This window comes from Hemicordylus capensis, chromosome 5, assembly GCF_027244095.1.
Source record: "Hemicordylus capensis ecotype Gifberg chromosome 5, rHemCap1.1.pri, whole genome shotgun sequence".
Lineage (NCBI taxonomy): Eukaryota > Metazoa > Chordata > Lepidosauria > Squamata > Cordylidae > Hemicordylus > Hemicordylus capensis.
In genome coordinates, this window is record NC_069661.1 from 104,262,606 (window position 1) to 104,406,784 (window position 144,179).

Consider the following 144,179-nt stretch of genomic DNA (forward strand, 5'->3'; position numbering starts at 1 on the left):
TAATGGGCTGGATGAGGGAGAATAAACTGAAGCTGAATCCAGATAAGACGGAGTTACTTATTGTGCGGGGTCAGAACTCCAGAGACGATTTTGATCTACCTGTTCTGGATGGGTTCACACTTCCCCAAAAGGAACAAGTTTGCAGTCTGGGAGTACTCCTGGATCCACACCTCGCCCTGGTTTCTCAGGTTGAGGCGGTGGCCAGGGGTGCTTTCTATCAGCTTTGGCTGATACGCCAGCTGCGTCTGTTTCTCAAGATCAATGACCTCAAAACAGTGGTACATTTGTTGGTAACCTCCAGACTTGACTTCTGTAATGCGCTCTATGTGGGGCTGCCTTTGTACGTAGTCCTGAAACTTCAGTTGGTCCAGAATGCGGCAGCCAGGTTGGTCTCTGGGTCATCTCGGAGAGACCACGTTACTTCTTTGCTGAAGGAGTTACACTGGCTGCCAATAGGTTTCTGGGCAAAAAACAAAGTGCTAGTTATAACTTATAAAGCCCTAAATGGCTTAGGTCCTGGGTATTTAAGAAAGCGTCTTCTTCGCTATGAACCTCACCGCCCATTGAGGTCATCTGAGGAGATCCATCTCCAGTTACCACCAACTCGTTTTATGGTCACACAGAGACGGGCCTTCTCGGCTGCTGCCCCGAGATTGTGGAATGCACTCCCTGTTGAGTTACGATCCTCCCCATCTCTGGCTATTTTTAAAAAACATTTGAAAACGCTTTTTTTACCCAAGCCTTCTCAGGTTTTTAATTTAAAAATACTGTTCGTTATGTTTATGGTTTTTAAATTATTGTATTGTTTTAACTTTTATATGTGTTATATGTTTAACTGTTTTAACTTTTTATGTGTTTTGATTGTTGTTAGCCACCCAGAGACGTAAGTTTGGGCAGGGTATAAATTTAATAAATAAATAAATAAATAAATATAATATGGATGCGGAAGGAATCCTCCATGCTGCAAGAGGAGTGTCAGAGGGGAGCTGAGGTATGTGGAAGTGTTGTTGGACAATCTAAGAAGATGACGGAACCAAAGGCATCTTGGTCAACAGTGTGTGATGAGGATGCATCGGGATTGGTCCCTGTGTATTTGTAGTACCCTCAATAATAGGGGAATAGGAGGGAGTAGATATAGAAGATGATGATTCCAAGAAATTGTGAAAGTGTTACCCAAGGAGCCAATGTCCCTGCCTGCCCTCAAGCAGAAACAGTGGCATTGTTTGTTCAGAGGGGTAGCAAACAGGCTCAGATCTGGTGCCTTCAAAAACTGAAAAACAGTCTGAAGGACTTGCAGGGACAACTGATATTTGCGTGAAAGGATCATGGACCTACTTAGGTGGTCCACCAACACATTTTTGTTTCCTTGGACATGGATGGCAGAAATGGAGATGTGTCAGATGGACCGTTCACAGATCTATAAGGAAAGATGTAGAAGAGCGTGAGAAACTGTGCCATCTTGATGGTTTGTGTAGGTCAGAGCTAAGAGTCTTGGCTGTTGTGTTGTCCATTAGTATTTGTACATGTGAATTGCAGAGGTACAGAGCAAAGCCCTTTATGGCCTTGTAGACTGTGAGTAGTTTAAGATGGTTTATGTGGTGCACACCATTCCAAATAGGCATATTCCTATTGGATACAACAAGACCACTTTACTGTTCATGGAACCATGCAACAAATATTGGTTTACTATCACAACTGACCTCACCCCTTAGTGCATGTATCTCTACTAACATACTATGGAAAACACACGTTTCTTACAGTTTTATGTGTACACAATTAGTGTGTGAAGCTGCCCTAGAGACCCCATTTCCATTTTAAAATGACTACTTGTCTTTCTCTCTCCTCAGTTCTTCCCCTGACTCCAATCTATATTTCACTTCCAAAATGTTAAACTTCCCCCATTCACACACCACTCTGGCAGCCAAAGTGTCCATGTTCTTCATTGTGCCCCTCTTTTAGAAACGGAGACGTTCTGCTAGTTCTAACATGTGGTGTGAGAGTATGAATGCTTTCCTGGGAATACACCAGTAGAGGGTTTTTTTTGTTTTTTTGTTTACACAAATAGTGATGGGCAAACTTTCCTCAGCTCAATTTGCAGCTGAGTTGACTCTTATTGGAGTCGAGAGAGCCTGAAAAAGACTCATCCTCCATCCCACCCACCCCCAAGAGTTCTAAACTGATTCATAGTTTGTTGGCTCATAACATATTGTACATGCATTTCCCACCCCCAGGATGCGTGCACATTCTTGCAATACTGCTTGGGAATTGTAGCATGGGGGCAGGGCAGAGCTATAATCGGATGGACATGTTCAAGCAGCTGCCTTTGTTGCTCCAGTTGTTTCTGAGCAATCAATGAGAATTGGAGCAACAGTAAGGGGTTTAATAGTCCAGGATTTCTGCACATGTGCCTAGGTGACTTCTACAAACTAATCTGCTGAATTCTGATTGCACACACTCAGAATTTCACGTTGTATTCTGAACTAGAATATAGACTAGAGCCTCATCATTCTAGAGTCTCATTTCAAAAGCCAGCATAATATAACAGACTGATATCTGGTATATCCCTGCCCCCACCACCAGGAGGCAGAACCCAAGGCAAATGTGCCGGTTAGTGTGGTGGCGGCAGCGGCAACAGCCCTCTAACTGCCCACCCAGCATAGGCATTGGGATGGCTGGGTGGCACAGCGATTCCCGGGAGCTTCAGGAAGCAGGCAGGAAATGATGCAGACATCCTGGTAAGCCCAGGCAGCGGCTGGGAGAACACACAGGAGTCTGGGGTGGTGGTAGTTCGACTTCTTCCGCACCCCTGAGAATCGCTGTGCCACCTGTGCACCCCAATATCAGGAATCTGACTGTACCAAAGTGTACAGTCCTACCAGACTACGAAGTCTTTACAGCTTATTTGGTGCAGAAGTTAAGATGGGCACCTTAGCTTGGAATGCCCATGCTTTTTAGAACATGAGTGAAAATGTAAAGCGTCTTAACTCTCAGCTTAAACCAAAGATTTTTGGATGACTGTTCTTTTACCACTGCACCATGAGTGCCCATTCACCATGTTAAACTGTACATATATTCTTTGAATCCCAAAAATGAAACTAAGAAACCTTAAAAAAAATGTCTAATGCTACTGTGCCTTTGAACTAGGACAATATCCTCATCCAACATGAATTTTTTTTAAGAAAAAGCTTTGGATTTAATATTTAAACACTTAGTCAATCTCTCCTGTGACCTTAGACAACCCTGCTGTGCACACAGCACAACTGCATTCTTCAGTGCTAGAATTAAGCAGATTTTAGTGAAAAGCCAAATAATACTGTAGTTTATTATCAGGTGAAGTTGTGTAACATTTTTCTCTTATGCACTCCATAATAATGCTTTTTAAAATGTAGCACAAATCTCTGTCAAATGGTGTTCGATTCATATGCTATGTAGCTATTTATTTAAGGAGTTTATATCCTGCCTTCCTGCCACATCTAAGGGACCATCAAGAGAGCTAGCAACATTTTTTTTAAAGTACAAAACCCCCCAAAAGAATAAATCAGTGATAAGAGCAAGGGAAGCAATCATAATTAATCTACAAAGCAATAAATCTACAGTAAAAATATGTTTTTATATTTTTTAGTAAAATATGATAAGTAAATACAATAAAAGCATTTGACTCAAGCAAGAGGTTGCCTCCAAACATACAGTTGGAATGGCCTCAGAAGCATCAGCACAGGCAGCAAACCTAACGTGTAGCGCTTCAAAGCCATGCTTGTTGCTGCTAAGAGTTCTGAAATGCAAAGGAGTATTTCCCCAGATATTTATTATTATTATTTATTTATTTGTTCGATTTCTAGACTGCCCTTACAAAATAGATCAGGGCGGTTCACAAATATCACAAAACAGTTAAAATCAATCAATGATCGGGAACAAAGGTTTTAAAATAAAAAACAGCTAAAAACAAAAAACAAAGAACAATTCAAAACCTTATAAAAACCGGATACATTAGGAACCCTTTAAAACACCCTTGGAAGGCCAGTCCGGTTTGATTGATAGATCATGGTTTGAAGATACTGCATCCACATGAAGCAAGAATGAAGAACATTATTTAGTGGCAAAGCTCCCAGATTCGGAAAACAAATAATGCCATGCTGGATTAATGGACTTTGTTTTCTTTGTATATTATCAGGTAGGCAGTTCACACGATCATCTGCTTGCCAGTGCAGCAATGTAGATCTTGGGGGAGAGCAAGCCGATCGCCAGATGTTTTACAGTGAGTGGGTTTAGAGGGGAATCAGTTCAGACATCATGGAGGGAATCAAATATCATGGAGGAAATAAGTTCAGAACTGCCTGAAAACAAGTAGCCTAATATATTATATTAAATATTAATAATTTTACTGTTATAAAAAATTAATGGCTAATGCTTGTCAGTTATCCCAGTGCCTTGCATTTACTAGCTAGAAAACTGGACGGCGGGAGCAGGTCAGGGAGCAAGTCTAGGCCACCCCTTTCCCCCCGTCGTGAAGCGATACACCCTTCATTATACCTAATGGAGGGAAACCTTAAAAATGCGTAAACTTCAGAAATTCACCAAAAATCAGCACTCTGCCCAATCACTCTGCAATTGGGGTGGTAGCCTCCACCCATTAGGCACTACCACCCCACCCCACTCTTTTGGCCCAGATCTCACGTTATGCCCCCAATCTGCCTCAAAGACACTAAAACTTCAAAAATTCACCAAAAACCAGCCCTTTGCCCAATCCCTCTGCAATTTGGGTGGTAGTCTCCACCCATTGGGCACTACCACCCCACCCCACCCTTTTGGCCCCAGAACCCATTTTTAAAATCCGAATTGATTTGGATTCGGATTAATTCAGATCTGAATAGAATCAGGGGTGATTCGGATGGGCAATATTCGGATACAAAACAGAACAGGGGTGTTTCAGTTCGGATCTGAATCGAAACACCAAAAATCTGAATTGCACACCCCTACTAATGACACAAAGTTTGGAGAGACTGAAGCATGGAGAAAAGCTATGTAGATATAGGTGGGAATGCCCAATAATTAACTTTTAACTGTGAAAGCACATGTACAGAAACTTCATTAAAGTATTCCCAAGTGAAGTCTCTTTTAAGCGTGCAGCCATGATAGGTGTTTCCCTTCTAAAATGGAGGATACACTTGGAAAAGGTTTTCTCCATGTTCCTGTTCCTTGCCCAAATCTATTCCATCCTCCCCAAATCCTCTAGTCATTCCTTGGCCTTCTTTATCCTGATTCAGACACTATTCTGTGCAAGTGTACACATGTTGCTGTGAATTACTGTACCTGGGTTCATTTTAAAATTCAAACCGGGATACAGGCCCTTCAAATGCTGTACCTGTGTAACATTTGAATGACTGTAACTGTGCACAGATTTGTACCTGTGTGTACACTCATTGTACAATTGTTGAACATAATGTGTGAATGTACCAACAAGTTCACAGACCTTGAAGTGAAGATAAGAATCCACTGTCAGATGTTCAAATGTGAATAGGAGATTTACAACACAATTATTCTGGGTTCAGTGTAGAAAGAAGCTTTTCAGCTGATAGAGAATCATGAAAAAGTCTCAATTTATTCTCATAATAAATAGGGATGTGCAAACAGGCTCGATGTCAAACAGGTTTGATCTGTTGAACTGGTTCAGTTCGATGGTCCGGTTTCAAACTTAACCCCCCACCCTTCACAACCTTAAAAAAACCCTCCAAGGTCTATGGAGATCCCCCCTACCCCCACTGGCATCCATTACATTGTAAATTGCCCTGTTCAGTCAGCCTTGCCCCCATTGCTGTGGCCATTTTGGAGGCCACTGCACAAGCCCAATGGGCCTCTGCATGGCCTGGGTCATGAATACTGCCTGAACAGGATGATTTACAACATAATGGAGGCCAGCCGGAGAAGGGGAGACCTCCAGAGACCCCCCCCTCGGTGGCCTCAGAGAAGCCCCCTAGAGGGGATAAGTACAAAATAAATAAATTTAAGATCGCAAACCCCTCTGGACTGGACTGGACCAGACCAGGAGGGGTTTGAGGAGGTGTTGGACTGAACTGGCCTGGTCCAGTTTTGGTCCAATTTGGACCCGAACTGAACCAGGCCAGCCGGTTTTGTGCACACGACTAATAATAAATGCAAAACACTGCTGGAAAGCAAACATGATATTGGAAGTTTTTTTCTTTAGCCCTCTGATGAGCCTTTTGAAAAGAACAGTGTTTATCAGCCACTGCTTTTGGAAAATCTGGGGAAAGCATGATGCGAGATTTATCCCACATCAACTTTTTAATGAAGATAAATTTTATTAAAGAAACTTCATTAAAGAGTTCCTTTGCAAAATGTATTCCCTGCCAGAGGAGTATGAGTTGGAAATTGAAAGATCTTATCATATATCTACTCCTCCCTCATGTTTCACCGACAAACCTCATCCAGTTTCTTAAATCTGCAGATAAAGAAGATCTTTTGAGGCGTGCTCGAGAAGGAAAGGAGTTTATGTAGAGTCAGTCTTTCCCAGATGCAAGATATATATATAAATCTAACAATAAAATAAATATATATGGATAACTTTGGGTTCTAGACATGGTTTCTATCCTTTCCAGCATGAAAAGCTTACATTGTGGAAGAATCCCTGTTTGAAGATTTCTCGTAAATCTTTCATCATAATACTAGATCAATTTATCTCTTCTGAAGCTATTTTTAGATATTTTGACTCCTTGAGAGCTGTTTGATATACCCTCAAATGCTAGCTGACAGTTTATTCAGCTAAAGCATTTATTATCACGTCTCTTTGGCCCTGATGTGATTGCATCTTCAGAAACTCCATTTCTATTATTAGTCCTGAAACATCTATTAGATGCACCTAAGCCTGTAGCCTTGCTCTATCAGAAGCTTAAAGATATTGATGAGATCAATATCGATTATATCCGAGATCTCTGGAATAATGACTTTGAATACCGTGTCTTAAATAAATGGTAGGTTGCTCTGAAGGCAGTGAAATGTGCCTATTTAGATTTCAAAATGCGGTGCATACAGCACAAATGTTTACTCTGAATTTATTGGACACCTCAGAGAATGTTTAATAAGGGATCATTACAGAATTCTAAATATTGGAGGTGTCATCTGTATGAGGGTACATTTATGCATATGGTTTGGTCCTGACCAGTCACTGTGCCAATTTGGCTTGAAATTCACAAGGTAATTAATATGACATTGCAGTTATTCTTGCCTCTTAATAATGTTCATGTTTCATTGGAGTACATCCATAGCATATGGGATATAGCATTATGTCAAGAACTGTAGATTCTTCATGCTGGGGTGTCACCAAAAGGATAATAGTGGAAGGACAAATTCACTCCTGAACTGCAACTTTGTATCACTGATATTTGTTCAAAGTCAATATTTGAAATGGGTTTATTTTTTATTTCTTTCGACAGGGTAAAGAAGAGGAATTTACAGCTATTTGGTTGAACTTTAATGAATTGTTTATAAACATAAGATACATATCCTTGAAGAAGGTGTCCCCCCCTCCCCTCTTCTCCTGCATTGGTTGCATCTTATTGTGTTTAAGTTATGTTTAAAGGATTTTTCTTTACCTCCCCCCCCCATTTATATTCACATGCTTTATTACTATCCTCAATCATGTTTATGCATTGTAATCTTACTTCAATAAAGAGGGGGGAAATGGAAAAATAAGGACTTGAATCCCACCCCCACAATGTTCCCAGCCATTCCCAAACTATGTAGGATTGGTTTTATCTAGGGATAATTCACATGACCAAAGAGAGGGGAGCATGGGGGAAGGCATGAACCTACCTACCTTCATCCAGATGATCAGAGGCTCCTTTTATCTCTGCCAATCACTCACCCAGATGACCAGTGCAGCAGCAATCAGCAGAGCTGGGATCAGGAGGAGGAAGTCCTCAATTATCCCAGATGCAATGCACAGGAATGAGAGAGGCAGCCCATGCAAATGCACAAGGGCTCCTCCCCTTGGTTTTGCAAGCAACAACACTCTACGATCGCCAGTCCCAGGAGCTACAAAAGCTTCTGTGGTCACCCACACAACCACCAACAAAGGTTGGGCTTTCATTTATAAACCAATTAATGAAACTTTGGTGGAACTTTGGTGAAACTGATGAAACTAGTGAAACTTGGTGAAACATGGTGAAATGTGGCAAAACTTTGGCAAAACCTGGCAAAATTGGGCAAAACTGATGAACGTTTGGTGAAACCTGGTGAAACTTTGTTGAAACTTTGTTGAAACTGGTGACACTTTGGTAAAACCTGGGTGAAACTTGGCAAAACATGGTGAAACTCTGGTGAAACTCAGTGAAGCTCGGTGAAACTTGGTGAAACTTTGGTGAAACTTGGTGAAACTGGTGACACTTTGGTGACACTTTGGTGAAACTTGGTGAAGCCTGGTGAAACATGGCAAAACTTTGGTGAAGCTTTGGTGAAGCTATGGTGAAACTTGGCAAAACGTGGTGAAGCTTGGTGAACTATGGCAAAACTTGGTGAAACTTTGGTGAAACTTGGTGAAACCTTAGTGAAACTTGTGAAACTGGTGAAACTTTGGTGAAGCCTGGTAAAACTTGGTGAAGCTTTGGTGAAACTTGATGAAACCTTGGTGAAGCTATGGTGAAACCTGATGAAACTTTGGTGAAACTTGAAACTGGTGAAACTTGGTGAAGCCTGGTGAAACTTGGCAAAACGTGGTGAAACCATGGTGAGACTTGGGCGAAACATGGTGAAACTTCATGAAACTTTGGTGAAATGTGGTGAAACTTGGTGAAAGGATGGACTAACATAAGTGGAGATATAAAGAAATATAAAGGTGTGTTGAAAATATAATCCAGACTGTTGGGCTTATAGCTCCTAATAAGATATTGTTACACCCTGAATGGGGAGAATGGGAAGTTGAGATACAGTGCCCACACAGTGGGGACACTGTTAAAGCAGATACCCCCTCTTGAATAGGGTGTGTGTGTGTGTGTGTGTGTGTGTACACAGGAAGCCATATTAGTATGAGATTCTGCAGAGGTATCTGACTGAGAACCCATAGCAGGATTCAGCAATGGAAAAGTGCCTCTGTAGATTAGCCATGATGTGTAACCAACTGTTCATCAGCACCTCGTGGATCAGCAGATGGATTTGATTAAGACACCTCTTTAGGATCATCAGCAGATGGTGTGGATGGGGTTTCTAAAGAATTAGCAGCAGAGGATGGCTTTTGGCTCCTACGAGTGTTCCTTTCCGCTGCAGTGTATAAAAGCCATTATGGCTTAAAACATGTCACCGGGAGCGCATTTCCTCTTCCCCTTAGGACACCTTTTACACTTCTGAGGATTTTTCTGGCTCACCACTTTTCTTTTAAGAGGTTGGGGAGGTCCTGCTGGCTGCACATGTGATGCTTTTATATATATATATATATATATATATATATATATATATATATATATATATATATATATATACACATACACACACACACACACACACACACCCCCCAGTCCTGACCCGCACTGTGAGGAAGAAGCAGGATCCATCTTATTCAGAACAGCTTGGGAGGCATGCCCACGTCTTTAGCAATGCCCTGTTCTGCTTTTTTTAAATGTGTGGCTTAATGATTTCCAACCTCCGTCTCAAAAGAGGGACAGCTTTCCGGAAAAGGCTCCGGAATATACCACCAATTCCAGCCCCATACATGACTGGGACACTCATGTAGCCAGGAAGGGCACAACCTGTAATAGTTCTTATAAAGGGTGGAGTCACCATAATTTTTCAGAATTGGCATTTTTTTCTCCCCCTCCCCCTTAAAGTTGTAGGCCTCTCCTGGGGTAAAAGTGTAGCTTCACAATCACGTTACCAAAACGGAATGGCACATTTTTGTTCTGGTCTGACTTTATCTGAACAGCGATTGGGTCAATGTGGTGCTTGCTCACAGAGATGCTGTGTGGCTTGTCATAAACCCCGGTTATGTCTTCAGGGAAACGGAATCTTTTTGCTGTGTGTATCATGAACAGAGTTTTTAACCCCCCAGCTAGGCTTGAAGGGTAAAACAATGCTTTTTGGTGTGTGTCAGGAAGGAGCCCTAATATGTAGGCTAATTCAGCCCCTGCAGAAAAGGTGAATGCATTGTTAGGACTCAAACTGAATATTTCTAGTAACAAGGTCATAAAGCAGGGATGCTCCCTCTAGAGCAGGGATTCTCAACATTGGGTCCCCAGATGTTATTGGACTTCAACTCCCATAATCCCCAACCAAAGGCCACTGGGGCTGGGGATTCTGGCAGTTGAAGTCCAATAATATCTGGGGACCCAACGTTGAGAATCCCTGCTCTAGAGCACTCTGGGTGCTTGTGATTTCATTCGTATCATGCAGCAAATCTGCAATGCAGAGTAATACCCCTTTTGTAGGTAGAAGGTCCATTTCTTTAACCTCTTGGCAGATTGAAAGGGGGTATCTGCTGTGATGGTGTCCCAAGTGCATGGGTACTGTATCTCAGAGAGCCCCACTTCCCAGGAAGATACAGCGGCCTGGATAATTGGATGGTGAAGTCTGAACTAGTGTTCTGTGGGAAAGCATTCTTGCTAGGGAGGGTAATGTAATACTAGGGAGGGTAATGTAAAATCCTCTATCACCCATTGCATGTCTGAAGTAGGCACCCAACTATCGAACTTGTCAGGCCAACCTACCCACTTCAGTAAACATTGCTTTACTTTACCACGGCCAAGTTTTGCCAAGGCTGGTAGACGGCTTGAGCGTCAGATGAAAACTCGGAAGGAATGTGACTGAACACAGGCTAGAGCCCATATTAGGGCCTACTCTATGGTGGTGATGGCGGTGAAGAAATTCTACTTTTCTGCCACCATCGCATCAGCTCAATGTCATCCAGTGGAGCTTTTTTTGAGTATTTCGGGGCCTCCTAGGTGAAGATCCCAAAGACCATCGAACAGAACACTCAGCAGCTCACTGTGACAGATTTGCTTTACATTTTGTGATAAAATTGCTCATATCCGTTCAGACTTGTATGCCAAGATTTTTGCGGCACCAGAACTGGATGTTGCTGACACACCATCTGTCCTTGTTATATTGGATGGTTTTCAGACTGTGTTGCCTGAGGAGGTGGATGGACTGCTTGGAAGGTTGAGGCCTACCACGTGTACTCGACCCTTGCCCGTCATGGTTGGTGAAAGCTTCTAGGGAGGGATTGGGTCCATGGGTGGTGGGGGTGGTGAATGCCTCTCTAGAGCAGGAGGGTGGTCCCCCCTCACTTAAAGGAGGCAGTCATTAGGCCCCCCTCCTAAAAAAGCCCTCGTTGGACCCAGATGACTTAAATAACTTTAGACCAGTTTCAAAGATCCTCTTCTTGGGCAAGGTGTTGGAGAGCGTTGTGGAGTCTAAGCTCCAGGCAGCCCTGGATGAATCTGATTACTTAGATCCATTCCAGTCTGGCTTCTGACCTGGATATGGGACTGAAACTGCCTTGGTCACCCTGGTGGATGACCTACGCCAGGAGATAGACAGAGGGAGTATGACTCTGTTGATCCTCCTGGACCTCTTAGCTGCTTTCGATACCATCAACCATGGTATCCTTCTGGGATGTCTCTCTGGGTTGGGACTTTGGGGGCACAGTTATACGGTGGCTCCTACCTAGGTGGCTCCTACCTGCTCCTACCTAGGGGGTCGTACTCAGGAGGTGGTGCTGGGAGATGCCTGTTCTACCTCTTGGCCTTTGGGGTGCCACAAGGATCTATTCTGTCCCCCACAGAAAAATGTTCTGTTTAACATTTACATGAAGCCCCTGGGAGAGGTCATCCGTAGGTGTGGGCTGCGGTGCCATCAATATGCTGATGACACCCAGCTCTACCTGTCTTTTAAGTCAGCAGGCACAGGGGAGGCAGTGGATGCTCTGAACCAGGGCTTGGAGACTGTTCTGGACTAGATGGGGGCAAACAAGCTGAAACTTAATCCAGATAAGATGGAAATGCTCTGGGTTGGTAGAACTGATCATCCGAGTAATGAGGTAAATCTGGTCTTAGAGGGGGTCGCGCTTCCTCTGAAAGACAAAATCTGCAGCTTGGGGGTGCTTCTGGATCCAACACTGTCCTTGGGAGACACAGGTGGTGGTGGTGTGCAGAAGCGCCAACTATGGCTGGTACTCCAGCTGCAGCCCTGTCTGGAGAAGTGAAACCTGACCTCAGTCACTCATTCGTTAGTAACATCCAGATTGGACTACTACTGCAATGTGCTCTACATGGGGCTGCTCTTGAAGACTGTTCGGAAGCTGCATCTGGTTCAGAATGCTGCCACAAGGATGCTCGTGGGTGCAAGTCGCTTCACGAGTATTATACCCATCCTGTGTCAGCTTCATTGGCTACCAGTGCGCTTTCTGGGCTAGATTCAAGGTGCTGGTATTGACCTTTAAAGCCCTACACAACTTGGGGCTGGGGTACCTGTTGGACCACACTCACTCATATGAATCTGCCAAGGCCCTCCGCTCATCATCTCAGGCCCTGCTCTGGACCCTGCCACTGAGATCCAGTTGGTGGGGACTAGAGGTGGGGCCTTTTTGGTTGTAGCCCCTTAGCTTTGGTACGCCCTCCTTGAAGAGTTTCGCCATGCTCCCTCCCTCAATGTTTTTTAAAAAACATGTTACATCTTTTTAAGGAGGCTTTTTAATTCTCCATTTTTATGTTATATCTGGTAGGTTCTTTAGCTTTTTAGAATTTTCAGTTTTTTTAGCTTTTAAAATAACCTTTAATTTAAACCTAATAATGATTGTGGTTTTTAATTTGACAACTTTGTGTTAACTTAATTTTATTACTTTTATTGTATCTTGTGTAGCTTATTGTTGTTAGCCACCTTGAGCAGTAGTGCATTGGAGGAGTGGGATATAAGTATTTTAAATAATAATACATCCCCAATGCTCATTTTCAATTTCATGTGAGATCTCTTTGGTGGTGGGTCTATTTAGATTTCTTTTGCAGATGTAAAGCAAAGTTCATAGTTGTTCTAATGTCTGGTTTCAAACTGCAGTATGACTTTTGGTACTGTATCCCTAACATCATGGTACCAAGAGAGCTCAGTGGGATGGGTCTTTCTATTTTCTTGCACATGTATAGCCAAGTTGACCTTCTGGAGTCCACCTATGTCCTGACCCCAGGGTTAGGAAGCTGAGATGATTCTGTGGGATTTCAATTTCCTTGTACATGTATACTTAGTCCCTCCTTCTCACAGTCCAATGTTTGTTGTCAGTTTCAGGCATTAATGTCCTGGAACAGAGTCAGGGCATCAAGAAGGCTTGGCAGGGTAGGTTTTCTTATGTTAATTTCCTCACAAATGTATAGCTGAAACAGCTTCCCCGTCACACACTCAGTATTCCTTTTCAATTTTAGGGATGAGTCCCCCACCCCCCAGAGGCCACCAGAACCATGACCCAGGAATCAAATCAATCTTTTGGAGCCAGCATGCTAAGCCCTCTCGGTCAGCTGCTGGAAGGTGCAGCAGGATCAGCAGGGGGAAAAATCTGGCTCAATAATTACACAGCCTTCTGTGCTTTGTAGTTTGGCCACTTATTCTAACAGAACACTTAAGAAATAAATGTCAACACTACCTTTCAATTCTCAAAGATTATTCAGTTTCCTGTTATTACTTGTCCACTTGTTACAAAAATGTATGCAATGTGCACGTTTTGAGGTACAATCTTATCTTCATGTTGACATGTAGTATTTTTATTAACAAGTATAATACATATAGTATACTATATATATATATAACATATGAGGACTGTACAGTACACGTTTATGTTCACAGTTTGACATGACAAAATGTCATTACTGAATTCCCATTGGACTACTAAAGTAGAAACAGTGAAGGTATATTAAACATTCACATCTTTAGTGAGAAAGATTACCAAAATGTTTTCAGTATCTGCAAATGATAGGAATGCATGCTAGAAACCTTCTATTACCCAATTATTAGCTTATAAAATATATTACATTTCATTAAAAAAATTCTGCATAGTTTTATACAAGTATTAAAGTAAATGTAATATCCCTGCTACATTTGCAGGTAAAGTTTTAAGAGATGGCAAGCAGGAAGATTATTTTGACCCTCTAACATTTAAAATACATAAATAGCAAGAAAGTGCTAATATCTGTAAAACATAATGGGAATTATTATAGCCCTTTTCAAATAATATGTGTAAAATACTTTTGCAATTCTGTTTAAAAGGAAGAGTCGCACCTGACCTTGCTAAGCTTGAAGACAAAAACACAAAGAAGACTGAACAAAATTCTGGTATTAGAGAGTTTTGTTTTTTTCAGAACTACAGTGTTTTGTTTTTTCAGAACTACATTAAAATGACATTGCAGAAATATTGGCTTCACCTTGAATGATCCATACTGGAAAGGAACAATCCATCATAATGCTGTTTAATGAGACATAAAAAAACAGTAGCCCGGAATTTGCATTCTGTACAGTGCAGTGCTGCTAGTGCACAAGGGTTGTTTAGAGACACAATTCTGTGGTAAGCCTTCTTTTCTAATGTTTGGACTGCAAAGTGCTTCCCCTCAAATATGTGATCCTTCCTTACTTGCTAACTCAAAACAAAGATTTTAACTCTCCTTCCAATATCACCCCCATCTCACTCACAAGAGACTACTCCCCACTTCCAAGAGAAGACAAGTAGTAGCAAACATTTCTCCGGTTATGTGTCTGACATTCTATCCTAAAAACCACAGTGATGGAAAATGGAGAGAGACTCCAGCACCAAAGCTACACAAGCAATTTGTGTGCAAGCACAGACTGTAAAGGGTCTGGTATGATTGTTTCCCGTTATATTCAAGAATGTGCTAGAATCTGGAAAAGAAGAGTTAGAGGAAGAGCTTGCACCTCTTAGAACTGCCAACGTTTTTTGAACATAGGTTCTCCCCACACCCAATTTTGCCTGCCACAGGATTAAAGTGCCAACCGGACTGTTTTCTGTATTGTTTCAAGCTGCTACTTACTGTGGAAAGCATCAAGTACTGCTCCCATGGAACCCAGTAGGGGACTGTGAACTCTTTAACTGTAGTCTCTTTAACTGTAGTCTCAATTAGGGGTGCAATATGTTCTAGGACAGCAGCTTCCATTCTTAAATTTGAAGCAGATGTAGCCTATGGTCACCATTTAAAGTCCAGAATTATCTCCATATGCCATGGTGGCTTCAGACTTGTGTTTCCTGAACAGCAGCCTTCTATCCTCAACTGCATGAAAAATCAATTTTTAAACTACAAAAGTAGTTTAGGCGGCAACGGAGCAGCTATTTCTGGTTCAAACTAGGGATAGTAAAGCAACAGCTCAAAGAAAAACAAGTAAAAAATCTCAGTGACCGTGTGCCAGCTCTTGGCCATGCTGAAGTAGCTGTTTGAATCTCAAGCCATGGTTTTGCTCAAACCCCCTCAAACATTAACCTTAAAGATAATTAGATCTAGCACATAATGGGCAACTCAACTTTGGGACCATATATTTTTCTGGGGTACACCCGAAAGGTTTTGTGAGGGAAAAATAAACCCTAAAGCTTCAGAAAATGTTTTTGCCAAAAAAATTAGGAACGTGCATATCTGAATAACATATGAGGAGCTCAAGAAGAGGTAACCTGCAGTGTGTGTTATTGCAGTCAAGAGGCACTATGAACCAAGTGCAACTAAACATCTGTAATGCAATGGATTAAAAAACCCATTCAGCTAGCTAAATGCTCCAAGTCGCATTCTATTCCAGTTACTAAATATAGCTGGCAATTTGTATTGTAGTCACTAAAATTTTTAATGTATGAACATTTAAATAAATGTTTAACTTTACTTTAAAAAAATTCAAAGAATGTGTTTAGAGTTTTGGTATGATTTCCTCTGCTCTACAAAACCTACTCAAGTTGCTGCCAGTTGAGGTAAAATGTCCCCATTCTATTCCGCCCCCACCCCCGATTAATAACTGAGGGCGCTTCAGTGTAAAAAAACCCACCACCACACCAAAGCATAATTTCCAGTTTTACCTGGCAATACAAAAAGTGAATGTATTGTTCCATTTACATGGATGTGGAATGGCCTGCAGAGTTTCAGTAGAGGTTTAAATGGGTATTAAAGCAAACATGCCCCATTTCTTAAGATGGAATTACCTAAGACTTCAAAAGTATTGGGCTTAAAAAGTTACTAATTTTCTTTCTAAAGTCTCACTCAAAAAATCTGTGAATATTTGTTTTGTAAGACAGGACATGGGAAAATAAAAAGCCTTCTTGCTGCTCAAAGTTATTCTGGATTTATACAATATTAATTTTTTAAAAAATTGTGCAAGGTCCAGATGTAGGAAGTATGGCAGTAAACACCATAGACATGATCTAGCCAAAATTAAGGACTTTATGTCATTGGGAGCGAGCTAAGCAGTACCAGGGTTATAAAGTTACTATTTAAACCAAATACACCACAAACATGATGGGACAGAACTGCAATTAGTGATAGGAAACAGTTTGTTGAAATGCATTATTGACATCCAACACACAAGGTTGTAGCAGAAAATAGTTAGTCACGACTAAGTCCCATGCACTTTAATGGGAGCTGAGAAACAAAAAACTTGTCTCATTCATTTCTATGGTGTTAGACATGATCAACTTTCTTTGGGTACAACTCATTGTATAGTAGATAGTAAACGATGCACCATTTTATCCTTGAAGAACCGTTGTTTTACTTCAGTAGCCGATTTCAAACACAAACATTTTGGGTAAATGAAATTGTTTCCTAGTGCCTTCTGAAGTCTTTTCCTCTTTTGTAGCTTGCACTTATTGGTGCTGGCCTCCATTCCTTAAAATCTTCCAATGGACCTATGTAACATCTCTAGAAGATACTGAATATAATTAACCTGGTTGAATTTATTTTAGTGTATATTTCCACATGCAGCTAAACACTGATATGTAGATGTCCCACTACAAAACACTTAAGGAAACTTCATGAAGACCTCCTGTTGAACTTGGCACATAAGGGCAACAGACCCACTTAAAAAAAAAAAAAGATCAAAAAGTACCTTTTCCGTTTGTAATATTCTCTGACAAGTTTTGAGCTGTACAGAAGTGCTTCATTAAGATTTTTGTTTTAATTATCTTATAAATACGTTAGTGTCTCTGATGGAATTGATTTCTAACCGTGGTCTGATCTGGTTCATTTTGCTGAAATAGTTACTGTTTCTAAGCTATGCCAGGTGAAGTGCAGAGGATTTTTAGGCAACAAGAAATAGAGGAGTGATGAGAAAAGACTATACCTACCACACCTCCTCAGTGAGGTAGATTATTGTATGTATCATTGAATGCCACATCACAGAAGTACCATGTGTGTTCCATTCATACAGTTGCACACAAAACACAGATTACATATATCACACGAAGGTGTTTGCTTAATGAATCTGAGGCACTATACCAGGTAAACACAAGCTAGCATTGTATACAACTCCACAAAAGAGAAAGGCAACATTGGTCAGGATGTACATTATACACTGACAAAATCTGCTGATAACCATTCATCAGTTAAGAATATTTCATTCAATCCTAAGTAGATTTTTTTAAAAATAAAAAAAAGTGTCTTGTGGAATATGCTTCTATAACCAACCATGTCGGAAAGAGTCCATTCATTGCATTGCTGGGCATAAAAAGGAGACGTGCATCCTTCACAGGGTACACAGAGTCTCTGGCAAGGACTAGCAGGCTGGATTTCCAACAGTGACTATTTTGATCAATATATGCTGGCTGATTACATGGCAAAACTAATCAGCTTGATTACAAGATCCCTTTAGTCTCACAGACATTTAATCTACTTGCTGGCAGGCAGGGTTTGCTTAGCATCCCCAAGAAAAAGTATTCACATTCTTTAGGTCTGACCCGTGGCAAGGGCAAAGAAGAGCCAAGCAAACTTCTATTACTGACCATAGGGAAGGTTTCAAAGCTATAAATCCAGAGATCCAGGCCAGCTGAATCCAAATTAAAATGCACAGGTTAAAATAAAAAAGGAAGGAAATATGGAGAAGCTGAAGAAGGAGTCAGACAAGCATGTGGCGTTTCCTATGAAGGGCAAGATGGTCAGAGCGAGAGAAGCTACGATCGCAGTCCGGACACTGGAATGGTTTGACTCCGGTATGTTTCCGGAAATGTCGTGTTAGTTCATCAGAACGAGCAAACTTCCATGTGCAGCCTTCCCAAGTGCATTTGTAAGGCTTTTCACCTGAGGAATAGGGGGAGGAGAAAGTAGATATTTTTAAAAGCTCATGAAACTTGTTCATTGCATATAATGAACAACAAGAATGACAATTATCCCCCAACCAGCATCTTCATGTACAAATTTATGATACTTTTCTCTCTTTTACAAGAGACGACCTACCATATTAGGAAAAGATGTTCCATTTTATTTGTAATATGCCTTCAATATTTGCTCTCTTCCTTGCCTACCACACCAGCTCGGCTTAAAGGTATTTAAAATGACATACACAAAAACCATTTGGACTAGTCTGTGCATATAACCTTATGAGCAGTAACAGGATCAGAGACCCTCATCTTCTTGGCAGTATTACAGGGCTCCTTCACACACATACCCACAACCATGTGGAAGCCACCTCCCATGTGCAACGGTGGTATGAATTTCAAAACCACTTCAGTATTTCTATGTGAGGTCAGAACTCGTTAACTATCACACTACCTGCCAGTGAGGTGGTGATCTGTGGGAAAGACTGATATGACTGGCCCTGTTAACATGGCTACAGCAGTCACATGAAATTGCACAATGGGGAAAGGGATGTGTGTTCTATTTGGAAAGGGGCACAGATAAATCCCAAACAAGATCTTTATATAATAGTAGAATAGTGCAGTTTAATTTCCAGTTTTCCACGTATCCTTTCATGCCAGTTAACTCTTCCATAAAAAAGCATGATATGCTATCTCCCTTAGAAATGTCAGAGCAAGATGTCAAGCTGTGTTTTGCAACATCGCATACTGATATTGCTTAGGGTCACTAGGAGTTTGCACCTCCTGCCTCCCAGGAAGACTATCAATCCACCCTTCCACCTAGAAAAGAATTCTGGTCTACCTGTCAATTACCAGGGACTGCAGAGCCAAAGGGAATCCCCCTCTGGGTCCTGTTTTAAAGCTTTATGTTAGCTGGACATAGGAGGATTTGAATCAATAACTTTCTGTGTGCTTGTCAGGCTTTATTTCCTCCCACTGCAGGTGAGCTCTTCCACGTATATTAGAAAGAAAAAACATTACACCCACCCCCCAGCATTCCCATGCATTTTTCAAGGTGGCTCTAAAAAAGAAAACAGAAAAAGGACTTGCAGGGTTTTTTTTAGATGTTGTGTGTCTGGGGCAGGTTTAGTGATGCAGAAGGGTGTGGCAGTCAACTTGCGTTGACTCACCATTCAGTGGGCAGGAAATAAACTGTTCATAGAGAGGCAAGAGCGTGTGTAAAAGAAAATTAAATGAATATAAACAAGTATTTCACCACACATATTCCAAGCCTCAACACTAGAAACAGTTTCTGGTTTTCAGGCTTTGCACAAATCGAGCAGTAGACAGGGCTTAATTTCAAAGCCACACTTCTGGCAAAAGGAAGCAGAAGTGATCACATAGTTATTTCCCATTTCAGCTCCCCACTTTGGGGCCACCAAAATGGCAGTGGTATGTACTGTGACCACATGAACTGGGCAATCTATTACTAATAAGATGTGGAACATATTTTTTAAAGCTGCATAATTAAACTTTGCTACCATTTTGGTCAAAACAAGTTATTACATTCCTATGGATTAAATTAAAATTTAGCCGTTCTTGTGCAGAACATCCAATTCTTCCCTTACAGTTAGAAAAGGCTCACAAATATTTGGGTTGGCATTTGTAGCTCCCATGGAGTATAAAGGGCCACAGAATACGCTGGGCCATCATGTCCTTCCCCACCTCTTCTTTAAGCTATAATGGCTCTTGCACAATTTTACTGTATGCTACACTACTTTGTCCATGTGTGATATGGCAACATATTAGCAGAAAATTCAACTGCTGTTCTAGTGCTCAGGCAGGAGTTAGTACCCAACCCTCTTTGCCTAGGTGACAACATGAAAATGACAGCTGGTGTTGAAAAAGATGAATGGATCTAAAAGCTGGCTCTTGTCAGAGCCTAATTAAGGTTCTTGAAAGAAAAGTGTTATTGGATTTGTTTCATACCTGTATGTGTTCTTCTGTGAGCTTTTAGGTGGGAGCTTTTAGTGTAAACTTTGTTGCAGCCTTCGTAATCACATCTGTGTATTCTACGCTTCCTTTGTGTGTCAGGAGATTCCACAGGTAGAGGCCTCTTTCCAGGCTGAACAATAACTGAAGGGTGACTCCTACATGAAAGTCAAGTTGCAGATAAAAATGAGATTCTCTTAGCTAAACCTTCCTTCATGGCATACCACAGAGCTCCTTTATTCACTACCCTTCTGTCTTTTGGCAGTATGAACAACATTACATGTATGTGGAAAAATTCAAGCAAGCTTAGCAAGTTTAATGGACTTAGTGGTAATGTTTTGGCTCTCCTCCCTGTCAGAGGTTTTATTCATTCTGTGGAAGAAGCAAAACCAAAAGATATTCTTCACAGCATGTTAGAGTTTTTCATTTACTTTAAAGATCTGGCTCTTTTTCTCAAACACTTAGGTTTTCCAAAACCTTAGCTAGTACTTCCAGTGAAAGTTCATTGTTTTTGTTTACATATTTTTCTTCTTAAAAAAACCAAACTTTAAGATGAATTGGCTGACAGCCTTTTCACATTATTAAATCCATTACTTATTTTGCCTTGCAAAACTGAACTCAGGAGGTGTTATTGTTCATCCTTTGGAGACCAATTAAGAATTTCCTGTTTGAGGCTGGCAAAAGGGTGCGGCCTGCCTCTACCACTGATGTCAGTTTCTAAAAGTAGAGTTTAGACTCTGTGTGTGTGTGTGTGTGTGTGTGTCACACCCACAGGATGTCTGAAATTGTCTCTGACTTATACAAATATAGTTTTCTTTCCTGCATCCTAAAGGTATGATACAGGTGAGCTGCACAAATTAGTAACCATAAAGATTGCATGGGCCACAGTCCGAACATAAGTTCAATTAAAACTCATAGCTCTTACAAGCTTTAGGAGTATACATTCTAGTGCTAAACAAAAAAGACACTAGCTGACATCCCAAACAGTACAGTTACACAACAATGTTGCACTAGCACAAGAAGATTGCATAGTGATGCTAAATCATGACAATCTTTGGAATTGTGCTCTTGTGCAAAAGTTCCCTGCAAACATATGAGGCATGCCATGGATTACACACCTTGTTGCATAACCACAAACATGTTTGTGCTTGTGCAACACTAGTCTAGAATGCAAGCAGCTAGTCCAACAGCCATGACGCAGGCAAGCTAAACAAATTAGTAAACAAAGTTCCCACATGCTACAGTATGTGCAAAAGTGCAACACTAGTCAAGAGATAAAAATCTGGACTTTACTATCAAAAGCAAAGCAAAACAAAGCATATGCCAAATACAAGCCTGGCCTATGGACATGAATATTTTTCAAACTTAAAATTCACTTTTAGACATTTTTATAGCCTTATGCAGAACTCAGTGTATAGACTTTATTGGGTGCTTTCAAAAGACACGACAGCTCAAGGGGCATCTAGAATATGTGACAGCTTGTTCTTTATCTATGTGCAATTTAAAACTAAGTAATGCAACTTTCAGAAGGGCTTGGGGCCTGAAGTTCTCAGCCAAATCTGTGGCAGCTATAAACTAGAATCTCTCAGCGCTTTGGAAAACTCAAGGGGTCAGCTGTAAGATAACAGCAGTAGTAGTGGTTCCAGAAGCAGTTGTTTCCATATCTCTGCTATCAATACATGAATTTCTTATGTTCCTTCTTCATGACCAAATATCACCAGTCCTCAACACCTGCAATGTTACTTTTCCTCCATGGCTTACATTTCCAGGAGTTATTACAGTAATAGCTGTAATACCAAACAATGGTAGTAAAATTCAGTTGTCCTACTACTGGTTTCAGATGCATTTACTTATACTTTCACTAGCTGAAATTGATGATATTTTTGTAAGAAAAACTTGTATATGTATTTACTTGCCAAAAAGACTCCAGGTGTAAAATAATCTTTAGTAATCTGTATGTGATTATGATGTTATAGCCAAACATTACACAACATGCTGATCAGGTGATGAAGGGTTTACTACTAAAACTTTTATATGTGTTTAAAAATTTTGTATTTTGTTTTCTTGTGGTTTTATTTGGTTGTGAGACCACGGGTCTGAAAAGCGGAGTATACGTGTTCTAAATAAATAGATATGTAATTCCATGGGAGTTTGGCTTTGCTAACAGCAGTTGATGTATACAAGTATTCTTTAAGCACTTTTGAAACATGTAACATTATCTTCCTTAAAATCATTTTGTTGTGGTTTGTTTAACCACGCTTGTGCTTCCACAGTGAGAGCTTGTGCTATGATGGTTGCTTGTGTTAAATTGTGCTTCCTGTAAACCACCACAACTGGAAAGAGTTCAGCCTGTTCAGTACGTTTGAATTTCAATAGCCCATTCATGCTTTCCTAAGACAGTTTGTAGGGGAATATGGGAGAAAATTCAAGGTGCAGAGCCTATCAAAACACATTATGAGAGTTAACAGCTTTTACGGTCAAAGTAACTCTCAATTCAGTCAGCAGCAGTGCAGCTTTCCTCCAAATTCTTTAGGGAAAAGGCAGTAATAGCTAGCCCCTTACACCCCCTCCCCACGTTAGACCACAAGCAGGAAGTCCAGCCTTTAGTTTCTGCAATGAGATATCAGTTGAAGCGAGATATTTTAAGACTCCAGGTAGCTACTTACTCTTGAAGCATTGCGTGGGTGGGTGACAATGAGGTAATCAACGGAGGGGACATTTGTTCAGGATAGTAGTCATTCTTGGGGGATTCCATGCCTGGTTCTACTTTAATTGATTTCTTTAATGTTAGCTTCTCATAAGATTCAATGACAGGAACTACAAGAAATAAATAAGTAGTAAATGAAAAGAAAACATTGGCTTCAGTTTTATAAGCTGGAAACAGGTAGTTGCTCCTGCTCTGTTTGGGGCTCTTGATGTACTACGTGCAAGTAGCAGATATATCTGTAGGAAGATGGGCTAATGGATAATAACTTCTGACTTTTTAACAACGTTATTTACATTGTTTATCCTTCCTTCAATAAGTTGTGCAGTTATGTAATTTCCTCTTTCCCCACCCCAATTTGTCTTCACAACTCTGAGATGTAGGTTAGGCAGATTGGTCACCCTGTGAGTTTCTTGCCTGGGCAAGGATTTGAACCTGTGTTGCCCAGTCTAGGTCAAGAGGATAGAGCAACTAATTTGTCCTCCTGAACAACACAGAATAAGAAGATTGTATCCCTTTTTATTTATCCTTAAATCATTTTAAAAAATGGGAGGGGAAGTCCACAAGAATAAGAATTTACCTGGCACACTACTTGGATTTTCCAGCTCTTCCGAGAGAACTGTTGACACCATAATAGGCTGTTGGAGGTGAGGAGCATACATAAAAGGGACAGGCTGTACTACAACTGGCTGTATAACTGGAAGTATCCCAGGGCTTCGAAGTCCATGGCGCGAAAGAGCTGCCATCACTGGAGGGATAGTTAATGGCATAGTGAAAGGCTGTATTCCAGGTGGCGTCAATTTCTTCATTGGTGGGCTGGGTGAGTGCAGAGTTAATCCAGGTGAGCCTCTCCTGTGTATAGTCTGGAATTTCAGAGGGGAAGGAGAACTTCCAGCTGAAGGTGGTGAATTCCGCTTGTTCACTGTGAGATCAACAGGCTCCACTTGGACTCCATTACATAATCCTTCTGGAATCTGGTAGAATTTGCTAGGCATCATATTTGGTGTAGAATAAATGACACCATATTTGTTGGGTTTTATTTGATCCATGTAACTAGAGCTGAATGACTATATGCAAGACAAAAATCAATGGGGGAGAGGAGAGAGATGAAATAACATGAAACAGATAAAAAGATACATTTTATAAAACAGGAATTATTTATGGATCTATTATGGTAGGAAATCAAATTGGACAGATAATTCTGTGGTTATGTGGGATCCTGTTGCCTATGAAGAAGATGGCTAACCATAGTTCTTCATGTTCACTGTGCTTTATTACAGATTTTATTTTATTATAGGCCAGAATCTTTGGCTACTAGAGTAATCTAGTAGGAGGATTCATCAGGTACCTTTTGGTCAATCTCTTTGTAATTACTTGAAATGAACAAACCCCCAATTTTAGTACTAATGGACAGCAGTCCAGTTCAGGGTGTAGGCAACCGTAAGGCCCATGGCATTACATTCAGTCGGGCAAAGGCCTTTCCCCTCAGAAAGTGGCCCCAAATTTCCTGGAACAACTAGCCCACAGGCAAACTGCCAAGGAACAGAAGTGCAAGTCAGTAACAATCTTGAGAAAAGACAATTGGATACAATCCTTGGGCCATACAGTGCCTCTGCCTTATTTCTGAATGAATTTTTCACACTGTAATAACAAAGTTAACCTCTTTGATATATTATTATTATTTCACATTTTATATCCCACTCTTCCTCCAAGGAGCCCAGAGCGGTGTACTACATACTTTGGTTTTTCTTCACAACAACCCTGTGAAGTAGGTTAGGCTGAGAAAGAAGTGACTGGCCTAGAGTGACCCAGCTAGTATCATGGCTGAATGGGGATCTGAACTTGGGTCTCCCCAGTCCTAGTCCAGCACTCTAACCACTACATCACGCTGGCTTCCATTAATATTTTAACACTAAATCACAACCTGGAAGTAGCATTTAACTGAATTTAAACATTTTGAATTCATTTAGGTGAATTTCACATTTTGGGTCTTTCCATATGGCAATCAATCAATCAATCAATCAATCAATCCTTATTATGCTCTTTGACCAATATCATATGGAAATAAACTTGTGATATTAAAATCTTGTGCAAATTCCAAATATAATCTTACTCCCCATATACAAACTGCTGCAGGCCTCCACACTACTTCATAGAATGATCATATCCCCTACACAGAGATGTTGTGATTTCTGCAGTGCCACTAGCCGGCCAGACCTTGCATTCTGAGAAGAACCTACCTTTTCCCCCAGTTGCCACAAAAAGATAACAGGTTGTTCTTGAAATGCAAGAGCTGGCCAACATGTGGAACTGTGAAAAACTGTTTGAGGTTCAGCGTGTGTTTACAGAGCACAAGTTCATGCTTGTAATGACACAACAAATACTGAGAGAAAAGTTATTCACACAAACTCTCAATATTCATTCAGTAAGTTTATGGAAGTTAAGGCTTTAGTGCTTATCATGGCCTAAAGAACTGTCAAGTAAGAGAGTTATAATTATTAGCTTTCCAAGTGATCAAGGCTGCCAAGTATGGAAAGATAAATTAACCACCAGCAAGGAGCTCCCAGGGTTGGTCCAAGCTACTCTGTAACGTAGCAAAGGATCTTAAGGCACACCTTTTGGATTGCACACTACTGCCTAAAGGAGTAGCGTGTGGAGGAGTAGTGTGCTTGTGGAGTCAGGCCAGCCATGGTAATTAATGTATGGCTGTATGCAGCAGACAACACAGTGTGTTAAACTGCAGCAACAAAAGCCCAAGTTAAATTTTGTTATTACTGCTTCACAAAACAAAATCCACCTGTTTTGGGAATGCTGTAGTATTAAGTGCTCACAATTAGGGATCTTTGTATTGTGCTACTTCTAAGCACCCAACCACCTTAACCAAGTATGCTTCAAGATCAGCATGCTTCCTGGACCACAGAGTCCTAGAGGTGGAGGGATCTTATAGGTCATCTAGCCCATCCTCCTGCTCAATGCCCAACACATGTTGTCCAGGCCCTGCTTGGAGACCTTCAGCAAGGGAGAGCCCACTCCACACACCCTGCTGGTTGGTTGGTCCCATTGTTGAACTGCTCTTACTGCAAACAAGTTTCTTGAGCATTCAACTGAAATCTACCCTCCTGTAACTTAAGCCCACTGAATTTTGCCCTGCCCTTTGAGGCAGCAGATAACAAGTCTTCGCCCTCTTCTATGCGACAGCCCTTCAGCTATTTAATGACAGTCATATGCTCCCTCAGTTCTCTCTTCTCCAAGCTAAGCATACTGTTGTCTACATACTGTTTAAAGGGTGTGTGTGTGTGCTCACAACTGAACACAGTACTCCAGATCAGGTTTGACTAGAGCAGAATGAAGTGGAACTAGGTCTTCATTTGATTAGAAAACTTTAGTTCTCTTAATGCAGCCTAAAATCACATTAGTCTTTCCTGTAGCAGCATCATGCTGCATACTCATGTTCTGCTTTTGAAATTTATTCATCCACTCTTATGTCACACCACCACAGCACAGCCATGCTATCATGGCACAGTACCTTATGAGGCATAGGAGCATCAAACAAAGTTGTTGTGTAGCTCGGAATTGGGCAAAGGTAGGATGTGGGCAGAAATGAAGACACAAACAGTAACCAAAAGGCAAAAGTCAGCTATTCTGACATAATCCTTTGTGGCTAGTGTTGCGTTATAGTCCTATAGGACAACTTGTCAGGCAATGTAGCAAAAATGATTTTACCCCATCAATCACATATAGGATTCAGCAGTAGTTATGTGGTCTTGCAGACAGATGTAGCTATAGGACTGGAATATCAGACAATCAATTACAAATGTGAATACAATACAAATGTGAATATTCATGTATGTAAAAACTTAAACTAAGTTCGGCCTTGACATTTTAAAACAAACATTTTGAGGGATGCCTTTAGGAAGGTGACAAACTTTTAGAAAAGCAGAGAAACTACTCTAACTAAAATATCTGGTACAAAGCAAGACTTGTCTTCCATTTGAATAAAGGCTGCAATCCTTATACCATCTCCCCCGCTCCAAGGGTTCTGCTGCTGCTATGTTGATCTGGAACTTGTCTGTAGCACTGAAGCATTTCACAGAGCACCAGCACTTTGTTAGTTGGGATATTGGCCAGTGATATGTACTACTTGTGCTTAAGATCATGACCTTATATGTACAAGACAATGCACAGTTAGAAATGTCTAATTTTTTTTTTAAAGACTGCAAGTCAAATGAAAACTTGCAAGATAAATGAAAGTAAAGGGTTATTTAGATATTATAGCTATTCTGCAGTTCTTAAAAATGAACCATAGTACTGAAAGACTAAGAAATAGTGTACAAAAAACTAATAACTATGCTAAGAACTCAACTTGCTCTCAATTTCTCAGGCTGCTCAAAATAAAGAATGTTCATTGTGTGAAGAAGCTGGCAAAGAACTGACCTGTCAGCTGTTTTTGTGCCAGTCTGAAGAGGTTTGCTAAGGTTTCTTTCCCATATTTCTACTGAACAGCACATTTTTAGTTTTAATAAGTGAATCTCTTTTTCTTGTTTATGTTAATACACAAAAAAGAGAAATATTATATGAAGGGGAAAGTATACTAAATAAGAGATAAATTCTCATATTTAGTTAATCATTATCTAAACCCCACAGCAAATCCAAGTTTTCATATCCTGGCTTGTTCACAGGAACTGTATACAGGCCTTAAAATTTCCAACAGAAAAATATATAGCTTATTTCCAAAATTAAGGGGACATGTTTTTGACATCACTCATGAAGAGGATGGTAAAATACACTTAAGTTAGGTCAATGAATATTCAAATTAAAAAAATAGCACTACAACTCCCATCCACTGTTTCTCTAAGGCATGTGCATGTGCACAGGGGCGTAACAAGGCTGGAGTGGGCCCATAGACAAAATTTTAAAATGGGCCCCTCGCTGATGCACACACACACTTCACAATATATAGTCATGTGACTTGCCTCATGTGACTTGCCTCTGGGGGGCCCCTCAAGGCGTGGGGGCCCCCAGGCAGCCGCCTCCCCTTGCCTAATGGTAGTTACGTCCCTGCATGTGCACGCACTGACAAATTTTCTAATGTCCGCTCAGTTAATTTTAGATCCCGCTCAGGTTGAATTAGGAAGTCCCCACTCTGAATGCATGTGTGCACACAGTGCCTTGATACTGCTGCCCAGAACAAAACTCATTCTGCACAGAGATGGGGGAAAAAATTAGAGGGACTACTGCTCCCATCATCCCCAGCTACAGTTTGGGGATGATGAGAGTTGTAGTTCAGCAACATCTGGAGTACCACAGTTTGAGAACCCCTGTGTTGGGGATAGCCTGCTATTTGTGAAACTCATCACAATGTTGGGCACAAATTATGAACTGCTATGCTAATTAAGACTAATGCACCATCTCTAGTTTCATTTATAACATTCCTTTACTGCATCCTCAGTTGTGTTCCCAGGAAGGTTTTCAAAGACAACACATTATTAATACACAATACACCAGATAAAACCAGCAGCCAATAAAGGGCAATTCCTAGATTATTTAGGAAGGGTAAAGAAGCTCTACCATCATTACAGCCAGAATCTCAGACACACAAAGGAAAAGTTCGACTAACAATTCAATTGAGAAACAAAGAGGTCTGGTAAGAACTAATCTGTCTACTTTCCTTTCACTATAATCTTAATTGATAATTACCATCTTCACAAGTTAGCCCACTTGCACCTCAAATGTTCATGCGTCCGCCATGATGAATTGGGGTGGATAACATCACCACAAGCTATGTTGCTGAGGTGTCCCTACAACTGTACCAAATTTGGTTCAAATCAGTCCAGGCATTACAAAGTTGATAGGGACAGACCGACTGCTGGGTGATCTCATAAGCTTACTTTCCTTAAGGAAAGTAGGCTAAAAAAGAAAAAAAAAGTGCAATTTAAGTAATTAAGCATGCAGATTATGAGGAAGCATATCAAAGAGTTTTAGCAACACAGACCTTCAGTTCAACTATGACCAAGAGCAGCAGCGCTGAGTAATGATGCTTCAGGGATGGTCACTATTCAGTTTGCAGCAGAAAAGGTTTTCAACTAGCATTTCTATAACAAGGTGTAGCAACTCCTTCTTGTGTCTTATTCAGCAGCAAAAAGGAACCCAACATGTAGCCCAGTCCTATGTGTGTTTACTCAGATGTCTCACTTTGTTCAATGGAACTTACTTGGAAGTGTACATAGGACTGCAATCTAAGAGGGGATGCCTTTCAAGGAAAAAATATCCAAATTCTTTAGTTTCTGAGCTTTTTAACGTGGTGATTCTCTTTATTTAGTAGGGGGAGAGCAACTGCCCCTATTCCCCCCCCCCCGCCAGCACAGTATCTCCAGTGACTGTTGCTTGTGTCTATCTTATGTTTCTTTTTAGATTGTGAGCCCTCTGGAGACAGGGATCCATCTTATTTATTTATTATTTCTCTGTGTAAACCTCTTTGGAAATGTTTGTTGAGAAAAGCAGTATATATATATGTTGTTGATACAGGGAAGATTCTTCAATAATATCGCTCAGTTACACCATAATATTATGATGTGGAGATACTGATCTATACCATGAAACTATGTTTGATCCATTTTTAGGCACCTATCATGTGCCTGAGATATTTCCAGGCCTATTTCTTTCCAAGTACATGTAAATTAGATAAAAATATAATCAAAATAAACTGGAAGTTGCTACATTTTAATACTTGGCACATCAAGGACAAAGCCCAAATACACAGGTTACATTTGTGATCTCCACCCACATATGGATGCTCCATAAAAGACAACTGTGGTGTGTTAATCTGACATAAGTTGCTACATCTTACAAAGCTTGTGATTATGGAAGTTTTATCATCACTAAGAGCTCAGATGTTGAAGTAGCTACATATCAAATTTATGAAAAATAGGTTCTAGACTTGTTCATCTTTACTTCCTTAGGTACCCAACAATGAGCTTGATAAGCATGCTTTTTAACACACATCATGTTCTATTAGCATAGTTTTTCACTTCATTAATAGGTTATTTTGTCCCAAAGGCTCATAATGGGACCCTATATTATGCAAGAATATAAGGAGAGTGCTCCTCACTCCAGAAGACTCAGACCAAAAGTGACAAAAGGAAAGGTGAGTACAGTGATTGGAGGGAACAAAAGCCAAGAGGAGACTATGGATATACAATAGATGCTAAACCACTTATCTAAATATTCCAAGACCTCGTCAACCACTGCAATTCATTACTTAGCTTAGGCTATGTTCTGACAGCAGTTCCTCTCAGCACTTATAGTACTCAGCTTGTTAATGTAGCTAAGTAGAAGAGTGTGGAGAGTTTATTTAAAGCATTTATATACAGCCGACTACAGAAGTCTCAAAGCAGTTTACAAAGAAAGCCCCTAACACATATATAAAATTCAAATTAAACAAAATTTTAGTAAAATTCAACCAAAAGCCTGACTGAAGAGATGTGTCTTCAGTTGTTTCCTAAAACGATCAGGGATGGAGCAGCTCTAATCTGAACAGGGAGTCCGTTTCAGGGCAACTACAGAGAAGGCTAATCTTTGAGTCTCCACTAGGTGAACTGGCGGCAAGGTCAGACAAACCTCCTTTGACTATCTTAACAGGCAACGGGGTTCATAAAGAAGGCGTTCTCTTAAACAACCTGGGTCCAAGATGTTGAGGGCTTTATAGATAATGATCAGCACTTTGTATTTTGCCTGGGAACCTATTGGCAACCAATGTAATTCTTTCAGAACAGGAGTAATATGGTTGTCTCATGACATTAAGGAGACCAAACTGGCAGGATAATTCTGCACCTTCTGGACTACATACAAGACAATCCAACAGAGATCATATTGCAATAATCAAGCCTAGAGGTTACCTGTATGTGCTCCACTGTTTTAAGGTCAATTTCTTCCAGGAGAGGGCACACCATATCTGTCAAAACTGATAGAAAGCACTCCTGGTCACCACCGCCACCTGAGAGACGTTTGTATCAAGAAGTACTCCCAAACTGCACACCTGTTTCTTCTGGGGAAGTGTAACCCCATCTATCCCATCTCCTGAATTACGGCTCCCTACAATGGGCACCTACATCTTATTTGGATTCAGCCTCAGTTTGTTATCTCTCATCCTGTCCATTACTGCCTGCAGGCAAACATTTAGGGAAGTAACATCATTTCTTGATGAAGGTGACATGGAAAAAGATATTTGGTTGTCATCAGTATACCAATAGCACCCTGAACCAAATTCTTGATGATCTCCCCCAGTGATTCCAGGTAGATGTTAAAAAGCACTGAAGACAAAGGGACACCATATAAAGCTCTTGCTTTGATGAGCAACAGTCTCCAAGCTACACCATTTGAAATCTACCTGAGAGGCATGAATGGAACAACTGTAAAACAGTACCTCCTATATACAAACTTCTCAGGTGGTCCAAAAGGATACCATGGTCGATGGCACTGAAAGCCACCAAGAGATCCAAAAGCACTAAGAGTGTCACATTCCCTCTGTTAATACCCAATTGGAGATTACCCATCAGGCCGACCATGGCCACTTGTGCTGATCCTACTAGTAGTGATCAACGTGATAACTGGCAACATTCCTGTGTAACTTGTGGGTCTCATATGTTTGCTTCAGTACATTTACAACATCCTTGCCCAGTTCTTCTCATATACAGGCTGTGTGCAGTCTTTAGTTTGTCCTCTGGTAACTACATTATCTTCTAGTAATCAATAATCTCTGTCCATAGGGAAGATTCATAAAGGCCCTCTACAACCACAAACAAGGTCTGTTTCTCGGAAGAGAGTGTTTTAAACACTTGTATCCTGCATTTCCACCAAATGTAGGCCCTCAAAGTAGAAATTCCTTTTATAGCAAAAGCATCTAACCATAACTATTTGCAAAAACTGCTTTTTTGCCAACTTCAATGGTATAGAAAATTTGTTTACTACAACACAAATGCAACTTACATTGCGCAGAGTCAACAGAGTGGAGCTTAGGTGACACTGTAATTAAATCAAATAGAATATATATATATATATATATATATATATATGAGAGATATCACTCATATATATGAGTGATATACAGTTTTCACTCATGTATGTAGTAACATACTTCCACACCTTTGTGGTCCAACCGAGAGATGACAAAATACTCTGGGTAGTATGTCCTATTATGTGAGCAAGTGTAGCAAATCGTTTAAAAACTACACTTCTATATTGCTGCAATTGCTATTTGCTGATCTCAAATCTTATTAATATAAACTGATGGCATTCCCTCCTGCCCACTCTCCTCTATAGGAGGTTTTGTATCCAGGATGAACAGAACACGACACCACCTACCTTTTTAAGAGGGTGAAAATGTTTGACTTTTTGACAATGTATAAACCCACAACCCAAAACATTCGATTATAAGACTGAAAGGTGAACTAAAGACAGTTTCATTCTAACCCCCTGCCCAAAGGCAATATTTTCCCATTACTTTCCTACATTGGTTGTACACATCACATAGATCAACCCCCATTCCTTACAAATCAGCAGGTTGTAGGAGCAATTAATTTATATCATAGCAGATCTGCCTACATAACTTTTTCTAAAACTAGAAGACTAAGTCCACTTGTAAACACATCCACACGGACATCACATTAAGAACAATGGTGTTTTGTGAAAACTTGCAGTGCAGTCATATGCAAAATTCAAAAGCAAACCCTAAAGTATGAGATTTGGAAATTTTGGAAGCATTTCCACCCCACATCACTGCCATGAAATTTAAAGCAGAGAGCTCTATCCTTCCAAGTCTGTCACAATCCTCAAGCCCAGAGATATTAATTAGAAAACTGCCAAGGGCAAGTTTGGACATTTGGATTTGACAGGTTTGAAAGTGTAACACAATACAGGTGATTTTTTTTTTTTTTAGACAGCTTATAAAAGCAGAGCAAGTGACCAACATGATGAGGCAATGCCTGTGTTTCCAATCAGCCAGCTTTGCTGCATATGTAGAAGTCAGCTCCGGCACTGTTCAACTACTTAGAACAGCATGCCTAGACTTGTGCAATGGCTTTCCAATGTAAGTTCCGTGGTGCAGGTGCACTGTTTTAAGTAGTTGTGTAACTGCATTCTTGCATATCACCAGGGCTGGCTTCCATGTGTTAAGCAGCACTGGCCAATCCAGAATGCTAGTGTTGTCTTGTGCAACATGTGGACCAGTGACTCTGACTAAGAATATAAGAAAAGACCAACTCGATTAGGCCAGTGACCTCTAGTCCAGCATCCTGCTTCATTCAGTGGCCAATCAGGGAAGCCTGCAAATGAGGGGGGGAGGAGAAAGAGGGCAACTGCTCCCTCCCATTGGTGTTACCTAGCACCTGGTGTTCGGGGCAGACACCCTCTGGTCTTGATGGAAATATACAGCTCTCCAGGTTAGTAGCCATTGATAGCCCTATCCTCCATGATTTTTCTAAATCACTTTTTAAAACCATCTAGATTGATGGCCATCACCACATCTGGCAGCATCGATTTCATTGTTTGAGTATATTATGTTGCACAAAGAAGTACTTTCTTTTGTCTGTCCTAGATCTCCCAGCATTTAACTTCAATGGTCAACCCCAGGTTCTAATAATAGAAAATATTAGTGGAGAAAGACTTCTCTTTATCTATTTGAGCCACACTCTGCAGACTTCTCTGCATCTTTATCATGTCCCCTTGCTTACCAGCCTTTTTTTCTAAACTAAAAAGGCCCAAATGTTGTAGTCTTTCCTCATAGGAAATACTACAGTGCTCCAGCTCTCTGATTGCTTTGGTTGCCCTTTCCTAGCTCTACAATATCCTTTTGAAGGTGTGGTACTAAAAATGCATCTGTGTTCCTCAGAGTATTGAGATACCTTGGAGGGCACCACCTTCTTTATGACTCTCCAACCCATTCACTCAGGTTATCTAAAGGGTCCTGCTCAGAATTCCATTTCTGTGAAAATTTAAATAAGGATGTTCTAGGGTGAGTCTGGTGCTATAAGCCTGTTGTGTTTTTGTGTGTGTTGTCACTGTGTACTTGGAAAATAGCTGCAAGAGGGAAAACTTGGACAGAGGATTGTATTTGAAAGCTTGTTGATGATGATGATGATGATGATGATAATAATAATAATAATAATAATAATAATTATTATTATTATTGTTATTATTTTACATTTATATCCCACTCTTCCTCCAAGGAGCCCAGAGCGGTGTACTACGTAGTTGAGTTTCTCCTCACAACAACCCTGTGAAGTAGGTTAGGCTGAGAGAGAAGTGACTGGCCCAGAGTCACCCAGCTAGTATCATGGCTGAATGGGGATTTGAACTCGGGTCTCCCCAGTCCTAATCCAGCACTCTAACCACTATACCATGCTGGCTCCATGAGAAGCCTATAAGGTTAGATCATCTCTGTGTTTTGGCTATTGATAGTTCTGCCAGCAGTAGTTATGCAAGACGTAAGGGTCACTTTGAGGTCTGCCAGCAGTAGTTATGCAAGACGTAAGGGTCACTTTGAGGCCCTAGAAAAAATGTGCAGCTCACAACAGACTGTCAGGTACCAGGAGCAGGGCCTTTTCAGCAGTGGCCCTTATGTTTTAGAATGCACTCTCTTGTGAGCTTTACTTGGCAAAATCTCTTAATCTTTCAAAAAGAGACTAAATGTTTTTATTCTACCAGGTATTTGGGGACTGAGAGACGGGTGATGCTTTTTAGATTTCTCACAAAGTTTAGTGTTTTATTTTATCATTTAATGTGCATTTCTTAACAAAGCAAAACCATACAATTAGCCTCTTTCACTTGAAATCAAGCTAAAGACTCAGTGTAAAACCACTACACACCCCTCACTCATATGAGTGTACTTACATACAACCTGGTCAGGACCACCTCCCATACACAGCAGCTCTTCTGTTCTTGTCTGAAGCCTACATCAAACTTATCACCTCAAAATGCAATCACATATACTGGCTGTTTAGCAACCAAATGCTCACTGGCCATGCCACAAACAGCTCAACAACGCAAGAGTGATTCCAGCTACACCCTGGCACTGATGCTATCAGCAGTGCTAAGCGGGGATAAGCAGGGTCACTGAAGGAACTGGCAGCAGGTGGAGCAGCACAAAGGAAGTCAGTCTTTGCGGACTGCCTAAGAGTTCCTGGCATTCCTAGTTAACTGTCAATGCACTTGTTGGTCTTGACCCATTCATGAATCACTAGATTGATGGGGATAACACCAAGATTCATCCCCCTTTGTATGGCTCACCAATTTTTTGGCAACCATGAAATGCATACTGCATAAGATGTGCTCTGACTGTACTAGGTGTCACTGAAACTTGACACAGCACCAATTAGGCAGCAAACCCTTCCAAAGCAGTTAATGGCAGCATAATTTAAGGATGCTAGGGATGGGCCAAATTAGTAGGCTGGGAGCGATAGAGCACTTGGCACAGATTGCATTGTTGCAGCATTTCACCTGGAGGCAGCTGCAACATGAATCTATGTTATGCCAGAGGTAGGCTGCAATTACCTGCTAGCAGATTCTCACTTATTTCTAGTGAATTACTTCTAGCCTCTCTTTAGAAGTAGACCCACTGCTACTTTGAGGTAAATACAGCAGTTATCTCTTGGCACTGCAACTAATAAGTTCCTTCATCAACAATGAACTACCCTGCTTATGTAGGGAGACGTAGTGCTTAAAGTGTTAGACTAGGACCGGAAGACCAAAGTTTGAATTCCCATTCAGCCATGAAACCACTGGGTGACTCTGGGCCAGTCATGTATCTCTCAGCCTAACCTACCTCACAGGGTTGTTGTGAGGATAAAAATAAGCATGTACTCCTCAGAGGAAGAGTGGGATAGAAATGTAAAAAATAATAAAAAATAAAATTTTACTCTAGAATACTTTTATTTGAAAAATGTGAAATAAAGGAGGAGTTGGAGTTTTTGAAAACCAACTTCTAAAAACAGCACAATTTCCATTTTAAACAAACAATATCCAAGTAAAGAAATGTACTGAATTTCTTAGGACTTTTAAAACTCACTGGGGTTTTTTTTTGGAGACTTTCTAACAAATATTACAAAGAGGAATATCCATGGCAACTTTGTTTCTAGGGCCTCAAAGTGACCCTTTATTGTATAATCACTGCCGGCAGAACTATCAATAGCCAAAACACAGAGATGATCTAACATTAAAAGCTTCTCATTACCAACAAGTTTTCAAATACAATCTTCTGTCCAAATTTCCCCCCTTGCAACTATTTTCCAATTTTACAGAGGCAACACACACAAAACCAACAGGCTTATAGCACCAGACTCACCCTACAACATCCTAGAATAAGCTTATTTTCTTAAACTATGCCAAGGTTCCCTCCTATACTTTTTGTGTAGTGCTGGCAGTAAGTCTCAAATAACAACATAAGAAAAAGGCTATTAAAGAAGATGTATATTTAACATATTTTTATACCGCCCCAAACTTACGTCTGAGTGGTTTACAATAGCACCAACTAGAAATATTTCTAAAGTATAGATTACTTTTAAATGCTAGATGGCAGGATTGCTACTCCCCCACCCCCATGCCCTTAACAGGTGCATGACAGAAAGAAATGTATGCAGCACAGTTTCCCCCCTTATTGCATCTCCACACAGGGACACTGACTGTGTTAAGATTCCTGCCTGCCAAACAGGATTTCAGGAAAAATGGTCATCTTAGGTGGCCACCGAAACAAATATTTTTGGGTATGAACAACAGCAGCATTTTCTGGTGGGGGCGGGCATTACGTCTGCACCACTTTGAAAAGAAAGTTCATTAGGTATAAACATCAGCCAAATTAGAATAGAAAACTGTGCCAACAGAAAGTTTATCATGCATAGAGACTTACCACTGGAACTGGTTCCATTGCTTCTTGTTTGATAGGGACAGGGTCAAACATTAGCATTTTCTTAGTCAACTCTTCTTGTGATATTGCTGTCCAGGATTCTAAATGTAAGAGAAACAATCAAGAGTCATGTTTTTGTTTTTAAATGAAAACCATGAAAAACCTTTAATACTTAACACTAATTCACTACATTTGTATGATATATGTTCAAAGCATACATTATATCAACAAGCCTAACAAAAATCCTGTAAAGTATGCTGGAATTGTCCTCTCCATGCAACAGAGGCAGGGGGAGGGAATGGGGACCTCAGCCTGAGTTAACCCAGTGAGTTTGTCAAATTTGTACAGGGAACTTCCCAGCTCATAATACACTACATCTGCTGTCTTGTCACAACACTGCATTTACTTGATGATTCTAGGCTACTAACTTAAGGTAATGCTCACTTTGTATTCTCAAACAGTATTGGATACCACCACATGTGACTGCAAGCAATACTACCTGATAGTTTCAGGAAATTCCTTATGATGCTAACATTGTTGCTTATTCAAAAAGTAGTAAGTGATCTATTTCTGAAATGTCATAACAGGTTTTAACAGTTTTACAACACAAACACCTTTACGAAAAGGTAAACTGCTAGAAACAAAAGTTTCCCTTTTCACACCCTTGAAACAGCTCTTCAACTACTCCAAGGTTTATATCTAGAGCTAGTCCAGGTTTTACAAATGAGCATAAGAAGCAGGTGTAATAACTCTTGCTTCATTTTCCTGAAAATAAAACATAATGCATTAACCACTTAGATGCCACCTGTGTTCAGTGCTCACTGATAAAAGTCTTGCAGCAACACACCCTGCTATGGGCAAAAATGTTCATGCTTCATATACGTTGGGAGCAAAGTCTTGATATCAACATTTTTGCTAGCCAATAGTGTGTCCAAAATAGTTTGCAGACAGAAAAGTTGGAGTGCAATATCAACAGCCAGAAAAACTATCCATTAGAGAGAACTTAAGATGGAACTAGAGAGGCTTGGGTATTGGGTTCTGCTGAATCTCAGAAAGAATTCACTGGAAGAGTCTTGGGCCTTGGTTTCCAAGGATAAAATTGGCACAACAGGGATCTGTGAAGATGATTTAGTAATGCTGTCATGCATTCTGGATACAAATACTGAGATTGTAGTTTTAATTCCTTTGAGCAGTCACTAAAATGCTTGGTTTGAAAGGCTACAAGATCTGAAAAAACAGTCTCAATGTTTAGATAACCTTGTTACTCTAGAAGGAAGGTGTAAGGACTGCAGTCTACTGCTAATAACAATGAAGAAGAAAAGAATATGTTCTCTCACAATATTAATATCAGAATCTTTAAAGAGCAAATATGAATAAATGTACCTATTGTTTATATATTCCAGGTCAGGCCTAGTTACATTTTCTTTGGATCTGAAGGTCAGCTAATGGACACCAGACAAAGTTATTCAAGTTAGTGATGGATATTGTGGGTGGGGGCGGGGACACAGAAATGGGCTTCTCCTTGTCCCCCTTTAAGTAACACACTTAGAACAGAGACAGGGCTACTTGGAGGGGAAAAAAGTATGAAATAATTACTTCAGAATATCCTAGGCTATATACCATGGTTAAACTTCTAGGTACCACGGCTGGAATTTATCAAACCCTGCTTTATAGGTACATAGTCTTACAAATTCTGTATCACTTCCAGTTCACACTGAAGTTCTGCAGACCGGAGTCAGGAAAATGAAGGGGGAAATGATGGAATTACTTTTAGTTACAGAAAAGGAGTGCTCTCTCTTGTTTAAGGTGGTGGGGAACTAATTAGGAAGGGATAAGCAAATGGACTTACAGAACCTATGCTGTAAATATTTCTAAAAGAAAAAGTTTTATTAAGTAGGACAACTCAGCAACTATGTTTGTAGCAACTGTTAAAAAAAAAGATTGTACCCTCCGCAGTCCAATTTAATTCAAAGAGCCACGCCTATATTAGTTTGTCCAGCTCAAGCTTATTTGCAATATAAAATTTCCATCTCTTAAATATCCAAGAATGGTTGCCACACTTACCAAAAGTCAATAGGAACAAAACAAAATGGGGAAAATAAATTATGTATAGGAGCGGTAAAATACATAGGAAGCTGCCATATACCGAGTCAGACCATCTGTCTATCTAGCTCAGTATTGTCTTCACAGACTGGCAGTGGCTTCTCCAGGAATCTATCTAGCCCTATTTTGGAGATGCCAAGGAGGGAACTTAAGACCTGCTGTTCCCAGAGTGGCTCCACCCCCTGAGGGGAATATCTTACAGTGCTCACACTACTAGTCTCCCATTCATATGCAACCAGGGCAGACCCTGCTTAGCTAAGGGGACAAGCCATACTACCACAAGACCAGCTCTCCTAAATAATAAGTACACAGACAGAAGGTCCATTTATTTTGGGAGACTGATGTTACTTTACAAGAATATTAGAAGCACCAGCAAGTGGATTTTTATACAATTTTTTATATATAATGTATGTATCTTGTTAAATAGATAGGGCCATAAAGAAAGCTTTATAAAGTCAGAGCTGGCAGCTTTACAGAAGATGTTAGGCAGTTTGATCCTCTCAAATGTTTGATGAAGGTGTTTTGAAGTAAAAGGGCATTGAATCAGCCCTGCATTACAAGGATCAGACACAGATGTTCACAGGCCATATGCCATTCAAGTCACACAGTTCAAACAACACACAAATACCATTGGTAGCATACCAGTGTTTCCCCCTTATTCATCATTTGACCACCACACAGCGATTGTTTTCCGATTCACAGGCAGTAACTGTCATTGATAAGAGGACTGGGGAAGATTCCCAAGATGCAGCCTCTCCAGCTGGCCCATGCTTTTTCTGTCCCCACAACATGGGACAGACATCTTGCAACAGGGCTGGCCCAAAGTCTTTGGGTACTTGATGCAAAGTGCCATCTTGCTCTAACCCGCTTCTGGCTTTAAGGGTGTATGGAGGGGAAGCTGCTTGGAGCCACCTCTTCTCAGCCCATGCTTCTTTCAAAGCCTGGCAGGGTCAGATCAGGAACTCCTGAACAGACCCTTGCAGGCTTTGAAAGGAATATGGGGAGGCTGCCAGTGGTCTCTTCTGCTCACCCCATGCCCCTTTTGAAGTCTGAAAGTGTTGGAACTGTCCACTGCAGACTTTAAAAGAAGAGAGGCAATTGGCAGATCAGATGGAAGAGCTGCTGCAGTAGTGGTACCTTAAGGGCAGGATGTCCCTGCAGGGCTAGGAGAAGAGGCAGGTGGGTTGACACTACAGTGTAATGTGGAAGTACCGACATGCTTCTGCACCTAAAATGAACATCACACTGAGCCTAACAAAGGGTTGGTCTTGCTCGGCAAGGATAGCTAGGAGCAAAGGAAACAAAAAGGTTTTCTACGAAGTACTTTCTTAACATGAGGGCTGTACAGACAGTGAAGGATGAGAACTTGGGGCATGGGGATACCTGTGTGAAGAGGCAAGCTGTGTGAAGAATGGCCCTCTGGAGTTTACTTCATGAAAAGGCAGGGCTGTGAACACAGATTACTCTTTTGATTGACCCAAAGATTCCTCAGGAAGTCTGGGATATTTTCGAGTTAACAGTGATAGAAGAATAAGAGACTCAATTTTTAAAAAAGTTAAATGCTTATTTGCAATATTAGTTTACATCTGAGATAGGTAGCCACCTGCAGTCCTAGAAAAGTTTTCCTAGGATATTTAGCCATGTAAACAAACACTTTCATTCATGTGTTTCAATGAATGTTTGCATACGATAAATGAGAGGTGGGCAAACCATGGAAATATATTTCTGTCCCTTAGCCATATTAGCATCTAAATTATCCTGACTTTATTATTATGGTCCACCTCTTGTGGATCTAAGTTTGAGGATGTGACAGTATTAAAACTAAAAGTTTAGAAACAAGACAAATTAAAAGAAGCAAGATTTCTATGATCTCTAAACTCACAGTTTGAATTATGAAAAGCCAAAAACCAAAGCTTTTCACACTGAAAGCAAGTTTTTCCATCGTGAACTAAGTACAATGTGCATCACCAACAGCCTATACCTTTTCTTCACGAAGATTACATGCTTTTACCAAAGCCCAAGTGCTGAAAAAGTGCCCACACTACGGCCATTTCTGCCCTAGATGATGTGTGGTTAAGAAAATAGACAACTGCAAAGAGTAACATATTCAATTTGTATCCATAGGTGGCGCTTGAAATATGCAAAAATATCTCATTGGGAAGATTTCACTGTAAGCAAACACAGAAAGCAAAAATGAAGTAAAATTATTTAAAATCACTTCTGGATGTTACACAAGCAGCTCATATTGAGCATTTTCAAAAGGCAGACAAATTTCTAATGTTCAAACATTAGCAACTAATAATGAAAACCCCACAATGAAGCCTACAATAGAATTTTTAGTTCTAAAGTGCCACAAGAGTTGTTTTTGCTACAACAAACTACCCCTCTGAAAGTTCACACATTATGTAATACTGGTAACACAGTGAATCAAGCCTATAATACAGTGGTGGTAGAAGATCGTGACCAAAGGCAATGGAAAAGCTATAATGGAAATTATCTCAGAGGGGTTTGGATTTAACTTCATGGAGTTTGGATTTAACTTCATGGAGGAGAGGTCTATCAATGGCTACTAGTTGGAGAGCTATAGGCCACCTCCAGCCTCAAAGGCAGGATGCCTCTGAGTACCAGTTGCAGGGAAGTAACAGGAAGAGGGAGGGCATGCCCTCAACTCCTGCCTGTAGGCTTCCAGAGGCATCTGGTGGGCCACTGTGTGAAACAGGATGCTGGACTAGATGGGCCTTGGACCTGATCCAGCAGGGCTGTTTTTATGTTCAGTTGTAATTTAGAAACATGAACTGACATTTAAATTCCAAAAGCAATTTTACTCAAAACTACTTGGTGTACATTGAGGCAGATGTACTATTTTTGTTGAAAAGACTGAAAAATCTGCCTTTTTGCAATTTCACTTAAATTAGAGGGAGTCTCAGATTTGTAGATTGGGGCACATGAAGACCGAAATGTTTTGATCAGGCAAAGCATAAGCGATAATGAAACTTAGTGGGCTAAGTCTGTAACCATGAAACACATGACATCTTATAGTAAGTAATAATGGCACAGCTAGCCCATTACTAAGTAACCTATCTAGCAGTGGCTCTTCCCAGCCCACTTAACCCAGATACTCTTACTAGAAACTGGATTTGAGGCCTTATGTAGGCAGAGCATGTTCTATCTCACTGTCATTCCTGCCATACTTGCATAAGAAATGTTATTAGTAAAGCAGGCCATAGCAGGGTGCCTGCAAGGAAAAAAAAATACTGCAAGGTGGACTTTAGGATCTAGCCCTTGAGTATATTACTTTCAAATGCCATCTGGTCATTCACAATTAGAGTGCTCTTTCAAGCTTTTAGCTTTGATACAAAAATTTGCTTGCCACAGCACATGTTTTGGCTTGGAAGAGCAGATTCTCCAATAAGTAGCAACACAAAGTTTATTCCATTCCCTGCTAACTGTCAAAGAGACACCTTTCAAAGCTGTGGTTCTCTTATATTTAGTAGGGAGATGGCATCTGTTCCTACTCTCCTCAGGCCAGCTTCTTTTCCAGTGGCTGTTTACTGCTGTCTCCCTTTCATCTCCCTGGCATCTCTCATCTTTTTAGAGATCGTGAGTTTGGCCTGTGACAGGGAACCATTTCATTCTTTTTGCTTTGTAAATTGCTTTATGATTTTTTTTTTGTTGAAAAGCAGATTATAAAAATAATTAGTACCCCAAGAGACTTTAAACTCTTGCACTTTCACTCTCTGTTCAAAAGTTTAATCACTTGAACCATACAAGGAGTTTGAGTGCATTTTTTAAACTTCAGTTTCAGTTTTATGTTTTCGTCATTCAATGCTTTCTGTGGCTCGTTCATACAGAGGGTCTTCAAGGGTTCCAACCTTACTTTGCTGGTGTACGAGCATGGCATGGAGCAGTCTTGTTTAAACCAGTGCTCCATGGACAATCTCTGAGATTTCCACAGTTATGGCAGTTCCAAAAAAGTGCTTCCAGAGATAATAAGAATATATTCATGGAGCATCAGTTATCGCCCTCCTGATCAATGCGGACATTGACTGGGAGTTGCAGAAGAGAATCAGGGAGGCATCCAGGAAATAAAGAGCTGTAATAATGGGTGACTTAAATTACCCACACAGACTGGGTAAATTCACATTCGAGTAATGACAAACAGGCCAAATTTCTAGATATATTGAATGACTGTACCCTAGAACAGTTGGTCATGGAACCAACCAGAGAGAAGGCAACGTGGTTAATGTCATGAAACATCTAGGGAACAGTGATCATAGTGTGATTAAATTCAACATATATGCAAGGTGAGAATCTCCAAGGAAGTCTAACACAGACACTTTGAATTTCAGAAGAGGAAACTTCTCTAAAATGAGGAGTCTGATGAAAAGAGTGAAAGAGAGTCACTTTGCTCCACTATGCATGCAGTTTATTTAAAACCACAATAATAGAAGCCCAATTACAATGTATACCAAAAAGGAGGAAAGGTACTACCAAGTCCAGAAGGATGCCAGCACGGCTAACAACTCAAGGAAGCTATAAAGGGGAAGAGACTTCCTTCAGAAATTGGAAGGCCTGCCCAAATGAAGAGAATAGGAAGGTACACAAACTCTGGCAAAAGAAATGCAATGAGGTAATAAGGGAGGTGAGAAGAATTTGAGGAACATTTAGCTAAAAGCATTAGGGGAATAACAAAAACTTCTATAAAATACATCAGAAGCAGGAAACTTGCCAAAGAAGTGGTTGGGCTGTTAGATGATGAGGAAGTGAAAGGGATGATGATGATGAATTCGATTTCTATACCGCCCTTCCAAAAATGGCTCAGGGTGGTTTACACAGAAAAATAATAAATGAATAAGATGGATCCCTGTCCTCAAAGGGCTCACAATCTAAAAGAAACACAAGATAGACACCAGCAACAGTCACTGGAGGTACTATGCTGGGGTTGGATAGGGCCAGTTACTCTCCCCCTGCTACATAAAGAGAATCACCACGTTAAAAGGTGCCTCTTTGCCAAGTTAGCAGGGGTTTGTAAGGAGGATATGGAGATAGTAGAAAAGCTAGATGAATTATTTGCATCTGTCTTCACAGTAAAGGATACTTAAAGTATACCTGTGCCTGAAAAGAGCTTCTCAGGGACAGAGGCTAAAGAACCAAGTCAGAGGTGATGAGTAAGGATGTGCCCGAAATGTTTCAGAAACCATTATAGAAGCCTCCGAAACATTTCGGCCACCGGGGCCATTTCGGATTTTGGAGGCAACGGGGGAGGGTGCACTTACCCCTCCCACCGCAATTCCCCTACAGGTGCTCCGTTGTATGAAAGCCCCTCGGGGCAGCAGCATACCTCCCTGCCATCCCTGGCCAGAAGTGGCTGGAAGTACCAGCCATCCCTGGCCGGAAGTGGCTGGAAGTACCAGGCGCACATGCACCCTTCACGTGCACGTGCCCATCTGCTGTGCACACGTGTGCATGCAACGGCCGCACATGTGCCAGGTACTTCCAGCCAAGGACGGCAATGGGGCAGCAGGGAGGTACGCTGCCACCCCGAGGGGCTTTGATACAACGGAGCGCCGGTGGGGGAAACGCGGAAGGAGGGGTAAGTGCACCCTCCCCACCCTTAAGGGAGCACTCCCACTGCCTCTGAAACACGGAGGAGTGGTTCCGGGCACATCCCTAGTAATGAGTGATGATGTTAACGGTTTGGAAAAATTAAAAATTAACAAATTGCCAGGGCTAGATGTTACTTACCCGAGATTCCTTAAAGAATTCAAATATGAAATTGCTGACCTCCTTGCAAAAAAATGTAACTTATCCCTACAATCAGGCTCTGTACCGGAGGAATGGAGGTTGTCTAACATTAACCACAGGTTAATGTGTGGATTGGTAACTGACTGAAGGACAGGAAACAGAGGGTAGGGTTCTCTAAATTCAGGAAAGTAAGAAGTTGTGTTCCCCCGGGATCTATACCGGGATTAGTGCTTTTTAATTTATTCATAAATGATCTAGAAATTGGGATAGGCAGTGGGGTGGCCAAATTTGCAGATGACAAACTATTTAGGGCAGTAAAATCAAGAAGAGATTGTGACGAGCTCCAAAAGGATCTCTCCAAACTGGGAGAGTGGGCAACAAAATGGCAGATGGGGTTCAATGTTAGCAAGTGTGAAGTGATGCATATTAGGGATATGCACGAACTGTTTGAGGCAAACTGGTTTGCCTTGAACTGGGCCAGTTGGAAGGTTTGATCACAGATTGAACCAGAGGTGATTCTGCCCACAAGTGAATCAAACCTGGTCCGAGGCAGACCAGGTCAAACTGGTTTGGCAGTTTGTGGGGGCTATGATTGTAAAGGGGAATCCGGTGCGGATTTCCTTGAACCAGTTTGACCAACTGAACAGAAGTGGAGGTTTGGTTCCAACTCAGCTCAAACTGAACTGTGATAATCGGTTCCATGAACATTCCCAATGCATATTACAGCAACCCCCCACCCCACATTTCACACATACGCTGATGGAGTCTGAGCTGCTGGTGACTGACCAGGAAAGAGAGATTGAAAATGACTGATCAGGAGAGAGGGACTGAAAATGAAACAGCTAATATAATGACCTTTTACAAGTTTATGGTGTGGCCACATTTGGAGTACTGTATACATTTCTGGACACCATACTTCAAAAAGGACATTATAGAATGGAGAACAGAGGAAGAGGGCAACCAAGATGAAAAGAGGCCTAGAACAGCTTCCTTATGAGGTAAGGCGATTACACCTGGGACTTTTTATTTGAGAAAAAAAGATGACTGAGGGGTGACGTGATAAAGGACTGTAAAATTATGGATGGTGTGGGGAGAGAGAGAGAGAGAGAGAGAGAGTTTTCTCTCTCTCGCATAACACTAGAACAAGGGTCAACCCATGAAACCGGATGCCAAGAAATTTAGGATCAACAAAAGGAAGTACTTTTTCACACAGAGCATAATTAAACCTATGGAATTCTTTGCCACAAGATATGGTGACAGTCACTAGCCTGGAAGGCTTTAAGAAGGGTTTAGATGAATTCATGGAGGGCTACTAGTCTGAGGGCTACAGGCCACTTCCAGCCTCAGAGGCAAGATGCCTATAAATACCAATTGCAGGGGAGCAAAATCAGGAGAGGGGGCATGCCCTCAACTTTTGGCTATGGGCTTTTCAGATGAATCTGGTGGCCACTGTGTGAAACAAGATGCTGGACTAGATAGGCCTTGGGCCCGATCCAGCAGGGCTGTTCAGTATGTACAACACACATCTCTGTACAATCCCCAACCCTTGGGTAGCTGATAGGGATTACATGAAGGCTAAGAGGAGAGATCCTTACATGGAGTACATACTGACTTAAGGTGGCAGATTTTCAAATAGTGTACTTATGTGTTCACAGCAGGAAGTGATTTTTTCTTCTTCTGGCTGAGCAGATTCTCTTGCATACATCATATATTAAGAGCTCTAACCCCACTAGTAACTAGTTGCAACTAGCATGAGAAAAATATTTTTAAGGGGACATTTGGTGATCTGAACAATCAAACACTTATAATAGTCTTTCTAAGCCTTAGACAAACCATGAAGCTTTACATCTACTCCCTTTCCAATATCAAATTTACCTGAACCAGAATCTGAGGTTCAGAATCTGTTGTCTCCTTTTCATTAAGCTATTATAAAAGGAACATTTTTATATATTTTGATAGCAAGTGAAGCAGGTATTAAGCCAGTAACTATAAGAGTAACGAAAAGAGCATGGATGAGCAGAGCAGCCGTGAATTGTGCAAAGCTGCAGAGCTGTCTTCTTTCTTAGATTGGGATCTAAGTAATTGAACAAGCATGAAATTAAACAACTGCACCTATAGCAAATGGAACAGAAAATTAAGAAATAGTGATCTGGTAATACTAGGGGATACAGTGGGATGCCCACCTCTGACAACTAAAAAGAAATAATTGGAAGTTATAGAACCATTTTTAGGATATTCTGAATATAGTGTGAATAACTTTGCTGCTCTGTAACCCGAAAGGTTCGTGTCCTCATTTTATAGGCCACAATTTATTTTTAAACACTAAACATTGTTGGAAAACCAAATATCCTTTCAAGTAGTTGGGACACCAATTCAGAGGAGCTAAATCTTTGGCTTTTACAAATTAGATATGTTAGTTATTTTGCATCAAGATGTTTGTATATAGGTAGAAGTATTTAGGCTGTATGTAATCTGAAACTAGATAATTAGCCAAAATCCAGTAAGCAAACATTCCAGAGAGAGAGAGAGAGAGAGAAAGAGTTAGTTAGTTAGTCAACTCCTCCCAGTCACTCCACCCTGTGGATTTTTGCCAAGGCAATGCAACTTGTCCAAACAGGACACAGCTTTTGATAAGATTCTGCTCACACCCTGTACTTCGGCAAGGCAAGTGAAGCAATTGATTTTTGTATGCAAGTAAGGACAGGTGCAAAGGTAAAGTCCAAGCAAAGTCCCAAGGCATTTCTGCAACTGTGGTCTGGCAGGAGAGAAAGAAAAGAAGTCAGGGAAGCAAGAAGAGGAAAATATAATTACTGCCCTTGACTCAAAAGAAAGCTTTCCATACTGAAAGAATCCAAACGTGCAGCTAGTTGTCCCATTGAGATTAATAGGTAAAATTTACACATGCTTTAAGACCCACTGGTCTTAACGCTGGCTGCTTCTTTTCCATATTACTCAAACCAAATATTAAAGCTGTAGGCATATGGCTATAGGAAACATACACTTAATGCTCTGATAAGACTTACTTAGGGACACAGTATATGTTCTACTACACAAGAGGAGAGGAGATGGAGAGAGCTTGTCCTGAAGTAGCAAACATGACTTGTCCCCTTAGCTAAGCAGGGTCCACCCTGGTTGCATATGAATGGGAGACTTGATATGTGAGCACTGTAAGATATTCCCCTCAGGGGATAGAGCCGCTCTGGGAAGGGGAGGAGGTTTCAAGTTCCCTCCCTGGCATCTCCAAAATAGGACAAGATTTATTTATTTTTTAAATAGGACAAGATTTTTTATTGAACCAACAAACTACCAAAGCATACAGTACGTTGCCAAAGCACAATTATATACAAAGTGGTTGTTTGCACATGATATATCTACAAAGATTTACACACAATGATTTGGAAACCCACAAGGTTATGAAGTACATGCTGGTAGTACTGTAACTCGGGGGTGGGGGATATCAAGGCACATCAAGTAATCGGGGGGGGGGGGGTTACGTCCGACGTCCATTTCCACAATTTGTCCCATTGCTGTTTAGAAGAGATACTCTTGTCCTTTTACACATAACCATACAAACTTTTCCAGAAGAGATTTACTGTCTCATCTGCGTGAACCTCTTGGTCGCGTCTTCCCTCCCTATTCCTATACAGGAGCATTGCATAAATGACATACAGGTTTACTAACCTGATTACAAGGAGGGGAACATTCCAATTCCCTAGTATGAGGGCACCAGTTCCGTCCCGTTTCCTTGAAGGTTTCTTTCTGGGACCTCGAAAGGAGGTTCTATCGCTCAAACCCGATGTTAGTTCGCTCTAACAGCTTGCTTACTCCCTGCCACACTCTTTTTGCTACCACACATTCTTTTAAGAAATGTGTGTGGGTTTCCCTGAATGTTTTACCTAGCTCACTAGCTTTCTGTTTGCAGGTGATTTTAGGGCACTCTTGCTGGTCCTCTGGGAACCATGGCTTAGCCGCATTAAGTGGTAGTACTTGATGGTATAAGCGCCACCTTGTTTCCCGTAAATGGAAAGGGACTTTTTTCTCCTTAAAGAGAGCGATAGGGTGATCGGGTTGCAACAAGTACTGTGAAGTACGGTGTTTGTAGCGTTTACGTTCTAAATCAGGTTTTAAGAAACCCACTTCTAGAATCTCTCCATAAATTGTTTTCCTTAGCTGCTTAACTGAGGAGGATCCTTTAAATAGATCCGGTTCAACCTTCCATTTTTTAAGTGTGAATAACAAATCTCTCAAGTAGTCCGGGTGTTCTCTTTTTAATACTTGTGTGCTATTACCATTGAAAGATCCTTTCCCCCACCATGCTATGCCCCATGCTGACCTGCGCCAATGCAGAGCGAAAAGCGAGACCCAGGTTTTTTGCAGGAGGTTGGACATATTATGGACATTTACGAAAATCCAGTTTCCAAAACTGTAGGACATGAATTCCGTTACAAAATAGGGTTGCAGGGCAGGTAGGGCTAGGACTCTCTGCTCAACCTCTTTAAATGCTACCGCACAGGCCAAAGGGAAGGACCCTGTGTGCCATACCAGACGGAAGATCTGGCTTTCAACTCTCCGAAGGAGATCGAGCGGGGGAGGATAGACTACCACCAGGTTATGCACAGGGGGTATTAGGTAAGTCTGGATGTAAACCGCTTTCTGGTACATGGCGAGGCTCCATTTTTTCCACATGGTGATTTTAAGCATTACTTTTTCTTCCCAATCTGTCCAATTTCCCCCCCAGACTTTTTCCTTAGTCCCATATTCAATCCCCAAAATGTTTACTGTATCTACCCACTTCAGTTTGGACTCTGGGGCCCCTTCGCTTTTACATTCAGAGATGGGTAGGCACGGAGTTGCTGGCGTCCGGGGTCCATTTTAACAAATACACTTTTGTCAGCATTTAATTCTGAGCCCGAGATCTTGCCATATTCCCAGAAGAGGTCTAAGTATTACAGAGATTTCATTTTCATTCGATAACAGTAATGTAACATCATCGGCATGAGCTACAAATTTTACCCTAAACTCAGAGTGCGGTTCTGAGTGGACAGGTGGTTCGGCTATCCCCTCACTCTCCCTCCTCCTCCCTCCCGGGAAGATTTTGCAGGGCGGAGGGATAGAGACCGAGAGTCCTTGCAGATGGGGTTCTCTCTGAATTCTGATCAGGATCGTATCCAGGGCAAAAACATAAAGTAATGGGCTCAGTTGGCATCCTTGGCGGACACCCGAATGCAAAATGATTGGGTCGCCCCGCCATCCATTAATCTGTGGTGTCACCTTTGCATTCGTATAGAGCAGCTGTATCCAAGTAATGAACAGGGGTGGTATACCTTTAGCTTTCAACAATGTCCACAGATAATTGTGGTTCACTTTGCCAAAGGCCTTAACTTGATCCAATAAGAGGAGGTGAACTTTCCAACTTTCATTCTGTATAGAGTAAAAAAGTTCTCTCAGCAGACACAATGAGTCTGTCATCTTTCTTCCCGAGATAGCGCTTGTCTGCAAGCTGTGGACCAATTTAGGAGCCACTTTTGCCAATCTATTACTTAGGATTTTGGCAAAGATTCTGTAATCGATATTTGTGAGGGTTATCGGTCTCCAGTTTTGTGGTAAAGTGGTGTCACCTTTCTTGGGGGGAAAAATTAAGAGGCTGTCCCCAAAGGACCTATTTAAACACCCATTGTCTAGGACAAAATTAAATAATTTAACTAAAACTGGTAGTAGCTGGTCTGCGTAAATCTTATAGAAAGGCCATGTCAGACCATCAGACCCTGGGGCTGATGTGTTCTTTCCCGCTGAGATAACTGCTCTGACCTCTTCTATCGTTACAGGGTGGGTCAAAGAGCTTCCCCCCCCTCAGTGAGGGAATAGCCGAGACCATATTCATTCAGACTGCAGAACCTATCTAGATAGGATTGAATGTCCTTTACAGAAATATCCTTCAATGCATACAAGTTTGTATAAAACTGGGCCATGATCTTTAACATATCGTGGGGGTCGGCCATTAGTGGGCTACTTCCATCCGATCGCAGGCCTTGGAATGTCAAACTAGATGCATGCATCTTGTCCTTTTCCCACTCCCCTTTTTCAACTACAGACCCTTTGAAGCGATACTGCTTATTTTCTAAACGCCTGTTCCACAGCTCATTTTGAAATGTCCTGATCGTCTCTCTGTAGCGGCGGCATGATTCCACGTCGAAGGCTTCTCCCCTGTTCATCTTATCAACAATCCTCAGTTGCTGGGTGATCGCTTTCTGATAATTTTTGACCTCTCTCTTATATGTCCGGCTGGTCACTGCCCTAGTACAGCAGCCCACCCTCTTTTTAAGTGTCTCCCAGACTCCCAAAGGATCATCTTCTGCCTCTAATAGCCGAGGGATCTGTCGCCTCAGTTCTGATAAAAGGACACCTTTGAGATATTCATCACTTAACATTTTTGGGTGTAATCGCCACAAGGGCTTACCATGTGGAATTACCTCAGAGAGATTACAAATAAATCCCACAGCCGCATGGTCGGACCATGGGGTAAGTACTAGTTTACACCTGTAGACTTCAAAAGAAGGGGGAGCCCAGAGTCTATCTAGCTGGCTAGCTGATCTCGGGTGGTAATATGTAAATTTGACTCCGGTTTTAAATTTATGTCTATATTGCGATTTAAAGTTCTCTTCGTGACGGATTGGGGGAAAATCCAAATCATTATATACCCACAAGGCCTTATAATCTAAACCCAGAGTCTCACTCAGAAAATGTTGGAGAGCTTTTTCCTCATTCGTTAGAGAGGGACTTGAGGGGGAGACTGGGAGGCCTCCCGAAAAGGCTTTCCTGTCGCTCAGTTGGGCTCTGTTATTAAAATCCCCCGCGATCAGGAGGTGGCGCTTGGTGTCACATATATTTTTTTAGTTTAGCCCAAAGAGCCTTCCTAAGGTGTGATTGTACCGGTGCATATATGGCACAGTGTCTAAAGGCTCAGTCGAGCCTCAGAGTGGCTGCCGAGCTTGGGTCACCCCTGACAGTAAAATCTACATACTGTACATTAGTCTGCCCTGATCAATTTCCAATACCATCTCAATTTTGAGATAAGGTCTGTCTTTAAACAATATCACTACCCCTGCATTGTCGCTCCCATCGTAGGACCAGAAGGATGGGCCCACTGTCCACTGCTGTTGTGCCGAAAAGCGGTGGCTCTCATTTTCAAAATGGGTCTCTTGCAGAACATAGATGTGATAGTTCCATTTTGTTAAAAAATGTAGGATCTCTTGCCTACGATTTGGTGACCTTAATCCATTAACATTCCATGTAAGTATATTATAGGAATTGGCCCGACAACCCATGATAGGAGGGTGTTATGTGTAAGGCATGGACCCATTCAGACAAAGAGTCGCTGTTCGCGTAGAAGCGAGGCAATAGAATAGTAGGCATTTGTTCCTTAGATCTCAGATCGTGTCAAGTATTGTTCAAAGGGGCTTATTGGGTTAATTCAACCCTTACCTCCATGTCTTCCATGATAACAGTATTACCTCCTACCCCTTCCATGTTTACTTCACGTGAAAGTGTAGACCTACTTTGAGGCAGATGGGCCCCGGGGAGGTTTGGTGAAGAGGAGGGGGGTTTGGGGTTCAGAGATGGGAGGCAAGGCAGGGTGGTTTGGGATGAGAATAGACCCATTTTTGCTCCCAGGTTCCTGGGAGGCCTCTAAGGGATGTTCTTTTTCTACATTTTCATCCAAGTTGTTTTTAGGATCTGTCCCTTCTTCCACTAACATATTCTCTTCTGTCATGATACAATCATCAAAATAGGGCTGAGAGAGACTCCTGCCTGCAACCTTGGAGAAGCTGCTGCCAGTCTGTGTAAACAATACTGAGCTAGATGGACCTATGGTCCGACGCAGTATATGGCAGCTTTCTATGTTCCTATGTAAGTCAGAATCTTAGGACCACCACAGAGGTGTGCGGGGTAGGTGCACACATGATAGAACAGATAATATCACAAGTAAATAAGGTAGAGGGGGGTTGGAAAGCAGAGAGATCCAGCAACTACACATTTCTGGGTCTGCTTTAGGTTCTGAAACATTCTAGCCATTCTTGGCTAATAAATTGACAATTTGGTTTATTCCACAATGTTGAAGGGAGAAATTTAAAAAGTTCTTGTACATAATTCTTGTGCATAACAAGTCCCATATAGTGCCACACACAAAGCCTGCTTAATCCACATTTCTGCATCTAAATGAGGAAGAAGAAAATAACTTCCTTTGGTGCTGCAAAGCTCACATGTAGTTTTAAGACTTCGGGGAAACGCTTGACTAACAAGCAGAAGGTTGCAGGTTTGAATCCCCACTGCTACTATATCGGGCAGCAGCAATGTAGGAAGATGCTGAAAGGCATCATCTCATACTGCACAGGAGATGACAATGGTAAACCCCTCCTGTATTCTACCAAAAAACCCCACAGGGCTCTGTGGGCACCAGGAGTCGGAATCGACTAGATAGCACACTTTTACTTTAACATCCAACAATTACACTAAAACGGCATCTCTCCTCCCCTCTAACCCCTGAATATACTTGCAATATTGTTGCTACCTGGTAGAACTACAATATGACTTATGCATCTCTGGAAACCATGCACTTACAAAAGATCATTTTTTTCTGTCACCATCACTCAGAGACTCATCTTTGTCATTCAAATAAGATTACTTTTTATCAGCTGGCTTCAGTGGTAGATATCCTAATAAAGTGCTTGTGTAATGAGAGCAAGGTTGTGACAGATTACAGCAAGATCATGTAGCTGTGTTAAAAATAGGTTTGCACAAAAGTTCCCTTGAAAACAAGTAAGACATGTTGTAGCTGCACAAGCATACTTGCGGCCACGTAACAGTAGTCTGGAATGCAAGCTACAGACATTGTACATGTTTGTTAGGATGTCAGCCAATATCTTTAAGGGTGCACATCTTTGTCAACTGGCTCCAGGTTCCTGCATTTTTCTGCAACAGCCAAAACGTAGAAAAACGCCACGTATTTGCTCCAATTTTTAAAAAAAGATCTTCAGCATATGCTACAACTTTACTCTCTTCTCCAAGATCCTATCATTCCCTTAAGCACTTTACTAAATGAGACTTCACACTTATACCAGATAGTTACTGAACCCACTAAAGAACAAGTACAAGAGGAAAGTTTTACTATTGATTTTGGTGGTGGTAAAGAGTACACACGAAAGGGCTAGAAGAGTGGATATAGGAGAAGCATGATTGTCCACCAAGAACTTTAATTGATCACTTGTGTGTATTTAGTTAATACACATATTTACATTTTCCTGAAGCCTCAATATAGGCACCTTAGTAAGATATGAAAGTGTATGAACTCACAATAAGCAAAACAAGAACATATTTCCCCCCACAACAGAACCAACATAGCAACAAATAAATGTGCTCTCAGCTTTGGTAAGGTAAAGTATGTCACGTCAATTTCGACTTCTGGAGCCCACAGAGCCCTGTGGTTGTCTTTGGTAGAATATAGGAGGGGTTTACCATTGTCTCCTACCACGCAGTATGAGATGATGCCTTTCAGCATCTTCCAATATGGCTGCTGCCTGATATAGTAGTAGCGGGGATTCGAACTGGCAACCTTCTGCTTACTAATCAAGCATTTCCCCGCTGTGCCACTTTTGGTACCACGGATTTAATTTGCTTTCATCGATTAATAAACTAAAGCTTTCGTTTACTAATGTGCTTATTATAAGTTGCTGTCCTGGAGAAAAGCAGGAAATCGGTTTTACAGTACACTTGAGTAGAGGATTTAGGAATAAATTACTGAAGCTTGCTATGGTACTACTAGGCAACAGAAGATTTTTGATCCAGGTATCACAAGCCTGCTATTCCGTTTGATGAGAGAGCAACGTCATGAAGACAGTACTGTTCTACTTGTGCTGTCTTATAGTTTAGGATATTTATTGTCCTTTACTGTTTTATTCCTTTGTCATGGATTTTATGTGTTTATTGTAAGCCACCCTGAACAGCAGTGTGGGCGGGGGCTGGAGGAATATAAATATTTTGAATAAATGCTACTACCTATATAGTTGGGGGTGGGGGTGAGGGAAACCACTTTCAGTATAAATTATCTCTTAAATTAACAAATTATATTAGATACTAGCATTAATTTGATTTAGCAATTGTCATTAAGAAAACCTTTATTTTGACATGACCATATGTGCAACTTCGATCATCTCTTTATTTTATATTTTTAAACCCTGCTGAGAGCCCCCAGCCACCTCCATGAGACAATGTGCTCTCTTATCAGAGCAGAATATTATCTGGTTTCCTGTCTCAAACTACTGCTTCCACAGAGAAACAGACACAGAGCTGAGCAAGAAGAAAGAGCAGACTTCTGAAGACAAGTGAGGTATGCAGAATGGTATGACAATTTTTCCTTTCGAAGTAGAAGGGAAAGAACTTTAGCCTTTTTTAAAGTTAACTTTTGAAAGGATTTTAAATAAAAATATACATGTACAACTGCGCCAAAGTTAAATCTAAATTTCAGTGGGAGAGACATAAGCACAATTCTCCTAACACAGATGGAACAATCCAGCCAAAACATTTAAACGTTGGCTGGACTGTACCCCAACTCAGGTTGAAACTACACATGATACAAAGTTCCATCTTTCCCCTAATCTCTTTTTAAAATGGTAGAATCTTCAAGAGAAAATGTTCTTGAGTGGAAGATGAGCATATCTGTATCTGGTCGGGTGGAGGCATTCTGAATAGAAAAATAGGATAGAAATGATTACTCTCCCTCCACCCCCCGCCAATTCCCAAACTGGTTCTCTACTCAAGACTGCAGCCTCCTGATGTTGGTTTTATTTGCATTTTGTAGTCAGAGAAAAATTATGCATTCAAATATCACTTGTAGTTTCAGCCTCATTTTTTTATTATGAAGGTCCAAGGATAGTAAGGCTGACAATGCTTCACAGAATCCCAATGTCTTAACACTTCAATAATACTCAGCAGAAAGTATTTTGTAAGAATATGTTTGATATAGCATACATCTGTATTCTGGACAGACATTTTCAATGCTACACCAAAATATTGGAACCATTTATATGGGGCTGACACATTTTTAATATAATAAAACCATCACAGAATTAAGTAGCTCAAATACTGCAGTTCAAGAATGCAGTGTCAGTCACATAAACCTATTGTATTACAGCTCTGTAAAACAATACAGGGAGGCCTTACAACCACTGTCTTGTTTTCTTGAACAGCAGTAACCCCCATGGAAAACTGCTTTTGAAACTGAGGACTTTCAAAAAGCAGTTTGTGATTTAGCATGGGGGTATGCTATCCAAAGTAAAAAAACCTACTGGGCATGCCCGAACCCTTGAGTATGCCCAATGTAGCTCTGTAGATTTAGGCCAAATACTCCTTGGCATTTGAAGAAAAAAATAAAATAAGAACAAAGACAAACCATTCTTATGGCCAAGGAAAATGTTTGACTTGCTACTTTAGACACAATTCATTTTAGGCTGGTGCAGACATTCTTTGACACCTGTTTAAGAGACTGAGTGGGCTGTGGCATTACTCCCCACCCCCAATCTTGTGCATTATAACTTAACCAGAATTTGAAACTAGGGATTAAAACTGGTTTCAAATCCCGTTTAAACAGGAACCCAGATTTGTCTGTGGTTACCACTGAAGCAAGTAATTGCAGTTGAGAGTTGTAAGGCAGGAGGAAGAAAATTTGCTCCCAAGAAAAGAGAGGTTGGGCACGGACAATCATGCAGACCACTCACATTCTTTTAATTGGGCTGAAGAGTGCGTCTGCAGTGAAAAAGGTGTGCACATATTTATGTACATTAATGACAAACAGATTCAAGTTCTTCCTTTTAATCAGAATAAGATATAAGAATGAGAAAAGTATTGCATGAGCGTGCATGTGTCTGCATAAATCACAATACGTCCATACATACAGGGGAGAAGAAGCAAGTAAGAGGATGAGCAGGAGAAGTGGATCAAACGTGGATATTTTTAGAGAAGCAATTTGTTCATTCCCTGATATGCCAAGCCCTTTCAAGCTGCATTCTTGAAAGGGACATGTACCAGAGACATGCACACGCACATGCGTGCACACCCACACCCCACTTCCATTATGGGTAATCTTAGCATTTAATGTCTGCAGCAGTTTTGTCATTCTGTTTATCTTGTGTAACTATTATGCTAGTTCCCCTGGAAGACATCAACAATGGTTGTTAAAAAAACCCTATAAGGAAGCCTTGGCACTAGATGAAGCCTTAATATAGGAAAGAATTAAATTTGTTCCTCAGACTAACACTGCCAAATATCAAATTATGGACTGGAAGCAACCAGTCTTGGAATGAAAACATAGAACTTCGACACTGGCTGAACTAAAGAGCTTTTTAAAAATATTATAATTTTTTATTCAGAAGAGTCTCCTGCTGGCTAGTGGTGCTAGTGTTAAACCTGCTTTCCAAAATGCATGATTTTACCCAAAACACCAATTTAAGCCTCAGATATTATAGTTCTTGAAACTATGGGAAGTGGTGAACAACTAGATCTAACTATGGCTTCAAATGCCTGGTTTCAGTTTATCAACTAATTAAAAAGTGACAAAAATTTTAATTAAAAAAGCAATGATAAAGCAATACAGGACCCAAACTATATCATTAAAAGATCTACCATGTTATCAGAAAATCTCTGAAATTGGACTGCTGCATTTGCAACAGTGCAGTTAAAATGTAGCAGTTAAATCCCCAATACCACTGTCTAAGAAATACATGATTGTATTTTGAAGAGGCCAGAATCTAATTAATCGTAAAGGTTGAACAAGCAACTTCAAATACTGAACCAAAGCAACGGTCTTCCACTTTCTTGCTCCAAACTACTTCTAATGTCTTTAGGATCAATTGTGTAGTAGGCACTGGACAGAATTCCTAGACATGCCTTTCTGAGGAGAAAAAAAACATGTTCACAACAATATATAATTCAGCCCTCTTAGGACTGGACTATACCAAAGCATAGGTGAGGATTTCCTGTTTCAGTGCTCACCTATATCAAGACTGAAACCGTTGTCTTCTCACCAATACGCTAGGTTTTTTTGCATGTGGGGAAGTTTTGTTTATTTGGAGGAACATTTAAGCATATAATCCACCATCTACATTCTGAACTGGTATGGTTTTAGGAGGGCTAAAACCATACCCAAAGGCTACATGCTTTTAGGAGGTTTTAGGAGGGCTAGATGCTATTTCCAACTGCGTACATCAGCTCAGAGTGACCTTGCAGAGGGCTTGTAATCTAATCCTAAGCACAAAGGAAATGTGCCATATTGCAATGACAGCAATTCTAACAGCAGCAAATGCTTTTCACAGGTTTCCCACAATCTGCTTCTGAGAGGTGACTATAAGAAATGTGATTACTTGCCAAAGAATGGCAGGTCCATGAATTTCCTATTGCCACCACTAGAAACCTGCAAAGAGCATTCACAGTTCTTATGACAACAGACAATGCCCCCAATTCGAACAGTCTTATACTGTATGTATGTGAAACTCTTGACTTCCCCAGTTACTTCAACATCATTCCTGTATAGACATCCCTCATGTGTTTAGAGCTGCCTCATCCACTTTACTGAAAAGGGAAGCTTTGACACATATGTGCAGCAAGACTTCCAGTCCTTGTTCATTTTGGACAAGGAGCAAGTTGCTTTTGAAATGGACTGTAGGGCTGCAGTCCTAAGCACACTTTGTTGCAGGAAAATTAATCTGGCAGTGGAATTTATTTTCAAATGTGTGTCCTTAAAATTTGATTATCAGTAAAAAGACCAATGGGGTGGGGGGGAAGAACAGGTTGCTCACCTGTATCTGCACTGGCAACTTGCACTGGCTGCCAATTTGTTCAGAATCTAATTCAAGGTGCTGGTTATTACCTTTAAAGCCCTTAACAGTTTGGGTCCTGGATACCTGAAGGACTGCCTGCTCCCAAGGGTTTCTGCCTTTCCAACAAGGTTGTTAGATGGGCCTTTGCTCTGTGTGAGAGAGGCTAAGTTTATTTTATTTATTTATCACATTTATATACCACCTGCTGCGCAGGTGCAAAACCCACATCTTGAAGCTACTATCATTGCTGTGTTGAAATCAAGTAAGTTCTGTCAACAAAGTATTTTAGTTGAAAATTTTGTCCATGTATATGATGCATAATTTTATTTACTGAATCAGAACTTAACATTTTAAGAAGTAAAGGTGTTTATAATAAAACTTACCAAACAGGCTAGTTTCTGTTTTACATACAAATATTTTCTTCAAGTCTGTATTTCTGAGAAAGAAGAAATAAAATAAAGTAAAATAAAGTAAGTTTATTTACAAAATGGGCATAAGACAGCCAAAATTAGCTATGTAAAACCCCACTGGTTCGGTAGTACCCTATGACTGTAACCCCCAATCTAACTTAAATAATATGTAGTTTTGCATGACCGGTTGCATCAAGTTGTGGACGGGGGTGATTACACATCCAATTGCAAACAAAACAGTGTGGACAGGCAATGTCATCTTGATGTACATCAGTGGTTCCTTTCCAGCAAGTTCAAATACACAAAGCCTTTCTCCCCATTCAGATCCCCTTTCTTGATAAAGGTAGTAAGATATAACAAATTTCAGTGTAGGTTAAGGTGGTAGATTTCTTATAAAAATACAGCTGTGTACAGCTGTTACAAAATGGCCAATGTCAACTGCAGAAATTATGTTTCCCACCCCACCCCTAAAAAGCAAATAAGCATTAAGTGATATTCTATCCCATGTTCATATTATTTTCATTCAGCTTCAATCTTATATAAAGCCAAATGTTGAAGCAGCCAATATTCTTTTAACTGACCTGAATGAGCTTTGCCTCAAATCCATAACAGTTATGCAGTCCTTAATCTCATTTACTCCTAAATAAATAGCCACACTGTCTTCAGTAGGAATACCTGGTAACTATAAAATTGCATACGCTCAACACCACCAGTAAAACCAAGAATAATAATGCAGATGTTCAGTGTTTCTTTCTGAACTCTCTCCCAACATTTTCTGCCTACCCACCTCTCATGGCAGATGCATCCTTTTGCTTTCCAATCTGATATTTCATTTCAACGAGACGTGCTTAATGTTTCCCATCTTACAAAGAAACTACTTATCTACTCAAGATGAACTTCCACAATGGAGACATTTCCACAATGGATGAAGTGCTTAGAGATCTCTTATTGGAAGTTTTACATGAAAAACTAGACAAGCATTTGCCAAGAACGCTTTAGGAATATGGCAGGAACTGGGCTTAGTGAAATTGAGGAGTACCTTCCAAAAATATTCTATATACAAATATGGAGATCCTTTCTGGTTTGGGTAGGTATAAACATCCCCCCCCCCAATAAATGGAAGCACAGTTTAAATTCATCCACAAATAATGACCATGAAATGCTTTGATCACTTGAAATACGCTTTATATCTGCTAATTATTATTATTGCTAGCAGTATCACTACTCAGAGGTAAAGCTAGCCAAAATCAGAAGCAATTCTTGTGATAGCTTTTGGAACAGATATCCAATTTATTTTTACATAAATTAAGTGTGGGGCCTATCCCCCATCACTACTTCCACAGACTTCACTAGAATTACTTCTGATCCTTACCACGGCAATTTCTTTGGTGAAGACAAACCGCTCTCTTTTCCAAAAGGTCACATTCAAAATGAGAGACTTAATCATTCCAATAAGGATATTCTGGAATGGAGAGTGTGCAAGTTAAGAGGTTAATGCAGACCTCTTGTGGTGACATAACACAAGCAGCTTAGGCAATTGTGAGTGTGTAGAGACATGATAATTCACTGGGTGGGGATTGGGAGTTGTAGGGCAGTGACAAGGGGCCTGGTCTGGGCTACTGATCTACCAGAAAACAGCCTGAAACAGGAAAGAGCACACATATGCTACTTGGAATGTATGACGCAAACCTCAGCCTTGAAACAAAGAACAGGAAACAGCTCTGCTGGCTGGGCCGGAGAGAAAGCACAGAGAAACATTTAGGTGGCCCTTCCTGACCCTTATATTCATGAGCAGCTGAATTTAAAATGAATACAAACAAACAAAAAACTCGACAGTGTGTGTAGGTGTTTGGTCACTGGGTGTGAATAAAAATCCAATGTCTCCGGACAGGAGACCTGCCCTATTGACAATCAGGCAAATGCTACACTAGACAACAGAACCACAACATATGATTCCCTCCACTCTTCTGGACAGATCATAACAAGCAACCCTAACTTTTCTACATACTTCTCTTTTTAAAAACACAATGAAGTATAAAGAAGCACAAACTTTATCATGAAGATACAAAGCAGGCTCATTTCCAATTAAATATATTCCTGTGAAGGGAAGAAAGACAGGCAACCACCAGATATTTTACTGCTGAAAACATTTATGGCACTTTCTAGCCTCCCTCAGTTGCTCCATTCTTACAGCACTCCCTCAGATTGTTGATTTTCACACTAAGGATCAAAAATGTAATTTGTTACTTGCAGCAATAGCTAACCAAAAATAAAAGTTTGCATATCACGACACCAAGTCGTACTACAGGAGGGACACCAAAACACACACAGAGACTACAACATCCTCCAGAAAGATGCTACAGAAGCCCACTTATACCTGGTTTCATTCCTACCTATTGCATCAGTTTTTATATTCATTTTTAGGTACATATTATGAACAAGATTATTAAAGATCACATGACTTTTGTTCTGTACCTGAAGAGGTTCATAGAGATTTACTTATACAGTGTTGCAGTAATGAGCATCATAGCAGCCAGTATAATTTTTTTTTAGAAATGTTACTAATTAAGAACCATATGAGTAATCAACTAGCTACTATAGCTTCCTATTTATTAATCCAGTCCAACTGATTTTTTAAATCTTAACTCTGTTTCAATTAAAGCAATGGATTCACTGATTTAATTCTTTCAATTAAATCAATGAAACGTAATCAGTTAAAAGTGTTTACGTTTGGCTGGATCATGCTCCTAATTGATATGCATTTTATGATTTTCTTAATGGTTTCAACATTCAGAAGTATAAAAGCTATTTAGATTGCTCTAAGTCCCCTCTTTTATCACTGAGGCAGCATCTGAGAATGTCCACTTTTCTTAATCCTCTTCTTCATTTACAACCGTGGCAGAGGACTTTGGCAATTGTAAAAAACAAAAACCTCATCCCAAACCACTGAACAGAACAGAAGTCTACTCTTATCATTGGGTTATATTAGTATTGGGCACTTATTTTCAAATATGTTTCTATATATCATTTACTTTATTTTGTTTATCAACATATATAACATGGAAAACTGCTGGGGGAGGGGGAGCTATTCCTGGGTGGCAGGGCCAGGGGGAATTAACCTGGAAGTATTTGTACTACAACACTAAACAATATATTTTAAAGTGCAGAGAACAAAGGTAGTTTGATATATTCTCCCTTCCCTGTGTCAAAGTAATGAGTTAGTCCAAATTAGAATCCTGAAAACAACTCATCATGCCATCAACAAGAACAGTTTTCAAACTACTATATAGAAAAACAATTACAGTGTGGTTTTGACTTTCAGTGCAGAGTATAGACTTAAAACTACAATTTAAATCACCAAAGGCCCTCACATCCATGCAGGGTTTAGATTTTCCCTGGAAAGGGAAAGATGAACCCTGGAACTGTGGCACTTCCTGCTTTTACAGGAGGCTATATACAACTATGCAAGAAGAACTCAGTGCATCTACAAGTTAACTCAGCAGAAGAATGAAAGCAGACAAGGTGGCTAATTTGATGGACGAAGGTCTGTATTAAGAACACTAAATGCAGCTATAAGTGTGTTGTCTGAAAAATCTAAATACAGGTTCCTCAAGAACTGGGATTCTTGCTCTAGTTATAGTCCATATCTATGGTATTTGAGTATGAAACTTTAATTTGACAAACATCCAAAATTTGTAGTATTACATCATCTTTAAGCACAGGAAAGCAACTTTCAGAAAGGAAGAAAGCCAAATATTGACATCTCTTTTGATTCTTTACATTTTAAAGTTGTGCATATGTGATGTTTATTATGAATTTAAATGCCTTTAACAAATATTGTGTGTGTTTTAAAACATACATTTGGAAATACACTGGCTGACATCCCGACTAACAAAGAGTGCATGCTTCAAGGGAATCTGGTGGCAAAACAGAAGCCCTTGCACAACTCACCTAGTTTCCTTGTGTGTAAGATAGAGCGCATGCAGGGAGATGAGGGGAATTGCATGAGGGCTCGCATTGTGCCCCCGCCGTCCCACAAAGTATGCACATTTCATTAACTGGAATGTCAGTCACTGATCTTTGCTTTGGCAGTGAGGTTAAAACATAAATAGTTCACTCTTCTGCAGTGCTACCACTCTTACTGAACCTTAACTTACTGAAAACGCTACACCTGACATCTCCATTAAGACTATATGTACTCCAACAGAGACATAGGGACTAATTAATGTTCAAAGTTAGTTTTGTATTTTAACACAAGTATTATTTTCTTCCCGCAAACAGCAACCAAGTTAGTAGATAGAAGACAATTATGCTTTTTAAAAATCACACTTGAAGTTCTACTATTTATTTTTAAATGTAAATAAAATAAGGATTAGAGCTCTAAAAGAACCGCACATTTCAGTAAAGGGAATCTCCTATCAATAGATTTACTAGATAATTTTCAAAATCTCAAGGTTCCAACCCAAATGGGTTGTCTTCTCCAGTTTTAGAATGTAAGTTCAGCAAAAGAAGCTACATGTGTTGACATATACTCTTTGTCCCCGCCCCCCCATTCCCCACTGTAAGGTAAAGTTGTGCCATTGAGTCAGTGTTGACACCTGGCGACCACAGAGCCATGTGGTTTTCTTTGGTATGAGATGATCCTTTCAGCATCTTCCTATATCGCTGCTGCCCAATATAGGTGTTTCGCATAGTCTGAGAAACATACCAGCAGGAATTCGAATAAGCAACCTCTTGCTCCCTAGGCAAGTTACTTCCCCGCTGCACCATTAGGTGGCTTATTCCTCACTGTTGAGACAAAAACTGGAATCCCTGATCCACATCCTATAAAGCAGCTCCACTGATCTCTTAATTATGTCAATAGACTTCTCCAAGGCCCATGACATGGAAGAGGAGTGGCAGATAGGGATAAAGCCCCTTCTAAGGTTGTCCAGGGTAGGCTGAGCCCTCCCACGAATGTCCAGCAAGAGAAATTGCTCTTGCAGTAAAGGATGGTTAAGAAAGGAAAGCAAGAGGTGCCGTTCATTCTTCAGAACCCAGTGGCCAGTTGCAGACTCTCCTATGCTTTGAGAGCAGGGGTTAGCTATGGAGGAAGGAGATAAATTAAGAGAAGCTAATGTGTGTAGGGAGTCAGTCAGCTGAGAGTTGAGAGTGGAAGGCCAAACACTGAGCTTCTAGTTCATTACAATTCTATAAATATTCATAAGTTGTGTTTTTTCAGGACAGTTAGGATCCCTTTTTAATTTAATTAATATATTAGATCCAACCTGCCCTCACCTTTTGAAACTGAGTAGGCACATAATCTAACTGGCCGACCCAAATCCCTTTGAGTTCAGTGGTGCTTACTCCTAGGTAAGTATGTGCAGGCTACCAACTAATTAAATAATTGGCTGTGTTGGGCTCAGTCACTGCTGGGTAAATAGTGTTGTCCGCAAATTGAAGGAAAGCAAAGTAGGTCACAACATACACATATAGTGGGAGGATAAAAAAGCAAACTAACAAAAACTCCTGCAGACTGGATAAAATGTCTGTCAGAAACCAGACATTACAAGAGATTTATCTCTAATGGCAAAGTGAGGTAGGAGCATAAAGAGCACAAAACAGAAAGAGACAAACATTCTCCTTCCCTCTGCATTGTATTGTCTAAAGATTAAAGCAGTCCCCACTCCCAATCCCTGTCTTTTTTCATGCTTAAACATTAATGAAAAGTTTGGTGCGTGCATATATACAGGGAAAAGTATTTCTAACTCAAAGTGTAGAGGCTTAAGTAAGTACCAGGATTATTGTTGTTGAATGTTGATTGATGTGTTTGGGGGGATAGGTTTTCCCACCCCCTTGTTACAGTTTAGTTGACAGAGTGACTTATGTTCACTGAGAGCTGCTGTTCATCTCTGTGAGGAGGAAGAGTGGCTTCCCCCAACCCTACTCCTTTCAAAAAGGTATCATGAAAACAAATCAATATTCCTACAAAAACATAGTCTTTATTTGCTGATCTCATCTCATGTTCAATAACAAATGAAAACGTTCTAGCTTTCTACAAAATACTTGTTCCATCCTTCCTTCTCAGAAGTAAACATTGGTTAGCTTTATTATACAAAGCATATTCCATAAGCCTTCCATAATTTTTAGTTCAGTTACTAGTTCTTAGCTTCTTTCCTTTCCCCCCCAACTATGTACAATTGTGAAATTCATTTTAATATAGCACAAGATAGTTATGATTTATTATTTGCTCATTAAATAAGAAAATGTAAAAATATGCCTGAAAAATAGGCAACATGCAGCACATCCTCAATGCCTTGAGCCCTCTTCCCTTAAACACTTCTGGGGTCCCTGCTAGGCTGCTGTGGAGGCAGTTAGAGGGGTTGCTGCTGTCAAAAATGCATCTTACACAGCAGAAACTGAAACCATCAGCTTAAGGAAAACAAAACGTACACATAGCAATATTCTTTCCCACTTGGAGAGAGAAGAGAATCCCAGCAGTTTGCTGCAAAATCAGTCAAATCCAACATCCTAGTGCTTCCTGGGGTTTCCTTTTTAAAAGCCTCTGAAGAGCCGCGCCACGCCACCTAGGCTTTTGTTAAATGCTTCTTATTCGACAAGACCACAACTCCAAGACAGAAAGTTGTCTTATTTCAAAAGAAAAAACGAACAGAAACCCCAAACCACCTCACAGTTCTCCATATAGTTCCAGTCAACCGCAGATCAGTGTGGATATGCACGTGAATGCAAGCTGTAGCGCGTCCTTCCAACCATGAAAGTGGCATCTGGTAATCCAAATGGCAAGTCGTCTCTCTCCCCACCCTGGGAATGGGGGGTGGGTGGGTTTGAGTCTGAGATTCCACCCCCTCCCTTTCACAACTTTTTCAGCTGCAGAAGTGTTCTCGCAAACGTCCCTTGCCTAGGCTTTGTGCGTGCGTGTCCTCAAAGCAGCAATCTCTCCACGCAAGTACATACAGTATACAGGCTCTTATGAGCTCCCCCTCGCTGTGCCCAGAGGAGCACCTTCTTCTCCCCACCCCCCATGTCCCCCCTTCCTCTTTCCAAGCCCTCTCCTCCCTCCCCACAACTCACACGTCGCTTTCCTTGGAGTCACTACTACCATCTCTTTTTCTCCTCCCCTTCCTTTTAGCGACTTACTTTTACTTGTCAAGCGAAGCTATGCGGCGCCACTAACCCTCAACTGGGCACAGAAGTTGCTCCAGAAGTTAGTGGGGGGACAGGGCGTTGTTGTCTCGCGTGGAAAACCAAAGAACTTTTCTCTCTGTGTGTCTCTCTCCCCTTGCGTGCGTCCCCGTGAAGGAAAGAGGGAGGGCCGGGTTCTTCTTCCTCTCGAGCGGCAGTGTGGCCGCCGGAGCCTGCGTGTGTGTGCGTGCCTCTGCCTTGTTTGCACAGAGCAACACCTTAGCTCGTCCGCCCGCCGGTCCGTCTGAGTGCTTCTCTCGCCTTCTCCGCTTCCCCCACTCAGGCAGGCTCCTGGCACTAGGCAGCGCTGTCACATGACGCCGGCGCCGCTAGCTCTGCCAGGCTCCCTTGGCCGGCAGGGTAACCAAGAGGGCGGGAAGGAAGGGAGGAGGGAGGAAGGGTCGGGTCAGGGAGGGGCGCGCGAATTACTCAGCCAGCCAGCCGGGCGGGCAGGCAGGCAGGCAGGGCGTCTCCCTCAGCCTCGCTTGGGCGGAGGCCTCAACACACCACAATCCAAGCCAGGGGTCGGGGCGAGGCGAGTCACAGTCTCTGGTTCCCTCCCTCACACACAAACAAGTGGGGCACGCACTGACTCTTCCCTTCCCCCGGGAGGCAGGCAGAAGGCGACGACTCCTCACACAAGTTAGCTACTAATTATGCCCCACCCCCCCCGCAGCCGGGGAGGAGGGGCGGAGCCCGCCCCGCTGACAAACTTGCCCTTCCAGCTGCTGTGCGTCTCCACCTTCCCTCTCTCCTCCTCCTCTCTTGTCAGGCGAAGAGGCGTGTGCACCTGGCACTCGACTCGGAATTACACACGCGCGCACACCCTCCCTGGAAGCAAACCTGCAGCAGCGAAAAACAACAGCAGCAGCAGCTACACCCACCCGCCCCACCTCCCCCAAAAAGCCCAAGGGGAAGGAAGGGAGGTGCCCGCTGACAAAAGCGAGAGGAGGCCTCCTGCTGCAGCCGCCGCTGCTCAGTTAGCTTGGTCACCACAAAGGCACAAAAAGCACGACGATGCAAGGCCCATAATAGAGTGGGGTGTGTGGCTCATGCCTATAGATCTCTGTTAGGGGGATAACCACGTAGGATTTTCGCCACGACTCGCGTGAATTGTCAGGACCGTCCAACTAATTTGGGACTTGAGGAATATTCACATTGCGTGTACGCACGCACCCCGCCCCCCTATCTCCACGTTTAAAAATAATAAATGGCAGCCAAAAGTCTGATACCTGAGGCAGCCGTCACAGTGTTGGGGCCAGCCGCTTCGTCTTGGGCACATGGTGGCTTCTTGAAAATGCTATGTGGTGGGATCACCTGCACTATGTGCTGGTGGTGGGCTTGCTATGGAATCTCTGCCTTCACTCTGAGTCAATTTAGACAACTGATGACACAATCACACAATTAGGCGAGTGTGCATGTGTGTCCTGTTCCTTTGACATCCATCCTGCTGCTGAATAATCACATCCTGCACAATGGAGCAGGAGATGTGCATACGTGCACACACCCCCTCCCGTATCGCACAATTGGGTCAGAGTTCTGATTCCAGCAAAACTTTTTACTCAAATCCTTCACTGAATTCCAAGTACTTGAAGAATATTTATTACAAGCTGTATTGATTCTCCTGGACTTTTCGGTGGCATACGTTACGATTGTCCATGGTATCCTTTTGGGCTGCCTTGGCAAGATTAAAGGGCATTATTTTTTGTGGTCCTTTGTTCTGGTCCTTATTATTGGGTAGGTCTCAGAAGGTTGTGCTGGGAGACTACTGCTTTTCCATCCCATAACCATTTGCACCACTTGTGGACTATTTGCTTATGGCTCCACCCTATTTGCTTGTCACAACATTCCATCTTATGTTCTACTAAACATCTCTACATGGAAACACTGTGTGAGGTCATCTGGGGATCTGAGAAATGATGTCATCAGTATGGTGACAAGAGTCTGTTCTATTTCTTTCCATCCAGTTTTGGAGTGGCAGTTGAGGACCTGAACCAATTATGTCAAGGATCAGTGGTGGACAGGATGAGGGCAAACAAAATGAAACTTAAGTTTGATAAGTCCCAACGACTGAGGAGTTAGATAATCTGTAAATTGGTGTATAATCTGTTTTGGATGAGATCACACTCCCACCTTGAGAACCTTGTTGTGCACTTTGGGGTGCTTCTGGATTCAAGTCCTGAGGATTTCCCCCCTCTCTATGTAGGCTTTGAAATATCATGGAATGTGACTCTGTGCATAGACCAGGAAAATGCATAAGTGTGTGTTGTAATGGTGCTTTGTGTGTGCATGAATTATGTCCACAAAAATAATGCCCTTTAGACCCATTTTGACAAGGCAATCCAAATTTTTTGCAGTTTTGAATGTTCCTTTTAAAAAATCCTGGAAGAAATTACAGTTAAGATTTCGCTCCTGTGGCTAAATTAACTCATTCTTAATATACAAAATTATTTACAACTACAGATATAACTTCTGTTTAATATGCATTGTCTCAGTTTATCATAGCAGTTCACCTCAGCCCAAGCTTCCTGACAACCTCTTCCAGCAATTTCATGTAGACATTAAAAAGTGTTGAAAACAGAGTAGAACCCTGTGGGATTCTACAGACAAATGGCCAAGGGGCCACCTTCTGTAACTTACCCTCCAGGTAGGGCTGAAATCAGCACAAAACTGTGCCACCCAGTTTGTGACCTCACTCAGCTTAGCCTATTCTGTAAATGGTGTTCAAGAATGTTGTAGCTGTACTTCTGTACTCAAGGTAAAGGCAAAGTGTGCCATCGAGTCGGTGTCGACTCCTGGCAACTACAGAGCACTGGAATAGTGGAGGGGTTTATCATTGCTTCCTCCCGCACAGTATGAGATGATGCCTTTCAGCATCTTCGTATATCGCTGCTGCCTGATATAGGTGTTTCCCGTAGTCTGGGAAACATACCGGCAGGGATTTGAACCGGCAATCTCTGGCTTGGTAGGCCATTTCCCTGCTGCACCATTAGGTAGTGGTATTTATATACTTTGCCTACTGGTGGTGACCCCAGGTCTTCTACTGGGCAAAGTTCTTACAGGTGCAATGGTCTGTGGCTGCTTGTAATTTATTCTCCAAGTGCACAGACTAATTAAAAGAGAAGCCCAATTTATGCATTTATTTATCGTTAAATTGTTATACCGTCTTTCATTAAAACAATCTCAAGGTGGTTTATTCAGCCAGTATAAAATATTTCAAGTATAAAATATTTAACCATAGGAGTATATGTAGCTATATTTTTTTTATAGCTGTTTCTCTCACAAACACAAAGGCCACATTTTTATCTGTTTATGTATTTAACATATTTATATACCACCCAAAACTTATGTCTCTGGGTGGTTTACAATAAAATACAAACTAAAACAAAATTAAAATGTTGAAACATTAAAATAATTTAAAATTTAACACAATGTTAAAAACTATTAAAAACTGTAAGTCTGACTAAAAGCCTTGGCGAACAAATGTTTACCATTTAACAAATGTTTAACTGCCTTTTAAAAAGTTGTCAGAGATGGGGAGGCTCTTATTTCAGCAGGGAGTGCATTACAAAGCCTTGGGGGCAGCAACAGAGAAGGCCTGTCCCTGAGTAGCCACCAGACGAACCTCACAAGATAATCTTAATGGGTGGTGGGGCTCATGGTGAAGAAGTCGTTATCTTAAATGCCCAGGGCATTTGCATGTAATGCGGAACTGTGGGCCCATTGGACCCATGGTTCCGCCCCTTTCCCCCATTGTCCTATTAAAATCCAGATGTTCAAAAGAGCTGCTTCTCTGCAGTCAGTGAGACTGACGCAAGTAGACTGTGATTTGAACCAAGACTAACAAAGACTAACTTGTGGACTATCTAACCGATTTGAACAAAAGTGGGTACAGTTGTAGTGAGGGACACCTCAACAGTGGAGTTTGTGATGATGTCATCCAGCCCAACTCAAAATGGCATATGTGTAATAGTTTGAGGTGCAAGTGGGCTAACTTGTGAACCAGCTAACTGATTTGAACCAAATTTGCTGCAACTGTAGGGACACATAGGGACACCTCAATGGTATGGTTTGTGATGAAGTCATTCACTCCGATTCAAGATGGCAGACACATGAATGTTTGAGGTGCAAGTGGACTAACTTGTGGACCATCTAACTAATGTGAATCAAATTTGGTACAGTTGTAGTGAGTGACACATAGGGACACCTCAATGGTGTTGTTTGTAATGATGTCATCCACCCCGATCCAAGATGGCATACGCATGAATGTTTGAGGTGCAAGAGGGCTAACTTGTGGACTGCCTAACCCGTTTGAACCAAATTTTCTGCAACTGTAGCGACACATAGGGACACCTCAATGGTGTGGTTTGTGATGATGCCATTCACTCCAATCCAAGATGGCAGACACATGAATGTTTGATGTGCAAGAAGGCTAACTTGTGGACCGCCTAACTGATTTGAACCAAATTTGTGTAGGGACACATAGAGATATCTCAAGAGCATAGTTTGTAATGATGCCATCCATCCTGATTCAGGATGACAGACACATGAACATTCGAGGTGCAAGTGGGAACCAATTCAGATCAAAATTGATACAGTTTAGGGACACATACCGGTAGGGGCAACTCAAATGCATAGTTTGTGATGATGTCATCCACCCCAATTCAGTTGTAGGGATAGTGAAAGGAAAGTAGGCAAATTAGTTCTTACTAGAACAACTTGTTCTTTCCGACTCCACTCCCCACATTCTCTACAGCAGGCATCCCCAAACTGCGGCCCTCCAGATGTTGCTGAACTACAACTCCCAGCATCCCTAGACACAATTTTTTGTGGCTGGGTATGCTGGAAGTTGTAGTTCAGCAACATCTGGAGGGCCGCAGTTTGGGGATGCCTGCTCTACAGGAACCCCACTGGTACAAAGTTCTAAACAACAAAACATAAAGGATATTGGGTAGAATGCAACATATACATATATGTGGCTTTTGCAAGCCAAAACGTTGGATGGAAATAGAATAGTATAGAATAAATCTATATTTAGGGGCCTAATTTAGAGTTTTGGTCCATGGGACTGGCTCTTTCTAGATATCTCTGGGGCAATCACACTAAAATATATAATCTACCTTAAATCTTTGGTATGACTCCTTTACATTGTGAAGGTACCTGTATACAAGCCCAAAGTGGTTGATAAAGTGTTAAGAATAAATGCTAGATCTCCTAGCTGAGTAGGAATCCTTTTTAAGCACTAGACTGTCAGTGATAATATCTGAGGTCATTTGATGCTCCTGTTCATATGTAGCAGTGCCATACAATGAACTATCATGTGTAAGTGGCATTATTTGTGAAATGAGGGACATTCTAAGAAGAGCAAGATTCTTGTAATTTGTGGGCGAAGTCCTTGGTGTGTTTTGGTGTGGCAGTCAACCTAGCCTTGTAATAACTTGGTTCCTGTGATGCTTGCTGTTACGTAGCACAGGAGGTGTAGCACACAATCTGATAATCCAGTTTCACTGCACGTGATGAGCCAAATGCAGAAGTGCCAAACACAGTGCATGCAAATATCAGATGAACCTATTGGCAAACATCAGATGAACCTATTGGTCTATTTCAGCAAATTCCTGGATTTGTCGATACAGATAATATCAGGCTTCTACTCTCTGTGTTGATTTAAACATGAGAATGATATAGGCAATACTGCCTCAAGCCATCTCTGGACCACTGCTAACTGGCCAAGAAGCACCTTTTAAAATGAGGATAGCAGCTGTCCCTATTCATCTGAGCACAGCATCTCTCCTAGTGGTCATTTCCTGGTGTCTCCCTTATGTCTTATTGTTTGTTTGTTTGTTTGTTTGTTGAACATATTTTTATGCTGCCCCATATAAAATCTCTGGGTGATTTACAAATTAAAACACAACAATTAAAACCTTAAATCATATAAAATAAATTATAATAACCATTGATAAAACATTATAAACTAAAAGTCTGATAAAATAGGTGCATTTTCAAGAATCACTTAAAAACAACCAGTGTTTATTCTGTGAATCCTCTTTGGGACAGAGATGTTGAACCACCTCTCATTTCTTTGTTATGTAAAGCACAAACCTATGCGTGGAGAAATCATTCAGGGGGGAAAACTAATCATTTTTTTAAGTTTGTTTGATCAGTAACATATGGACAAATCCCTAGCATCATTTGCGCTCTGAGTGGTGAATCTGAGTTTTAAAGATGTATTCGTTTACAAATATTCAGTCTCCAGGCTACAAACTTCACAGTCTCATAGAAAGAGGACAAATTCCAAAAGAGGCTCCGGAACATTACGCATTGTTTCATGGTAGATGAGTCATGCAGAAGAGGCATGACATGCCTTTCTGGACATATGTTTATTTCGTCGCTGACCCTAAATAAATGAATCTGAATCTGTTGAGTTTGGCATGTCACGGCATGCTGAGCTTGGACCTGGATTCATATTAGATGTGTAATACTGGACAGTACCATGGACAAATGGGGGTCTTTCTTATAGTTTCATGTTTTAGAACAATAATAATGTATCTTGCAGGGTTGCAGAGAAGATCCATGGTATATGGCCTACCAGAGGTGCACATAGGTAATTTTGGAGCCTGCACCTAAAGGTCTTTGGAGGCCCTCCCCACCGCTGGAGGCCCCCCTCCTGCTGCAAGTTAAGCATCATTCCTCATCCCCCTCCCCAGAGAGAGAGAGAGAGAGAGAGAGAGAGAGATTGAGATTTTTTAACATGTGGGGTATATTTATACAAATATGCAGTAGGAGAAACATTTCAAGACACAGCTTAACATATTCCCACCCCACATTTTTCTTCCCCCACTTGCCCCTCTGTCTTTAAAGCACCCGGCACAGATCATAATCACACTTGGCCACTCGGAGCAGTGCAGGCCAGCAACAACCACACCATCCAGTCTAAAGAGGATTTTGGGGCCCCCAGGGGGTGTGGAGGCCCATCAGCCCGCAAATCCAGGGGTAAGAATGCCACTGTCATCTACATAGTACTTTGCACAGTGAATTATGGACACAACATTGTCCCCATATGCAGCTCAGAGTAAAGAGCTTCCATAATGTGAAAAACATAAGGGAGGAAAGGCTGTTCTGCTCTTGCCTAGTAGGAATGCAGCCCCCAAAGCTTCCTGCTTCCTTTTCTGTTTTATTTCTTCTCAACCCCTTTCAGCATTTCCAGACTTCAGCCTCTTACATATCCCAGAGTGTTCTTGGGCCAATTCCTAACCTCCCTCCAGAGAAGAGGATGGGAGAAAAATGTTTGGACCCCATCCCCTTCTAAATGCTCTGCTGGTGCAAATCTGAGTCCAGTTATTGGGGTACCTGCAGCTGCAACTTTAGGAACATATTAACATAAGAAGACCTACGGGTGAAAGATCGACCCACTGCCATCTCATCCATCACTGTTATCTCATCCATCAGTAGTGGTTAGCCAGATGTCTCTGAGAAGCCTATACTGTAAGCAAGGCATAAAGCAACAGCCACCCTCATTGTATGTCCCCAGCATTTGCAATTCAAAAGTACAGGCAGCTCCATTTAGTGTCATGGCTAAAAGCCATTATGAGGCATGCTCCATGAATCTGTCTAAGATTTTAAAAAGCCATCTTTTAAAAAAGCCATCCACAAAAAACCTTATAGGAAAGATGTTCCAACCCTAATCAGGCTGGAGATCAAGCTGCTCATATCATGATGCATGCTAGATAATTGAAAAAGTTGTAGAATACCAAAAAGAAGTCAATATGTGCTTTACTAACTACAGAAAAACCTTTGATTGTGTTGACCATGTTAAGTTGTGGAATATCCTTTGGAAAATGGGCATCCCAGAACATCTCATTGTTCTCATGAGAAACCTATACACAGGACAGGAAGCCGAAGTCCAGACGGAACATGGTGAAACAGAATGGTTCCAGATTGGCAAAGGAGTAAGACAAGGCTGTGTACTTTCTCCTTATTTATTTAACTTATATGCTCAACATATACTGAGAGAAGTTGGATTGGAAGAAGATGAGCATGGTTTTAAAGTTGGAGGAAGAAACATCAATAACCTGCACTATGCTGATGACACGGCTATGATAGCTGAGAATGTGGATGATGGCAAGCTCTAGTAATGAAAGTCAAGGAGCACAGTGCAAAACATGGGACTATGACTAAATGTAACGAAGACTAAAGTAATGACAATTGGTACAGCAACCAGCCCCAGAATTGATAATGAAGACATCGAAGTGGTGGGTAGCTTCTGCCTTTTAGGATCAGCCATCAACAGGAAAGGATTTGGCAGTCAAGAAATACACCTCAGACTAGCACTTGGTCAGGTTGCAATGAAGGCCTTGGAAAGGATATTTAGATGCCGTGATGTGTCTATACCTACAAAGATTAGAATCATTCGGACAATGGTTTTTCCTGTGACACTTTATGGATGCGAAAGCTATACTTTGAAGAAGCAAGATAGAAAAAGCATTGACACTTTTGAACTTTGGTGCTGGAGAAGACTTTTGAGGATACCATGGACAGCCAGGAAAACAAACAAGTGGCTCATAGAACAAATCAATCCAGAATTTTCACTCGAGGCACAAATAACCAGACTCAAACTATCATACTTAGGAAACATTATGCCAAGACCCAGCTCCCTTGAGAAGTTCATAATGCTGGGGAAAGTTGAAGGCAGGGGCATATCTAGGGTGGGGCAGGCAGGGCACGTGCTCCGGGCGCCACTTGAAAGGGGGCGCCATTTCTTAAAATTATTTTTTTAAAGGCTGCCGAAAACAAAATGGCCACTGCACATGCTCAAATGGCCTCTTTGAGACCCTAGGCCATACCAGGCCTCACAGAGGCCATTTGAGCATGCGTGGTGGCCATTTTGTTTTCAGCTGCCATTTAAAATTTTTTTAAAAAAATGGCCACCGCACATGCTTAAATGGTCCCTGTGAGGCCCTAGAGGCCAGCAGGGGGGAGGGGAACCTTTGCAGACCCCCCCCCCAGCCTTTAGAAGCCCCACAAACGGGCTACAGGTAATTTTTTTTAAAAAAAATAAGTCACTGTACACATATTCAGATATGTGACTTGTATGTGACCTTCAGACTTGTATTTTTCCGCTGATATTATGGTAAAGTTATCTGAAAGATGGGTGTCAGATGTTTGGACAGGGGGCGCAATTTCAATGCTTGCCCTAGGCGCTATTTTCCTTAGACACGCCTCTGGTTGAAGGGAAGAGAAGAAGACGATGACCAGCAGCAAGGTGGATGGACTTGATTACAAGAGCAATTAATGCACCACCGAGAGACCTTAAAGGCCAAGTTGAAGACAGATCATCCTGGAGATAAACTATCTATGTGGTCTCTAAGAGTCGACACCGACTTGATAGCACTTAATCAATCAGTCAGTCAATCAACCAATTACATTATAGTTACATTATAGTTCCATTTTTGTATCTCTTACATTATATAATTGGAGTAATGGTTGCATTCATTTTGTAAGGTATGAAACATTAAAAGAAATTGTGCCCAAATGCCAAGATAGTTCTGAATATTATATATTAATTTGATATAGAACTCATGCAGAGCCCTTTTTCATTTTCCCTTAGCAGCTAGAATAGGTCAGATGAAAGTTCAAGGCAACAGTGACTGGTAGACTGGTCAGTGTCAGACTTCACCTGAAACATGTTAGCAAAAGTATCCAACTTTCTGATAGATTCTGTTACCACAGAGATCCCTCCAATCACAGTGACAAGGGGCGGGACTTGTGGAACTTTATTTTTTTTAAAATTAAGACGAAGGCTTGTTTTTTGTCTGTGTGAGTCTCCACCCCTTACTTATGGTTTTTAGTTCTGTTTACAAAGTATTAGGTTGTGTGTCTGTGTGCCTTTTAAAATAACCTATACAATGAGGACTCTTTTCTCCATCTGTCTGAAATTTGGCAGGTCTGATCCCTTGGAGGTGTAGTAAAACTCCTGAAAAAGTCATACCAAGTGTATGGGAAACAAAGACATTACAGACTGCAGAAGAGCAACTGGGTGTGTGGCAAGTTCATCGTCATTTATAACATACAGCAGTGGTCATATGTAGGTCAATGGCACATCAATTTATGTTTAGCATGCCAATCTTGGAGCAACTTTTGAAGGACTCACAGTAGTGTGCTAAAAGTCAACAGAGTTAGAGTTCTACGTGTGTCATTGGCATTCTTATGACCACCTCAATATGTAGCACAAATTTGGATATATGAGTGGCATGCCAATTGGGAACCACACCTGCATATATTATTAGACTGCAGCTTCTAATTACAGCTCATGTATGTAAGATCTGATAGTTGGAATCAGCCCTTAGAGAAATATCCTTACATGTTTTTTAAATTTGAAATTTAGAATCTCAGACTAATGTGCTTATAATTGTGATTTGAAAGCGCACATGTTGTATTTTCATCCCTGGGTGTTCCTAAAGAAAGCTAATGGGGCTTTTCACACAACTGCACAAGCGCAAGGTTGGGCAGGTGGGGAGGAAAGCAGGGTTCAACCTACCTTCTCCCAGATGACCGCTCACAGCCTGGGCGGTGCTAGGATTGCCATATTCTGGTTTTCCAAATCCAGGTGCCTAATTTGTATATTGTGTAAATTTGCTGGAAAATAATTCCTGAACAGAATAGTGACTGCATGTTTTGCTCCATAACTCTGCTTCTACAAGGGCTAGACCGTAGCTTTTCTTTCTTTTTAAAAAATGAAATCTGAAATCTGGGAGAATCTAGGTAGGCTAAGCAAGCTGAGTGAGATGCTTAAAATCCGGGTGAAACCCGGAATTTCAGGGGACATGGCAACTCTAGGTGGCACACAAGCCACGTGCCCACACAACCAGAGCTGATGAGAGCAATACCCTGCTTCCAGCGATGCTGGTAAACAGAGGCTGGAATTCATTGTCCCAGCCTCCGTGAATCCCACAGTGCACCATGCAATATTCAGGATGCATTGGGGGATTCCCCCAAGAGATGGGCACTCTAGATGCCTAGTAGTAGCCTAGCTCTCACATAAGCCTGTAGCCTGGGTTAAGGGGACGTTTGCTCCCTTAACCTCAGCTAACAGCCAGGCTAAGAAGTGGTGCTAGGTGGTGCTGCCCCACCTGGATAGAGCCCGATCCTGGTGGTTCTCACTTGCATCTTAACCCAGACTGGGCATCCCTAGCCTGGGTTAGGCAGTGCGTGAGACCAGGCTCATTATCTAATTGCAATATGTGTTTTTATTATTTTTCTGGAACCAACAGGCCTACCTGATTTTGACTCATAGAATACCAAATGTATGTGTTTAAGTATGAATCTGTGTCTGTGGGAGTCAATCTGAAGTTCTAATTGGTACTTATAAACTGCACTTATAACTGCAGTTTGTCACTGAAGTGAAAAACTTGTGGTCCCCAGGGATTGTTATTATAGTAAGATTGTTTATATTACAGATTTGCTCCAGAAAGACCTGCAGAATTTTTACAGCAGCAGCAACCACATGTAGTTTTAAAAAGGCAATTAATCTACAAGATCAGTAGGTCTGCAGGGGCCAGATTTCAATGTTACTCACAGCAATGTAAATTCAAACTAACACCACCCTCTCTGTCTTAGCAAAGACCATGTTCTGGTGTATGTGCATAAGTTTTGCTTGCCCTTTTCAATGGCTTATATAGATCTTTGTTCCTCAATGAAAAATAGGTAATATGAAGAACAGTAACTCAAAGTGTAGTGAATGACAGTAGTTTAATCTGAAATCAAGCTTATAGTACTCTAGTCTCACATGTATCAGAATAAATTACTTGTAACTTTCCATTCTATCTGATGAAGCGACTTATGTAACCTATAGACTTTCTCGCTCTCTTACGAACAGAAGGGACTGATCTAGGGTAAATATTATTATCAGGACTGTAAGTATTTGTGCAAAGTACATAAATAACATCAGTTTACATATTCTGTTTCTGATAGTCTGGAAGAAAGTTAATGGGCTGGATAGTTGGTTAAAGCCCCCTGACTACTAATTACCACATTCCCCTGCATTTCCTGAGATCATCAGGTACCTCCTACACACTTTCAAATCTATCTTCACAGGCAAAGGATTAGAAATTTGCTTTTAAAAAGATCTAAAAACAAAAAGATCTACAAAGATCTAAAAACAAAAAGATCTAAAAAGATCTTTAAAAAAAGATCTAATTCAGTGCTGAATTATAGACTTAATATGATAAAAATTACCACTTATTTAGTACATTTGAGTGTCCAGAGCACAGAATGTACCTTATCTCAGTCATCCTTACATTACACTTGTCAACAGGTGAACATTATCATCTTCCTACTGCAGATGGGGAACTGAAGCTGAAGGTGATATCTGTCCCAGAACTTTTTTTGATTACAGTCTTAGTAATGTGCAGGACTGGCTCTGGTTTCAGGGGCTCTTAGCAAACTGCCTTCCATGGCCCCTCTTCTGCCTGGGAGGGCCCCAAGAAAGATGTTCTGCCTCCATTACATAGTCCATATAGCTATATGGACAGAGACGTGGTCTTAGGGATCAGCAATGTACCCTTCTGAGAGCCCTTTGCAGCCGTTCAATAATGCAGACCCCTGATGCCATCCCTACCAGTATGTAATACACCAGCCCTGAAATAATATTATATTCTTCTCTTTTTAACTTATTCCATCCTCATGCCTTGACATAATTTCAATGAGCATTTCCCTACCTCTTCTCCGCAGCATTTGCTGCTACAGGCAGGAGCAGGGAAATACAGAATGCTGGTTCTCATGATTACAGCAATGTCCAGTAAGGGAAAACCCAAGATCCCAGCAGCATGTGTACTCCCACAGAGTACATCACATGAACCTGGAAAAAATCAGGTTGGCACCACACCAACCCAACATTTACCTGGGATTGATAATCTGAGGCAGGACAAAGAAATTCATTGAGTCTAATCACTCAGGATGTAGTTTGCCCAACAAAAGCAGGGGTAAAGTTATGTAGATGTGTTGTACATGTTAAATAGAGCTGCTGGACTGACTATCTCAAAAACAGGATGCCTTCCAGGTGTAATAGATTACACATCTCCAGTTAGATGGGCTCATTTCCCTGAGTCCTTGCCAGCAAAGTTGTTAATTTAGAATGGGTTAGGAAATGCACCACTTATCTGTGTGCCTCCCAAGGAGTTCTCCACTGTTATCTTTTTCAGAAGGGAGGATTCCTTCCCTGATTGATTTTCCTTATGAAATGGGGTTTGTTCGCTGCCTGTTGCTCTCTCTCTGAAGGAGAGAGCAGTCCATTCAGTTTTCACTCTTCTGACCTTGGGGCATATTAACCCACACTTTACTCATGGTTAGTGACCAGCTATGGGTCTTGCCAAACCCAGGCAGGTGAAGAGTTCACCATAGGCACTATGATCCCATAGTCTATGATCCCATAGTCCCATAGGGACTATGATTCCATAGTACTTTGGAGGGCTGTATAGCCAACTATTGATGTCACATGCCCATGACATCATGGGCATACAACTTCAATAGTCAAAAATGTACAGCTGCGCAGTTCAGCCAGCTAACAAGAGAGAGAGAGGCACACACCGGCTGGCCAGAGAGGTCTGACCCAGCCACAGTGCCTGTCGCTGCACAGGGGCAAAGATAAGAAGTGGTGGCGGGGCAAGGGCAGTGGCGGTGAGGCAAGGGCAGCGGGGCAAGGGCAGGGATGGTCCAGTTTGCTTGAGGGCCCCTTGGGGCCCCCCTGACCCTCTGGGCCCAGGGACATTTGTCCCTGTTTGTCAATGTGCACTACACCCATGCAAAAAGTTTTCCTGTGCAGACAAAGTTTTAAAATTGCTGCTAGAGCAGCATGGCGGTAGGCCATGAAAGAAGAGAAGCAGCCATAGCAACTGACTGATGATTCTATATGATGAACCTATAGCAATAGGAATTTAGGTGCTCTACAGTTGGGCAAATTTACCTATGTAGTATTGTTTGTTCATTGAAAATACATCCTATTCGTATGTTTTTGAACTGGGGTTGCTCTAAACATATTGTCACATGCATCCTGCTTCTCCGAGCTGTGAGTTGTTTCAGAGATGCAACATACTTGAATTCATATATCCTTTGGAGGGGAGATTCCTGGAGGCAGATATTATTGTGAACCACCCCGAGACTTTGGTTTGAGGCGGTATAAAAATCCCTTAAATAGATGATAGATAGATAGATAAAGTATATTTGTAGTATGTACTTTAAAAAAACAAACACAAATATTCCAAGTTCGCAGTGTGGGCTGCTCATTGATCCAGCACGGTCACTAGAGGCTCAAGTGGCCTCTGTGGCTCGGAGCGCCTTTTATCAGCTTCGGCCGATACACCAACTGCAAACTTACCTGGACAGAGATAGCTTGGCTACAGTACTCATGCTCTGGTAACTTCTTGCTTAGAATACTGCAACGCATTGTATGTGGGGCTCCCTATGAATATGGTCCAGAAACTGCAGCAGGTACAAAATAAGGCTGCAAGATTATTAACTGGGACTGGACGTTTTGAGCATATTACGCCAGTGCTTCATCAATTGCACTGGTTCCCAGTCCATTTCTGGGCCCAACTCAAAGTGCTATTTTAACCTTTAAACTCCTAATGGATTGGGACCGGGTTACCTGTGAGAGCACCTTGCTCCATATGTTCCAACCCGGTCCTTAGATCTTCTTCAAAGGCCCTGCCCTCCTCTGGGTGCCCCTGCCAAAGGAGGTGAGGTGGGTAGCTACTAGGGAGAGTACTTTTTTGGTGGTTGCACCCCGTTTATGGAATAGCCTCCTCAGTGAGGTTCACCTGGCTTCATCACTTTGTTCTTTTAAATGCCAGGTAATTACCTTTTTGTTCACCCAGGCCTTTTAAATTCTGATTTTCAGATTTGATTTGATTTTTAACTAATTTTAAAATGAGTTTCGAAACTGCTTTGTTTTTTATTTTGTATTTTCATTTCTGTTATGATTTGATGTGCTATGTGTTTTTATTGTATGTTTTAATCCTGTGTTGTGAGCTGCCCAGAGAACAATTTCTTATGGGGTGGCTAACAAGTAAAGTTTATTATTCTTATTTATTATTATTTACAACATGCAAGCTGAGCATTACATGGTGCTGAAATAGCAGAACACTTCTATAAGCAGTAATAGGTTAAATCAATTCCCCGAGAGCAAGACTTTGCACCCTAACATGCTCCACCTTTCTCCTCAGTTTTTCCATCTCAGCCACTCTATAACTCAGTAGCTGTGTTCACAAGTAATGCAAAACTGGTTAGCAGACCCGCAGTTAATTTTTCAAACCATGAATCACATTGCAGATGTTCGTCCAACCTTTGGTTTTAAGTTCATCCAACCTCTGGTTTCAGGACAGGGGAACCCCTCCCTCTTCCTGGTCTGCTGAGCCTGCATCCCAGTAATCTCCATAGCCCTGGCATCTCCAGACTGTTGGCAAGGTGCCAGCATGTCACAAGAGCAGCTGCCATTGGCCACGATCTTAAAGGGGGCGTGATGAGCGTGATCATGCCTTTTTGGAATGGTCCTCCTGCCTTTGGCATGGAAAGGGCATTAAAATCCTTTTAAATGCCATGCCATGGCATGCCAGTGCTTCTTCTGACAGTAATAGCACCGCTGCTGTCCTAAGGGCCCTGCCCAAAAACTGTTCTTCACAGGTACGATTTCAGGTGGGTGGGGGATCTTGACACTATTTTCCTGTTACTCAGGAAAGGGAAGGGAACATCATGACTTCCTAGGAGGGGATATGTATATGAGGGAGGGCAAAGGATTAGAGTGGTCAGATCCACTGTGACCAAGGATATTCTTCCAAGGGCTCACCCCAGCTAAGCAGTCTATGCAGACCAAACCACACTCCTGCTCCCCTGGTGGCTTGCTGCCCATGGACTTGCAATCTCATGAGATGGCCAGTCTACTGGGGAGTACCTTAGGGTGAGACACTCTTGGACTCGTCCATGAGTTGAACTAATCCAAAAAAGGAGGCCCCACTTGCATGGGCCCCCACTCTCCTTGGTGAATGATATAACTTTTGCACTGCCACCCCCTCCTCCCCGGGAAGCCTTGAATGGACCCAAATATGATTTTGATGCCCAATGTGTCCTAGCTTCGCTACGTGTGTGGACAGGGGATGGATCTTTACTGGGTGCGCGGATGGATCTTTACTCTCATATAAAACTCCCAGGTTTGGACCAGCATTGTGCCAAATGCACATCTCCTACCACGGGGAATGGGGAGAGGGGTGCCCCAATTTCCAGCCACCCCAGGACAGTGGGGTTGCCATTTCAGGGCACAAGCAAGGGTGGACATGTCCAAATGGGCGAACAGGCTGGCAGAAGGCCCGCTTTGACAGCTTTTTGGTGGCAGTCACCAAGGCAGGTAGAGCAGTTGCTGGGGTACCTGTCCCTGCACCTTTCCTATATAGAACAACCTGGCTGGGTGGCATCTGCCGCCTGGCCCCCATGGCCTGACATTCTTGTGAGAGGACAGTCTGTGGGAGAAAGGGATAAGCAATTCTGCCCGACAGCCCTGTCCCCACAGATGGTTCTTCTCATGGGTTGTGGGGTGGGTGGGTTGTGAGGGCTGTTGTAAGACCCCATGGCCTTACACTCTCATGAGTGAGCGGTCCACTCAGGATCAGCATCCATCATGATCACAGAGGAGGAATCTCTTCTCTCAGTGTTGGCAATGCTGATCTTGCTGCCCAGCCCTTCTCATGTGTCCAGGACTGTAGCCTTGATATATTTTTATAGCTACTTGGCCTGCTATGTGTTTGTCAGAGTTCTGGCTGATAGTTCAGGGGACCAGTAGATGTCTCTGATTTGATGTGCTAATGATCTTGAAGTATTCATGGGGAAAGCCATAAAGACCTGGTAAAATGGCCCTTACCCACTTGATGGGTGTAAGAGTGAAATATGACTCATTCCCCCAAACCAAGGAAGTACCTTGGGACAGGCTAGATGTGTGTGTGAGAGAGAAACAGACTGGCTGCATTCGGACATAATGTGAAACTGGAGTTAAACAGGGTAGAGGTTGAGACTCCATTATATCTGAATGCATACAACCACGGCTTCACGGCAAAAGGAACCTCCGGTTTGCCTTGCCAAACTCCAATTTGAACCTTTGGTTTGTACAAAGATTTGCCACCAAAATCAGGTTTGGCCACCACAACCTTACATCTGAACGTGGGCATCATAGCCACGGTTCCGTGCAGTTTCTGGAACCATAATCATAGAGAGGGCAGCGCAGACCCACCTGGGAGCGTGCCTACTCCATGCCTGTGGTACTTCTCACTTGCCGCCTCTCCGAGCACTTGCCCACCCCTCCTGTTTCAGATCCACTACTCTGACTCTTGTTCTTCATTCCTACTGGCGTTACTTTGCAGGGATGGTGGGTATAGTACTAGGAGTGTGCACGGTTTTGGTCCAGCACAATAGAAAAGACCGTCGGACCGGTCCGGCGGTCTGGCATGGAGGGGGACTGTTTCTTTAAGCAGGGGGGTGGTAGTACTTACCCCCCCCCGCCTGCCGCTCTTCCCCCTCCAGCGCTCGTCCTTTGTAAAATCTTCTTGGGGCGGCAGAGTTCCTCCCTGCCGCCCCTGCCCCCATCGTTGTTTGTAAAGGCTTTAACGAGATGAGCGCTAGCGGCGTGCATGCGCCCTCCTTGGCAGGCTCGCGCTCGTCTCTGACGCTGCTGCACGCGCGCCGTGACGTATGTGGTGTGCGCGCGGCAGCGTCAGAGTCGAGCGTGCGTGCCGAGGAGGGCGCATGCGCGCCGCTAGTGCTCGTCTCGTTAGAGCCTTTACAAACAACGATGGGGGCAGTGGCGGCAGGGAGGAACTCTGCCACCCCAAGAAGATTTTACAAAGGATGAGTGCCGGAGGGGGAAGAGCGGCAGGTGGGGGGTAAGTACCACCATCACCCCACTTAAAGAAACAGTCCCTCCCGTGCTGGACCGGGGGCCCACCGGACCATGCACACCCCTAGATGGTACCTGAAGCCGAGCCTTCCATGATGATCTTAATTGGCAGTTGTCTCATATAGGGAGAGGTATGCTGGACCCAGGCCGTGTGGGGCTTTAAAAGGTCAGAACCAAGATCTTGAGTTATGCTCAGACTGCAACCAATGCCATTTTCTCAGTTTTATGTGTTCATGATGCATGCATGTCCCACTTACAAGATATGCTGTGTTTCGCCACACCTATAACAGCTGCAGTTCCTGAACTACTTTTCAAGAACAGTCCTACACATTGCAGAGCATCACCAGTGTGCAAAGAAAGCACTGTAGAGTACATTACAATAAACAAGCCTGGCTTAAGTGCATGGTATAACTGTATTAACCAATTGATTTCATTGATTGGTACTGTTTTTGCAGCAGTTTTCAATGATTATTTGTATTTTGTTATATGTGGGTTTTATATACTCAAGTTAAAGTTTATGTAGGTCACCATTCCCCCCATGGAGCAGTTCCACATCAAATGCCCTAGGAGGGTTTTGTGTGCCCAAGAATTCAAAACCAGGCAGCTGGTCATGCTGTTAAAGAGGCTTTATGGTATCCAGAAAGTTAGTGAGGTGGGTCTCACGATCCGTGAGACCCGCTTTTATAAGAACTGCAGGGAGAGTGGCCTAAGCCCGCTCTCCCCGCAGACAAGCGGGCAGGGAGCCCTGGGCGACCAGATCAGCTGCCCACACGATGGCCGGCCCCGAGACGGAGCTGGCAGGGGGTGGGGGGAGCAGGGGCCACGTGGCCCCCGCAAGCCCCAGTATGCCCTGCACGAGTACGCAGGGCATACTGGGGAGCCCCCTGAGCCGGGAGGCTGCTTTCAAGCCTCCCAGCCGGGGGTCTACTCACAATCATAAAAAGCAGGTTTGCAGGAGCGCTCGCTCTGCAAACCTGCTTTTTACGAAGGGTTCTCGAGCGGGTTGCCTCTGCTAGCCTGATTTTTGTTGATCGTGAGAAGCGCCCCAGTGGCTAGTGTCACCCAGCTGCATGCCACAGTAGAGCTCATTTCCTCCTGGCCCTGGTATTGGCTCCTTGTTATGGATTTCAGCATCTTTGGCCCTGATTTATAGAGTGTGGAGCCAGTGCCCTCCAGACTCCGATGTTCCCTTCCCTCCTCCATAGCACTGCCTGGCTACCTCCTGCTGGAGAACAAACCCAAGTTTTCCCTCCTCCACCTCTCCTTGCTTTGACCATTGTGTAAAAGATTAGAGGGGGAACAGCCAAGGTGAGAACTTCACCTACAGGCCCCAGGTGTAGCAACACCTGTGGTGCAATCGCTCAGCTGGAGTCAGTGTCTTTGTGGGATGCCCGCTCATCCACACACTCCCCAGTGGAACAGAGATAGTGGCTTAACAGGGCTCCCCTTTGTCCTATGCCAGAGACTCCTCCAATTGCACCTCAGGCTGACTCCAAGTTAGCTGTGACTAAGTCACTCCCCCTGAAGGACCAGGGTCGCAGCTTGGGGTGATAATTGATCCAGCACTGTCACTAGAGTCTCAAGTGTCCTCTGTGGCTCAGAGCACCTTTTATCAGCTTCAGCTGATATGCCAACTGCAAACTTACCCGGACAGCGATAGCTTGACCACAGTTACTCATGCTCTGGTAACCTCTCATTTAGATTACTGCAATGTGTTGTACATGGGGCTGCCTTTGAAAATGGTCCGGAAACTGCAGCTGGTACAAAATAGGGCTGCAAGATTACTAACTGCGACTGGACATTTTGAGCATATTACGCCAGTGCTTTGTCAGCTGCACTGGCTTCCAGTCTGTTTCCAGGCCAATTCAAAGTGCTGGTTTTAACCTTTAAAGCCCTAAATGGCTTGGGACCAGGTTACCTGAGAGAGCACCTTGCTCCATACGTCTCAACCCGGTCTGAAGGCTCTCCTCTAGGTGCCCCTGCCAAAGGAAGTGAGGCAGGTCCTTTTTAGTGGTTGCACCCTGTTTATGGAATAGCCTCCCCAGTGAGGTTTGCCTGGCTTAGGTGTGGAGCCAGCCGAACAGCAGCCTGGGTATAGCCCGCCCAGCAGCCCCTCTAGTGATGTCCTGTGCATGTGATAGCACGTGCATGGGGTATGGCTCAGGCTCCAGAAGAGTCCCGAGAGAACTCCCACTGCCCATGCCCTGGCTACAGAGAGCAACGAGTGAGTGCTCCCCTGTCCTTTCCGGGCAGCGTTTGCTGCCTAAAAGCATCTATTTCCCTTTCTCTCCCTCCAGCATGATGTCACATGCAAAGGGGGCATGGTCTCGAGCTCTGGAGAGCCCAAGAGAGCTCTCCCCTGTCATTTCAGGCAGTGCTTGCTACCTGACAACATCTATTTCCCTTTCTCTCCCTTGCTGGAGGGAGAGAAAGGGAACTAAAAGGCTGTCAGGCAGCAAACACTGCCTGTAAAGAACAGGGGAGAGCTCACTCGGGGCTCTCCGGAGCCTGGTCGTGGGCGGGGGGAGTTCACTCAGGGCTCTTCTGGAGCCCGAGCCACACACCCCTGAGGGCTTCAGTGGCCCTTTCCATTGGCGACCTGGGTTCTTTGAACCCATTCACACAATGGTGGCTCTGCCCCTGGCCTGGCTTCATTGCTTTGTTCTTTTAGATGCCAGGTAAAGACCTTTTTATTTACTCAGGTCTTTTGAATTTTAAATTTAAATTTTTATTTTTTTAAATGATATAATAATAATTTTTTAAAATTAAATTGTTGTTGTTTTGTATTTTGTACCCCCCCTTTTCTGGTCTGTTATGATTTAATGTGTGTTTTTATCTCATGTTTCAATGTGTTACAAGCCACCCAGAGGACAATTTGTTATTGGGCGGCTAACATATAAAGTTTATCATCATCATCATCATCATCAAGTCCCATTGACAGTAATGGGACTTAAGTTAGTTTTGAGTTCTTTTGGGGAAGAAAAGGGATATACATATTTGAAATAACTGGAGGATGTATAAGATGTATTCTATTTTTGACACAAAGCTATACATGACTCTAGGTTGTGTGCCATTTCCCCCCTGAACTTAAAAAGAAGAAGAAGCTGTAACAGAAGTCCATGGCAGGGAACCTGGGGCGTGCCTTCTTAATATTTGCCCTTCCACATTTTTTCTGCTAAAAATGGTGCTCTCTCCTCCAAATTGATACAGGTACTCATATTTTCCCCACAGTGGACATGGCAGAAGCATTTCCAGAAAGTTTTTAGCACCAGAGAAAATGGCCAAGAGGAAAGGATTATGAAGCCATTTCCCCAGATTTTCTGCTACTGGTTGTAGGCTCTGCAGCTGCATTTTTTAAAAAGCCAGGGGAAAACCCACACACGATGGAGCATCACATGTACTTTGGATCTGAGTAAAAGGAGGAGAAATAACCAGCCACAAAAGATAAACTTTTAATCAGCAGAGCCCCATGCTGGACTAAGAATTTTAAAAGTGATAGTGACTCGGTACTTACTGTATATATTTCCACATTAAAAATTTCATATTGTTTCATGTATTAGGATATGAGAATGAGCTTAGAGACACTACAGGCATCTGAAATGCGAAAAGGGGATTATCCTGTAGGTCTGGTTTTTCATCCTAGCCAGGGTGTGGTATCACTTTAATAAGTAAACTAAACAATTACTTATTTACAGATTCAGCAAACAGGGAAATCACACTAACTAGATGAGGGACTGTGTAAGGGAGTGGAGACACTGCTGGCTCTGGATTTGAGAGGCCAGTTTCAAATCACTGCTCCTTCTTATAGCTCACCTAGGGGACCTTGGGCAAGTCATTAGCTCTCAGACTAGTCAGCCTTTGGGGTTTTGGTTTGCTTGCCTGTACCTCCCACTTTGTAGTGACAGAGGCAAAATGTCCCTTTTCGGCCTATGAGATTAGTCCATGGTGAGAGAGCAGGTTTAGTCTGCAGGGTCTGTTCATTCCTCTTTGTGATGCCTTCAGATTGCTCCTTTGATGGAGGCATGAGGGAGAGAGCCCAGTCTAGGTGCTTGTAGGCTATTTGACCCTTGTGTTTTCTGTTTTCCCCAGGGGGATCTGCTATGCTGCGGCTGAGGGTTGGGTCTGGGATATGAATCTTGAGGGAATGTTTAGGGGTGTGTGGTGGGGCGGGGGTGTCTGGGTGCCACTACTGTCAGTGTGATGGACAGGAGAAGACAAAACCATGGATTAAGAACTGTCTGTTTTACAGGAAGGGAGACCATACTCTTGAGGGCAATTTCCCGCTTCCAGTTCTCCTCCCAACCAGTGTTATATCCTGGGTGTGCTGGCAATTTCCCTCTCATCCTTAAAGTCTTGAGGCTGAATGTCAGGTTGGTTAATGGAAAAACATCTGCTATCCAGAAATTGATCCTGGTTGTGGGGTGTGGGGTGACTTGTCTTGTGTAGCAGGGACTTGACTCGATGAGGCAGGAGGGACTAATCTGTCCCAGCACTGTGCACCAGGTTCCCCAGCTTGGTTTGAAAGAATGGAGCTGCAGTGATCTATAACAAGCCCATCCTTCTCTCTAGACATCCTATATGACAGTCTCCAAGTGTTGACTGTGTACATCTGATGGTGGGCCTCAGAGATAGATTAAGAATTCTGTTGTTATATTATCAACCTGGCTGCCCAACAGTTTCCTCCCTGAGCTGGCAAGGCTGAACGTAGTGGTTGTTTGGCTCCCCAAGTCATGTTGAACTCCCTGCCAGTAGGAGTAGCTCAGAGGTTCATGGCCAGCATGACAACCATGGGTATGTCTCAGTTAATATCCAGTCCCATTCATTTTGCAGGGCACACTGTTAATCTTATGTTTTCTGCTGAGAAGGATGATGTGATCTGTGGGTAGAGAAATCTGAAATAACTCCTTTGTCCTGGACAGATCACTACCTGTATCTGGTAAAAGTGTAGATTTGCTGGAACGTCTGCCATCTATTAAAACAGTCTCCCTTTGGAGACTGATGACTCCAGATAAATTCCTTGTAGCTCTTGGGGAGTTCCTTGGTGCCTGAACTGGTGGCCCTGTCAAAGCACTTGTGAGCTTCTGGAATGGAGATATAGCCCAGGTGCTTGACACAACCTTTCCCAACCCGATCTCCCATTGGTTAGAGTTTGTCCAGCTCCTTCATTTTCCATAGGATTGCCAGCAATCAAATGGTAGGGACAACATCGAGAACAACATTAGAGTAAGGCTCACGATGAGTCCAACTGAACAAAGGCTAGAGCCTATTTTAGGACCTACTCCATGATTGTGATGGTGGTGAAGAAATCTTTCTTCTCCAAATCTGCATGATATCAGCTAACCGATATGTCTCCTCTGGTGAGGAGTTTGCTACACCTTGGCCATAGTGGACTTGCTGTGATCAGCTTGCAGAGTACTTTGCAGATAAAATCACTCTCATCCCTTCTATCTTAGACCCCAAGTATATTGTGGAGTCTGTGAATGTGGCTGAAGTTCCTGCTTGTCATTTTTCTACAGATATTTTCCAGCTTGTATAGTTTGAAGATGTGGACAATGTTCTTGGAAGGCTGAGGCTGACTACGTGCACTCTCAGCTCCCTTGTCCATCTTGGCTGATTAAGACATCCAGATGTTGACTGGATAGATGGGTAAAGGAGGTTATAAATGCTTCCACACAGGAGAACAACCTTTCAGAAGCTTTAAAGGAAGCAGTTCAGTAAAACCACTACTGAAAAACCTCTATGGAACTCTTTCATCTTTGAAAGATATGAAATTGTAAGCAGGTTTCTAACATCCTTTCTGGGTAAGGTGCTTGATCATGATGTGGCAGCCAACTTCATGTTTTCTGAGACTGATGAAACTGATGATTTAAACCAATTCCTGTTAGGTTTTCTCAGCCTGGTTTTGTGACTGAGACTGCTTCGGTCACCCAGATAGCCTACACCAGAGGTCTTAAGCTGGACAGGGGTAATGTATTCCTATTGATTCTGCTAAACATCTCAGCAACTTTTGATATTATTGACTATGGTATCCTTCTGGAGTGACTGGCAGGGTAGGGACAGAGAGAGCCTGTTTTGTTCTGGTTCCAGTTCTGTCTGAAGGGCAGCTTCCAGAGGATGGTGCTGGTGGGAAGAGCACTACAATTTTTCTTCTTGTCCACTGGGGTATGCAGTTTCTAAGGGGTTCATTTCATTCTCTGTGCTGTTTAGCATTTATATAGGAATGGCTGTCCAGAGCTTTAGAGTGCAATATCACTGGTATATGTATTACATCTGCCTTAAGAACATAAGAACAGCCCTGCTGGATCAGGCCCAAGGCCCATCTAGTCCAGCATCCTGTTTCACACAGTGGCCCACCAGATGCCACTGGAAGCCTACAGGCAGGAGTTGAGGACATGCCCTCTCTCCTGCTGTTACTCTCCTGCAACTGATACTCAGAGGCATCCTGCCTCTGAGGCGGGAGGTGGTCTATAGCCCTCCAACTAGTAGCCAGTGATTGACCTTCTCCTCCTTTAGTTTCCATCAGAAACTAGGGGGAAAATCCTGAACCAGTGCCTGTGCTCTGTAATGGACTGGATGTGGACTAACAAGTTGAGACTTAATCCAGAAAAGGTAGAAGTACTTTTGGTTAGTAGGAAAGCTGATCCAAGGCTGATTATATGAATAGGATAATACTCTCCTTGAAGGATCAGGTGTACCTCATGTGTGTGCCCTGTGTGAGGTCACTCCTGCCCGGATCAGGTCCATTACTTGGAAGTAAGCCTCATTGACTTTAATGTGACTTTAAGACTGAGATGTAAAACAGGCATTGAGGATAATTCACAAGTCATTTGCATTGGCTATTCCCCCCCCCCCATTAGCTTCAGTGGGGCTGACACATCTATAATGAGTGGCCTCTTCTAGGGATGTGCACAAACTGGTTTGGCGCCTCCTTAGGGAAATGCCAAACTGGTTCAGGTGCCCACAGCTGAACCTCATGCACAGCAGCCATGTGCATACTGATGCAGCCATGCACGGCCTTTTGTAGATCGAGCACTGTGTCCAGAAAAGTGATGGGGAAAAGTGATGGGCACAGGAGCAGGTAAGGACCTGCTTACTTGCTTTTAAAGCCCACAGCTTCCCCACCCACAGCTGCCTGAGCCCGTTCAGGCTCATCTCTAGCCTCTCCATGTGACTGTTTTACTGTGAAGCAGAATTGGCCTGCTTCTCAAAATGATTTGAATATCTCCAGCCACTTTATATATTACCTTTGGACCACAGAAGTGTCCTTGGAAGATCCATAAAAATATAATGCTAAAACATAATTGCACACCGTGTCTGTTTCAAAGGGAACTTAGGGCCACTACAGCCTCCTACGTTAGATTGAAACAAGGTATCCTAAATACACTTTTGATGTAGAACTTCTGCCAGATCTATTAAAACTTCAGGATTTGGTTTACCTACCACCTACATTAATAATGGAGCTTCATCTAGAGACAATTAGAGATTGAAGTCCTGTTGAATTCAGTGGTATTCAAGTTAGTTTTAACTGCCTTTAGTGGCTTTGGGGCCCTTATCCAGGGATTTCAGTAATATTTTCACATAAAATTGCCTCAAGTTAGGATTTCCTAGAATTCTGTCAGATCACATTTAACTAATGACAAATTACTGGCAAGTCATCTTTTGGTCCCCCCCACCCCACCCCCCAGTGATGTTACCCAATTATTGAAGGTACACCACATATTGGTATCCTTGTAACAATGTAAACACGAGGGAATGTTTACTAGTCTAGGAATATCTCCTAGACAAGGTCAATTTAAATGCATTAGAGATGCCCAATTGCCCAGTGTGACTCCCATTCATTCCACTGGGGTATTTATACCTTAATGTATAAGAAGTTTCCAATGGGCTATGTCATATTGGTAGTGGTTGCCAAGCTATTGAGAATGTATTTCATATAGAACTGGAAATGTCATGTGCATAGTCTGTGGAGACATGCATGCATGTCCTTCATTTAAAAAAAAAAACAAGTTTTGGAAACTAATATTTCCAACAGGGATGAGCATTTATGCAAGATTTAATTCTGAAAATCTATAGGCCCAATTTTCAGAGAGGGTACAAGTGCTGAATATTGACAGTCTGACTGCTTTTCCACATTGTTGGCCTATCATCAGCATCTTGGGACTTTCTTTCCTTCACTTGCATTCTCAATTTTAAGTGTCACGGTTTTGAATTTTTAATATCTAAATGCCGTAGGTGTGATTATCATGTGATCTGGGTGTGACTGATATGACTTGGAACTTCCTAGCACTGATTTTTGGGAGAAGCCTTTACAGACATGGCATGGCCTACCGCTTGTTACCCCTGCTAACTGAGCAAAGAAGCACCTTTTAAAGTGGAGATTCTCTTATATTTAGCAGGGGGAGAGCAACTGGCCCTATCCATCCCCAGCACAGAATCCCTCCAGTGGCTGTTGCTGGTGTCTGTCTTATGTTTCTTTTTTTAGATTGTGAGCCCTTTGGGGACAGGAAGCCATCTTTAGTTATTACTATTTTTCTATGTAAACCGCTTTGAGAAAATTATGTTGAAAAGCATAGTATTTATTTGTAGTAGTAGTTGTTGTTCATTGATTTTATCTATATGTTGTGTTTGTGTTCAAATGCTTCCATATAGTGCCTGTATTTTGGTCATGTGAACTTCTGGGGATCTGGGGTCTGTGGCAATGTCTGCACCACATTCTCTCTCCCCAAAGAACTTGGGGGCTGAGTACCCCCCCCCAACGGCTATGAATTTTGAACTGAGCATCTTGGTACCCTGAAACTACAGTTCCCATGATTCTAGGCTGAGGAGGGGGAAGTGCTATGACAAACTGATATAAGATTGTCGTTCAGGCAGCTATTCAGCTCTCACAACTTCTAAGAACAGTAGCATTGTCAGAATGTTTCAGTGCCCGGCTTCATACATTTGGCTGCTGAAATAGTGTGGTGAAACAGTAGAACAAACCCTGAGTGTAAACCTGGGTGTGAGCAGCCAGGGGCGTAGCTAGGGGAGAGGGGGCCCGTGTTTGCCCCTCGGAGTGAGGGAGATAATGAAAATAATAGGGAGAGGTGGAGTTGGGGGATCCTCAGGAGATGGTGAGCCCGGGTTCTTTGAACCCTTCTGCTCAGTTATAGCTACACCCCTGCGAGGAGCTTACTGTTCACTTTGGTTGATTTCTCAGAGCAAGATAGAGCAAGAGACAAAGGGATCTTTTCAGAAAAGATGCAATCCATTTGTTATGTAATTTCATAACAATAAACATTTCTCTATACTGAGCGAAATAGATGGGAGCTACCAGTGCCATATTGAAAATGTGGTGTTCACATGGTTCCAGTAATAATTATGCACCCGAAAGCAAGTACAGGTGAAGTTGCATGAAAAAATAGCTTTGAACAAGCTATTGGACACGAACCAATCAGTGTTTGTAGATTTCTCTAGTCATATTATAGCTTTGCAAGACTCCCAAGGAGAAACAGTACTTTCAATTCTTCTTTTGTAATACTGGGCACAGAGACGTATCTAGAAAAATAGTGCCTAAGGCAAGCACTGAAATTGCGCCCCCTGTCCAAGCACCTGACACCCATCTTTCAGATAACTTTACCATCATATCAGCTCAAAAATACAAGTCAAGCTCATTAATCTTTTAACATTTCAAAAACTATTTAGCAGTAGACGTAGCCAGACCAAAAAATGCTGGAAAACTACAAATTTCAGTATGCTGGGGCTCATGAAATACCCAAATACTATGTGGAGGTATACTTGGAAAACTAAACAGAAGTGCCTGTCTAATTCTCTGCTATGCATTGTAGCATAGCTATTACATAAGTTTTAAAAATAAATGGAGAATTTGACTTTTCCCAGATATTTTGAAAATAATTAAAGGATATGCAGAGTAAACTGTGTCACTACTTGGAATATATTCTAGTATTTCAGAAAGACAGTTAAAATGAGAGAAAGAGAGCAAGAAACTCCCAGTGGCCTTAATACTAAGGATTTCACACTGATTCAAAGACAAACTCACCATTAATAGCCATATTATTAAGACATCACATTTAACTCACTTATCACAAGAAGCAAAGTAAGAGCAAATGAATACAATCCTAGCTCATAAGCTTCAGCTCAGTATTCACAAGCCCTGATTCTCTGTACTTAGTGCCAAACTGAATATGTGTACAGTTATATATATAAAATTACCTGTGGCCCCTTCAGGGGGGCTTCCTAAAGGCCATGTGTGGGAAGGTTCCCCCTCCCCCCGCTGGCCTCTGGGGCCTCGCAGGGACCATTTGAGCATGTGCGGTGGCTGTTTTTTTAAATTCTTTTTTTTTTAAATGGCCACTGAAAACAAAATGGCCACTGCACATGCTCAAATGGCTTCTGCAAGGCCTGGCATGGCCTAGGACCTCATAGAGGCCATTTGAGCATGCATGGTGGCCATTTTGTTTTGGGCAGCCTTTAAAATTTTTATTTTATTTTTAAGAATGGCGCCTCCCTTCAAGTGGCGCTCGGGGCATGGGCCCTGCCTGCCCCACCCTAGATACATCCTAGATGGATGTCCACAGGAACACATTATTCAGGCTGGATGTCTTTGGGACAGGAGCCATTTGTTAAATGCTGCTTGTGATTGACATTTCTTAAACACTCTAAGGCTATTCACATGCCCAGTAGGTGAGGCAGGCAGGGGGAAGGCTGTGCAAAACTTACCTTTCCCCCAGATGATCCTCCCATGGTGGTGGCAAGTGTGGTCTATGCTCCCATACGATCTATGCTGCTGTACGCAGCGTGGATCTCTGGAGGCTGGGACAATGCATCCTGGCCTCCACATATCCCACAATGCACTGTATGATAGGTGCAGTGTATTGGGGGATACCTCTATGCACCGGGCACTCTAGGCACCCATCTCTGTGTCTGCTTGGGTTGCAAGCAGCCTGAGCAAACACACAACCCTGGCGACAGGGTTAAGAATGTGTTTGTGTCCTTAACTTGGCTAAAGGCCAGGATAAAAAGCTGGGTCAGGAGGGCGGGCAGTACTGGGATCTGCATGGATCCCGGAGCTTCATACACGCAGCCTAACCCAGGCTGTGCTGCCGTAGCCTGGGTTAGGCTGCGCATGTGAATACCCATTCTGTCTTCCTTAGAGTGGGAAAGGCCTCTGCCTGAAACTCTAGAGAGCAGCTGCCAGTCAATGTAGTAGCCAAGGAGAGTTTAGTTGAGTTAGATGGGCCAAGGGTCTGATGGTGTTTAAGGCAGCTTCAATTCCCCCAACACTGACTTCAGGTCTGTGGAGGCCCTTAACACTTGAGTGCTGAAGATTCCTCCACCATGTATGAGGGGATCCCCTCCTCCATGTATGAGGGGATGTATGAGGGGCAGTTTTTCTCCAGATGGGGCTTGCCATTGTTGACTCCTCTTCCCATCCTCTCTAGTGGCAAATGGGGATGGGGGGTTGGTAGTGGCAGCTCTGCCTCCTCTCAGCCTTGGAGAATGCAAGGAGGAATTTCCACTACCACTGAGTCCTACCACTGAGTCCAGTGGCTCCTTCTCCCACACAGGGGCTTCTAGCAGGAAGCTCATTTGTGGATGGGAAGGGCAGGAGAAGGAACAGCTGGTGGGACACTCTTGGCAGAGAGTTGTGCCATTGCTGCCTTCTCTCAACAGCTGCTATCTCAAATGAGAACATCTACCAGAGACCCCATGATGACACAAGGGATGCTCCATTTGCAGTTGAGGAGAAGGCAGCAGCAGGGCTGTTCCCAGATGGCAGATTTACTTCGAAGTACACTGGGAGTGATGAGTATGCATTCACACATCGGGGAGATTTACCTAAAGTCCCTGTGAGATATTGGGGAGCACTCCATACACAATTCGGGTTTTTCACTACACATTGGAGCTTAGCATGAACTATGCCTGTGCTAAAAAGTTCTACTTTCTCTGGTAGTTTTTTGGGATACTTTGAAGTCGCCCAACATTTCTTAGGAGAGTTATGGAGGGGCCACAATGAGAGAGTGACTTTTCCTAAAGCCTTGTTTCTTTTGCATTTCCCCCCTAAATTTTACTGGGTGATCTTGCCAAACTCCCAGCAAGACCACTGACTGTGGTAAGCTGGTGGTCTTGCACAAGTCTTTGCTGAGTCAGTGATCTTCAAGACTGGGGTGGGGGATAATAATAATAAACAAATAAAAGAGGAAATAACCCAATCCACCCGCTTGCTTCCCTGCTGCTTTCCAGCCAGTAGGGCGGGCGGGTTGGGCAGTGATGGAGGGAGGCCAGCTTTCTTGGTCTGGGCTTGGGCCAACTCCAGGCTTTTCTCTGAGTCTGTCCTTTTTGGCAAAAGGTGCCAGCTGGGCCACGGAGATGGAGCCCTCCATGGGCTGCTACGAGTGCCAGTGCACTGTCAGGGGTGGGCAGTGAGGTGTTGGCCGAGCGAGCGCCACCAAGCAGGCAGCTGAGCAGGCTCCCTCCTGGGAGCTGGATGATCTTGCGGAACAGCTGTCACTGTGCTCCTCTTCCCAGTTTTTTCATGTACCTCATTAACCCTCATTCGGAAATTGTACACCTGAGTAGAACTTCCTACTCCCAGATGAGTAGGTGCATAAGAAAACTAGGAAGTGGAGCACAGTGACAATTGAAGTAAAATCATTCTTTTTAAAAAAAGTAACATGTTTTTAGGGGGTTTTCTGCAAGACCGCCAACTTGCAACACTACTGCTGAATGCCAACGCAAACATAGACCCCCTCACATAAAGCCTGAGTATGTAATGTAACCAATGGGACTATGTAACACAGGCTTTATATAAAGCGGGGTGCGTGTTCTATGATGGCACTGACATTTGGTGGTGGCATTGCAAATCAGCGGTCTTGTGGAAGACCCCCTAAAAACACGTTAATTTTGGTAAAAAATGTTTTTTATTCATTAAAATGGAAGTTTTTATAAGCACAAACCACACATGCGCGGTAGGGGGGAAAAGGAGGTGCAGCATCCTGCCTACTCTGAAAAGTGACTGGCCAAAAGGGACCTGAGAAAGACCAGGGGGCAAGCAGTATGAACAGTCCACGGGAAAAATTTGAAAGGAATGTAGGTACACCGCATCAAAGCAGCCCTATGTGAACACCCTCAGAATTATTATTATTGTGGCTTCAGGCTGTGGCTTCCATGTGGCTTCTATGCAACTAATGAGTAGTTGTGTAATCCCACGATTAAGCCTGCCATCTGGGAAAGACCCAGAAGGACTAAGCTCAGAAACTCCAGCTGTTGCTGCACAAAGGTGGGCAGTGGGGCCTCAGGCATCAGCTGTGGGTCCTCTGATGGCTCTGGTCTGTCAGGCCAGTGCCAGAGTAGGCTGCCCCATGATCGTTTAATCTGCGAGGGGGAAATTCCACCTCATACTTTAAAGGCCTGTAGTAGGAGCAGGAATTGGTCCCAAAGGTTACCTCATCTGAGGCCAATTCCTACCCTTCCCCGCCCCCCATGGTCTCATAGTTTTTCTATATTTTCTTCATTTTATCTGGTCATGCATGTTATAAAGCATAACCCTGAATCGAACACAGATTTGTGCTGGCTTAAGCCCTATGGGTGTCAATGGGACTTGAGTGACTTACTTAACTGTGCACTGGATCGAGGTCTTAGGGCAGGAGAGTTTTGTTTCAAAAGCTCTGTGAAATGAAAGAACCACAGAATGCTCTTTCAAAGAAGTTACCTCTGGAATTCTAGCCATCCATATTCAAATCATCCAGTTTAAACTGTGGTCTTAATACTGGCTTCCTTCAATTGAGTTTTGTTATGTACTTGGCAGGATTTCACACCCAAACCTCCCATCTGCAGCTTGCACCTGCTCTGCACATTTTTTCTTAAAAAGCCAAATAGCTCTGAACTTCCTGGACTACTCCGGTGCCTTTAGTCAGACAACTTGAAGACTAGCCCATTAGTTATCCTAAGACAGGGGTTATGTTCAGAAAATAGTGTCAGCTTCTAGTTTCCACAGTTTTGTTTTTGTCTTTCTGAAAATAGTTCCTTTCTTGCAAACAGTTGCTTTCCCAAGGCAATGCAGAGTGGGATGTCAAAGAGGGGACACAGCGGTATAGTACTAGGAAGAGGGTGGATTTTCCAGCTAGTTTGCATAAATTCAATAAGCAACTGAGACGTGGTTCTACTGCTGCTGTAAGTTGCTTGCAGAGGAAGTAATCCTGTAAGCCTTTCTTGCTCACATATTTGTGGCTTTTGCAGGGTTTCTGCTGAGCAAGAGGACATCATTTTAGGAGACACAAGCCTCTGTTGTGTTGCCATTGTGGCAATGTCTGTTATAGCAGTGTGTTAGAAAAACAAGTGATGGTTTGTAAAGAACTCAGGAGAAGAAAAGTTGAACATATGTGGCTGCATTATATGAAGTCGGACCACTGTCACATATAGCTCAGTATTGTCTATGCTGACCACCTGTGGTGTCAAACAGGGAACCTTCCCAGTCTTGCAAAATGTGTGTTCTACCACTGAGCTTTAGCCCTTTCCCAGAGGAATGGAGAGAGAATGGACTTTTTTCTCTTTTCTCGTCCTCTCCCTATACTCCTCACTTGCTTGTGAAGGGACCCTATGGAAGCCAGTAACATGGCCAGTACATTCTATGTGCATACATCTGCACATGAATAGACCCCTGCTCCCATCTGTGTAACTGGTAACCCTGACAATCAGAGTTCCTGATTGTGTGGATGGGCTTATGCGTGTAGAGCTGAATGTATATAGAACCCTTCTCCCCCATTCTCGCCTCGGCTCCAGTGCACGGGGTTTGGGGTGTACCATGAGGGCTCAGGGAGGACCAGAACCAGTTTGCATGATCCCCTTCCCCCTTCCGTGGATCTATGTATTGAGCCAAGCTGTGCCTCTCTGGGCGCGGCAGTAGCTGCGGGCAGGGGGGAGGTGGGTTGCGAGGGGAAATCCCCCACCTTTGCCTATAAAAATTGCTGCTGCCATGTTGGGATGGGGTGCAGTGTTGGTGGCTGGCTCAGGGAAGGTGGAGAGGGGCGAGGAGGGAAGAATACCCCCTTTTATGTACCTTTTAAAGTGCCATATAGATAATCCCTCCATGGCGGTGGCCAGTGACAGCCCAGTATCCCCTCCCCTCCAGGAACATTATCCCTCTCAAAGGGGGTGTCACTTGGCTCATTGCTCAGCTCCGAAGCCAAGCAAGCTCTCCCCCTCATTTCAGGCTTCGTTTGCTGAATGAACAGTGTTTATTTTGCTTTCTCTCCAAATAAATGCTGTTCAGGCAGCAAACGGCTGCCTGAAATGAGGAGGAGAGCTCACACAGGCTCTCTGGAGCCTGGGGCCATGCCATATTTGTGTGTGGCATCACATGCATGGGGGCATGGCCTTAAGCTCCAGAGAGCCCGTGTAAGCTCTCTCTGGCCTCTTCCCCTCATTTCAGGCAGCCGTTTGCTGCCTGAAATGAGGGGGAGAGGAGAGCTCACACAGCTTCGGAGTCGAGCGGTAAGCTTGCTCCCTTTGTGAGGGATAATGTTACTGGAGCGAAAGGGCCGCTGGGCTGCCACCAGTGGCCACCACTGCAGAGGAGTTATCTATATGGCACTTTAAAAGGTAAAGAAAAGGAGGTACTCTTCCCCTCTGGGAGGTACACATTCATTCTATCTAGCTTCCCTACCACCACCACCACCCCCAGCCTGGGAGAGCAGTCTAAGCTATAGCTGAAGGCTGGTCTCTCCCAGCCTTCCTCCTGGCATCTTATCGGTTGCTCTGCTCTTCCTAATTGCTCTAACATTGAGCACCTGGGCTAGCTCTACCTCATAGGGTGGGTGAGAGATACCTGGTGGGTTTATTCCAAATTTGGCCCATATAAAGGAGATAAATGCAGCCTCTAGTGCTGCTCGCTGGTAGGTGGACCACCTGCAGAGGGCCGCCAAAGGGGGCCAGCCTTCGGTGGTGGGATTGAGGGCTAGGGCATTTAATAGCAGTGTATTCTTGCCTTATTATTGGTTGCATCTGGTACATGGTACAGGTATGTGTCTTGGGTTGTCCCAGGATGGAGAGATTGGGGTGTGTGTGTGACTCTGGGGTGGCCATTCCAGTGGTGGTAGGAAGATATGGCATTGGTAGGCCAGCAGGCCATTACAGGAGAAGGGACATCGAAAACTGTTTCCCCTTCCAGCTGTTTCCCCTTCCAGCTGGCCTATTAGCTGTTTGAACTTGGGGAGCAGCGCCAATGTCCCACAGAGACCTTTCTTGTTACTTTATAATGCCAGGTCAGTCCAAAAGAAACCAGAGACCATCCATGATTTGATTTTGGATGAAGGAGCTGACTCACTATGCATTACAAAGAACTGGTGGGGGGAGGCTAGTGGTCCAGTCTGGTCCCAGCTTCTCCCAGCAGGATACTCTGTGGTGGAACAGGTGAGAGGCTGTGTGTGGGGGAGTGGTATGGCTGTGGTCTTTAAGGACACTGTCTCCCCTACCAGGTTCTCTGTGAGTGAACTGGCCCATCTCAAGTTTCTGTGCCTAAGCCCAGGGAGCAAGGATAGATTGGGACTGTTTTTAGTGTACAGATCACCCCATTGTTCAATGGAGTCCCTAACTGAGCTGACAGACCTGGTTGCAGGGTTGGCATTGCAGTCGTCCAGATTGTCAGTGGTGAGGGACTTCAGTGTTCATTATGGGACTGGACTGCCAGGAGCGGCTCAGGAGTTCATAGTGACCATGACAACTATGGGCTTATCCCAGGTGGTCTTTGGACTAATGCATGTTGCTGGTCACATGCTTGATTTGGTCTTTTACTCTGATCACGATGGTGTTCCATGGGTGGGACTCCTGTTATTTCTCCATTGTCATGGGCAGACCACCATCTGGTCAAGGTAGGACTTTCAACCACAGTCCACCTCTGTAGGGATGAGGGTTGGTCTGCCCAAGAAGGTTATTGGATCCAATGGGATTCCAAGAAGCCTTGGAAGGGTTTTGAGTTGGCTCTGCTGATGCTTCTGCCGATGCTTCTGTCACTAAATTGGAATAATGAACTCACTAGGGCGGTAGGCACAATTGCTCCTAAGTATCCTCTCTGACTTGCTTCAAAATTAGCCCCATGATATTCAGAAGAATTACGGGAGCTGAAGCAGTGAGGTAGATGACTATACTGCAAATGGAGAAAGATTCAACTTGAATGCGACAGGTTACAACATAGAGCACATCTGAAGATCTATGCTCTGGTAATACACACGGCAAAGAAGAAATTCTTTTCTGTCTGCATTGCATCCACAAGTTCACGTCCAGCGGAGTAGTCTAGGGTTGTGAGAAGGCTAATATGAACCCCCTCCCCCTTGAATCCAAATTTAGAACCATTGGTTACCCGCTGTGATGCTTTTAATGACTTTTTCGTGGACAAAATCTCTTGTATTCAGGCCGAACTGAATTCTACAATTAGGGCAGAGACTGTTATGGAGGTATCCAGCAATGACTCTTATGTGGTCAGACTGGATCACTTTCAGTTTGTGACTTCTGTGGATGTGGACAGGCTGTTTAAAACTGTGCATCCTACCACCTGCTCTCTTTGCCCAACTTGGCTTATTTTATAACAATCAGATTGACAGAGGACTTCTGGTAACATCACAAATGCTTCTCTGAGGAAGGGGAGAATGCCTTCTTGTCTTAAGAAGGCTATCATTGGACCAAACTTGGAAAAAAACTACATTTGACCCCTCAGAGTTAGGCAACTATAGGCCCATCTCTAATTTCCCATGGTTGGGCAAGGTAATTGAGAGGGTGGAGGCCACTTAGATCTAAACCTAAGAGATGGTTTAGAGCTGCCTGTTCTGAATGGGGTTGCACTTCCCCTGAAAGGTCAGGTGCTCCTGGGAGTGCTCCTGGATCCAAAATTCTCCTTGGTTTCTCAGGTTGAGGCAGTGGCCAGGAGTGCTTTTTATCAGTTTTGGCTGATACATCAGCTACACCCATTCCTGGATGTAAATGACCTTAAAATGGTAGTACATATGCTGATGACCTCCAGGCTTGATTACTATAATGCACTCTACATGGGGCTGTCTTTGTACATAGTTTGGAAACTACAGTTGGTACAGAATGCGGCAGCCAGGTTGGTCTCTGCGACAACGCGAAGATTGCATATAACACCGATTCTGAAAGAATTGCACTGGCTTCCAATATGTTTCTGAGCAAAATACAAAGTGCTGGTAATAACCTATAAAGCCCTAAACAGCTTAGGTCCAGGGTACTTAAGAGAACGCCTCCTTTGTCATGAACCCTGCCACCCATTAAGATCATCTGGGGAGGTCTGGTTACAGTTGCCACCAGCTCTTCTGGAGGCGGCTTGGAGCCAGGCCTTTTCTGTGGCCTCCCCAGGGCTTTGGAATGCACTCCCTATCAAAATAAGAGCTTCTCCATCTCTGATAGCTTTTAAAAAATTCTTTCACACTTGCTTTCTCGGGCTTTTAATTGAAATTAATTTTAAACTGTTTAATTGTTTTTATCCTGTTAAATTATTTTAATTGTTTTACTCTGTGGGTTGTTTTTAATAATTTTTATTCTGTGAAAGTATTGTTTTTTTATTTTGTAATGTGGACTGTGCACACTGCCTAGAGTTATATATACCAGGTGGTATATAAATATGATAAAGCAAAAAACAACCAGGATTACTGGGCTACAGAATGTCTCAGAGCAGAAACCTCTCCAGAAAGATTCATTCATTCATTCGATTTCTATACCGCCCTTCCAAAAATGTCTCAGGGCGGTTTACACGGAGAAATAACAAACAAATAAGATGGAACCCTGTCCCCGAATGGCTCACAATCTAAAAAGAAACATAAGATACACACCAGTGACAGTCACTGGAAGTACTGTGCTGGGGGTGGACAAGGCCCGCTACTCTCCCCCTGCTAAATAAAGAGAATCACCACGTTAAAAGGTGCCTCTTTTAAAGATGGCAGCACAGCATTCACACTGGTCTTGTGCATAAGGTGAATCCTACAGCTGATGCACCAGTATTGGGGTTGACAGGGTGATTTAATGATTCAAAGTGCCGCTGCCAGACTTTTGTCAGGTAAGGGGCTGATTGGATGAAGCATATTTCTCCAGTCCTGTAGAATCTCCACTGGCTTCCTATCTGTTTCCAGGCTCAAGCCAAGGTGCTGGTTCTTGCCTTTAAAGTCCTAAACAGTTTGGGACCCGGATATCTTAAGGACTGCCTTCTAGTACACATCTCTCTAGTGTGCTCTGATCAACATTTGCAGTCTTGCTCCAAGTCCCTCATTGACTGAGGCTGAGTACATTGATGACAGGTAAGTACAAGGGGCTGGGTCTTTTCGACTGTGGCACCAACTTCTTTTCACTAACTCAGTAAAATGAGTGCCCCCCCGCCCAAGAAGCTTTAGTGGAAGCTGCTGGCTGCTGGATTTCTCTTGGTCCCTTTTGATAGGGGTCAATTCACTTTTTCTGGGAATGCTTGGTCTGTTATTGCTGGTGCTCAGTTTTCCTTCTGCTGACCAGTGTGCCATTAGTTGTTGTTGTGATTGTGCTTATTATTCATTTTAAAATTGTTTTCATTGTGAGCCACTTTGAACTTTTATGAAGAAAAGTGGGATAAAATTGTGTAAAATAAACTAAAAAATAAACTTGCCACATGATGCATATGATAGCATATCTACATGCAGCTGATGTTAAACTGATATGAAGATTGCCGCCTGTGGGGTTATGCATATATGTCTGGTGACTAACAACAGAGAGCTCAAAGCATTCACATCAGATCAAGGTCTATCATTACAACAAGCTTCTTCTGACAGCTGTTTCCCCTCCCCAACATCCTGCTTTAGGCCGAGGTTTCTTAGTGGCTTCCTCAACCCACCAGCTCCTTGTTGACTCATTCTGCGGCAGCCTCAAAAGGTCTGAGTCATGGTAAAGGGCCAGAGCTCCTCCTATCACAGCCAAACATTACATAAGATAAGGAAGTTTGAGCAGATAAAAGAAAGAAAACCTTTCAAAAGGATGCATATGCCACAGACCCTCAACACTTCTATTACTACATAACAGAGTATTTGTTTCTCATGTTTATAACCTGAGTACATTCCTTCCAAGAGTACATGGTTTCTTTTTACTCTGTTTTATCCTCACAACAACTCTGTGAAGTAAACTTGGCTGAGAGAGGAGGTAGCTTCATATGATCTGCCACAAGTAAGGAAGTGGCGGGGGTGGGGGGGAGGGACAGGGTAATGTTGGAACCAGCAGCATGCACTCCCGAGGGGCGTGTTTTGCAAAGTTGTCCAAGTCCAGTTCCCATTCTCTACCTGACATTCTCCTTTCTTTGCCCAACTTCAAATCTTGGTTATGGAAGTCAGGTGGAGGTCAGGAGAATGTTAGGTGGATAATCTCAGGAACTGGACTCGGGAACTGCCAGTTCCAATGCTCCCCCACCTCTTTTCTTGCAGCGGATCATGTGGAGCTGCCCAGAGTGACTGACTTAAAGTTACATAGTAAGGTTCATGGCTGTGCAAGAATTTGAACTCAGGTCTCCCTGGTCCAAATTGAATACTGTAAATGCTGAGTAGTGAGATGTTCCAGGGGCACTGCTACAGAGTTTACTTTCTTTTAAAAGAGAGAGTGCTGCAGACTTACAATATCTCCATATTATTTGTTTTATTTACAAATACCTAAGCAGAGAAGCAGGAAGCAAACTGACATAGCAGGTAGTAAATACACAAATACTGCATCAAATTCCCAGAGAGAGTGACTGAATTCAGACATAATGCTAAACGGGAGTTACGCGGGGCAGAGGTTGGAACCCCATTACATCCATATGCATGCCAGCATGGTTGCCTGACTAAAGTGACCTGCGGTTTGCATTGCCAAACTCCAATTTGAACCTTTGGTTTGCAGTAAGGTTCACCACCAAAACCTGAGGTGTTACGGCTGAATGTGGATGGCACCATAACCATGATTCCATGCAGTTTTTGGAACCACAATAATAGAGTCAGTAGTGCAGGTCCTCTCAGGATCATGCTCACTCCATACCTGTGGCGCTTCTCTCTGGACATATCACCGAGCATTTGCCTCGGCCCTCCTGTCTCCGATCCAACAAAGCAGCTGCCTGGCAACACAGCGACATCCCATTCCAAGCTTGTCAGGTGTCAAGCGGCAAAGTCACACAGGGCATGCTCTCTTCACACTCTGTCCCTTGCTCCCACCTCCTGACAAGCAGGAGAGAAAGGGGATGGGACGGAAGCGACAATGATGTATTTTCACAAACTCAAACACTCCAGGTGGCAACATAAGCAGGGCACCCCATTAGAGTGCTGGTATGGAAACATGGCAGGGTGGGGATACTTGGGGTCGGGCTTGAAAGGCAGCTCCAACCAGGGATTCTTTAACAGCCAATTTCTGTTTTTTGTACCAAAATGTTGGGAAAGGGAGGCCCAGGCCCTTCCCCCGGGTTAATGTGTGCGGTCCCTAGGCTTATTCATGAGAAGGGCCAGGCAGAAGGATCAGCATTGCCAACACTGAGAGGGGAGATTCCTCTTCTCTGATAATGATGGATGGGGACATCCCCTCACAACTCATGAGAAGAACTAATGTTGAGCAGAATCAGTGTCAGGCAGAATTGCTAATAATGTGTGGCAACAATCCCATTTCTCCCATGGACCTCTCTGTCGTGAAGGTGTTAAGCCATGGGGGCTGCATGGCAAATGCCACTTAGCCAGGTTGCTCTATATAGGAAAGCCGTGGGAAAGAGTACTTCAGCAACTGCTCTCCCTGTCTTGGTGACAACCACCAAGAAGCTGTCAAAGCATTCCTACTGCCAACCCACCCACCCATTTGGTCATGTGCACCCTTGCTCGCACCCCAAAACGGCGGCCCTGTTCTTGGTGGTTGCTGGAAATCGGGGCTCCACTCTCCTGTGATTCCCCATGGTGGTAGATTTGCATACGCTGCAATGCAGGCCCAAACCTGGGAATTTTGAATGAGAGCCAAGATTTGTCCTCACACCCTGAGTTCCCTCTGTCCACACATGTGGCTAGGCTCTGTCACATGGAGTGACACAATTTCCCTTGGGTCCATGCAAGGCTTCCTGGGGAGGAAGGGGTCACAGTGCAAAGGTTCTGTCATTAACCAGAGAGGTTCTATAGTTAACCAGAGACAGTAGGGGCCCCATGCAAGCAAGACCCCCTTTGTTGGGTTAGCTCAATTCATGAGTGTGCAGTCCGATGGAAGACCAAGGGTGTTTGACCCTATGATCCTACCCAGTAGACTGGCAGCCTCTCTGGTGACATTCTGATGCCTTGCCCACAGTGTGGCAATGCAGGCACTATGGAACTTGCTGGGATACAGCCTTGGTGGACCAGAAAAAGGACCAGGGCTTCCCTCTCCTGAAGCCGGAGGTTGCTGGACTGCCGTTAGATGAATGTCCATGATACAATTTAAGATTTCAAATTGAAACCGCGAGTTTGTCAACTTCCAATTTCACGTTATGTGTGAATGTGGCCAGTCTCTGAACAATGAGGTACTTAATCTTCTTCAGCAAACTCACAGCTGCCTGTCTCTTCTCTCTGTGTGTGTTTCTACTGTTCAAATTCAAATTGCAAAACTGTCTCCAAACTGTTTCTTTACTCCGCTTAGCTCTGAGGGGTGCCACATTCTAAAGGTTGGAGAGAGAGATTTCAGGCCATGAGCTCCTGTTCAGAGAGCATCAACCAATCACCCCTATCAGCAAACAATCAGCCTGACAAGAAACATTCCCCTGCATCCATTAATTCAGAAACGATTAACTAGATAAATACACATCTGAGCAATGAAATCATCGTGCGAGGTGGCAAAAAGGATGACAGAGACAGCCAGCGGGAGATTAAGATGTGGAATGAGGACACAGATGCTCAGTGAATTTCAACTCTTTTATAATATCCATGGATAAAGGTAACTTGTTGAGGGAGAAAATCTCCATGAGAAACATAGATAGTATAAAATTTATTATCTCACTCAATAGCATAGTCATAAACAGACAAGGTAGAAAATCGAAATGGAAAGGGGAGAGTCTGAGAATGTAAGTCTCCCCCATCAATTAGGCCAGTGGAAAATTGGTGATCTCAGCTGCTGGAGGCAAAGCGCCAGCCACATTACTAATGCGGCTCTTTTGCCAGCTGATTTCTTTGGCAGCAAGGGTGTTTTAAGCTCAGTCAGTGCAAGTTTAATAAGACAAAAGGCCAAAACGGAGGAAGAGGAAAGGGCTTAGATAACCGAGGGCTGCTTTTCAACAGTGAAGCAAGCAGCAGCCACTGTCTCTCTAAAGGTCTCAGCTGGGGCCAAAGGTTACAGATCTTGGATGGGGTGGAGAGGGAATGGGGCATTTGTCAGAAAGCTGGCCTTCCATGAAAACCTGTGGCAGAATTCTTTTTTTCTTTTTTTAAAGCCACATGCTTTGGAATGCAGAAACGCCCACAAGGCAATGAAGGGCTCATACTAACGAGATCTTCCTTTTTGGAAAGCTGCAGTGCTCAAGCCCTTGATCTAGCTTAATTCCAGGCCAAGTTATTCTTGTGCAATTAATTAACACATAAACACAAGCACAGTTTTATACTGTAATTCCTAGCAGGGCCTTGACTTAAATTTAAGAAATCAGTCGGGAATGCTGAGGGTGAAAGAAGGCATGTAAAGGGCTTTAACATTCTAGTAATGCTTTTTAGCAGCTTGGGAGGCTCTGTGTAGTTCCCCCTCCCTTTTCTAGAAACAGTTTCTCCCTAGATGACTGTTCTGTGATTTGGCAAGCACTCAGAGAAATCCAAGCACTTTAATATGTCAGCGCTTTCCTCTACCTCCTCATCAGTAATAACACAGAGGTAAATATCTGGCATATTTTGCTGCCACATCTGATTTCAGTTACAGAAGAGTTAGCCAAGGAAAAAGAGAAGGCCAACAACAACCTTGAGCTTTTAGCTCCTTTAGCAGTCTTCCTGGCAGGTAGTCTAAGCTCTGACATCATCTGGAAAAGAAAATCCCACTTTCATGTTGCGAGTGCTAAGAGTTCCCAGAACTATTTAAAACTTTACTGTAGAGTCAGGTTGTTACATTAGGGCCACTTCACACTGCTTTGACAATTCAGAAGGGTAAACACTGTTGTTGTTGTTTTATTTTTTTTAATTTTTTAAAAAGGTTTTTAAAATGCTTTTATTAGTATTATAAGTAAAAACAGAAAATGTTACATCTCTGAGATTTCAACAAAAATACATGTTTACAAACAAGATCTTATCCATCAAAGGAAAAAAAAACACCCATTCATAAGAAAGATACAAAAGTAGTGATAGTTTATATAAGGAATAAAAGATAGTTAATTACCTAGCAACACAAAATCTAAATCTAGGCATCCCTATAGAATTTTGAGCTTCCCGGGGAACCAGATGGACAAAGAGAGGAGAACCAACCCTTCCACATAGGTAATTCAAACACTCGTTGTGTTCTGCAGTAAAAATACCTATCCCAAACATTAAACTATATTCTTTATTCTTTAGAGAGAGTATAAATTTCCCCACTACTAATTTGTCCTTCATCTGATTTAAGTCCTATGTCCTTAAGTCCTATGAAAAAAAAGAAAAAAAGAAGGAAGGAATTTTTTTTTAAAGCTATTCAGAAACTTTCAAAATTTTAAATCTAATGAATCTGATGAGAAAGGGTAAATTTTAAAAGTTTTACCATGCTAAATAATAATTTTCTAAATAAAAAGAAAGATATTAAAAGATCAAATATCTTTTTTGTCCCAGCTTCTCTCTGAACAGCAAACAAGAAGGTTCCATACAGAGTAATGAATGATTTATGCAGTGAATATAAGTTCCTTTAATCATGTTGTTTGTTAAGCTGATGGGCGAATTGAATCCTAAGTAATCGAAAAAGAATTCGAAAGGAGGAGAGCTGGTCTTGTGGTAGTAAGCAAGACGTCCCCATAGCTAAGCAGGGACTGCCCTGGTTGCATCTGAATGGGAGACTTGATGTGTGAGCACTACAAGATATTCCCCTCAAGGGATGAAGCTGCTCTGGGAAGAGCAGAAGGTTTCAAGTTCCCTCCCTGGCTTCTCCAAGATAGGGCTGAGAGAGATTCCTGCCTGCAACCTTGGAGAAGCCGCTGCCAGTCTGTGAAGACAATACTGAGCTAGATAGACCAATGGTCTGACTCAGTATATGGCAGCTTCCTATGTTCCTAGTCTAGGAAAAGAGCTGAAGATATTCAGTATCACTAGAAATCCTTATTCTGATAAGACAAGGACATTGAAAAGCTTCTGTTACAGATTTCTGCAGTAAAAAGCTATAAATCCACATACACCTATCTCGGAGGAAGAGTGGGATATAAATGTAGTAGTAGTAGTAGTAGTAGTAGTAGTAATAATAATAATAATAATAATAATTATTATTATTATTATTATTATTATTCCCCCAGTGAGGCACTGCCTTGGCATGGTTGTGGGGCTTACGTGCTCTGAGGAAGGTGCAGAGCTCCTCTGCACCTATGCCAGAGGTCCAACCATACTGGACAGGTCTCACCAGAGGAGCCAGACAAAGAGTGCCTCTCCCATCAACAATATGGTGAGACATAACTTTAATAAATCTATACCGGATCGGTCATCGCCCAGGTCAACAAGGACCGCACCAGGTGCTTGAGTCCCTGAACATCTGGTGGCAAGTGGGCTAAGGATCTTCAGTTGAGCAACCAGGGCTGGAGACTGCAGGGTTACTGGAAGAAACATCACTTAACCAGAAAAAATATACAAAAAATGCCAACAAGGATAATGATCTGCTATTACAAGTCTAGTCCAACTAGAAGAGGTTATTTAAAAAGAATGTACCAAATTTGGAAAAAGAAGCATCCAGATACAGAAATAACAGAACAAAGGCTAGCAGACCAGAGAAGATTCATAATAAGAAATAAAGTATTCACAGAAGTTGAGCTGGAAGAATTGCAAAGAGCAGCACAGGCTCAAGATATGGAAGAAGAATTTCCACCAACTGAAGAAGTTGCTCAGGCGCAGGTGGAGGAGGTGTTGGAAATAGAGGATGCCACTGTTGCTGAACTGTTTCAAAATCAAAACCAGGCAACCTTCCCTTTGCCTTCACCTCAAAAACCTGAATGCCTTTTAACAGATAAGCTACAAGAACTAAAGAAAAAAATAACTGAGCACATGAACCAAACAACCACCAGGGTTCGACTTCCAGCTCTAAAAACAGTTGCCAAAAAACAACTCACTCAGGCATTAAAAGGTGTCAATGCTGCACTTGCAGAAATAACAACCAATAATTTGCAAGAAACAAACCAACCAATGTACAGTGCAGCAACAATAACAACAACACAAGAGCTAGGATATAAGACCAGTGGACCTGTAAAAAAAGAAAGTAGTACATCACCTAAATGGAAGATTAGATTAGAAAATAAAATCTCCAGGCTTAGATCAGATGCTAGTAAATTGAAAGATATGAAAGACAAGAAGCTGAAGAATGAAAACACCAAACAGTATCTGATCCAAAAATACCATCTAGATTCAAGGAAAATTAGAGAAGTCCTGGAAATAATAAAGCAGCAAATAACAGCAGTGTCAAAGAAGATTAGCAGATACGAAGCTAGAATTACACAACACAGGCAGAATCTCCCCAGTCGAATCAGAGACGTTTCTACCAAAGCATAGAAGGAGAAACTGCAAGAAACATAGAAACACCAAATAAAGAAGAAACAGTGCAATTCTGGGGGAAATTATGGGACAATCTAATAGATTATAATAAAAAAGCAGGCTGGGTGAAAGAGATCGAATAATGTAACCAACAAATGCAAGATCTAATAACAACACCAGAATTAATAAGTGAAAGAGCAAAGAAAATTAAAAATTGGACTGCACCAGGCGACAATGAACTGCATGGCTTTTGGCTTAAGAACCTAACAAGCCTCCATAAACAACTATCAAAACAGTTCAATCACATTTTGCAAGGAGGTGATATTGAACAATAGCTAACAACTGGGAAAACTCATCTCATAATGAAAGACCCAGCAAAAGGTGCAGTTCCAAGTAATTATAGACCGATAACCTGCCTGCCAACCATGTTCAAATTATTAACTGGAATAATAGCAGATGAAGTAATGCAACACCTATTAACTAATAAGCAGATTCCAGTTGAACAGAAAGGAAATTGCCCGAACACCAGAGGCACAAAAGACCAGCTGCTGACTGACAAAATGATTTTAGAACATTGCAAGAGAAGAAAAACCAATCTAAATGTTGCATGGATTGACTACAAGAAGGCCTTCGACTCATTGCCTCACACATGGATACTAAAATGTTTAGAAACAACTGGTGTCAGCAAAAACATTCAGATATATTAAAAAAGCAATGAGCATGTGGAGTACGCAGTTAACAATCAATGGTGAGTCACTTGGACAGGTTAGCATTAGAAGAGGTATTTTCCAAGGGGACTCACTATTCCCTCTGTTGTTTGTAATCGCCATGACTCCACTTTCACAAATACTAAGCAGAACAGGCCTCGGATACCAAACATCTAAAACATCAAGCAAAATCAAGCATCTGCTGTACATGGACGATCTGAAGTTGTATGGAAAGTCCCAGTTAGAAATCAAATAACTGCTAAACACTGTCTGTATATTCAGTAGTGATATAGCAATGGAGTATGGACTAGACAAGTGTGCTGCATTAATAATGAACAGAGGAAAAATAACAAAAACAGAAGAAACAGAACTGTCCTATGGAAGCAAGATCAAGAACCTGGAAGAGAAAAAACATTACAAATACTTGGGCATTCTCCAAGCTGATAACACTGCACATGCTGAAGTTAAAAGAAAAATCGGAAGTGAATACATCAGGAGAGTTAGAAAAATCCTCAAGTCCAAACTCAATGGCGGGAACACCATACAAGCCATAAACACCTGGGCTATACCTGTTATCAGATACACTGCAGGAATAATAGACTGGACCCAGGCAGAGCTAGAGACGCTAGATCATAAGACCAGGAAAATAATGACCATCAATCATGCTCTGCACCCCCGGAGTGATGTATATAGGCTATACCTCCCTCGCAGCTTAGGTGGAAGAGGAATGCTGCAAGTCCATCAAACAGTAGAGGAGGAGAAAAGAGGCCTTGAAGAATATATAAAGGACAGTGAAGAAGATGCACTTAAAATGGTCAATAATGAGAAACTAGGGACTCTCGGTGTTCTGAAAGTCAGATAATTAACCCATATTTTTAAAAAATAAAGAAAAAGAGAGAGAGGAGGAAAAGGGATTTTATAAAATACTAATATGAAATCTGGGGCTCTCGATCTTCTAGAGATCAGATAATTAACCCAAAATTAGGAAAAAACAAAAAAGTAAAAATAAAAATAGTGGAAAAGAAAGAAAAACATTACCCTTTGGTACATAGATTTCCCTCTTCATAAAATTATTGATAACAGCTGTTAAATTAACAGGGAATATGTAAGTCAAGTCTTCATGTTGGAAATAACTAATTACACATACAAGAAAAATAATAATAACAGTAATTATAACAATAAACTGAATGTATACATATATAAACTAATTTCCCTAGTCCTTGTAATACTTTTGCAAATAATAACAGGGAATCCAATGCAGAAAAAGATAAAAATTCTACTTTCAGTAATATCTATTCAACCGTATAATTTCAACTGAAAAGTTCAACTATATGCCCTTAAACACAGATCTCCCTATTACCAATATCTTAGATTTGCTATTTCATAAGAGGGAATAAAACTGAGTATATTCACATTGAATAAGTTAAACAATAGTAATAACTAAAATAACAGATTGGGCATATATGTCCATTGTTTTGTATCAATTGTTATAACCTAGATGTATACTTTTTTTTTAAAAAGTAAGTCAATAAATTAAATTTTTAAAAAACCCATTGTGGGGGGGAAAGATAATAAGGGCAATGAATTTACAGAGGAAAGAAAAGGAAAGAAAAGGAAAGAAAACGCTGTTACCTATTTTCAGAAAATCAAATCAAATCAAATTAGATAGTATTGCAAATCTTTGGAGTACCAACAAAGGGTTAACAAGAGAGAGCCTTAACAAACATTCCCAATAGATATCGAGACTCTGCAGAGAGACTAAACAATGCCGGAACTAGACAAAGAGAAACTTGCGCATGAGAAAATGTGTTATTAGGGTAGATGTTGTGAACATCCCCCCTCCCCTGCCCTTGAATAGCCGAGAAAAGTCTTAGTTCTTCTATTTATTCTTCCAATTTCCAGATGTTAAGTTTTGGGGCTGTCTTCTAAGTAAGATTTACAGTGCTGAGTGATGTTTGTACTCCATCAGTAGTGTGTTCATCCGTTTTAGAGTGTTCATTCATTTTAGAGCTAATATAGGTTAGTAGATAAACATTTAGTTTGTACAGTGTTATGGAAAAGACTATGGTTAGTATAGTCTTATACTGAGTCAAGCCATTGTTCCATCTAGCTCAGTATGATCTGCACTGACTGGCAGCAGCTATCCAATGTTTTAGGCAGGAGTCTCTCCCAGCCCTACCTGGAGATGCCAGAGATAGGGGTGTGCACGGAACCGCGGAGCTGCAGTCCGGCACTGGGGTGGGGGAGGGTTTATTTACCCCTCCCGCTGCTTCCCCCCTCTGGCGCACGCACGTCACGGAGACGTGAAGCGCACGCGCGATGTGCGCATGCGCAAAAGGCTTCTTGCAGCCAAGCTGGGAAAGGGGCGGCAGGGAGGTATCCTGCTGCCCCGATTACTAACGAGAATACGCGTGCTGGAGGGGGGAAAGAGGTGGGAGGGGTAAGTAACCCCTCCCCCACCCTTAAAGGAACCCCCACCCCAATCCATCTGAACCCCGAACCGCCCATGTCTGGACCGGTCCGGAGGCCTGTAGAATGGCCTCCGGACCGGTCTGAGCACATCACTAGCCAGGGATTGAACCTGGGACTTTCTGTAGATGCTCTACCACTGAACAACAGCCCCATCCCCTAAGGGGATATTTTATAGCAGAAAGTGCTCACATGCAGGCCTATCAAAATGCAAGCCAAGACAGACCCTGCTTAGCAAAGGGGGCAATTCATACTTGCAACCACGAGACCAGCTCTCCTCCTTTTCCAAAGACACCACTGAAAGTAAATGCAAGTTAAGTGACAAGCAGCAGCTTTGGCATGGAAGATTTGGAACAGAGTCATGGTGCAAGGGAGGGGCTGGTTAACTCTTTCCTCACATGCCAATTCTCCACTCAAAATGACTTTCCAAGCTGCTTCCCCGCCACGAAGTTCCAAACACGTTTGTCTCTCCAAACACTTCTGAAACCCTGGAGAGGACTGCAGCTTGGGTGAAGGGAGGGGTGATTTGAAGCAGAAAAGTGGCAGGTGGGGAAAGTATAAAGCACTCCTCCCATCCCAGTTCTCCTTCTTGAAGCTGCTTTTCTATCAGACTCTTGTTACACATGTTTATATTGCACAGACAATACCAACTTTCTGGCTAGTTTTGGCACCTTCCTCGGATGTTTAAGTCAGTGGCAATAGAAACCTGGACCTTGTTGGTTATTGACCTTTGTGATCAGGTGGTGCTCCTGAATTCAGGCCAATATTTAGCATGAAATTCAAATTACTGTTAAAGACAAATGTTTGCCCTTTCTCTAAGCAGTTCTAAGATGCAGTAACTTCCTTCTTTAGTTTATATTTTACTTGGAGGGTGTACATTTATGCAAACTTGCTTACTCCTGAATAAATGCTTTCCTCTTTCTATAAGTAGCTCCTCCAAGCAGAAATGATGACTTCGTTGTGTATGAACTCCACACCCTTCTGTACTTTGCTGTGCGGTCAGTCCTTTGGTCTTGAGTATTTGTCTGATTGCAGAGCTAGGTGTGGAACTCTGCTTTTGATCATAATTTATTGCTTGCTTTATGGCTGCTCAAATAAATAGCCCTAAAAGTAGCCCTAAAAGTATTTTATTAATGGCCTTTATTTAAAATTGAGGAAGGGAGGTGCTAGGTAAGAACAAAAGAGTCCTGTTTGACCAAATCCAGGCCCAACCCAAGCTTATCTATCTATCTATCTATCTATCACATTTGTATACTGCCCAAAACGCAAGTCTCTGGACAGTTTACAACAAAACAATAAAAACAACAGATAAAAAGATTAAAACATTACAAGAATTAAAATCTAAAATGTTAAAACTATTAAAACACAATTAAAACACTATCTAATTAAAAGCCTGGGTGAACAAATGCATCTTGACTGCCTTTTAATAGTTGTAAGAGATGGGGAGGCTCTTATTTCAGCAGGAAGTGTGTTCCAAAGCCTCGGGGCAGCAACAGAGAAGGCCCGTCCCTGAGTAGACACCAGACGAGCCGGTGACAACTGCAGACCAACCTCTCCAGATGATCTCAATGGGCGATGTGGTTCATAGCAAAGAAGGCATTCTCTTAAATACCCAGGGCTCAAGCTGTTTCGGGCTGTATAGGTTATAATCAAAACCTTGTACTCTGCCCAGAAACTTACCGGTAACCAGTGTAGATTTTTAAAGATAGGAGTGATATGGTCTCTCCGAGATGACCCAGAGACCAACCTGGCTGCTGCATTCTGGACCAACAGCAGTTTCTGGACTACGTACAAAGGCAGCCCCACACAGAGTGCATTGCAGTAGTCAAGTCTGGAGGTGACCAGCAGATGTACTACTGTTCTGAGGTCATTTATCTCAAGAAATGGACACAGCTGGCGTATCACCCAAAGCTGATAAAAGGCACCTCTGGTCACTGCCTCAACCTGGGACACCAGGAAAAGATTTGTGTCCAGAAGCACCCACAGACTGCATACCTGTTCCTTCTGGGAAGTGTGACCCCATCCAGAACTGCAGATCAGAATAATCTCCCGAGTTCTAACCCTGCACAATGTACCTCCGTCTTATCTGGATTCAACCTCAGCTTGTTACCTCTCATCCAGCCCATCACTGCCTCCAGGCAGGCACTTAGGGAGGTTATGCTTTTAGGGAAGATACTATCTAGCTTTAGTATCCTTTCCCCAACAGTGAATAGCAAGATGCTTCCCTTGTGGTGGCAAGCATGAATTGTTCCCTTTGCTAAGCAGCATCTCCCCTGGTTTGCATTTGAGTGGGAGACGTGAACACTATAAGATCTTCCCCTTAGAGGAAGAGCATCTGCATGCTTGCATGCAGAGAAGGTTCCATGTTCCCTGCTTGGCAACTCCAAGATAGAGCTGAGAGACTCCTGCCTGCAACCTTGGAGAAGCCTGTCTGTGTAGACAATTCTGAACTAGATGGACCAATGATCTTACTTGGTATATGGCAGCTTTCTATGTTCCTAAACCTACAAGCAGGCCATGAAGGCAACAAGTGCATGAGGTGAATGCTTCTTCTGTTTCCCCCCAGCAAGTTAAATAGAAGGATGAAAGGAAAGTACCACTATCTTTTTGGGGCCTCTTTACAGCAGAAAAATGGACATCGTACCCCTTTTTTGCTGCTTCTTGTAAAGTGCAAAAAGGGAACATGTGTATCTTCCCTATATGTCATTTCTCTTCCTTCTTCTTTCTCCTCACTCAATTTATACAAATGCTTTCTGATTTGCTTTGTAAATGTGTCTTTTTCCAGCATGTGCTAATAAAGCTTAATATGCTTGGGGTTCAGGTTTGTGGATCTTAGAGCACTGGGAATCCTGCCTGTCTTTTTCTTTTCACACAGGACAGGTACTATCTTTGCTCACTTTGTTTAAGACGTATAAGTAAGTATAAGAAGTAGGCAAGCATAAGAATTAAGAAGATGCACAGCTGGCTTATAAGGGTCAGTAAGGCCTTCTCTACATCCTTCACATTTAATATTTACATATATATGGAAGGATCTAGCTTGGATGCTCAAAGCCCAGTATTTAGAGCTGTTCTCACAGTACAAATGCACGCAGCTTCCAGTATTTTCTGGCTAATTCCATGCTTGTGTGCAGGGCTGGTGTCGGGGAATGACATCACCAGGCAACTGCCAAAGCCTATGCCTCAGCAGAGGGCCCATTGCCACTCCTGGCAGTGTTCTCTCTGGCCCTGCTGTGGCTCCGCCTTGCTGTTGTTGCCTGTTCATCTGCCCCTTCTGAGTAATAAACAGTGACAGGAGGAAGGAGAAGGACCAACAGCCCCCTGCTAAACTTACCCACTGCTTCTCCATGTGGGTTGAGCTCAGATTCAAAACAAATGGGCATCCAAGACAGCACAGCAGTGAGGAGGAGTGGCTTCATTCGGGCTGGGAGGCTACTGAAGGCATGCATCTTGTCCAAGGACACTCCTCCCACCCCCACCCCCACCCCACAGAAACCTGGAGCTGGCTGTGTCACAAGCCCTCTTCTCATGAACACTCATGGATTCACTCTATGTGCGAGGAGAGTGAGATAGTGTCTCCTGGTCCCACCCGAACTCTCATGAATGAGGTCAATACTTGTTTCCCCCAGCAAGCTAACAGCAGTTTTGGGGGGGACAATTTACTTTGTGGTAATGGTGCAGGAGAAAAACAATGCTAAAATTTTATGAGAAGAGGTAGGGGCCCTTTAATGAAATCGATAAACCCTACCTCCTATATTTAATTTTAGCTAAATTATACTCCTCTTGTAGCCTTCAAAAAGAAGTTTCATCACAAAAAGCAAGGAGGCTAGGAAAAAAGGGCTAAGCACTCCCTCCCCCAGGGTCACTGCATGTAGCTGCTTTCAAGCTGAGAGAGAGGGGTGGGGGTGGGGAGAGATGGATCTGATCCTGGATCTACTGCATTATATTCTCTATGACCTGAGCATGGATTCTCCTGCAAGTGGAGGAGAATCCGACTCAAATTTGACAGGATGCAGCATAGGACCCATTTGAAGGCTTATGCAGTAGCTTTGCTTGTGGCAAAAAGGGGATTTTGGTCACCCAGCATTGCATCTGCAGGTTCGCATTCAGCAGAGCTATCCCGGGTCGTGAGGAGTTTAATTTCTGCTCCTTCTGCTTCAAAACAGTTCCTGGAGGTGTTCTGTTGTGACACTTTTAATGGGTTCTTTGCAGATAAAATGTCCTGTATTCGGGCCGACAGACTAACAATTTCTGCAGGGTCTATGAAGGAGGTGTCCAGAAATCCCTCTTGCAGTGTTAGGTTGGATCAGTTTCAATCTGTGACTCCTGAGGATGTGGAGAAGCTGCTTGCGTTTGTGTGGCCTACCACTTGTTCTCTGGATCCTTGCCCAACTTGGCTGCTTCTGTCTAGCAGGGAGATTGTTGGAGGTGGCCTAGTTAATATCATAATGCATCACTGAGGGAGGGTAGGATGCCTCCATGTTTGAAGGAGGCAATGTTTAGACCTTTCCTTAAGAAGCCTTCACTGGATCCCTTAGCGATGGATAGTTATAAGCCAATCTCCCATGGTTGGGCAAGGTGATCGAGAGGGTGGTGGCTAACCAGCTCCAGGTAGTTTTGGAGGAAACTGATTATCTAGACCCATTTCCTACTGGCTTTAGAGTTGGCTATGGGGTTGAGACAGCCTTGGTCGGCCTGATGAATGACGTCTACCAGAGAATCTATGGCGGGAGTGTGACTTTGTTGGTTCTTTTGGATCTCTCGGCAGCGTTCGTTACCATCAACCATGGTATCCTTCTGGATGGCCTGGGGGAGTTGAGGATAGGGGGCACTGCTTTGCAGTGGTTCCGCTCCTATCTCTCGGGTAGATTCCAGATGGTGGAGCTTGGTGACAGTTGCTCCTCAAAGCAGGAGCTGTTATATGGAGTCTCTCAGGGTTCCATTCTGTCACCAATGATTTTTAATATCTACATGAAAACGCTCGGTAAGGTCATCAGAAGGTTTGGTGCTGGGTGTTATCAGTATGCTGATGACATCCAAATCTACTTCTTTTCATCTGCATCATTAGGAAATGGTGTTCATTCCCTAAATGCTTGCCTACAGACAGTAATGGGCTGGATGAGGGATAACAAATTGAGACTCAATCCAAGCAAGATGGAGGTGCTCATTGTAGGCACTCAGAATCTTAGGGATGAGTTAGGTCTCCCTGTGCTGGATGGGGTTACACTCCACCGGAAGGAGCAGGTGCGCAGCTTAGGAGTACTCCTGGGCCCAGGCCTCACCCTGGTATCTCAAGTGGAGGCCATGGCCAGGAGTCCTTTCTATCAGCTTTGGCTGATTCGACAGCTGTGTCCATTTCTTGAGGATGAAGACCTCAAAACAGTGGTGCACCAGCTGGTAACCTCCAGGCTTGACTATTGCAAGGCGCTCTATGTGGTGCCTTTGTACATAGTTCGGAAACTTCAGTTAGTTCAAAATGCGGCAGCCAGATTAGTCTCTGGGGCAACTCGGAGAGACCATATTTTGCCTGTTTTGAAACAGCTTCACTGGTTGCTGATATGTTTCTGGGCAAAATACAAAGTGCTGGTTATTACCTTTAAAGCCCTGAATAACTTAGGTTCAGCTTACCTCAGAGAGTGCCTTCTTTTGCATGATCCCCACTGCACGTTATCTGAAGAGGTCTGTCTCCAGCTGGCTTCACAATTTGAATTCTTTACTGGCCTTCAGGAGAGCTCTTAAAACCTATCTGTTTGGCCTGGCCTTCCAGGGTTTTTAAATAGTTGTAATTGGTTTTAATTTTGTAACCTGGTTTTCAGGGTTTATAAATTGTTCTGATTGTTTAATTGCTGTTTTATGATGTTTTAATTGTTAGTTGATGTTTTATGCTGTTTTATTATTTCTGTTTTAATTGTTAACTGATTTTAATGGTTTTGCTTTAATTGTAAACTGCCCTGCGCCATTTTGGATGGGTGGTATAAAAATTGAATGATTGAATGTGTGTGTGTGTATGTGTATGTGTATGTATGCAGTTTGGCCCTTAGTTTAGTATTTGTAGAACAGCACTTTAAAAAATATGAGAAATATTGTTTTCTACAAAAAGTGAGAACTTGTGTATGGCAGTAACTTTACAGCTCTTCACTCACTGTCATCTCTTTGTTAGGTTAATCACTAGCTGATGGGCCAAGAGACCCAGAGGATGTTCCTGAATGGCTCTGCATCATCCTGATGGGATAGTCATAAGCAGAGTCTTGAAAACCACATATCTCTGACCTGATGAGAAGAGCTGATGTGTGACTCACCATGTTCCCCTACTCAAGGGGTATCAGTGTAGTCTATATAAAAGGAGATATAACTGAAAGTGTAACAGAGGTTGCATTTGCATGTAATGTGGAACCACCGATCCAATGGACCCACGGTTCTGTGCCCCTCCCCCTGCTCTCCCATCTGAATTTGGACTTACTGGAGAGCAGTCTCCTTTCAGTCCACGAGACTGCAGAGAGGAGGAGGAGCTGGATGTACAGGCTTCCTTCGTGACTGAAGGACAGCCCGCACAGCCGATCATACCAGAGTTGAGGGAGGAGCTTCTTTCAAAACTCACTACAACCCAAAGGTTCAGATTGGAATTCCAAATCTGAACCCTCAGTTTTGTCGCCACACCTAACTCCATTTGCCTGCATTTGGAAGTAACATCTGCAGAACCACTGGCCCATTCAACTGCAGTTCCACGTTACGAGCACATGTGGCCACAAAGACAGAAAGGGTTTTTGGAGGGATGAAGCAGCTAATAAAAAAAAAGATGGAGCATCTCAGAGTGCAGGGTCTTGCTCTCCGGGAATTGATGTAACCTGTGCCACTTGCGGGAGTGCTCTGTTATTTTCAGTGATTTTCAGCTCCATCTAATGCTCAGCTTGGATATTTCTAAATAAACCACATATTAGATACCATACACTTCTAGTCATCTCTCCTCCAGAAGAAGCCAGAATCCAAGTAACATTGTACCCCTGGAACTTCTCACCACTCAGAAAAGTGGGGTTAGCAGTGTGTAGCAGTATGCAAGAGACACAGGTATAAACCAGGAGGTCTCTGTGAATATACTAGGTAGCTTTAGGCAAGCACTATAACTCAAGCTGAGCTCCACATATGCAGTGTGCATATCCTCATATGTAATATGAGGATAATAACATTGACTAAGACAGCCCAAATCAGGTTTATTGGGGGGCTGCCTCTGCATTTCAGGGGGGTCCCCTATTCATTCCAGACCTTCTGGTGAGTGTGTGGGGTGTGTGTGTCCTGCTTAATTTCGGCCGGAACCCTTCAGTGCTCCAAATTTTGGTTTTGATCCCTAACCCTTCCCCACCCAGCCCTTCATCCTTTAAAGAACTTACAGGACCAGGTAGGGGGCAGGAGACAGGCTGCTTTCCTATATCTTTACTCACAACAGCAAAGGAGCAGCTAGCGCCTTTTACAGCTTGTATTTAAAAAAGATATCTGGAGTCCTGGGAATGGTGCAGGTGCTCATGGAAACCCTAGTCTTTTTTGAGGCTGCAGCCTCAGAAAATAACACAATTCCCAGGAGGACCCAGGGGACTAATATTGGGCAGAAGTGATTTAAAATTAAAGTCATTGAAGATGCCTGCTCCTTTACTGCTGAGAGCAAAAGATACTGAAAAGCAGCTTGTCACCTGCCCATTCCTTAAAGTACTTTTAGGGGTAAGGGTAGGAGTGGGAGGGGGTGAAACAAAGTTTTGGAGGGCTGAATGGTTCAGTTCAGTTTGCTTTACTTACACCCCACTTTGGGCCCAACCAAATGGGTGCTTTGGTTTTGACTGAAACAGACAGTGGCACACCTAGGTCATTTTGGAGCACAGACCTAAAGGGCTTCGGAGGGCCCCCCACACATACCGCAAGGCCCCCTTAAAAGCCTGCTGATGCTCAACATCAATTCAGTGAACTAACTGGCTCCTCTTCTGAGAATCCCTCTTCCCTCAGGGAAAATCCCTCAGGGAAAATCTAAGAAGAAAAAGAAGTGCGAGGATGCAGTGCGAGGATGCAGCAGAGAGAGAACGGAAGAAGGCACAGATTAAGAGACAACCCGCCTGCCCCCTTTCTTCTCTTCCCGCCTGGCACCTTACTCAATGAAGAAGACCCGGCCATCCCTGAAGATGCCATAGGACCAGTGGTGTGTCTCGCCTCACCAGTTTGGCCACTATGTTCACTGCACGCACAACCTGCCCGCCTGCTGGAGAGAGCAGGGGGGCAGGCAGTGTTCTGGGTGCGAGATTGCAGGCGGGCAGGCAGGTGAGGCTCAGCAGTGCTACTCAGCAGCACCACTGGGCAATGGACGGCATGAGGCACAGGCAGCTGCACTCGCAACACAGTGTGTCCTACCTGCTCCTTGTGTGTGAAAGAGAATGGCAACGAGGTCTCCCCTCTTCTCAAATTAAGCCAAGACTTGACACACAGTCATCATTCCTTATTTGAAAACCATGCCTGAATGCTGCAAAGGACAAGGGGGAAGTCACACAACAAGCTCTGCAGGCACATGGCGGCAGCAGGGCAGGGGCGAGGTGGTGGCAGGCGTTTGGGGAGGCCTTCCAGAACATTTGGAGCACCCCCCGGAGAACAAAGGCCATGGACCAGATCCCCAAGATCTGTGGAAAGATCGCCTCTGGACGCAGACCAAAGCTCAATAGGTCATCAAAGCTTCACACAGTCCTAATAGGAACCTATGTACCCACTGAGAAGTAAGAATTACTGAGAGAATGTATGTGATGTGTTCTCAATATTCAAAAGTTCATTCCTGCAGCTGCAGTGCTATGGCAAGTCTCACTGAATTTACTTTTGAATATACATGCATAGATTTTGTTACATGGGTGACCTGCACAACTTTAATATGTTGTTCCCTCTGAGAGAATGGTTTATCTGCATTTTACTATAGGCACCAATGGAAGTCAACAAGCTTGTTTTTTGGGCAGGGTGGGTGAGGAAGTGATAACCTTCATCTCTGCTAGTTACACCCCTGATAAGAGATGGCAGAAGGCATCCATTACCTGACTCTCTGCTTAGTAGTCAGCTTAGGTCTCACCACAAAAGTATTGTGTATCAGGAAGTGTTGAAAATTGGTCTGGACAAGAATGAAATACAGGCAGGCTCTCAGGTTTCTCACTCGCCACTGTCTCTGTGGTCCACTCAGTGTGAACTAGCACAACAAGGATGTTGTCTGCCCCTGTCAGTTGGTTTACTTTTACTCATTCTTGGTATTTGGAAAGTGAGGAATGGTTATGCTCCCTGCTAGAGAAAGAACAACAAGCCAGAAATAATGGCGTTGCACAGGCAACTCCATTTATGGCCATAGCTTCTACAAAGGTCAGGTCTAAGGAAAAAGACAAACGTTAGGACTTGTGACAGGGCCATCTCAACTATTCATTTACTTCTTTTCCCCTAGAGTTGTTGTCCATTTTTATAAACAGCTTTCTATTTGTGTTTGCTCCAGTTCTAGACAATTCATTTTTGGAACCCAATAGGTAGAGTTGTCACCTCTTACCCTGGACACTAGACATCAGGGCTATTCATATGATTATGAAATTGGGGGGTGGGAGGCATGCAGTCCAGGTTTGCAGGCTTGTGAGAAGTCACACAAATCCCTCCAACCCAGCTTGCTCAAATGTGGGGAGCCCAGATCCTGTACCTTGTTCTTTACAGAGGTAGGATGAAAATAGGAGCCATCCCACTCAGTTTGTTGATCGAGTGGGTGCATTTGCCATTTCTAGGATTCCCCAAGAGCAAATTATCATGTTTGTAATAGAGCACTGTGGCTAGAGGGGCTCACATCTGAGAAAGTGCTGCTCTGCACAGCACACTCTATGGTCCTTTGCTAACAATGCCTTCAGCAGGGCTGGTCTCGCCGCCTGACCCTTCATGGCCAACAAGGGGGCCACCGGTGATGCAATGAGGGCTGCTGGTCTCCTGGCAGTGGAAAGCATAATGGGAAGGTTTTCAGTCAGTTTATTATTTATGGTCATTGACCAAATCATAACAGAAATATACAACGCATACACAATTTAACTTCCCTTCATAACAGTCAGGGAAGTGTGCACTCTAAAAGCAATATAACAAAACTTTGCTACTGTATTAGAGATAGAGGAAACTCTATCTGAAAGTAGAAACTTCACATGGGAAGGTTTTGCCAATCCTCAGAGGACCCTTCGCCCCCAGCTCCCATTTGCCATAATTGTCAAACAGAGCATATGCTTATCTGTGGAAAACAGGGTAGGAGCTCTTTACCTGACTCTCCACCCCTCGGCAAAACCACCCTCATATGATTGTGTGCAAGGCCCTAAATCTGCCAATTCTCTAGCTCAAGCAGGAGAAGAGGTAGTCACAAGCAGGGATTTAGGGACCATGGGGAAGGGGTGGTGGACAATTGTCCCCAAGCTGCCAAGGTCTTGGCGGGGGGCACTGGTAACCCCTCACCCTTGGCCAGGGCATCCCCTTGTCTCCTCCCACACCCAGCTGGCAAACGAAATGCTTGCTGGCTGGGAGCATGAGGTGCGCCCCTATCCTCCCCAACCAGTGTTTCACTGAAACACTGGCTGCACTAATGGGAAAAACCCAGACAGCCAGCATTTCAATGAAACGCTGACTGGGGAAGAATAAGAACATAAGAACAGCCCAGTTGGATCAGGCTAAAGGCCAACCCAGTCCAGCATCCTGTTTCACTCAGTGGCCTAATAGATACCCCTGAGAAGCCCACAGGCACGAGGTGAGGGCATGCCCTCTCTCTTGCTGTTGCTTCCCTGCAACTGATATTTAGAGGCATCTTGCCTCTGAAGCTGGAGGTGGCCTATAGTCACCAGACTAGTAGCCATTGATAGACCTGTCCTCCATGAATTTGCCTAAGCCCGTTTAAAGCCATCCAAGCTAGTGGCCATCACCACTGCAAATAATTCCATGGATTAATTATGCTCTGTGTGAAAAGGTACTTCCTTTTTTGGGTCCTACATTTCTTGGCAATCTGTTTCATGGGATGACCCCTAGTATTAGTGTTGAGAGAGAGGGAGATAAATTTATTTCTGTCCACTCTCTCTACTCTGAACGGATGTTCTCCTGGACAGTTGCCCCACGCCCTACATCTGATATCAGATGCAAAGGGCAGGCCCAATGCCAATGATGAGGCCCATCAGCCCCAGTAGAGCTTCCCTTCCCCAATCAGAGGTTCATGGATTGGGGGGGGGGTCCTTTCCCTGCCTTGAGGCAGGGGAGTCACTGGAGGATTTTGTCCTCTGGCCATGGCCAAGTTCCCTATGACCCTGGTCCCAAGTCATCCATAACTCCCCCTTCCCATTCCATCCATTGTCCTGTCATACACTTCCTTCCCTCCTTTGCTGTGGCACTTACTGAACAGTAGATGAGGGAAGGGGCCAGATTACAGATCAAACATGTAGAATTAACCACAAAGAAGCTGTAATATTCCCTCAAAAAGACCACATTAACTCTCTAGTCATAAGCTTGGACACCTTCTCACCAAAGTGTCCAACAATCTGATATAACTCTTGGAGAAACTTCCAGTCACAAAATAGCAAGGGGAGGAATGTGAAGATACATAAAAGGTTGCACCATGAATGGGGGGAGGGAGAAAGAAGAGCTGTAGGTGATACTTGCTTTGCTTTGTGCAAAACAAAAACATATTAGCTCTGTTGCTGCAGATTGTGCTTGGTGCCTTGCTGTTTAGCAGTGATTTGCTTTGCGTTTAGTTTCCAGAATATTCCCTCAATTTGTGACCTGCAAAAAAGGTGCAAATTTGGGGGGGTGTATTTTCACTCAACCCTAGCTATAAAGCATCCTGTGTGGGTGGCATTAATTCTGTCTTCCTTGTTGTTGTGAACACCATACAACAAACCTGACTTATATTAACAGTTGACATTAAAGGTTTTCAGCATTGCCTAATTTATCTGGCATCAATTCACCTTTGCTTAGGCCTTTCAACAGACAATGGTGGATAATAGATCCTTGCCACACTGAAACTTTGTGTGGTTGTTGAAGTAGGAAGTACTACTATCACAGCCAGTCAGAGCATGAAAACGTAACCATGCTACCTCACAATCAAGTGGTTTTTGTGGACTTCCTGCACATCAATATGTTTTTCTTTTTGCACATGTTTTTGATCCAGTCCAGGAGTCTGCATTTCAGTGAGTGCTGATATGCTGCAAAAGTATCAGGGCACCGGCATCTCTGCAGCAAATCACAATCATATAATAAAGAAATGTTGGCATTACTATGTGTGTATCACCCTCCTCATGTGAAACCTACAGTGGCAAAACAGCAAACCTGTCATTTGTTGCTCTTGCCTTTAGTGTATCAAATATTCCAGATATTACACTATACTTGTCCCTGCTGCCATTGCAATGAGTTTTATTCCCCCAAAATATGCAGGTCTGCTTTGCTGTCTGATAATGCCATAAAGTCCTTGCAGTTTGGGGGAAGAGGAACATATTCATGGTCTATCTTTTAACAGGTGTTACTTGAACGGAAAACATTGATCTGACTAATAATAAAACTGATCTGTCTAATCACTATTAGGCAATTTTTTGTAAATTTCCATTGGAATTCCTCTGGATGCAAAGACATTTGTCCAGGCATTCATTTTATAGTTCTTAACTCTGGGCATGCACACAGAAGAACTGATGATGTTCTATTTACAGATACAACAATGTTTCCATAAGAAATTCAACCAGACAACGTTGACTAAAAGGCAGCACAACAAGTTCAACTAGACAGTATTGAGAAAAAGACACCAGTGATACACGGAGTGATGGACCGTGGAGATATTCCTCTTAAGCAATTTTGTACAAAAAATAAAATTTACTCCACTTGTAAAAGTAAATATTAAATATATATATTCAGCAATTTCAGAAACTGAAAGTTCACCTTTTTGCTGGCATAAGTGGCAGTCAAACTGCGGAATATAAAATTTGGCAACCTAGGTTTTCAAGTTCTGCACATTTTTTCATCAATAAATACCCAGTTGCCACTCCCTCCATATAACCTTCCACAACAATTTCTGAAAAAATGGAGGGCATTTGCCAAGATGATGGGCAAACTGTGGGATATAAAGTTTGACAATCTCGATTTTTTGTCAGTGCATTTTTTTCCATTTAAAAAAAAAATCTGGTTGCCCCTAATTTCTCTCAAAATACTTCACCTTCTATATTTTTCAAAAATTGGACTATAAAGGTAATGGAAGTTCACACAGGTCCTGAAAGCTTACAGGGCCATTTCTATTTTTCCCAATGTGCTTTTTCTTTTAATTTACAAATATCTATTGTTCTGCACACCTAGGAAATCCCCCAAGTATACAGAAACAACTACTTTATTTTTTAGGTGGCCCTGTTTCACTTCCATCTAATAGGCATTTGGCCACCTTACTTCTCTATTAGTATATATATGATATGATGATATGTATGATTCTGTCATTAGGCATGTCCCTGTGCTGAATAAGTCATCCTGTTTGTCACATTTCCAGCCCTAATAACTGATCTACATGCACATTGTTGAATTGTGTAATACCCGTATTACAACAGAGCAAATTATCATGTTAAACAGTCTGCTCAACCGCCCAAGTGATTTAGCCTTCCATCTCCAGAGATTAATACCATCCCTCTTTACAAGTTTGTGACTGATTGGGTTGTTGATTCTTAAGAACCAGCGGAGACCTTGCCACTGAACTGGTGCAGGATATCCTGAGCAGAGCTTTGACTCTTCTCAAACTTTTAAAAATTAGAATGATTTCAGTAGACCCTCACAATCCCCCAGATTGCCCACATACTGTGCAATGAAACACAGGCAGATGGAGGACCACCCATTCTGCTGTGTGTGTATAAACACTGCCAGTGGTGCTGTGGAACTTCCACTGCAACTTAAAGTTGCACAGATGCTGTTGTGAGACATGGCAACCACTGGAAATAAAGGGTGTTACATCATGTGACTGCATTTGTACAACTTTAAACTGGAGTGGAAGAGTCCTCCTGTTCTTCAGCACCATTGGCAGTGTTTACACACACTCAACAGCATGGGTAGTGCACCTGTGTGGATGGTATGTGGGCTACTGACTCTTAATACTCTGAATGTATTGATAAATTGGCTTACCATGTGCTTATCATATTTGTATTCCACTCTCCTCCAAAGAGGAGGTTGGTTATCCAATTTTACTTTCACAACAACCATGAAGTAAGTTTGGCCAAGAGATTGTCACTGGCCTAAGATCACTTGAAGCCAGCCTTCAAGTACAATGCTCTACACACTACATCACATTAGTTCTCCCTTTCCTGAATTTACTCTTGAGTCTGTGCCACAACCATATCTTTACAGAGGAGAACTGGTCTTGTGGTAGCAAGCATGACTTGTCCCCTTAGCTAAGCAGGGTCCACCTTGGTTGCATATGAAAGGGAGACTAGAAGTGTGAACACTGTAAGATATTTCCCTCAGGAGATGGAGCTGCTCTGGGAAGAGCAGAAGGTTTCAAGTTCCCTCCCTGGCTTCTCCAAGATAGGGCCGAGAGAGATTCTTGCCTGCAGCCTTGGAGAAGCTTCTGCCAGTCTGTGAAGAAAATACTGAGCTAGATAGACCAGTGGTCTGACTCAGTATATGGCAACTTCCTATGTTCCTATGTACTTCTTTTCACTCAAATGCCAGGATATATGATCAAATGGTAGGGCTGTGCAAAACTCTGAACTGCTATTCCATTTGGTTGAGATTTGGGTCAAATAGGGCATCAAAAAGCTAAATCTGAGATGAATAGTTAGACCTCCAAATCCCTCCCAATAGAATCTGCAATGTTTGAACCAATTCAGAGAGATTTGGCCATCCAGAGGCTTTTTCTCTGCTGTCTTTCAATGGCAAACGTGGAAACTTTTTGAGACTGCCATAAGGGAGGGAATGAGGTCACCGTCCATATACGGGAAATGCTGAGCAGGAGGAGGAGGAGAAAGAATCCTTTGGAACTGACAGACACCTCAAGCTGGCCGGTGACTTGCTTAGCCACTCAGTTCCCTTCCAATCACAGTACTCCAAGGGAGGAATGTAGAAACAATATATCAAGCTTCTCTGCGTTTCTCTGATTTTGCACAGAGCCAGTAGCGATTAAAAGGAATTGGAGAGAGACAGACAGAGAGGTCTGTGTTTACTGTGTCTTAGCTTTGCTTGTTGTTGGTCTTAGTAGAAAACACCTGTACCAATTTCCTTGGAATGTTGTAGACATAATACCCTCAAAAGGGGCTACCAATTCCTTGTTTTTCTCTTCCAACTGTTTAATAACAAAAATAAATTTTAAGGTTTTTTCCTCCAAATTTTTAAAGTTTATTTTTCAGGAAATCCCTTCACCTCTTTATTTCAAATTTTACACATTTCTTGCTCACTTAAGGTGCTACAATCCCTGTTGCTTTAATCTTATTCTGTAAATAAATAAATACTTTATAGGCATTTTAGTGAATTATTATATCCTATGGACAAATATTTGAATGAATAGAATATTCAGATCGGAGTAACTGAGTCCAAATTTCGGGGGGGGGGGGATCCAAAGCATGGAATAAAATAATGCAAGCTCTGAATACTGAATCTAAATACCGAATCAAATACTTGCCTATTTGCACAGGCCTAATTAATGGTTTTTTAGGATGAAGACACACAAAATCTTAAAATCCTGGGGGACACTTTGGAAGCACCCTTACTGCAAACAATCCAGATGTACCTACTCCTCTTCAAAGCTGAGCTTTAGAGTCAACACAAAGAACAAAAAAACCAACAAGTTATCTAATCAACAACTAATCTGCCTACTTTCATTTCACTGTCTCTACAACTAGACTAAATTTGGTACAAATTATGGTCCACAAGTTGGATCTCTTGCAACCGTCTTAGATTGGGGTGGATGACATCATTACAAATTACACCACTGAGGTGTCCCTGCGTGTCACTCACTACAACTGTACCAAATTTGGTCCAAATTGGTTAGACAGTCCTCAAGTTAGTGCACTTGCACCTCAACAGCTCACATATCTGCCATCTTGGATCAGGGTGGATGACATCATCACAAACTATGCCATTGAGGTGTTCCTGTGTGTCACTCACTGCAACTGTACCTCATTTGGTTCAAATTGGTTAGAAAGTCCACAAGTTAGTCCACTATCTTAATGTATCTTAAACGTTCATGCTTCTGCCATCTTGAATTGGGGTGAATGACATCATCACAAACTACGCCATTGGGGCATCCCAATGTGTCCCTACAGCTGCAGCAAATTTGGTTCAAAACGTTAGCCCACTTGAGCCTCAAAGTTTATGTGTCCTCTATCTTGAATTGGGGTGGATGATATCATCATAAACTAATTGAGGTGTCCCTATGTGTCCCTACAGCTGTAGCAAATTTGGTTCAAATCAGTTAGGAAGTTCACAAGTTAGCCCACTTACGCCTCAAAAGTTTATGTGTATGCCAACTTCGATTGGGGTGGATGACATCATCGCAAACTATGCCATTGAAGTGTCCCTGTATGTCATTCACTACAACTGTACCTAATTTGGTTCAAATCGGTTAGACAGTCCACAAGATAGCCCACTTGCTCCTCAAACATTCATGCATCCACCGTCTTGGATTGGGGTAGATGACATAATCACAAACTATGCTATTGAGGTTTCCCCATGTGCCCCTACAGCTGCAGCAAATTTGGTTCAAATAGGTTAGGCAGTTCACAAGTTAGCCCACTTGTGCCTCAAAGGTTTACATGTCCGCCATCTTGAACTGGGGTGGATGACACATGCCATTGAGGTGTCCCTTTGTGTCCATACAACTGTACCCAATTTGGTTCATATTGGTTCAGGCATTGTGAAGTTGATATGGGGAGACACACAAACGGACACACGGACACACAAAATGCCAGGTGATCTCATAAACCTACTGGAAAGTAGGCTAAAATACCCATGTTTTTCCAGAGGCAGCTGGCTATGGATGATGTGGATTGGCTAGCCAACAAATCTCTCTTCACCCCAGCAATAGCCGTTGAAGTTTTCAACTTTTGAAAATGCTATCATTTTTAAATTATAGGAGATGAACGAATGGATAAATGCGTAGATATTCATATGGTGCTTTAAAATAAACAGGTGGACAGCTTGCTTTAAGCCTAGAGGAAAGTCAGCATTTGACTCACTGGCATACATATCAAGCATTTCATTTGTAGGGGTGTGCATGGAACCAGGGAGCTGCAGTCCAGCACTGGGGTGGGGGTGGGGTTCCTTTAAGGACAGGGGAGGGTTTACTTACCCCTCCCACCGCTTTTCCAACTCCGGCGCATGTATTTCCTTTAGTAATTGGGGCGGCAGGATACCTCCCTGCCGCCCCTTCTCCTGCTTGGCTGCAAAAGGCTTCAAGAAGACTTTTGCGCGTGCACACATCTCACACACGCTTCACGTCTCCGCGATGTGAAAGCCTTTTTAACCCTTTTGTAGCCAAGTGGGGGAAGGGGGTGGCAGGGAGGTATCCTGCCTACCCGATTACTAAAGGAAATGTGTGCACACGCAAAAGGCTTCTTAAAGCCTTTTGCAGCCAAGCGGGGGAAGTGGCGGCAGGGAGGTATCCTGTAAGTAAACCCTCCCCCGCCCTTAAAGGAACTCCCCACCCCAATCCACCCGAACCCAAACTGTCCATGTCCGGACCGGTCTGGAGGCCTGTAGAATGGCCTCCGGACTGGTCCAGGCACATCACTATTCATTTGCAAAGCTAGACTCTCTTCACAGCTGTGGCGTCTTGTTTTATATAATCGATAACATCCATAGTTGTCAGAGTGGGAAAAGTGTCCTTATTCTGGAGCAAGTACTTCTACTTTGGAGCAAGCACTCTTTGTTCAGGCTAAGGACAACTGTGGATGCTATCCATTATGGCTATCTTCACTTACATGATGTTTAGTTCCTGTAAAGCACAATTTCAGGAAGCATTACCATACAGAAAACAAAAACTTCAGTAGGATTTCTGTTTTAATATTAAAAACTCACTTGCATTGACACACTACCGTATTTACATGTATTACTTGGAGCCACACAGCTCTCTTCCCACAGTTACCTACCAATTTTTTTAATTAATTAATTGATTGATTGATTCATATCAAATATTTCTATAGATGTTTATATATCTTAATGATCTTTACAAAGGCCCTGCAAGGCGGGTCATCTTTATCATCCCTATATTTCAGATGTGGGGCTGAGGCTATGTGAATAGTGGCTTGGATAAAGCCACCTACATTAATAGTCAAGGTGAGATTGAACCAGAGACTTCACAGTTGACTCCAGTTCTCTGGGCATTCTGTTTGAGAATAGGGATGTACACAAACCGGTTCGGTGCTCCTTTTACAGAGCGCCGAACCAGTCCGGCGTTCGAGTCAGTTTGGAGGCAGGGGGCCTTTAAGTTGCAGAGAGAGAGAGCCCTTACTTTCCCTGTTGCTTTCGCCTAACTGTTTTGGAGCTGATACTCTCCCCAAAACCGCTGGTGCAGGATTGCAGCGTTAGGGCACCCTCCCTACCTATTAAAGCCCCCCCCCCGCCGCACCTCCAAAAGTTGCACAAACCCATTCGTGCACATCTCTACTTCATTAATTAATTCATTCATTCATTCATTGTTGAATTTGTATACCATCTTTCATTAAAACAGTCCCAAGGCAGTTCACACAGAAAAATTAAAAGACTATAAAAATACACAGTTAAAATATTAAGCTAAAAATATAAAACATAGAACTGACTAAAAAGATTTAAAATACAGGCACAATATAAAAATTCAAAAATACAAAGTGGCAGCAGTAGAGTTAATCATATAAAAGCCTGGGTAAGAAGCCAGGATTTCACAACCTTTCTAAAAACTGTGATGGAGATCGAGGAGTGAATAGCCACCGGCAGAGCATTCCAGAGTCTAGGGGCAGCAACAGAGAAGGCCCTGTCCCGAGTGCACAACAGCCGAGCCTTCTTCATTGTCGGCACCCAGAGCAGAGCCCCCTCAGATGATCTCATTAAGCGAGCAGAAACCCTTGGGAGAAGGCGGTCCCGCAGGTATCCCTGGCCCAAACCGTTAAGGGCTTTAAAGGTCAAAACCGGCACCTTGAATTGGACCCAGAAACAAATTGGCAGCCAGTGCAGCTCTTTCAAAATGGGTGTGATGTGATCCCAGCGGGCAGCTCCAGATAAAATCCTAGCTGACACATTTTGCACTAGCTGAAGTTTCCAAATATCCTTCAAGGGCAGCCCCATAGAGCACATTACAGTAATCCAGTTGTGATGTGACTAAGGCATGGCCAGATCTGCCTTCTTGAGAAAGGGACACAGCTGGCACTCTAGCCGAAGCCGTGCAGAGGCACCCCTGGCCACTGCCTCCACCTGAGCTTCAAAAAGCAGAGCCGGGTCCAGCAATACCCCAAGCTGCGTATTTGTTCTTTCAGGGGGAGTGCAACCCCATCCAGAACCAGTAGAATGTCCTCCTCTCAATTGGCTCTCCTACTGACCAACATTACCTCCGCCTTGTCGGGATTCAGTCTCAGTTTATTGGCCCACATCCAACTTGAGAGTGGGATGGAAGCACAGGACATAAGAGAGGTCAGTAGGAGGCTACTGATACTGGTGCAATGATCAACAGATGATGCCCAGGATGGTGGAAACCAAGATATAAGATTTAATAAAGGCAGGTAGAGGAGCACTATAGGTTTGCTTTGAGGAAAGCAATAGATGAGCCAAGCCCTCCCTGAATATTATCAGGATGGTGGTTGTACACAGAAATTAGTGGTGCAGTTGACTCACTGAAACCTCTGGCATCAGGGTCTGGACGTGTGGGTGTGCGTGCGTGTGCATGCGTGCGTGTGCACACATATGTGCATGTGCACATGCATATGCATGTTTGTGTGTCTTGGTAACATTCTTAGCTCACAAAAGTGGGACTGTACTTCCTGCACAAAATCTCCAACTTTTCATTTCATTACATGACAATTTACTGCTCTCACTTGATTCAAACTCTAGAGAAACAAATTATCTGTATGACTAATAGAATCATGGAGTGAATTTATTTTTTATGTAACTACTCAGATTTCTAACCAGCTCTGTATAGTGTTTCGTGTAGGACAAGCAGTTTTTTCCTGAGGTGATATTCTATAGTGTGAAAATAGTCATCAGTGGGAGGAAAGGAGAGGAGGAGTACAGATCTATGAAGAGATACCGGGACTTGCTTGTGCAATCTGGGATCATGATTAGCAAGACAAGGTATCAGCTTTCCATATCTCGTTGACTAAGCTTCTGATCATTGCATATGAATGCTGCTATAAAGTCTGAATCACACTGATAAGGGATTTCACAAAAGAATTTCATGCACTATAAAAGCAGGAAATAATTTCTTGTATTTTGGAATGATGAGCAGCAACATCAGTGCTAGGAGGTGTGAGTACACAGAAGCAGAGGCGTAAATAGATAGACAGATAGATAGAGATCCTGGGGATGACTGTATTTTGTACCGTATGTATTAGAAAATATGTTTGCATTAAATTCTGGGAGAGAAACCTATGGGAAAGATAAGTTCAATAATGATTCTGCACTAGGGGTAGATGGGGGCATCTGGCATTTGCCAAAAGGGCTGTTGGGTTTCCGCCACTGGCATTGTGCTTGGATTGACATCTGTAGGCTCGGCAGAGAGGAGGCAGAGCTCTTTCTTTAGGGACCAGCGACGGAGTGCAGAGCCACAGTGGAGAGGCTCACTCAGGCTGCCTGCCGTCAAGCACCTACATAGAACCCTGTCCAGTGCATCAGCACTAGAGCTTCTCCACTAGAGGGCTTTCAAGACAAAAGAGGTTCTGCCGCCCCAACAATTCCAATTGGACATCTATGCTAATCACTAGGAATGGCCCAAGGTATTGCAGAGCCTGAGGGGTAAGAGGAATAGCCCCAAACGCTGCCTTGATCCACACCCCTGGTGGGGCCCATCCCTCTTTCAGAACTGACCCTTGCAAGGTTTGAGAGTGCATGGTAGGCAGGGAGGAGGGAAGGTTGCCAGCAGCCTCCTCTTTTCTCTTCAGGCTTCTTGCAAGCTTTGCAAGGAGTTCAAGCTCCTTGCAAAATTTGGAGGGGTCAGATTGATCCCAAAGAGCTGCTCTGGTGGTGATGGTGGAGGAGATCTTGCCACTCTGCTGGCACTCCAACAATCTGACACCTGAAGTGACTGCCTCATGGATGGGCCACCCTGCTAATCGCTCATTTGGAGCCATCATTGCAAACAAAAGAAAACAGAAGAATAGCTCCAAATTTACCTTGCATCTGTGACAAGTAGTGTTTTGCTATGAGGGAGGCAAGAGTTCAGTCACTGGCAGGAGTTCAGCCTGTGGCACATTTTAAAGGCTTCCACCATGCGTGAATGTGCACATGTGTGCGAGAGTGAGCAAGAAAGAGAGCATGTGCATGACTTGACCTGTCTGAGACTGATGAGATGTCCAATGTTCCCAATAGCACTGGCAGGAGAGAACCGATGCCTGATTGGTGCTTGGAGCTCCTTGGTGTCTCTCTCTCTCTCTCTCTCTCTCTCATAGAAGCCTCAGTATGAAAAAACCTTTAGTGAAATCCTGGAAATTCACCTATGGTGCATACTTTAAGCCAGCTTTGCTAAGTCCCATCAGTATTTAGGATGTCCATGAATCTTACTAGTTTTCATTACACTGATGGTCACCCATTGACAAGGCCAGCTCTGGGTCTCAGAAGGCCCTCAGCAAAGTGCCTTCTGTGGCATGGGTAGTCTTGGCTCTCCATGACATGGGAAGGTTGGAAGGCAGGATGCCTCTGAGTACCGTACCAGCTGAAGGGGAGTAACAGCAGGAGAGAGAGCATGCCCTCAACTCCTGCCTGTGGCTTCCAACGGCATCTGGTGGGCCACTGTGTGAAACAGGATGCTGGACTAGATGGGCCTTGGGCCTGATCCAGCAGGGCTGTTCTTATGTTCTTAAGTTTCTTCCACTCTCTGTCAATTGCTGCATCCTCTCCTCTGGGCACCTCCCCATCTCTGAATAGGAGCTTTCTCCCAGAGCCCCTTGTGTCATTCCAGGGATCTCCAAGGGAAAGCTCCCATTTGAAGATGAAAAGGCTGGGGAAAACTGATGATGGAGAGACTCTCTTGGATGAGGGAGTCATGCTTCCATTGCTGCACAAAGGTGGTGTGCAGAGATCTTCAGTGGGCTCCCTGATGGAGGAGGAGACTGGGATAGAGACTGTTGGGCCGGACACTACAGAGCCCCACTGGTACTGATGGCAGAAACCTTTTTCTGACCTTTTGCCCTCTGCTGCTTTAATGTGGGGAGAGTCTAACATAGGTTGTGGGGCCCTCAGCCAGCAAATATGTGGCCAGGCAAATAACATTTGTAGGACTAAGTTACATCAGTCTTTTGAGATCACAGTTCCTCTAGGTCTGGAAATTGATGGTCCAATTGATGGAAATTGATATGAGGGGGAAACATTGTTTGTTTGTTTGTTTGTTTGTTTGTTTGTTTAGTATATTTATACTCTGCCCCAAACTCATGGTGCTTCCAACCCTGCAATTAGGGTCCATCTCAACAGTATTGTTAAAGATGATGCGCAGTTTGTAGGCACTTTTAGACCTTTAGCCAAATGTGCAAATTGGTGGGGCCAGTGGGTACAATCCCATTTGCCCCTTTATGCACATTCAAATGAATGTCTGAGCAGTGCTTGCATCAAGCAGACCACAACTATGAGACAAGATCTGAAAAAACAGCAGATGAAATGGGGAGGTAAAAACCAGGCTGATCAAGTGTTCAGCACGGAGTCATTTGCCCAAATGTCACTCTTTTTATTCAATTTGTCAGCAAATGCAGTTTCCCATGAATATTATGTTCTCTGCAGCTAAGGCTTTCCTTATCATAGAGCCACATCTAGTACCCATATATTTTGGCTGTTTAAAACCATGTCTATTTGCAGCTTTCTGTCAATGATACGAGAAGTACAGTAATGCGAGGGTTGCCATCTGTTTATAATTTTGTTAGGTTCATATGTAGAGAGGCTGTTTTCCTACTTGAATAATTTTGCCAGTTTCACATAAGAAAGTAAATACCAATAGAAAATAGTCAATTGTGCATGCAATACAAATCACAGATGCATGTGACCAATTAAATTAATCAATATGTTCTCCATTGATAAGCTAAGGTTGATGTCAACATAAGATTCATGTCATGCTCTGGTGCAATCCTGCAAGAAAGGAAATTTCCTCCATAGTTAATTTAATAGTTAAGGTTATTCAAGATACCCATGATTGTACAGTAGTTGTAATAAGTTCGTTGATGTCCTATTCATTGTAATGAATGCCTGGATTGTGAAGCTACGAAGGCTTAAGACAGATAAAACATAAAATGAAGATACTGCAGTGTGAGCCCAGCTTCCCTCGGCTTCTCAGTTTCTATGGCAGACATAGGCCACATTCAGACGTAATGGCTAACTGTAGTTAAACGTGGCCGAAGTTTCATAATTCCATTACGCCTGAACATGCAAAACTGTGGTTATGGACTGAAAGCAACCTCCAGTTTGCCTCACCAAACTCCAATCTGAACCTTTGGTTATCTCTAAGATTCACCACCGACACCTGAGGTTTTGCTGCCAAAATATTACATTTGACTCATGGCGCTGCTATAACCTCAGTTCCGTGCCAATTTTCAAACCACAACCATAGAGGCAGTGGCACATATCCACCTGAGGACATGGCTGCTCTGTGCTTTCACCACTTTTTGCTGGCAGTCTCTCAGAAAACTAGCCCTGCCCCTCCTATCAACTATGCAGCTATGGAGTTGCCAGGTTAAAGGAATGCCACCACTCCCCATCCCAGACTTGTCAGCCTGTCAAACTGCATAGTCACTCAGGATCATCCCTGATTCCCACTCTGTCCCTTGCTCCCCCCCACCCCCCACCTGGCAAGCTGTAGGGCAAGGGCATGGGATGACAGGACAGGCACTAAGTGCTTTGCTCCCCGAGAAGAGAACAACAGTCGTGTATGTTCACAATCACTCGCAGTGGCAACATAAGCAGGGCACTCCATCACAGTGCCGTGAGGAAAGCAAATGGTTGTTGGCGGGGGTGACCTGGGGTCAGGTATAAAAAACAGACCCAAGCGGGGAACCTGGAGCAGCAAAATTCTATTTTTTTCATGGAAAGTTTGGGGAAGGTGGGCCCAGCCCCTTCCCCAGGTGGGGATATTTGTTCCTTAGTCTTGCTCATGAGAAGAACTGTCTGTGAGGGCTAAGTGCAAATGCACAGGACAGCATCCCTGTTGTGCGGGAAATGGCCATCACCATGCTGGAGACCTAGCCCGTTATCCCATGGACCATTCTCTCACAAGAGTGGCAGACTAAGCAGAGCGACTAAGCAGGAAAGCCACAGGGACATGTACTTGGACAAGTGCTGTTCCAGTCTCATCAACTGCCACCAATCAAACCCTATGCCCTGCCAGCCCATACACCCATGTGGGGATGTGCACTCCTGTCCACAGCCCTGAAGGGTGAGCCCAATGTCCAAGGCCAGCTGGAAACCAGGGCTCTCCTTTCCCGGGAATCCCTGTTTCAGGAGATCTGCATACGCTGCCACACCAGACCCAGCCCAGGAATTTTGAATGGGTTTAAAGGTCTATGCCCAACCCCTGTGTCTACTGTCCATGCAAGTGGGCAGGCCCTGGCAAAGGCCCCCCTCATGTCAGGGATAGCCAGCATGAATAGTGGCTCCCTCTCTGGCCAGGGAGCAAATAGTTTTTTTGGGGGGGGGCACCTGTGTGGGTTTGGGGGCTGTCACAAGCTGGGATTTGGGAGCAGCCAGGTTCTGCCTTTTTCAGAGGAAGGTTGGGGAGGACCCAGCCCCTTCCCCTTTTGGGAGTTCTTGCTCCCCGGACTCACTCATGATCAAGGCCGGCTGCCAGGGTTAGTAGTGCCCCAGTACCAGGGGAGAGCACTACTATGGTGAGGACTGAGCCACCCAACCTGGGGTGCAGCACTCAGTCCTGAGAGCGAAAGGCCATGGGCATACCCCCACCCAACTCATAAGAAGAACCATTGGGGGGAGGAGAAAGAATTGTTGGGCAAAATCACAACTGATGTCAGATGGCAAAACACCCCCTTTTGCCATGGACGGCTCCCTCACAAAATTGTCAGGCCATTGAGGCTCTAAATAGAGCAAAGTTGCTTTGTGGATGGCAGCTGTGGGGAGGGGTACCCCAGAGTTAGCTTTCCACGTCTTGGGTAACATGGCCAAGCTGATTCAAAAATGTGCCACCTGCCAACCCACCCGCCCATGTGGAGATGTTCACCCCTGCCTGTGCCCCACCCAGGGGTGACGCTGCCATCCCAGGGCAGCTGGAAACTGGGGTTCCCCTCTCCCACCAATCCCCACACTGGGAGATCTGCATGCAGTGGCACACCTGGCCAGACACAGGTATTTTGAATGGGTTTAAGGATCCATGCTGGGGCCTGGTGACCACATTATCCATGCAAAAGGCTTGGGGAGCAGGTTGGTATTGGTTTGAAAGGGAGCCCCACAGCTAGGATTCCTGAGCAGCCACATTCTATTATTTTCACAGAAAGATTGTGGAAGGGGGCCCCAGCTCCTTCTTTGGGGGGGGGGGATTCGTGCCCACAGGCTTACTCATGATCAAAGTTGGTCAACGGGGTTGATATGGATAAGCTGGAATCTTTCTTCAAAGATACAGCCACCCGACACGGATCGCACTGGCCAGCCATGACAGGGAAAGGCCATGGGGACACCCCCACACAACTCATGAGAAGGAACATCAGAGGGGAGGGGAGATAATTGCCTGGACTAATCTGAAATGATGCCAGATGGCAAAACATCTCCTTTCCCCACAAACACCTTCCTCATGAGAGTGTCAGGTTGCTGTGTGCATGGGAGCCATTGGGAGGGGTACTCCAGAGACTGTTTTCCTTGTCTCGGGGACTGCAGACAAGCTATTGCAAAACTATGCCCCCTGCCAGACCTCCCGCCCATACATACATGTTTACCCTTCTCAGAGCCCCAGAATGGCCACCTCACTGTCTTGTGGAGGTCAGAGAATGGGTGTTCCCCTCTCCCGTGATTCCTCACACCTGCAGATCTGCATACAGTGCGACGATGGACTGGAACCCAGAATTATGCTTGAGTTTAAAGGTCCATCCCAGTATCTCTCCCCCACCCCCACTGTATTGCCCCACCCCCCACTGTATTGCCCTGTATAATGACACAAGGAGTGTCTAGATGTCCTTTGGGTGTGCAAAAGTCTCCACAGGGAATGAGGATGAGGGTGGGGAGGTTTAGGGGGATCTGTTCTATTTTTTACACCAAAAGAATTGGGAAGTGTGACCCAGCCACTTCCTCTTGGAGAATGGGGTGTTTACAACCTAGACTTACTCTTGAGCAGGGCCAGGGCAGCAGGATCAGCATGGACCCAGTTTTTGGAAAGTCTTCCTCTGCAATAATGATGAGTACCAAACCCAATGTGGACAGCGCCCGTTCATGAGAGTATCAGGCCATGGGTGCTCTAAGTAGAGCTGTGTTGCTGTGTGTTGGGACAGGGATATCCCTGAGATTGCTTTCCTGATCCCAGGAACAATGGCTAAACTGCCATGGAAACACGCCCCCTGCCTGGCCATTTGCACATGTGCACAGGTGTACCCTCGCCTGCGGCCCTTTCATTTGATCCTCCTGCCCCGGGGTTGGAAGAGAAGAGGGAAATGATTTCTCTCACGGTTCCCCATGCCCGCTTATCTACATATGGCATAAAGATGCAGTGGACCTGGGATTTTTGAATGTGTGTAAATGTATGTCCTTTTGGCCCACTCCATGAATGGACACAGCCTTTCCCCAGTAGACTGGCCCTCTCATGGCAGCCCACTGACAGAAAGTTGCCAGCAAGCAGGAATTAGCTTGAGTCTACCTGGACTGCTTTGCCGGGGTCACCCCTTGTGACATCTTCCCTAGTTATAGTGGGACTGAACCCCCAGCATCCTTTGCTCTCCCCTATCTACATATCCCATACTAGCAAGTGCAGATTTCCCCCCTCTTCCCATAATGAAAGCAGAATTCCATCCCCCCTGCCCCCCCAACCTTCCAAGAATTTGTGCTTGTGTGGCACTTTCAGGGTGCAGGGCTACTTGGGGGGGGGGCAACGGTGCCATCACTGGCAGAAGAAGCACTGGCATTACAGGGCATATAAAGGGGTTTAAATGCCCTTTCCCTGCTGAGGGCAGGCAGAGCGCTCAGAGAATGCTTGATTGAGCTCAACATGCCCCCTTCAATATTGTGGCCAATTGCGGCTGTCCTGCTGACATGGTGACGCTTTGTCCACAGTCTGATCATGGAGCTGGTTGGGATCAGCCTCAGAGGCCAGCAGTAGGGTGGAGCTCCCCTCTCCTGCAACCGGAGTTTGGTGGGCTCCAGGTTGGTGAACATCTGCAGTGCGATTTGGAGTTCCAAATAGAAACCTCGGCCATGTTTACCTCCAGTTAGTTGTTATGTCTGAATGCGGCCTATAGTGAACTGAGCACGGATTACACTGAGTCTTGTTTTTCCCTCCATGCTTCAAATGATCTGGCTGCTTTTACTATTTTTTAAAAAAAGTTCCTTATATGTGTTTAGCCATTAATTCATTCATTTTTCATTTATTCATTCATGGCCTTATTAATGAATAAGTGATTTTGTTTTAAGTGTTAAACTGCTCTGGTGTTGAGGGAGATTGTTGGTGACATCACAGGCATCAGCTAATCGGAGAGCCATCTACAGGCAGCTTCTGCTACAACCCTGCAGAACGGTTTTTTTAAAAAGAGATTGAACCTGGGGAGAAATGGTACATTTGGACTGAATGTAATGGGGGTGCTTTAAAGTCTGTCCACTGCTAGAAAAACATTATAATGCTCTTTAACATTAGAAATATTCTTTCCCAGTCCGTTTAAGGAGATCTGTACATGTAACAGTCGCTGCATTGGGAACCACTGGCATAGATATGGATCCAAGTTACTCTAGTCACACTGCATTGTTCTGAACACAATGGGCATTCACAACGATACAACTTGGATCCAGGGTATTTAAGAGAGCACCTCCTTTGTCATGAACCTTGTCGCCTATTAAGATCATTTGGAGGGGTCCAGTTATGGTCGCTGCTATCTTGTTTGATGGCAACTCAGGACCGGGCCTTCTCTGTGGCTGCCCCAGGGCTTTGGGATATGCTCCCTGTGGAAATAAGAGCATCACCTCTCTGTTTGTTTTCAGGAAGACCCTCGATGTACCTGTTTTCTCAGACTTTTAACTGGATTTTTTTTAAAAAAAATTGAATGTGTTTTAATCTGTGATCAATGTATTAGTTTTGTGAATTTTAACTGTTTTATACTGTTTTAATATTTGCTGTGTTTTTAATTTGTACACTGCCTAGATATGTTCATATCAGTGGTATAGAAAAATGACAAATAAATAAATAAATAAATAAATAAATAAATAAAGAGGCTGAGTGAGGCAGCTGCCTTGGACAGTGGACTGGTGGAGGTGGAAGATGGATTTTTGTTGCTGATGCCCCCTCAAACCTCACCTAGTGGCAGTGTGTGTATGTCAGCCGCAGCCACAGCTGCCATCCTCTTCCTCTCTCCCATTTATTTCACCCTGCCCGTCAGAAGGTGCCCCATCTATAAAAAGCAATGGGCAGCACAGAGTGGCAGGAAGTGTGTTTGAATCACTTCCTGCTATCCTATTGGCTGCCCTTTCCCTTTTGAAAAGGCAGTGTGTTGGTTCAGATGTGGAGGAGGATTAGATTATCTCCTAAAGGGAGATGGGGGAGATTGGGTGGAGGGGGCAGGAATTGACAGGGGGTGGGGAATCAGTGGGGGTGGGGGAGATCACAAAGGGGAAGTTGGGATGGGAGACATCAGGTGGGGATGGATTGATGTGGAACATGTTTTGCACACTGCAAGAGTAGTGGGACTGGGATTTCGGGGGGAATCAGTGTGTGTTATATGGACTGGGAGATGGAACTCATGGAATTTAATATTATGAAAAGGATTGCATGAGATCTTTCCACAATGTCACCTCTAATCTTCTACTTTTTTTTGGTGCTCTATAGAATAACAATATAGTATCCTCCCAATGAAAAAGGAATTTTATATATGATTAAGGTTCTTGATTATGAACAGCAAAAGAATGGTAATTTCATGGGAGCTTCAAAAAGCAGATAGAAAAAAAAAAAAAACACACACACACACACACACACACACATTTTTCTAGGCATATACTGTATATAATATATATATATGCCTAGATTTTATTCTATTCTTGATGGTTGATGTCGTTATGGCAAAAGCTATTATTATTATTAGGTTGAGACTAGTGCTGCAAGACTCTGCCAAATAGCAAACCTTCCTTGATATTTTCAATTTCTAAATGAAATAAAAATGATCTTGGAGGAGAACTTTAGTTATAGTGCTGTATACAAATGAATCACAATGATTTTTTTAAAAAAAATATTAATTTTAACAACATCCTCCCTTCTACTCTGGACCAACCCCAAATCATTCAGCTTGCATTAAAATGAACTGACTTGTCCCACTGCCCAAGTTGAAGGTCTCCACTGACCTTAGAATGGCATTTGCATAACTCTGTTGGTCTTGGAATTTTTGCTGACATTGGCATCATTTGTGCTGACTGAAGAAAGACAGTAAACACCTTGAGAGTGTTACTCCTGTTGCACAACAGGACTGCACTAATATGTTGACTCAGCACTTTGGATATAGCACTTTCTGCCGTCAACCATTGGTGCTTTCTTTGCTGCTACTATCTCTCTTCTTCTTGCCTCTTCTAGCCTTAAAGAGGCTAGAAGCCTCTCTTCTACATCCACTCTTAGAATATTCTGTCTCAGATACAAATGAAGTTTCTTTGTAAAGCACATATTATGGCACCCCAAAATTTTCTGCAACTGACATTTTTACAAAGATTAAAGAGAGGCATGCTATTGCATACATACATAATGGTGAAATTAAAATATTTTGCATTAGAATTATCCAAAGGGTGAATAACAACAAAATAAAATTTGACTACCATTTGATATTGTGATGAGCTTAAGGATTTTGTGGTGATGGTGAAGCCTCTGGCAGTTGAACTCATGCCACAACACATCATACCCCTTCAGGATAGAAGAAATGAGATCAACATTAAGGAAACTGAGAGTAGAAGAGCAAAGGAAGAAGGGGCTAGGAAAGGAGGGC

The 144,179-nt window shown here is 43.1% G+C and overlaps 1 protein-coding gene across 4 annotated transcripts; it reads right to left on the reverse strand.

The window, feature by feature from the left end:
* Positions 1–13,732: 13,732 nt before the first annotated feature.
* On the reverse strand, positions 13,733–67,027 carry KLF3 (KLF transcription factor 3). 4 transcript variants are annotated; one of them, XM_053256541.1, is made up of 8 exons: positions 66,107–66,862; positions 58,943–58,995; positions 58,610–58,708; positions 36,847–36,944; positions 23,530–24,016; positions 22,912–23,062; positions 20,243–20,403; positions 13,733–18,257 (listed from the first exon to the last, which is right to left on the reverse strand). In XM_053256541.1, the coding sequence occupies exons 4-8, from the start codon at positions 36,901–36,903 to the stop codon at positions 18,076–18,078; spliced, it is 1,038 nt and encodes a 345-aa protein (XP_053112516.1). In that variant the 5' UTR covers positions 36,904–36,944; positions 58,610–58,708; positions 58,943–58,995; positions 66,107–66,862; the 3' UTR covers positions 13,733–18,075. The 4 variants fall into 4 exon arrangements, with proteins under 4 accessions (XP_053112516.1, XP_053112515.1, XP_053112513.1 ...); XM_053256540.1 differs by lacking the exons at positions 58,610–58,708; positions 66,107–66,862 and adding an exon at positions 66,869–67,027; XM_053256538.1 differs by lacking the exon at positions 58,610–58,708.
* Positions 67,028–144,179: the final 77,152 nt, after the last annotated feature.

Bases quoted from the DNA above. Each gene is read 5' to 3' on its own strand.
- KLF3 (XM_053256540.1), bottom strand. From the start codon at position 36,903: ATGCTAATGTTTGACCCTGTCCCTATCAAACAAGAAGCAATGGAACCA. The intron at 20,404-22,911 runs GTAAGTAGCTAC...ACTTTCATGTAG, and splicing joins ACCCACGCAATGCTTCAAGA to GAGTCACCCTTCAGTTATTG. The intron at 18,258-20,242 runs GTATGAAACAAA...CCTATTCCTCAG, and splicing joins TCACAGAAGAACACATACAG to GTGAAAAGCCTTACAAATGC.